Raw genomic sequence first — 144,179 nt, forward strand, 5'->3', positions numbered from 1 at the left:
GATTAGTTGTTGGGCGTTCATAAAAAAATAATGTCTTATTCAATGCAATGCATACCTACTTACCAGGCAGAATGGCCGCCGAACGTACCAGTGTTTCGCAATATTTTGACGTCACAGTAACCACAGTTCAAATTAACCTTTTTAAAGGTTTTCTTGTAAAACAGTGGTTCTCAACTTTTTTTTTTTTTTTCGCGTACCCCTTGGGTACCCGGGTTTAATCTCACGAACCCCCGCCACCATCATAATGTTGTCTGTCCCCATAGAAGGACTTATCCAAACCTGGTCGACCTGTATATCAAATTAAAGGTCTTTTTACCAGGAACACGGTGTCTGTCTGTCAGTTAGTCTGTCCCCATAGAAGGACTTATCCAAACCTGGTCGACCTGTATATCAAATTAAAGGTCTTTTTACCAGGAACACGAGTGGTGACCCTGCTTGTTTATCTGAACTAACGGGATAAGGACTGATTGTCTCTTTTATGCCAAGTGCTTTGGCCACAGAAACCCATGCATGAAGACTTCTCCCTTAACATGAGAGACAGGCTCTTTAATTCTTGGATTTTTTTCATCAAACAAATAGGTAGCAAAATTACGCTCAGAGGCCCCTCTTTCAGATAAACATTGCTTGTGTTAATTGCTTACAGAATTACAGATTTAATATATTTTCGTTAATTGCTTACAGAATTACAGATTTAATACATTTGTGTGAATTGCTGACAGAATTACAGATTTCATATATTTGTGTTAATTGCTTACAGAATTACAGATTTAATACATTGTGTTAATTGCTTACAGAATTACAGATTTAATATACATATTTGATTGAGTGGAGTGTAGATAATTATGCTGATTGTTTTCGCGTGCTGAATGGAGGAGTTTCTGTTATGTATAATTTCACGTGCTGCCTGAGTTAATTATAATTTATTTATTTATTAAACCATTTTACATTCTGAATTGTTGTATTACTTTTCCATGTGCTAATAGATATATATTTACTATTACATAAATATTCTGATTGAATCTTATACATATTCCGTGTCCGCTTTGACCAGTGACCGTGTCAGATACTCCTCTTCCAATATTATGCAACTTGAATCGCCGCATCATTTGCTAGCAGCAGGTCTTGTGGTGCGCTGATTGATATTATTCTCTTTATTTCCATATGCTGATTGATATTATTTTATTTCCATATGCTGACTCAGGTAACTGTGAGATTGACGGCAAGTATGATGGGGAGGACTTCCAGTCTCTCATGTCAGCAATGCAGGTGTTGGCATTCTCCTGCTGACTGATATCATCTCTTTATTTCCATGTCCTGATTGATATTATTTTATTTCCATGTGCTGACTCAGGTAACTGTGAGATTGACGGTAATCGATTAATCGTAATCGTAATAATCGATTAGTCGTAATCAATCATCAAACTGATCTCCCACATCACACAAGATCAATTTTTATGAAACCGTTTAAGCTGGGCAACCTGGCATATAGCTTTGAAGACTTCTTATAGGCTGTAGGAATCAATAATTGTGTTGTCAATTCCTATAGCTTTCTGGTATTGACAATACTTACCTCTCTTTGAAAAGGTCGTCGGAATCCATAACCTTTGTCAATACTTGTGTATACTATTAGGTACTGTCAATGTGTCATTAATACCCCCGCATAGTTTTAAAGTACCTATTGACAACAGTATTGATAGATAATTTGTCTGTGGTATTACACAAAAATACAACAATGGCATCATCTTATTCCTCTATCACTACATTCACTACTCATGTACTGTTCAGAAAACTCATTACTATTGCACTTATTCAATTTCTGAGTCAGCCTAGTTAGCTTGGAAGGTAGCGCTATGTGGCGGATTCCGCCCGAGGCGGATTTTATCCTGAACGGTTCGTTCTTGGAACAGCTGACTTTGTCCTATCCTGTCTTCCTTCTTCGCTTTCGGGACGACAAGACCTTAGCAGTTACAGTTCTCTCTATCAAAACTTTTCAAAGAAAAAAAAAAAATCAATTTCTGATTCTATGGGGAATACCTGACACCCTACGTGCAACTTTTAATCTTAATCACCTTCCTGCGAGAAGGCAATAGAACAATTTGCTGCAGGTTTGGACTTTCTCGATCCTTCATTTGGCCCAAACACACACAGTACCTTAACCCCAGGGGTCGAGAATCACTGTTCTAAATTATTATATCTTCAGCGAAGTGCGAATTGCAAAGTTTTTTCGGGAACAGGGGCCAGTTTCCATCAGCAGGTTTGTACGTTTGGTGACCATCTTCATTCTAGAAATCTAGACCGGACGGAATATTCTGGAATGGTTGTTATCTTGATTTGACTGGCACCGCGCGTGTTGCAGTCTATGCCAAACTGGCCTAGTGAGTTGTTTAATGTTCTTAATGGATATTTTCCTTACTCTTTTTTCGACAAAACAATATTATCTGAGAAGCTATGCAATTTAAATGCGCATAGTGACCAGTGCCAGCATTGTAGGTAAAAAAAATGTACCTAATCACTGCAGCATTGTAGGATTTTTTAATATGCCTGCCTATACAAGCATCACCACCATCTTCTTCATTATCCATGTACCTAATCACTGCAGCATTGTAGGATTTTTTAATATGCCTGCCTATACAAGCATCACCACCATCTTCTTCATTATCCTTTGGCCCTACGTGTATAGGTACCCATTTTAAAAATCCTACAATGTTGCACTGTTGCAGTGATTATTAAAATACGCCCTGCTTTAGGATAAAATTCGCCCTGGGCGGGAATCGAACCCGCGACCTAGCGCTTACAAGGTAGACGCTCTACTCTCCAAGCTTAGCTGGCATCTAACGTTTTTAGTAGTTATACGTAACGCAGATTCTACCCTCCATTTGACAAGTTGCCCGCTTCATTTGGACTATTTCCAACAGTAATAGCACTACACTACTATAGCTCTACACGTTATTAATAGAAGAAGAAGAAGAAAAAGAAGAAGAAGAAAAAGAAGAAGCAGAAGAAGAAGAAGAAGAAGAAGAAGAAGAAGAAGAAGAAGAAGAAGAAGAAGAAGAAGAAGAAGAAGAAGAAGTGTGATTAGAATATTCTTGCGAAGTTTATTTTCCTTCAACCATCACTCTCAGTTTTTTGTATGTCTGGTGAACCTTATTCCTTCAGAATCTCAATTTTATCTTGGCAATGTTTTTCTTGCGCAATAATAATGATAATAATAATAATAATAAAAATCTGGTGTGAACATCACACGACTTTCCTTATCCTATTGAATGATGCTTATTTTGGGTGTTCTTCTTCTTATACCCTAACTTTTACAATATCTCTAACCGTTTAGTCGGTACAGCTGAAAACCGCCAAAAAACCGTCGAAAACCGCCAAAAAGCAGTCAAAATACCGGCAATCGCAGCACCTATCTCAACGAAACGTTTTGAGTTGCATCCTTGTCACATTTGTGAACTACATACTTACCAAATTTCAAGTCTCTAGCTCATATCGTTCCCAAGATATTGTTAAATTACACCGAAAACCGCCAAAAAGCGGTAAAATGCCGCCAAACAGTTTTTTCGTTCCCCTGGAAAAAAAAACCAGTTTTGTCAGTTAGCTCTTTTAGAATTTCCCGCATTCATGTAGTCTAGAAACTTTAACAATTAACCGAAAACCGAAAATTAGAGAGTGGGGGTAACAATCTCGTAGTGGGGATAATCAGCTGATTAAAAAAATCTGTTCGCATTAACCGAGAAAAAAATGGCGACTCTATCGTTAACCGAAGTCCAGAGCTCGGTTTAGTATGGCAAGAGGGGAAGCGTAACGTGGGTAATTGTTTATTTTACGAACTGATTCTCTCGTAGTACCTATGTGACTCAGATATCAAAACAATGTCAATGTTTTGCTGACTGAGTTATACTTCTAACTCGGTTCTTTTAGAAACAAGGCCATTGTCACTCCAAACTAAGATGGTTGAAGAATTTATGATAATGTTTTAACTTTTCGGCCCTGTTTTTCTCGTTTTTAAATAGCATCAACATTCAATAGCAACAACCCTTGCATTGTTAATACAAACATTATTTATTAATCCTTTATTTATTTTGACAGAAAATTCGTCTGAAATGCCCACCCCGGTACTACAGTGCATTTCTTCAGGTTGGACATTTCTTACAAAAATACTTTCTCGTCCTATTATAAACAATCCATTATTAATCCAATTAGTCACTAGGTAGTTCTCATTTTAGGTAATGGAAAGTAAAAGCAAGTCAATACTGCTGCGGGCTCGTCCATTCGACCGAGATCGATGTTTTTTTTTTAATCTTCTGATGATAAATATTTAATTATACCCCTACCTGATAATGATAACTAGATCGTCAAAAATTCCGTCTGAACTACATGGCAGTGATAATAGTGCACACTTTACCAGTTTACTATTTCGATAACGAACTCTCCCCAGGCGGAAATCGAACCTGTGATCTAATGCTTACAAGGTAATCAATCAATTTTATTTTTACAAATGTACAATTGTATGTGGTACAATGTTAAGACTACGTACTAAACTAAACTAAAACTGAATCTATAATAATATAATAATCTATAATAATATAATCTGTAATAAGCCCACCGTGTCTGCCATAATATATGCTACGTACCAAAAGCTAACTGTCTTTTGGTGACCAGTCTTTTTTCCCAAGAAGTTTGATAGGGGAATGTATATCGACGGAGGCGTTATTATCCTGATATCGGCGTATTGTCCTGATATCGAAGAGGGAAGGAGGGCAGAATAGAAGAAAACGAGCTGTTCCGAGAAATAATCTGCTGAGGATAAAGTTCGCCCTGGATAGAAATCGAACCCGAAAACTTGCTTTTACAAGTGTCGTGCATAATTTCTTTTGAAATATATTTTCGATCTTATACGACACCCTATAAATACTCGAGTACCTACTTTACTTTCCGGGTCCGGTAGAACCAATGTCAAAGTCAAAAGTTGCGCCAGTGTGTTGCAGTCCATTATATGTATAAATCCTTTTAGCCTCTTTACTTTTTAGGTCGAAAGTCGAAACACTATATAAATTAAATTGCACAATAGCACACCTACAGTTACAAAAATGCATACATTTCACTACACAAAAAGTACAAAACATTGTCATAATACTCATACCTACCGCCTGCACACTATCAAGATAATATTGACAACACATAAGTAGGTGGTAAGTATCTCTTCTACGAAAAATTGTCAATACGATCCGAAGACTATCAATATTTTTACACTATTGTCCATATATTGCTACAAAAATGCATACATTTCACTACACAAAAAGTACAAAACATTGTCATAATACTCGTACCTACCGCCTGCACACTATCAAGATAATATTGACAACAGATAAGTAGGTGGTAAGTATCTCTTCTACGAAAAATTGTCAATACGATCCGAAGACTATCAATATTTTTACACTATTGTCCATATATTGATGAGAAAATTGACAGTGTGCCCACGGTACAACATAGAGAAAACTTACATACAAAATTTTGATAATATAAAGTCAGAATAACAACAGTAATGGATATGGCAACTTACATACGTTGTACAAACTACATTTTGTTTTGATTATTATTTTTGAACATTATTAAAAATATTATCATAACTAGCTATATTACCTATCTTAATCTATCTTATATATCACAATGATAAACACGGTAACGCGGTGCAATATAAAGCAAGGCAACTGATTCGGAATGTCCAACAGAGCCCAAAAAAAGTTAAGTCAAAACAGCTAGAAGTAACCATTAAGGTGGCGTTCCGATCCTAGCTGCCGGGTCGCGCGACCCGGTCGCGCTGCCGAGCTGTGCGACCGCTGCCTACTGCTTCGTGCTTCCTATGTATTCTTATGAAGTACTTTCCGAACCAAGCTGCCGGGTCGCGCTGCCCAGTCGCTCTGAGAGCAGTGTGGTCGCGCTGCCCGTGAGGTTTTCACGTGATTTAAAATACTATTTTTGTAATAATTTGTTCCACTGGAAGTTTGTAACGGAAGTCGCGCGAACCGGCAGCTAGGATCGGAACGAGACCTTTAGGGCTAAAAACAGAGTGAAGTGGAGAACATAAAGAATCGAGCATGTAGAGGGGAGCGACGATTAAATTCAAACCGCATAAAGCTGAGAATATAAAGCTCTTATAGGTACCACTCTGATTTTAGTTTTAGCCAGGACGACTCACTGGGTAACAGTGCCTTCTTCAACCGTAAATACTTTGTCAACATCCTTGCTTTTCCTATTGGACTTTGGTCTCTTAAATTTTCGAGCATCACCATTTTCCAGGTAGAAAGTGAGAATATCCTGTAAGGTTCTATCTTCTGTTTCCGGAAGGTAGAAATACATATAAACAAATCCTAAACCTATTATAATAGTATAAAGAAACAAAGTGCCATGAAGGCCAAACCAGGCTATTGTATTGACATACGTTTTGGTTATGAGAAAACTGATGATAGAACTAAGAGCTGCACAGATTCCGCAAGCAACACCACGAATTTTCATTGGAAATACTTCCGATAGTAACATCCATGGTAAGGATACCATTCCATAACCGGAAACCCAAAAAGCTATACAGAAAACTGTCAGAGAAAACCAGCCAGCACATTGCGTGTTTATGGCACAGATACCAAGAAGCAAAGTAAAAACACAACAAATAGCCGTGCTCCATAATGACATTGGTCTTTTACCAAGCCTGTTAACGGTAAACGAACTCACCAAAGCACCAGTAATACTTAAAACACCTGTGAATATAAGGACATATTCTGAATCTATAGGAAGTCCAAATGTTAGAAATATTTCGACAAGATATGGTCTCATTGGTATGTATGCACCAATCGATGTTATAACAAATAGTAGCATAAGCATAATAAATGGGCGAAGGACTTCTGGTCTTTTAAAGTATTTTAACTCCTCCATAAACTTGTCGAACTTAGATAATTCAGCATTATTTTCCTTTGCCTCGTTGGCGGATTTTGTCATATCTCTAACTATTTGTTCAAACTCTATGCGAACTTTGTCTTTCTTACTCCAACCTCGAAGCCATCTTAAAGATTGTTCCGCTTCAGCCAATTTGCCTTTAGAAATGAGCCAAGTTGGAGATTCAGGTAAAAATACCAACATGATTATAGCCAGTACGGGGAAGATAGAGCTTATCAAACATGTCGTCCTCCAGTCTGCAAAAGCATTCACAAAGTAAATGACAAGAATTCCCTTATTACCAGCTACCCCGGATATTAAAGTCAATGACCCCCTGATTCGTGGTTCACATACTTCTCCCAAATAGGAAATGATTGGTCCTTGACAAAAACCTATTCCAATACCCATCAAAATTGTTCCCACCATAATTAAAAATACAGACTCGGCATAGTACAACATCAACCAACCTACGAAGAAAGGGATGCACACAATAATCATGACCTTCTTTCGACCTATTAGATCCATCAGATAACCACTGATGACAGCACCAACTGGGTGAAAGAGATAAAGTATACTTCCTACCCATGATGATTCTTCATCACTCATGATCAGGTCTGGGGACTCAAGTCTTGTTTCGGCAGAGGCAACTTTGTGGTCTAAAGCTCCTACAATAACCGTTGGCATACCATATGACATTCCGACCGCGATCAGGAGAAAGTTTTGTACCACTGCCACCATGATCTGTGAGCAGGCAGATCGGTTTCCATACCGCACTTTGGTTTCCTCCGAGCAGAGGCAACTTTGTGGTCCAAAGCTCCTACAATAACCGTTGGCATACCATATGACATTCCAACCGCGATCAGGAGAAAGTTTTGTACCACTGCCACCATGATCTGTGAGCAGGCAGATCGGTTTCCATACCGCACTTTGGTTTCCTCCGTTTCAGTAACATCCTTGGTTGAATCTTTCTTGGGAATGCCATTAGAATCGTAAGTTTCGTTCATTGTAGTAGTAGGTACCTTTGTAAATTATCTCACAAACATACTAAACTCTCAAATTTCCTTAGAATATTAGATAAGTGTTGAACTGTCTTTCACCTGCAACATAAGAAAAACAACAAGATCTTATTAGTTTTTAGATAGAAATCTGATATGTCGACTATCATCACATACAGTTGCCTTTATTAACAAACAAATACAAACAAATACAATTATGGTGACCATTCAAATTCAAAACAAATTTATTTCATCATTTGGTCCTTTGACAAAAAAGGAAGACTTGAAGTAAACCTCCCCTAAATGTAGCTAGTCTTTAGAGTACCCATCACTTGTTCTACCATCGTGCCTGTACTGATTCGATTCCGGTGGTGTCTGAAACGCGATTAGAAATTGCTTCTCAGCAGTCCCTATTACAAGAGATAGTAGACGGTTGCTTCACTAGTTTATTATTATTCTTCAATGTTGTGTTGCAGCCTCCATACACTGATAAAAGGGGAGTATTTGCTGCTGGCGATAAAGTAATCCCAACATTCCAATACTAGCTAAAAATACCAAGGAAGAATTTCTAAAAGACTATATCAATCGAACGGAATTCTTATGGCTGGGAGGAGGACTACAATCTGAATTCAAACTGATGTCTGAATGCCTGAATTTTAATATAAAACCAGATTGTTTAATATCATGAGTTTAACTTAAGGCAAGTTTACCTCAGATTGTCATTCCGGTCATTAAGGACATGAAATTGGGTGGGAAGGAGGGGGTAGGGACCCCTAGTCTGATAACTAATAACTTTGTTGATAATTCGGTACCTGGGTAGGTTCACTGAGAAACAGATTAGTGATAGGGTGCCACAAGTTTATGAAACTTAGGGTAGAAGAACTCTATCATTGAGTTACTTCCTGATATAGAGTTTTAATATTAGAGTTCCGGCACTCAGTCACTAGGTTAGGCACCCCAGTTTTTCTCTCCTATATGGACATATTTTTACTTATTTATTTATTTATTTTTATTATTTTTTTTTTTTTTTACTTTCTATTTTTCCTTTTTTATAGGACTTTTGTTAAAAATACATCTGTAGTTATCTTACCCGGAAAATGTATTTTGTTTTGGACAAGGTGGTTCACACGTGTATAAAATTACTGTTTATAGGTCTATGTACGATTAAGCACGGAAAATTACTTCGTAAAACTACAAAACTACTCGCGATCGTTTCTTCAATAATCAGTAAAATTTCATCTTATTAAAAAATAAATTAATATCTAATAATTTAATCAATGAAAAAAAACTCGTCACGTTAGAGTTTCGAAAATTACGAATTCCGTGCCTACTCGTTAGAAGACTGCTTTACTACTGATGTAATGTAATGATGCCCAAGTGTCCACGCTTAACTACGCATTGGAAACAGGGAAGTACAGAAAACATAAATTTTAAGACTTTGGATTCCAAAAGATGATGATTACATCGAGTTAGAAGAAATCCCTCAAAAACAAAAAAATGTAAAATTGAAGCCAAGTTTTCGACCCGAAGAAGGTCGAAAAATGAAATAATTTTTCCTCTCATTACCTCGGTAGTTATTCAATGAACTGTAGAACAAGGTCAAAAAAAGGGCCCCCAAGAGGCTCCCGAAACCCCTATCGAGCCTAAAGAAATTTTTTTTTGGCTCTTGAAAGTTTTTGCCAAATTTAATCAAAATCGGATAAACCGTTCGGAAGTTATGACGAAATAAAGAATGTTATTAAAAAATACCCCTACTGGCCTCCCGAAAGCCCGAGCAGGCCCAAATCTTTTGATGAACAACTAAAGAACATTTGCTCAATGCATTTCGAGCTGAATTGGACCTTTCGGGGCTTCGTATAGGGATAGTTCATTGAAACACTAGTCTAAAGGTTGTAACGAGGTTTTCTAACTTTATACACGTACGCCGTAACCATAATCTATTGTTAAATGACATTCCGTGATCGAACTTGGCCGGACGTTCTACCGACAGATTTGTTTTGAACCCTTTCGTTCCTAAACTAAAACCGAGAAAGAAAAATTAAATAAATGAATGAATAATTAATGATCGAATGGAATCCCACAGCAATATTCCAAGATTTCATCTCTTTTATGTAAATTTTTGTTAGATGTGGAAAATCTCTTATAAAATTATAGGTAGATACTTGGAAGAAAAAAAAAATTTCCAGCTAGGATTACCTATTTTGTCATTTATTTTATTTTAAAGAGGTTTGATAGAGGGAACTGTAACTGCGAAGGTCTTATCGTCCCTAAAGCGAATAGAGAAAGGAAGACAAATGAATAATTAATGATCGAATGGAATCCCACAGCAATATTCCAAGACTTCATCTCTTTTATGTAAATTTTTGTATCATGTGGAAAATCTCTTATAAAATTATAGGTAGATACTTGGAAGAAAAAAAACTTCCAGCTAGGATTACCTATTTATCATTTATTTTATTTTAAAGAGGTTTGATAGAGGGAACTGTAACTGCGAAGGTCTTATCGTCCCTAAAGCGAATAGAGAAAGGAAGACAGGATAGGAGAAAGCCAGTCGTTCCGAGAACGAACCTTATCTATTTAGGCTAAAATCCGTCCCGGGTGGGAATCAAACCCGCGACCTAGCGCTTACAAGGCAGACACGCTGCCCTCCAAGATAACTAGGCTGACTCTAATTTTGTCAACGTACCTGTTTAGGCTAAAATCCGTCCCGGGCGGGAATCAAACCCGCGACCTAGCGCTTACAAGGCAGACACGCTGCCCTCCAAGATAACTAGGCTGACTCTAATTTTGTCAACGTACCTATCTTCAAATAAAAACTTCCCTGTCTTTACTTGAGTAGGTAGATATGAAAACAAGTTTTAAACAACTTGAAAGTTGATTAAAACTTGTTGATTTTGTTTCCTAATATGTAATTCGAAAAAAAAGACAGTTGGTTGTTTTTATTACTCTTGCTTGTTAAAACAAACACAAAGCAAAATAAACTTAGACTACACCAAGAACTGAAGACGAGCCCTTTTAAGTTCTAGACGAGTATGATAACGACTACTAATAGACCACGGTAACATTTCAAAGGCCTGATAAAAACTAGTTATTACCGTTGTTATTATGATTATAATAAGCAAAATAAACAAAGCAAATAAAGACTACACCAAGAACTGAAGACGAGCCCTTTTAAGTTCTAGGCGAGTATGATAACGACTACTAATAGACCACGGTAACATTTCAAAGGCCTGATAAAAACTAGTTATTACCGTTGTTATTATGATTATAACTATTTATATGTTTTATTCTTTTTTATATGATTACTAGCCGAAATTCGTCGCTTCGCTCCGGATTTCTTTTATATTATTATTATGCACATTTATCACACTAATTATATTATTATGTGCTAATTATATTATTTTTATTATGCACATTTATCACACTTTTCCATAATAATAAACTGAAAGAATTTCTTTAATTTTTTTTTACGCACTTGAGATGATCAGTCAGTCACTGTCGAATTTGTTTTGAAAATCTTCCAAATTTTCACTGCCTTCTGTTTATTTGAGAAGTTAGCCAAAAATAATTGTTTTAAATAGAAACTAGCTGACTTTTTACTACGTACGGAGTGGTTAATGACGCATTAATATTAATATTGTCGGAGTAGTTCACACAATCACACATATAACACATACGTGTTGTCAGTAGCACTTCAATTGTGAGTTTAATTGAAGAAGTTAATTACGCGGACTAAACTGTACAGGGTTGAATGGTAGAGACTGACCTAGTTAGTAGTCTAATAGTTTTTCTCTATGTGAATGAAAAGAGAACTAGGTATGAAAGATCAGAGGGAAAATGACATTTTCCTCTAATTTCGTCTATCTTTTGTGGGTATATATATATTAAAAAAGTGAAACTCCAGGTGAAACCTATTAGCTAACTTGAAAGTTAGGGTGTTAACTTACCTATAGAAAAATGCCAGCACAGTCTTATAGTGCAAGAAGAGCACTGTATTTCATTTACTATACATCACAATTTTTCATTAGTTAAGTAGTTTTTTGTTTAATTTTCCTCTCCAACATACAAGGAACACCTTTTCAATCGACTGATGAAAATGTTTGTTCATTGTTGCAAGTAGTTTCTCTTCTTTCTTTAGTTTCGTTTATCATGTTTTCTCGGAATGATATTGGGCTTAAAAGCTACCTTGTTGGACCAGCCGTGCTTCTCAAATCTCATAAAGTTATAGTTCAGTCTTGTAAAAAATCGAAGCATCATTCATCGTACGGAGTGGTTAATGACGCATTAATATTAATATTGTCGGAGTAGTTCACACAATCACACATATAACACATACGTATTGTCAGTAGCACTTCAATTGTGAGTTTAATTGAAGAAGTTAATTACGCGGACTAAACTGTACAGGGTTGAATGGTAGAGACTGCCCTAGTTAGTAATCCAATAGTTTTTCTCTATGTGAATGAAAAGAGAACTAGGTATGAAATATCAGAGGGAAAATGACATTTTCCTCTAATTTCGTCTATCTTTTGTGGGTACCTATATTAAACAAACAAATTACAAACAGAGATCTCAAGTTAAGTAAAATCATGTAAAAAGGGAAACTCCAGGTGAAACCTATTAGCTAACTTGAAAGTTAGGGTGTTAAAACTTACCTATAGAAAAATGCCAGCACAGTCTTATAGTGCAAGAAGAGCACTGTATTTCATTTACTATACATCACAATTTTTCATTAGTTAAGTAGTTTTTTGTTTAATTTTCCTCTCCAACATACAAGGAACACCTTTTCAATCGACTGATGAAAATGTTTGTTCATTGTTGCAAGTAGTTTCTCTTCTTTCTTTAGGTTCGTTTATCATGTTTTCTCGGAATGATATTGAGCTTAAAAGCTACCTTGTTGGACCAGCCGTGCTTCTCAAATCTCATAAAGTTATAGTTCAGTCTTGTAAAAAATCGAAGCATCATTCAGGAGAATCAACGGAAGAGCTGACAATTAGGAGACAATTTGTGACTGCTTTTGGTAGATCACAAAAGGGTCGCAACACTCGTAACCAGAAATTTCAACTTGGGGAATTCACAAATAAATAATGAAGAACGGATACAACTTAAAAACAAAACAAAATTGAGATTAATTTTTGGCGATATCACAGGCAGTGCGGCAGAGCCTGTATTGAATTGCCTAGAATCGGGCTAAGTATGCTAAAGTATTGACTGGCATTGACATATTGAAAACTGATAAGTACCTATAGCATAATATAGCCTTTAACTGCAAGACAATAATCATTCTCATTAGAATATGGAGGCTAGTCTGGCTGGGGACTTACAGAGAGCAGACGAGCATAGTCTAGTTAAGGAACTTTAAACAGGGAGTGGACCAGCATAGTCTGGCTGGGGACTTTAAACAGGGAGTGGACCAGCATAGTCTGGCTGGGGGACTTTAAACAGGGAGTATACCGGCCTGAAATTTCGCTTGCTAAAGAAATAGCAAAGGTTGAGCGCAAAGGGCATCTGCTCGTCAAATTTTTATAGCCAAAACCAAATGTCAGTCCCAATGTGCCCCAAAGCAATCACTCTAGTAACTCGGGCTGATTGAGGGGCTGACAAAAAACGCCGACCTCGTCTGAACGCACGGGAAAAGGCGAGGAAGAAGAAACAGAAGAAGAAGAAGAAGAAGAAGAAGAAGAAGAAGAAGAAGAAGAAGAAGAAGAAGAAGAAGTATCAGGAAGCTCGACACTTTACCATACATTTCAACAACCTAAATAATGGGAAGTAACTCAATGATAGAGTTTTCATAAACTTAAAACTTGTGGCACCCTATCACTAATCTGTTTCTCAGTGAACCTACCCAGGTACCGAATTATCAACAAGGTTATTAGTTATCAGACTAGGGGTCCCTACCCCCTCCTTCCCACCCAATTTAATGTCCTTAATGACCGGAATGACAATCTGAGGTAAATTTGCCTTAAGTTAAACTCATGATATTAAAAAATCTGGTTTTATATTAAATTTCAGGCATTCAGAAATCAGTTTGAACTCGGATTGTATTCTTCCTCCCAGCCATAAGAATTCCATTCAATTGATAGTCTTTTAGAAATTCTTCCTTGGTATTTTTAGCTAGTATTGGAATGTTGGGATTACTTTATCGCCTGCAGCAAATACTCCCCTTTTATCAGTGTATGGAGGCTGCAACACAACATTGAAGAATAATAATAAACTAGTGAAGCAACCGTCTACTAAATATCAAAATCATATTAAATGGACGACGAATTTCTGGCTGTAGGAAGTAATTCAACTCATCTTTTATCTTGTCAATCCGTGATGCTTTATTTGAAGCACTGTCCACATCATTTGCAGCTTTTGCCAAATCTCTTACTAATTGTTCAAATTCTTCGCGAACTTCATCTTTTGTACACCAACCTCGGACCCATCTTAAAGATTTCTCGGCTTGAGTCAATCTACCTTTAGAAATCAGCCAGGTTGGAGATTCAGGTAGAATAAATAGCATTACCATGGCCAATAAAGGAATGATTGAGCTTAATAAAGTTGTTGTTCTCCAGTCTACAAGAGCATTTATAAAGAATATGACGAGAATACCCAGGGTTCCAGATATTCCAGTAAGTAATGTTAATGACCCTCTCATTCGAGGTTCACAAACTTCTCCCAAATAGGAAATAATTGGTCCTTCACAAAAACCAATGCCAATACCCATTGCGGTTGTTCCCGCTAGAATCATCAAGACGGATTCCGCATAGTACAATAACATGTAAGTAATGTTAATGACCCTCTCATTCGAGGTTCACAAACTTCTCCCAAATAGGAAATGATTGGTCCTTCACAAAAACCAATGCCAATACCCATTGCGGTTGTTCCCGCTAGAATCATCAAGACGGATTCCGCATAGTACAATAACATCCATCCTACAAAGAAAGGTATGCATACTAAAATCATGACTTTCTTTCGACCAGCAGCTTCCACAAGATATCCGCTGATGACAGCACCAAGTGGATGAATTAAAAAGAGAATGCTTCCCAGCCATGATGATTCTTCATCATCCATTATTAAGTTTGGTGTGTCCATTTTAGTTTCATTAGTTGCTACTCTGTGATTCAACGCCCCTAAAATGACTGTTGGCATCCCAAAAGACATTCCCACTGCCACCAGGAGGAAGTTTTGTATCACTGCCACCATGATCTGTGAGCAGGCAGATCGTTTTCCATATCGCAGAATGTGTTCTGGTTCGGTTTCATCCTTGATTAAATCTTTTGTTAGCGTGTAGTCGTTAGCATTGTTGTTTGATTGCTTCATTTTTTCTTCGGAATTTATCTTATATACTCAATTTTTATCTTTTTCCAGGAGATGGATACCAGGATGACACCAATGTTTGTCACCTGCAACATAGGCAAAACAAGTGGAGAACTGCTTTACTTTCCGTGTCCGGTAGAACCAATGTCAAAGTCAAAAGTTGCGCCAGTGTGTTGCAGTCCATTATATGTATACATAGATCCTTTTAGCCTCTTTACTTTTTAGGTCGAAAGTCGAAACACTATATAAATTAAATTGCACAATAGCACACCTATTGAGAAATATGACACTGTCTGTACCTACCTATCATATTGGAAAATTTAGACAGAGAGGGAGAGAAAGAGAGAAGGAGGGGAGAAGGAAAAGGAGAGACAATATTGAATTTCATAGAAAAACAATATAAGTACTTTCTTGCTAGCATTGACGGAGCTTATCTTAGAACTTCGAAGAAAACAAGAGCGGGGAAAACCCCATTACGTAGAACAGAAAAAGGTATAAACTTTGAAAACGGGATACCATGGCAATAAAATTGATGTTTTTTTTTTTTTTTTTTTTTTTAATGTTAATACTGGATTAACGCCGGAGGTATTCTTTTCCATCCAACCCCATTTCTTTTAAGCGCTAGGTCGGGGGGTCAATTTCTGGCCGGGGCGAACTTTACCCTAAACAGATAAGATTCGTTCTCGGAACGGCTCGCTTTTTCCTATCCTGTCTTCCTTCGCTCTTCGCTTTCGGGACGATAAGACTTTAGCAGTCATTGTTCCCTCCATTACAGCATTAGTGATAGGGTGCCACAAGTCATTAGACTAATAGTAAAGTGTCGAGCTCCCTGATATAGAGTTCAATATTTTGCCGGCACCCAGTCACTCGGCTCTCTCCGTACATTCTCTTCCATCCAACTCCTATATCAGTGATTCAGTGTGACTCGATCTGAATGGTCGCCACTGCTATGGCCAATTAGGCCATTTACTCGCAGGTAGACTCATCAATTTTAATAATTATTCTCACGAGTGTGGACTTTATAAATATCATAGGTGTAATCAGACACTTCTCCTCCGAGATGCATAAACACAGGAAGTCTCCTTACGGTTTTCCCCTCTCTAAGAAATGTATTAATGTGAGAAGGGAAAACATTGCCAAGTTGAACATTGTGATTTTTTCTTTCTTTTTAATTGTGGTTTGATAGAGGGAACTGCAACTGCCAAGTTCTTATCGTCCCGAGCCGAGAGCGAAGAGAGGACGAATACAGGATAGGAGAAAGCCAGTCATTTCGTGAACGAACCTGACCTGTTAAAATCCGCCCCGGGCGGGAAACGAACCCGCTTACATGGCAGAATGCGACATTTTCAGAATGTGAGACAATTTCCAAATATAATAAAGTTTCATTTAAAAAGATCAAGACTGTTTCATCAAAATCTCAATCGTTCGAGAATTATAGTGAAACAAATTTTGAGACCTGGGACAAACTCATCCATCCAATTGGGCCATTTACTCGCAGGTAGACTCATCAATTTTAATAATTATTCTCACGAGTGTGGACTTTTTAAATATCATAGGTGTAATCAGACACTTCTCCTCCGAGATGCATAAACACAGGAAGTCTCCTTACGGTTTTCCCCTCTCTAAGAAATGGGAAAACCGTAGAGCCAATCATTCACACCACATTCATTCATACTAGTCACAACAATAGTTTGTACGATATGTACGTCTTATCTGGAGTTGTAGGTAGCATCATCACAAACGAATTAGAATAATTGGCCGGCTTGGGTGCAGCATTTCCTTGATGGGAAACTCAGCTTAGGAGTACAAGATTCAAGTGTTTTTCCCATACGTACATACTAGGTACTTACTTAGTAATATGTTTGATGTGAGTAATCGATTAATCGTAATCGTAATAATCGATTAGTCGTAATCAATCATCAAACTGATCTCCCACATCACACAAGATCAATTTTTATGAAACCGTTTAAGCTGGGCAACCTGGCATATAGCTTTGAAGACTTCTTATAGGCTGTAGGAATCAATAATTGTGTTGTCAATTCCATTTCATCCTTGATTAAATCTTTTGTTAGCGTGTAGTCGTTAGCATTGTTGTTAGATTGCTTCATTTTTTCTTCGGAATTTATCTTATATGCTCAATTTTTATCTTTTTCCAGGAGATGGATACCAGGATGACACCAATGTTTGTCACCTGCAACATAGGCAAAACAAGTGGAGAACTGTCAGGAGTGTCAGGCTAGAAAAGCCTTTGTGGATATTATTGTAGTTATCCCTGTAATCAGGGGGGTTTTCAGTACAACAAAAATCACTATCCATGTACTTATTAGCTATATCATAGATCATAATTTTCACGGGCACCTATTTAACCTGAAAAAGAGTCTTCTCAATAATATTATCATCTTTCGTCTTTATCAGGTTGATTCTTGAGGGAGGTCGACTTTTTTTTCCTGATGTCCTTCAATGCAACGTAAATTACATTGAATTGTTCAGTTTACATTACCTTGAAGGACAATTTAATTGTAAATTGCGTTGATTCTTGAGGGAGGTCGACTTTTTTTCCTGATGTCCTTCAATGCAACGTAAATTACATTGAATTGTTCAGTTTACATTACCTTGAAGGACAATTTAATTGTAAATTGAAGTTGCCCGCCTCTTCATATCCTCACCTTAGGCAGCTGCACGTGTCTACCGAGATGGTCACCCATCCGGATATTAACCACGAGCAAAGTTGCTTAACTTCAGTGGCCTATTGGCCATCGGGAACTGATCCATTCAAAGTTCTTTCTCTGTTATCTTAATTTGCCCTTTACATTTTAGAACTAGGTAAAGTCTTTACATACTTAGGTTGTATATCTGATGCATTTTCTGTAAATATACAACCTAAGTATGTAAAAAATTTACCTAGTTCTAATCTGTAAAGGGCAAATTCGGATAGCTGGGGGATATTATGTAACAGATCTAGAAAGAGTAAATTACAACACAAATAACATTAAAATAATGTGTCAATTTTATTTATTTAATTATTTAAACAACGAATTTATCAATTTCATTAGGTACACAAGTAGATAATAATACACGGAACTAGGGACGGACTATTGTTCCTTTTTTATAGGACTTTTGTTAAAAATACATCTACGTCTATAGGTTTCTTACCCGGAAAATGTATTTTGTTTTGGACAAGGTGGTTCACACGTGTATAAAATTACTGTTTATAGGTCTATGTACGATTAAGCACGGAAAATTGCTTCGTAAAACTACAAAACTACTCGCGATCGTTTCTTCAATAATTAGTAAAATTTTATCTTATTAAAAAATAAATTAATATCTAATAATTTAATCAATGAAAAAAAACTCGTCACGTTAGAGTTTCGAAAATTACGAATTCCGTGCCTACTCGTTAGAGGACTGCTTTACCACTGATGTAATGTAGTGATGCCCAAGTGTCCACGCTTAACTACGCATTGGAAACAGGGAAGTACAGAAAACATAAATTTTAAGACTTTGGATTCCAAAAGATGATGATTACATCGAGTTAGAAGAAATCCCTCAAAAACAAAAAAATGTAAAATTGAAGCCAAGTTTTCGACCCGAAGAAGGTCGAAAAATGAAATAATTTTTCCTCTCATTACCTCGGTAGTTATTCAATGAACTGTAGAACAAGGTCAAAAAAAGGGCCCCCAAGAGGCTCCTTGTAAATTGAAAACGTCACAAATTGAATAAGTTAAGTAACATGAGGTACAAAGCTCACTGCCATCTCAAAAACACGTGTCAGTTCACAAGCTACATGAAAATTCTTTCTACCTAGATCTTCTTCGAATCACGACATGATTCTCATAATAAACATTTCGCTGGAGGCTGTGAGTGGAGGAAAAATCTCGGTATTTATTTCTAAGAGGAAATCAAAAACAAACCTTGATCTGCTGTGCGAGATTAGATCATTAATATATTTACTATCTCACTTATATATTTATGTTTGTGGAAGACTTAGCTGAGGAGCACACATCATGTGTCTAGGTACTACGTCGCATCGCGTCACCAGAGATATATTTATTATGTAAGAAGATTTCACTGTCACTTGCTCACTTGTCACTCTTGTTATCTCTTGAACTTATTACTTTCTATTACTGTTAGTAGAGGGAACCTTGTAAATCACCAGCACACACATGGTATAGTTATTATCTCGATTAAGGCCTGCCGCATATTGGAACCGTAGTCGCTCGAATTTTAGTATCGCGTAGTCGTGCGATGCCTCCTGAAAATCCCCAGCCCAAGCCTATGATAAAATGTAGAGACCTCTCAGAGTGTTCCGACTTAGGTCTCCTAGAGTATGAGAGGTCTGTATCATTTTCATGTGGGTTTGGCGGTTTGGACTTTCAGGTTTCGTATAACTATACGCATTACTAAAAGTCGCGGAACTATGATTCCATCGCATGAGAGTCTACTAGAAAATTGAGACGGATCGAGTGATTCAAGGTGATTTTTTTTTTTCACGTGATGGTTCTGCACGGATGTGCCGAGGTACATGTCTGAAAGTGGAGTTGTTTGCAATTCGAGAAAGTGGATGCTAGAACAAGTATCATTATCACTAGATGGAATGCCATTGCCATTCACAGTAGCTTCAAGTACCTAAGTAAGTCTGCCCTAAACCTATTACCTATATACATAATATTGATAACAATGATAACATGGGCTGAAGGTAAGTCAAGTGAGGTAAGTCTGGGGCTCTCGGAGGCCTTCAAGAAAAGATTGCTTTTCAGAAAGATGATCAATTCGAGAAAGTGGATGCTAGAACAAGTATCAGTATCACTAGATGGAATGCCATTCACAGTAGCTTCAAGTACCTAAGTAAGTCTGCCCTATACCTATTACCTATATACATAACATTGATAACATGGGCTGAAGGTAAGTCAAGTGAGGTAAGTCTGGGGCTCTCGGAGGCCTTCAAGAAAAGATTGCTTTTCAGAAAGATGATCTTTTATTTCTCTCGTAAATCTTTGTTTAAGTTTTAAGTATACGTTAGAGTTAGGTTCTTGAACAGTGTATAGTTAGGTGTGCTCACTTTAGAGATATAGTTCTTCCATAGTTTTACTGCTCTAAGCCCGAGTACTTCTTTAATTCTACAGAAAGGTGCTTTTCCAACTCCGCATTTACCGAGAGTGGAAATGCACCATAAGACTGTAAAGATTAAAAAATTAGAACGTCTACAAGCACTATGAAGTCATATTACGTTAACATTTAAATATCATCTTTGAGTCATATTGAGACAATAGGGAAAAACTTAGAAGTAACATAATAATCGATCTAGTAAGCGTGTAAGCGTTGCATTATGTTGTATAGGTACTAACATTCTTTATAATGGAATACCTAACATTAGTAACATTTTTTCTTGTTCTTAAGGAATCGAATATTGATTGTTAACTTCGGGGAAAATTTTTAAGGAAACCCCCCTATATGTACTCGTATGATTGATTAGTTAATTATTATTCATCTTTTAATTTGTTATCCATGCACACTGCATATTTTGTGAACACAGATGAACGGCTACAGTTGGTCAACCTAGAGGATCTATTAGACTAATTGTTCTTTATAGTTTGAAAGCTTCTCAGGCCAGCCACTTAGTATCAGTTAGACCTGGCAGGCGGACCTGATCAGGGGTACCTGTCAGGTCTACCTGATAGTGAGTGGCTGACCTTAGCAGCAAAAGGTTCATCATTGATCAATAATCGAATCAGATGAATGAAATAATAATTTACCAAAAAGTCGTTTCTTTTTTGGCGAGACCTTGATCTTGCCATGAACCGGTCCTAGAGATGAGATAAATAATTATAAGTTGATAGAGATGAGATAGATACTTTCGAAAATTATAAGATACCTGTCACCATCTTCTGTTGATAAAATATGTTTGTGTAGTTTGTGTATAATAGGTATTCGTATTCATCAGCCATAGTCCTATGGCGTGTAAGTAATAAGTAGGTATAAGTAGTGTTTTATTCAGGTCTGTTCACAGCTTAAACGGGCCCCGGTGCAAAGTCCAACAATGGGCCCCCTCCTCACAACTTTTTTTATTATTATTATTATTTTCAATAATAATACTAGTGGTATTGGTTTTTAGTCCGTCCTTCCTTTATTATTACAATAGTAATAAAAAGGTATAAGGGACGGACTATTGTATTCGCTTCGGTGTCTGGCATGGAAAAACCTATTTTGTCATGTTGAATATAGGATAATTGAGATGCATCCAATGGTTATGATAGACACTATAGATAAAGTATCAAGTTACAACTTATCACATTATCACGTTCTGATCATAACAAATAACAGGCAAGATGAACATGATAACGTCAACGACAAAGCAGGGTGTTTCCAAACAAAGTTCCCAAACCCATAATCTTTCAGGCGCATTACTGATAGCTATAGCTACAGTTTCCGTTTTAGTCCCTTCTTTTCACGTCCACCCAGAATAACGTTTAAAATCTCATTAGGTCGTTTAAATCGTTGAGACCTCTCCAAATGAGGAAAAAAAGTTCAGATGGTTATAGTTCTCGTTTTATCACGATAACATAGAGCAAAGTAGCAAACTAGGGGATGTACTTTTTTTTTTAGCTAGATACCATATCAGGAAAAATATGTATTTAAAACAATCATGACCTATAATAAGTTATTAATAACCCACCTATAACCCATAACTAACTCAGTGCAGTGCAATATAGTAACGTCCTAAAGAGAAATCTTATATGTTATATGTATGCTGTCGAGGCAATGTACATTTTCCAAGGTACTTTCGGGATAGGGCTGAAAAGCCCCTTTACTTCGTTTCAGTCGATCGACAGCGTCAACTACTTAATCCCACCGAATTTTCCTATGACCTTGAAATCAATCGGCGCAATTTGAGTATGTACACCTCTTCTGACTACAACGAGTTGCGTGAAGATTTATTTTTTTTGTATGAACTTTTTCAAGTCACCTTTGATTATCAACTCCATACCCGGTGAATTATGGGCATGATACACCCTAGGAATGTATCACACATAGTTGACTCAAAAACCACCGTGTATATGGACAAACGAAACTGTCAGAAGACATGAAAATGAGTTCGAAATCCGCTCGACCTCGACTCTTCTAGGTTCAATTTTATGATCGACGCAATTTGAATATCGTCTTTTTTTCGTGGAGTTTGTTGGAAGCACGTGAGATGCATGGAAAAAGCGTATTAAATCAAACATCTCAAAAATGTTAAAGACTTACCAACAGCGTTTTTCCCTCCACTTATGGAATTACCGATTGGGACGAGGAAAAAGAGAATAAAATCAGCAATATTGACTCTGAATCTGACATCAAGAGTTGATGGAACATAAAATAGATCGTGATTTGTGAACATAAATTTACACTAACACATACAGGGTGGAAAGACGTTACTATCTTTGTGACCTAAACGAAGTGTATAAGTTATACCTAAGTAATGCTTTATTTAGACTGTCAGCTTAGAACAAGTTGTTCTATTATACCAACAGTAAAAAATAATAATCTTCCTTTCTTCTTCTTTTTTCTTAGCCTTTTCCCGTGTCCAGACGGGGTCGGCGTTTTTCATCAGCCTCTCAATCAACCCTGGGGTTATTGCTTTGGGCTGACATTTGGTTTTGGCTACAAAAAAATTACGAGTGGATGCCCTTCGCTCTCAACCTTTGCCATTTCTTTAAGAAAGGAATAAAATAGTAATAATCTGTTATAATAATTTAATTTTCAACAGAATAGGTACCTACTTAAAGAAGGTAACTGTTTTATGTATGTAACTGCTCAGACATTTGTAGATACAGCTTTTATCACCAAAGTTTTTTTTTTTTCAACTTTGATTTTCTTCAAAAGAAAAAAAAATCATCCCTTATGTGACCAATCCTCACGTTATTTAATAGAACCCATCCTATATGAAGAAGAAGAAGAAGAAGAAGAAGAAGAAGAAGAAGAAGAAGAAGAAGAAGAAGAAAAGAAGAAGACGAGATAGGTATGTAAGGATCAATGGAATAAAATTAACGTCAGTCAAATGTACTTATATCTTCAATGTCTCAAAGGTTGATGTGGTATTAATCTTTGTTAAGGTAGTCCGCCTTCGAGAACCTTATGTGGCGATTATTTTGACTCTTGATGATGTATTAACCAGGACATGAGACTTAAAACTCATCATTTATTCATGGTTCTTGTTTCTAAGCCTGCAAGTGGAATCTCATTGGTCTTCATTCTAATTCAGAAATTAATTAGAACCAGCCATTACTGAGTCAGAAATTCAGAATTATTATTCGACGACATTCGATATTGTTTTGATTTAGCCAAGACCACGCGCCAGTAGTACCTATGCCAATCTGCAAAACAAAAACAAAAAAATATTTACAATTTTTTAAAATATCAGGTACATAATTAATATTGGTTTTACTAATGAGGTGCGTCATACATTCACTAAGAACTAAGAATAATTGAATAATCTACTATATGTCATTGGGCATCCTAAGCCCTGCAATTGACAGCAGAAGTGAACCTGAAAGATAGTATGTATTACCTAGGTTTTAATATGTACATCATTACTACCCTCGAATTGAGCAAAATGTCATCATTCCTCTAAAGCCCGATTTTACCACAGGAAAAAAGCCATCAACACGAGTTTTCCCAGACGGTCACTCGTCCCAGACGGGCACAATATTACATAACTTCAGTGGTCCTTAGGGAACCGGTGCTTTTACAAAACATGAAATCTAGTTTGGCCAGTATATGAAAAATCTGACACGATGAGAATGACAAACCTGGACTTACATTTATTATTACCTAACTATAACGTATAATAAGGTCAATTCGCCTATTTATTTGTATGCACGGGTATGTGTAACTTGTTGCATTGACGCCCACTTTTTGCTGGATTCTCCTAAAGGGGGTCTTCGACCCAACCGTTTTGGACCGGACGGAAGCCCTAAATTTTGGAAGCGACTCTCGATTAGCATCAAGTTCGAAGATAGAACATGATTAAAAGGCTTTGATCACAGTCGACAGTTGACCCATTTCTGGAACGACTTCAGATTTGATGATACAATTCTTTTGTAATTTCTCCGCTAGATGTCATGTTTGTTGAAGTTTCGACAATTTTTTGTGGAAACAGAATGAACGTCGAGTTGACGCCGCGTCCATGAAGCGTAGGAAAGAAAAACAGGCCATTCTTGTTTTCACTCTTCTCCTTCAAACATTTTTCTTGTATGATGTGTAGATTTGTGAGGAACATTGTATGATGTGTAGATTTTTGAGGAACATTGTATGATGTGTAGATTTGTGAGGAACATTGTATGATGTGTAGATTTGTGAGGAACATTGTATGATGTGTAGATTTGTGAGGAACATTGTATGATTTGTAGATTTGTGAGGAACATTCTATGATGTGTAGATTGTGAGGAACATTGTATGATGTGTAGAGTCGTGAGGAACATTGTATGATGTGTAGAGTCGTGAGGAACATTGTATGATGTGTAGATTGTGAGGAACATTTTATGATGTGTAGATTTGTGAGGAACATTGTATGATGTGTAGATTGTGAGGAAAATTGTATGATGTGTAGATTTGTGAGGAACATTGTATGATGTATAGATTTGTGAGGAACATTGTATGATGTGTAGATTTGTGAGGAACATCGTATGATGTGTAGATTTGTGAGGAACATTGTATGATGTGTAGGTTTTTGAGGAACATTGTATGATATGTAGATATGATTTACGTCTAAAGACACGTCACAGCGAATTAAATCAAACATCTCAAAAATGTTAAAGACTTAGCAACAGCGTTTTTCCCTCCACTTATGGAATTACCGATTGGGACGAGGAAAAAGAGAATAAAGTCAGCAATATTGACTCTGAATCTGACATCAAGAGTTGATGGAACATAAAATAGATCGTGATTTGTGAGCATAAATTTACACTAACACATACAGGGTGGAAAGACGTTACTATCTTTGTGACCTAAACAAAGTGTATAAGTAATACCTAAGTAATGCTTTATTTAGACTGTCAGCTTAGAACAAGTTGTTCTATTATACCAACAGTAAAAAATAATAATCTTCCTTTCTTCTTCTTTTTTCTTAGCCTTTTCCCGTGTCCAGACGGGGTCGGCGTTTTTCATCAGCCTCTCAATCAACCCTGGGGTTATTGCTTTGGGCTGACATTTGGTTTTGGCTACAAAAAAATTACGAGTGGATGCCCTTCGCTCTCAACCTTTGCCATTTCTTTAAGAAAGGAATAAAATAGTAATAATCTGTTATAATAATTTAATTTTCAACAGAATAGGTACCTACTTAAAGAAGGTAACTGTTTTATGTATGTAACTGCTCAGACATTTGTAGATACAGCTTTTATCACCAAAGTTTTTTTTTTTTTCAACTTTGATTTTCTTCAAAAGAAAAAAAAATCATCCCTTATGTGACCAATCCTCACGTTATTTAATAGAACCCATCCTATATGAAGAAGAAGAAGAAGAAGAAGAAGAAGAAGAAGAAGAAGAAGAAGAAGAAGAAAAGAAGAAGACGAGATAGGTATGTAAGGATCAATGGAATAAAATTAACGTCAGTCAAATGTACTTATATCTTCAATGTCTCAAAGGTTGATGTGGTATTAATCTTTGTTAAGGTAGTCCGCCTTCGAGAACCTTATGTGGCGATTATTTTGACTCTTGATGATGTATTAACCAGGACATGAGACTTAAAACTCATCATTTATTCATGGTTCTTGTTTCTAAGCCTGCAAGTGGAATCTCATTGGTCTTCATTCTAATTCAGAAATTAATTAGAACCAGCCATTACTGAGTCAGAAATTCAGAATTATTATTCGACGACATTCGATATTGTTTTGATTTAGCCAAGACCACGCGCCAGTAGTACCTATGCCAATCTGCAAAACAAAAACAAAAAAATATTTACAATTTTTTAAAATATCAGGTACATAATTAATATTGGTTTTACTAATGAGGTGCGTCATACATTCACTAAGAACTAAGAATAATTGAATAATCTACTATATGTCATTGGGCAGTTTTGGTTTAGCCAAGACCACGCGCCAGTAGTACCTATGCCAATCTGCAAAACAAAAACAAAAAATATTTACTGTTTGTTAAAATATCAGGTACGTAATTAATATTGGTTTTACTAATGAGGTGCGTCATACATTCACTAAGAACTAAGAATAATTGAATAATCTACTATATGTCATTGGGCATGATCTCATAGTGAGCTGATTACGATTATCTAACTCTTCCAGAAATCTTGAAATATTGGCAATCCATATTCTCCGATGAACATCTCTTAGATTCGTAGAGGTTATCCTAGAGTCTAGGCTCTAGGACAACCTCTACGAATCTAGGATCTAGACAATAATTTCGCCTTTGTGTGCAATTTCTTGTATTTGCGTACACTGAATTATAATCAACAAGGAATCTGAATAAATAAATGCGTTTGGACTGATTTGGCCGGAATCGCAGCATTCTTGGAGTTGTAAACCGCGTGATGTTGCTGACAAAATTAGCAACAACATGTGATCTCATAGTGAGCTGATTACGATTATCTAACTCTTCCAGAAATCTTGAAATATTGGCAATCCATATTCTCCGATGAACATCTCTTGGCGGGACTGAATGAAATATATTAACAAACATAATTTACTAGGTAATTCTGCGTCAGTTGTGCCTACCTCGTTTACCCAAGAGAAGATTCTGGAAGATTCCTTTGTTTTTATTTGATTTTCATGAATAAATAATTAGCTGACCAATGCCGATTGCCGATCTTTGTCAACAATCAATATTGCCTCATAAGAAGCCAGGTAGGTAGCTACTTGTATACATGTACAAATAAATGAATTTGATATGATGAGGTACTGCATCAAAGTAATAAGCGATAATACCTACGTGTACCTAGACTCAAATTACCTATAGTCCTATACAATACCTTTTTTTTTTTTTCAAGTTCAAGTGGCACGATTCTGCCCATTGCCGATCTTTGTCAACAGTCAATATTGCCTCATGAGAAGCCAGGTATATAGGGGAGCTACTTGTATACATGTACAAATAAATGAATTTGATAAGATGAGGTACTGTATCAAAGTAATAAGCGATAATACCTATGTGTACTTAGACTCAAATTACCTATAGTCCTATACAATACCTTTGTTTTTTTTTTTTTTTTTTTTTTTAATTTAAAGGGGTAATTTTCTTTGTCTTCCTTAATCGCCAAATCCGCGAAAAAAATTGCCAAATCCGCGAACATAATGGCGAAATCCGCGAACAAAATCGCGAAATCCGCGAACAAAATCGCGAAATCCGCGAACATAATCGAAATCCGTGAACATAATCGCGAAATCCGCGAACATAATCGCGAAATCCGCGAGCATAATCGCGAAATCCGCGAACATAATCGCGAAATGAAATCCGCGAACAAAATCACCAAATCCGCGAACATAATCGCGAAATCCGCGAGCATAATCGCAAAATCCGCGAACAAAAATCCGCGAACATAATCGCGAAATCCGCGAACATAATCGCGAAATCCGCGAACATAATCGCGAAATCCGCGAACATCATAATCACAAAATCCGCGAACATAATCGCGAAATCCGCGAACAAAATCGCGAAATCCGCGAACATAATCGCGAAATCCGCGAACATAGTCACGAAATCCGCGTACAAAATCGCCAAATCCGCGAACATAATCGCGAAATCCGCGAACATAATCGCGAAATCCGCGAACATAAAATCCGTGAACATAATCGCGAAATCCGCGAACATAATCGCGAAATCCGCGAACATAATCGCGAAATCCGCGAACAAAATCGCGAGCGAACATAAATCGCCAAATCCGCGACCATAATTGCCAAATCCGCGAACAAAATCGCGAAATCCGCGAACATAATTGCAAAATCCGCGAACATATTCGCGAAATCCGCGAACATAATCGCCAAATCCGCGAACATAATCGCGAAATAAAATCCTATACCCGTTATAAAACTATAAATAAACAAAGTGCCATGAAGACCAAACCAAGTAATAGAAGTCACATATGTTTTAGTGACGAGGAAGCAAACGATAGAATTAATAGCTGCACAAATTCCACAAGCAACTCCACGAATTCGAATGGCAAATCCTATACCCGTTATAAAACTATAAATAAACAAAGTGCCATGAAGGCCAAACCAAGTAATGGAAGTCACATATGTTTTAGTGACGAGGAAGCAAACGATAGAATTAATAGCTGCACAAATTCCACAAGCAACTCCACGAATTCGAACGGGGAAAATTTCTGACATCAACATCCATGGTAATGCTAATATCCCGTAACCAGAAATCCAAAAACATATACAGAATATTGTCAGAGGAATCCAGCCAGGCCAGTGCAAGTTCATGGAACAAATAGCAAGAGCTATAGTAAAAACAAAACAAATACCCGTGCTCCACAATGACATAGGTCTTTTACCAAACTTATTGACAGTCAGCGAGCTAACCAAAGATCCAGTAATAGCTAGTACACCTGTTAAAACCAGGACCCATTCTGATTTGAGAGGAACTCCAAATGTTTGAAATATTTCTACAAGGTAGGGTCTCATTGATACAAAGGAACTTATCACGACAAGAACAAACAATATCAAAAAACAGTCAGCGAGCTAACCAAAGATCCAGTAATAGCTAGTACACCTGTTAAAACCAGGACCCATTCTGATTTGAGGGGAACTCCAAATGTTTGAAATATTTCTACAAGGTAGGGTCTCATTGATACAAAGGAACTTATCACGACAAGAACAAACAATATCAAAAAAAGAAGAAGAAGAATCAGAAGAAGAAGAAGAAGCAGAAGGAGAAGAAGGAGAAAATTTTATTTTCCTTTTTTTTAACTGCTGGCTCCGGGGGGCCGGGACCGGATGGACCCTCTCCCCACCCCCTGTGTAGGACCCTGGCTTTATTTTGACTGTCAGCTTAGACCAAGCTGTCCCATTATGTTAACAGTTTATAAGTTATAGTGGTCATTACACTCTCACTGGTGAAAAACCACGGATTCCATTGCCGATGGGGGGTGAAATATTTACACATCTTGTGTCGACCGCGCGGTGGGGGTGCACATATGATTTACCTGCGGGCTCTACTGACGTCCGAAATCGACAGAACCCATATTAAGTACTACTTAATAAGTAGCCAAGATCATAGTGTTATAAATTAAAAACAAGTTTGTAGTGTGTACGTGATTCGATGTCGATTGAAATCGTCTGAATCAACATTATAAGTATGCAAAAATTCGGTAATTTTTGGATTTTTTGCAAGAATATTTCGGGTAGAGAGGATATGCGTTTAAAAAGTTTAAGATGAAGGACGATTCAAATGCGTAAAAAGTTGTGAAAAATCCAAATCTGAACTTGATGTCAAATGAAACATTGTCCACTTATTACAATTACAAAATAAGCGCATAAGGTCTATTACCTACTATTATCTCACAATCCGAGATACCTACACATAGGCTTGCCAAATATCCAAAATGTCGATTCGGGACGCGAATCCGCGAACATAATTGCCAAATCCGCGAACATAATCGCAAAATCCAGAAGGAGAAGAAGGAGAAAATTTTATTTTCCTTTTTTTTAACTGCTGGCTCCGGGGGGCCGGGACCGGAGGAGGAAATCAAAAACAAACCTTGATCTGCCGTGCAAGATTAGATCATTAATATATTTAGGTACTATCTCATTTATATATTTATGTTTGTGGAAGACTTAGCTGAGGAGCACACATCATGTGTCTAGGTACTACGTCGCATCGCGTCACCAGAGATATATCCATGGAAAAACCCATTTTGTCATGTCGAATATAGGATAATTGAGATGCATCCAATGGTTATGATAGACACTACAGATCAAATATCAAGTTACAACTTATCACATTATCACGTTCTGATCATAACAAATAACAGGCAAGATTAACATGATAACGTCAACTACAAAACAGGGTGTTTCAAGACAAAGTTCCAAAACCTATATAATCTTTCAGGCGCATTACTGATAGCTTTAGCTACAGTTTCCGTTTTAGTCCCTTCTTTTCACGTCCACCCAGAATAACGTTTAAAATCTCATTAGGTCGTTTAAATCGTTGAGACTTAATAGGGGTAGAATTTTACATATTAAATAGCCTAACTAGCCTTAACCTTATGTAGATAATTATCTATCATAATTAGCCGTTAGCACGTTAGACAACAAACAAACGCACCAAACTGAATTAATGAATAAAAAAAAACGTCAGGCGTCCGTCAGTATTTCAGCGGTAGCACATGTGTATGATTATTGGAGCATGATTATTATTGGCGATCATCATTTTTTTCCCGACCTTATGTGATTCCCTTAAAAAGGACTTTATTACATGTATCACCTAGGTTTTAATATGTACATTATTACTACCCCCGAATTGAGCAAAATGTCATCATTTATCTAAAGCCCGATTTTACCACGGGAAAAAGCCATTAACACGAGTTTTCCCAGCGGTCACTCGTCCGGATTTTAACCTAGCACAATGTTACATAACTTCAGTGGTCCTTTGGGAACCGGTGCTTTTACAAAACATGAAATCTACTTTGGCCAGTATATGAAAAATCTGACATGATGAGAATGGACAAACCTGGACTAACATTTATTATTACCTAACTATAACGTAATAAGGTCAATACGCCTATTTATTTGTATGCACGCGTATGTGTAACTTGTTGCATTGACGCCCACTTTTTGCTGGATTCTCCTAAAGGGGGTCTTCGACCCAACCGTTTTGGACCGGACGGAAATGGACCTGCACGTTAGACTAACCTTATTGAAAGCCGCTAATTTGTCTAGGTCAGGAGTGTCCTTATCTAACCCGTTAGTGAATAGCGTCCTATTTTTAAGACCCTCAGAAAAATGGCCATAACTTGGTGACATTTTATTATTATTTATTTTTTTCCGGTAAGGCGCTTTAACTATAGCTACGATTGGTAGTATGTCGTTCGCGATGGTCCAAATTAGTAGTACCAAAATTTGAAATGTTTATCTATCACCTAATATGATCGAAACTAAAATCCGTTGTCTTTTTGTTCGAAACTGTTCTCCTCTAAGTGCGTTGATAGCGGATATGTCATATGTTTGTTAAATAATCTACTGATGTTCTAGGTATAGCAATTTTTATGGTCCAAATTAGAAGTACCAAAATTTGAAATGTTTATCTATCACCTAATATGATCGAAACTAAAATCCGTTGTCCTTTTGTTCGAAACTGTTCTCTTCTAAGTGCGTTAATTGATAGCGGATATGTCATATGTTTGTTAAATAATCTACTGATGTTCTAGGTATAGGCACTTCACCATGGCAGACCACCAAGTCTAAGAATATGATCAGATTGGGTCAAACGTTAATAAAAATAGACCTTGAGAAAAATAAAATAACCCTAGGGGAAGAAAGTATAGGTGGGTATATTATTATAGGTACCTACCTAATTTATGTGCTGAAACACGCGCCACAATTCACCAAATCTTCTCTAGTTTTCAGGAAGTCCTAAGTATGTCCATTTTTCAATTGTCCACCCTGTAGTTTTCTTCATATCAAATTTTGTGCTACATGAGGTATTATCTATAGATATGAAGTAGGACAGTAGGTAATCATGAAATAAATACAGTGATGGAATCATCATAATTATGTATTTGAAGTGTCATAATTCCCAATCAAAATCACCCAGGAATAATCATTGTGTTTGGTCTTTATCACTCGTATTAACAGTTATCGTCCAGTCACAAATAGGTACAGGACAGGTAACTCTCATTTCTCAATTTGTTAGGGACAGTTAAATGAAGTAATCATGAAATACATGCAGTGATAGAATCATCATATGTATTTGAAGTGTCATAATTCCAAATCAAAATCACCCAGGAATAATCATTATGTTTAGTCTTTATCATTTATCACTCGTATTAACAGTTATCGTCCAGTCACAAATAGGTACAGGACAGGTAACTCTCATTTCTCAATTTGTTAGGGACAGTTAACGCAAAATCCGCGAACATAATTGCAAAATCCGCGAACATATTCGCGAAATCCGCGAACATAATCGCCAAATCCGCGAACATAATCGCGAAATGGACAGTTAAGTAGTAAAAAAAGGTCAAAATTTTATTACTTTTTGGATATTTTGGATTAAATAATGTTGGATTTTTTGATGTACTAGGTATTTCTTCTGTCATCTAATTTAGATACAAAAGTGTGCCAGGTTTTGATGTTAATACACAGAGCTCCTAACTTATATAAAATCGTTTTTAAAAATAATGAAAAAAAAAAAAATACACATTTAAAATATTAGAAAAAATGAAGAAACTTACCTACTGAAATTTCCAGACAGCAAGAGATTAGATTCACAGTTGATTAATGTCAGGTTTCACAGCACTACACTTAGCAATGTTGATCCAATCAACAATCAAGTCACATTATTTCCCTCTTGGTCAGAAATTAGGTTTATATACTAGGTACTTTATTTGTTCCTAGTTTTTCGCCACTGCCGTAGACTGTCTTCGAAGAAACTTACTTCTGGTATAAATGATAATCTATTTATGCAACGGAAACTGAACTCGGTTAGGTCTTCTTCTTTTGGCACTGAGTCGAATACTGATACCACATTTCCCCGCCAGTCAAGCTCATGGGTTGGCGAAGATTTTCCCCCGCCCTTCGATTCCCACTTTCAAGGTCATGGGTATTCCAAAAGTTGCCCTGCTCTTGGTTCAAGAGCAATGCAGCTTTTAATTCTCTCTGTTTATTTACTTTCCGAATGCACATGACCATCGCGTCTTGTCACGTGTTTAAAGTTGGAATTCCCTCTTTCTCCTCTTATGAACAATGCACATGGACTGAATACCTATATTCCATCAATATTTATTTTATCACAATCTGCGATGGAATTCCCTCTTTCTTCTATTGTGCCTATGGTTTGAGCAAAACCGGTATAGAGTAATAATAAAAGTGATGCTACTATTTATCATATTGTTCTCATGAGACTATATCCGCATCGCATCATCTCTTGGCAAAACTATTGCATTAAAATAGGAGACTTTTCTCACGAAATTCCTGTGTGCGGAGTGCAGTATAGCTGTGTTTTTCATTTCTACGCGGCCGGCCGCGGGTATGATGCGAACCCAACGTGAACTGAAAGCGGGTTTTTCATTTCACTTCCCCTCCTGGCGTATCTCTTCAAGTGAACGCGGCGGCGCCCTAAATTTTGGAAGCGACTCTCGATTAGCATCAAGTTCGAAGATAGAACATGGATGAAAGGCTTTGATCACAGTCGACAGTTGACCCATTTCTGGAACGACTTCAGATTTGATGATAAAATTCTTTTGTAATTTCTCCGCTAGATGTCATGTTTGTTGAAGTTTCGACAATTTTTTGTGTAAACAGAATGAACGTCGAGTTGACGCCGCGTCCATGAGGCGTAGGAAAGGAAAACAGGCCATTCTTGTTTTCACTCTTCTCCTTCAAACATTTTTCTTGTATGATGTGTAGATTTGTGAGGAACATTGTATGATGTGTAGATTTGTGAGGAACATTGTATGATGTGTAGATTTTTGAGGAACATTGTCTGATGTGTAGATTGTGAGGAACATTTTATGATGTGTAGATTTGTGAGGAACATTGTATGATGTATAGATTTGTGAGGAACATTGTATGATGTGTAGATTTGTGAGGAACATTGTAAAATCCGCGAACATAATCGCGAAATCCGCGAACATAATCGCGAAATCCGCGAACATTTATGTTTCGATTTAGTTCAGTCCTCAAAATCATTTTATCAAAGCAACAGAAAGCATTTTATGTAGAAAGTTATTTTTGAAATGAGTCTAATAGTAACAGTGCAGCGTGCGTTTCGTCTTCGTTATGGTGTCCTTCTCGGGGTTTTATGGGGCTACCTGAAGGCTGAAGTTTACAAAGATCGTCCGAGGACCTTTGAAGAATTGAAGCAGAACATCCGACGAGAAATAGGCTGTCTACCGGTAGCATTGTTGGAGAAAGTAGAGAGAAACTTCAGAAATCGCCTCCATCAGTGTATCGAGAATGAGGGTCGTTGAATGGAGTACTTTTCGAAACAACATAAAATCAAATTTCCAACATTTCTTGATGCTAATCCATCAACAGAAGTCAAGAAAGTATCACAAGTATTTAATCGACGTTTCAAAAAAGGAAATTGCCGCGCCTCACCCTGTACATAATAACAAATTCTGTGTCAAGTTTCAAAAGATCAAAGTGACAAAAGTTGCTCACCAATTTGACCCAGCAGCCCAGCACGTAAACACCAAACAAACATAAGCTGTAGGTAGATAGATTCCAAGATATTATCATAATCATGATGAGACCAAAATTTAGTGTAGTGAGATCAAAATTTAGTGTAGTGTAGGTAGTAGTAGTGGATGTTTAAAGCACAAAATAGAATTCAATGGAAGAATCAATTATAAGAAGAGACCTTTGTCCAGCAGGGGTCGAAGGTTGCCCAAGATAGATTCCAAGATATAAACCTTGTAAAATGGGCGTAAGAATGAAAATCGAAACACAGCAATTTCATAAGGGAATAGAGCCAGCAAAAGGTAGGTAACTAGGTACGTGAAACAACTTAGGTAGTAGGTACTTACGGGAAAATACTCTCGTTCAAAATTTAGTAGGTATAGTGAGATCAAAATTTAGTGTAGTGTAGTAGTAGTGGATGTTTAAAGCACAAAATAGAATTCAATGGAAGAATCAATTAAGAAGAGACCTTTGTCCAGCAGGGGTCGAAGGTTGCCCAAGATAGATTCCAAGATGTAAACCTTGTAAAATGGGCGTAAGAATGAAAATCGAAACACAGCAACTTCATAAGGGAATAGAGCCAGCAAAAGGTAGGTAACTAGGTACGTGAAACAACTTAGGTAGTAGGTACTTACGGGAAAATACTCTCGTACGTATTAAGGAAATTATACTTACAAAGGAAAATCCTGCATTGTTGTGACGATGAAAAATCTATTTTACTATCGAGACATGCACCATAATTGATGGCAATTAAAATATTTATGACCCTGGTAACTTCACAAGTCCCATCTCTCCAAATTCATTGGGCATCCTAAGCCCTGCAATTGACAGCAGAAGTGAACCTGAAAGATAGTAAAGTTGTTGACGCCAAAATTTTGGGAAATGAAGTTTTTTCTTACATTTATTTACGGGCAAACGGACCCATCCATTATACAAAACACGAACAAACAATGCACATACAAAACGAGAGAATATTGAAAAAAGGTAAAGTTGTTGACGCCAAAATTTTGGGAAATGAAGTTTTTTTTTTACATTTATTTACGGGCAAACGGACCCATCCATTATACAAAACACGAACAAACAATGCACATACAAAACGAGAGAATATTAAAAAAGTTGCTTTTATTAAGAACGCAGCCCAGGTAATATTGGAAGAAAGGACAGCCGAAAATTTCAAGGATAACATTCAAGGAAGGTGCAAATAATTACCGGTTCTCACAAAACTACCAAATAATTGCTATCTTGCAAAAATAATCTAGTCTTCCTACCCCGGGGTGTACAGTCTCTCATCAAGTTGGTCAACTTTTGGACGTTTTCAAGTATTTTCGCCTGCACATGAAATCAAAAATGAGATATTAACCCGGGGGTGAGTCTTTTCACTTCAAAGTTGATAGTATTTTGCTTCGGTGTCCAACACTCTCCTTTAAAGATTGTAGATACCTAATCACTTTTCAAGTAAAGTTAAGAGAAGACACCTACTTTTCAAAAAGCCAATAATAATAAAATTTACTGAACCAGAGGTGCGGCGCGGAGCGGCGATAGCACATTGAATGCAACCGTTTTCGATTTTCGATTGGTCACTAAAGCTCCAAACTGTATAAAAAAAGGTAGATTTTTTTTTTTTTTTTTTTTAAGGAAGTTGCTTTTATTGAACGCAGCCCAGGTAATATTGGAAAAAAAGGACAGTCAAAAATTTCAAGGATAACATTCAAGGAAGGTGCAAATAATTACCGGTTCTCACAAAACTACCAAATAATTGCTATCTCGCAAAAATAGTCTAGTCTTCCTACCCCGGGGTGTACAATCTCTCATCACGTTGGTCAACTTTTGGACGTTTTCAAGTATTTTCGCCTGCACATGAAATCAACAATGAGATATTAACCAGGGGGTGAGTCTTTTCACTTCAAAGTTGATAGTATATTGCTTCGGTGTCCAACACTCTCCTTTGAAGATTGTAGATACCTAATCACTTTTCAAGTAAAGTTAAGAGAAGATACCTACTCTTCAAAAAGCCAATAATAATAAAATTTACTGAACCAGCGGTGCGGCGCGGAGCGGCGCGGAGCGGCGATAGCACATTGAATGCAACCGTTTTCGATTTTCGATGGATCACTAAAGCTCCACACTGTATAAAAAAAGGTAGGTTTAAAATAAGTTTTGATATTTGTAATACTGGCTTTCTTATTTAGAAATTTCGACATGTTTGGTCCCCAGCTCCAGAATCCTTTAGATTTTCAGGATTTAAAATAAGTTTTGATGTTTGTAATACTGGCTTTCTTATTTAGAAATTTTCAGTGTGGTTGGTTCCCACTCTGGTCCGACGGTCAACAGTAGGATATTGACAATAGTATTTGCCTACCTATACATATACCCACCCCCAAAAAGACCTCCCTAACTCCCTTGTTAAGGTAAGTTATTTCGGTTTTCGACCAACCTTGACCTGGAAAAGAGGTTATCTATATAATTATGTACCTATAATGTATCTTAATTAGACAAGTTTACCTTTATACTCTTGGCCTGAGCCTTATCAGTCAATATTCATCCAAGTACAACCGTATGTTGAAAAACGAATTCTGCAAACTCCTCAGCGGACATGTTTAAATTTAACATACATATAAATGCAAATCACTCGTCACATTTTGGATTCGATCATCGGTCTTTTGTGCGCTATTTCCACTCAGATGAAAAACAGAACATGCCGATTGAGTAGGATCGCACCATTAGCCACCCTTTTTTCGGAGTTCTTCAGTTCACTGGAGGACTGATTATGAAAAGTCTAGATGAACAGAACCCTGGGATTTTTCAATTAAGTGTGCGTCGCCTAAATTTACATATGTAGGTAATATTGATAGTCCAAGCTATAAGCTGTACAAAACAACGTAGATTTGATAATGTAGATTAAGCTAATTAAATATTACCAATTGGGTTTCCCCATAATGCATGCTTGTTGATAAGAATTTTTATCGAAGATAGAGAGATGAGAATTTTTATCAAAGATACCTAGGAAACAAAATATCAAAATGTCGTCGGTACATAATTATTCTGTTAATCGAAACAACATAGGTGGTCTGGGTAATCAAAACCATTCTAAACCAAGATCTAAGTAAACACAGTTAGTGGGACAAGGACAACATCAAAAGAATGAAGAAAATATAAAATTATTATAATATTTCTGTAGATAAGAGTGAGTGCAAAATCGTCTAAAGTTCTAAACTAGCATTTTATTTACATATTTATACCTACCTAATACCTAGATCTAGGTGGGTGTATAGGTACCTACCTAATTTATGTGCTGAAACACGCGCCACAACTCACCAAATCTTCTCTACTTTTCAGGAAGTCCTAAGTATGTCCATTTTTCAATTGTCCACCCTGTAGTTTTCTTCATATCAAATTTTGTGCTACATGAGGTATTATGTATACTCGTAATTACCTACTTTGACATAATATGTATTAAATTGTCAGCAAGCATTAATTTTGTTTGTTTTATTACCATACATAGCCGTAAACATCTAGAGACATCTAATCGTAAAAGAAAATTAAGTATCTTCTCCATCTCTATACATAGGTAGGTATACAGTTTATACAGAGAATATACATACCTACCTACCTACCTACCTACCTACCTAAGATTTAATCTAATATATAAAAATGACTATTAGTTTGTGTGTGTTTGTTCGAATTTTATGCCTGGCCAAACCGCTCATCCGATTACTATGAAACTTTGTCAACTTATTGCTTGCACTCCCGTGAAGGTTAGAAGGTTATAGGCTATTTTCCGGTTCGTTTTTTTTTTAAGCTACGCCAAGCAAGACCACTAAATGGATGAGTGACATGAACGGCCATCCTTAAGGATTTACTAGCAGAAATCCGGTGCGACGGATTTCGGCTAGTTATTTATACAAAAAATAGTATTATACCTACCACAAAGTGGTACGTGCTTGGACAAAATATTAGCCATCCAGCTTTTTCTGGCTCTCAACATTAATCAGATGTGCTGATTTTGGATTATTAATGAATTCATAGTATAATCTCGGATTTTAGATCATCACTATCGTTATGGAATTATCCATCTCTTCTTTCTCTCACGGTGACATTAATGCGGTGATGAAACAAACACGTTATTCTTTGCCAAGTTGCCAACTTCCAGTTCTAAAGCTCTGTTCGGGGGAAACCCGCCAAATTTGGGGACACGCCAATGAGACGTTTTAGCATTGCCTTGACGCTCGTTTAAAGATCTAATTTGTGGAAATTATAATAATTATTGATCTAATTTGTGAAAATTATAATAATTCCTGATCTAGGTAATTTGGGTAGGTATGTAGGATATAGGTAGGTACCTAATTAAAATATTATCAAGAGTAAGTAGGTAGATTTCTAGTTTCCAAGTAGGTATAAAAGTGATGGACACTTTGTTATGATTGATTAGAAAATCGTTCTAATCCTTCTAGGCCTAGACTTCTGTAAATCTCACCACAAAACCTACTGCCAATTACGCATTTATACGATACCTACTGCCAATTACCTAATTAGGTAGGTTTTTATTATTTTTGTTGTTTACCTACATACCTTACCTACTTATTCTTCATTGTAGACACACGTAGAAATTCATTATGGTTTCAGCATACAGCATCGAGTCTTAATTTTGATCTTGTTTGATAAAAGGGATTAACTTAGCCCTACCCGAAATCAGGCGAGGTTCCTCCAACTTTATTTATTAGTGCTGTTAAGTGCATTTCTTCAAATAACATGCAAGGCGAATTGAAAATGCCGTTAATTTGTCAACGTTTATCGTAGGTATTTGTGAATTTAATATTATGTTTCCCCAAAGAAGTTTATGGCGCAAGGGCTTATCTTATCTCCATGAAAGTGGGTAGGTTAATTTATACATATATAAATGTTGAATAATGTATTCTGCATTATAAAAAAAACACGTGTGTCTGATTATCTAATTTTTTTAAAAATATAAATATCTATAGACATAATAATATTTTATTGATAAACTGCAGCGGTTCTGTCACACCCTATTTGAGAGCATTCAGCTTAATGTGTAGCCTGACCTGTTGGAGTTTCACCAACAGTTTTTTTCTTCTTTCCGGGGCAACGGGCAAAATGTAGGTACCTATCAGGCAATAGAACAGTTGCATTTGTGTAAAATTTATGAATAAAAGGTTGATTCCTATGAAAAAGGTTGTGAAAAATCCAAATTTGAACCGAGGCAAGGTTACGAAAACCTACTTCAAGAGGGTTATTAGATGTTGATGAAATTCTACCGTACCAAGGTATTTTAGGTAGGTAAATTACCTATATAATCCGCAGTCTAGGATCAATCTAGGTCTCTGATCAGTCAAAAGGCCGTTTTCAGGTAGCTGTACCTTTATTTTTGTTTACTGGGCTGCCCGTGGGCTGACATATTAATCAGTCCTAGCCAGGCCTGCATTTGATTGGCAGTCCATAATTGAAAAATTGTTATTGATGCTGAAGATGATGTTAGTTTTATGAGCTCTAAGTCGGTAGCTGTGAAGATCAATTCCATGATTTCCTTCTTCTCAGAACGTAGGTAATGTTGTACCTACTTAGTCATTCACTTTTTGCGCTTATTTATCTCATTACTTGATCACCTTCATCCCTACTTCTCGATCGTCATTGTAGCAAAAGGTAACCCATAGTAATCTCGGATTTTAGATCATCACTATCGTTATGGAATTATCCATCTCTTCTTTCTCTTACCTACCGGTGACATTAATGCGGTGATGAAACAAACACGTTCTTCTTTGCCAAGTTGCCAACTTCCAGTTCTAAAGCTCTGTTCGGGGGAAACCCGCCAAATTTGGGGTTCTCTAAATGAGGAAAAAAGTTCAGATGGTTATAGTTCTCGTTTTATCACGATAACTATAGAGCAAAGTAGCAAACTAGGGGATGTACTTTTTTTTAAGCTAGATACCATATCAGGAAAAATATGTATTTAAAACAATCATGACCTATAATAAGTTATTAATAACCCACCTATAACCCATAACTAGAGGTATTATTGACCGAACGAAGTGAAGGTCTACGCTTTAACTCTACAGTTTTGCATTTGGTTTACAAAGTCGTCAAAAAGTCAAAAACACGAAGAGGCGTATAGTGCGAAAATTACATTTTTCAGGAGGGCCGAAATAAGTTTCTTTTTTTTTAAGTTTTTAAAATCTATTTTTTGAGCCCTTTCTACTGCACAATCTTGACAAAGTCCAGTCTGTCCAGTACTGGATATTGTAGGAGGATTATTGTTTTGCCCTCTTGGCGCTTTGCTTCTGGCGCTAATGAAATGGCGCTTGTTTCACAATTCACAAATGACATCACACGTCAAACGTGTGAAAAACGCAAAAATTTTGCGCAAAACATGTTATTAAAATACCTACCGGGAAAATAAGGAAGCACGTAGATTGATAGGCAGTCTTGTAATAGTAATTAATAAAATTAGATTCTTCGTCATAATTATAATTGAGCTATTTGTGAATGACCTTTGGCTCGTATCACTGAGGTAGGTAGTAGGTATCTATCCTGGTATCTAGAGATAAGTCTTTATTAATATATCCTGCAGGTTACTGCTATCTTCATAATACCTAGTAAAATTCTAATAAATAATGAAGTAATGTTGCTGTGTAATTATTATTGATTGTTCGTTGAAAATCACGAGACCAGTAGGCTCGTTTCCTGATCAGAACACGTGACAAGAATGTAGAATCTTCTTCTTTTTCTTCGTCTCCTCCTCCTCCTCCTTCTTCTTCTTCTCCTTCTTCTTTTTCTCCTCCTTCTCCTTCCTTTTTTCTTCTTCTTCTACTTATTTTATGTACATAAATTTATAACAAATAAATGGAATAATTTTCAATTCTATTCAATTCAATTCTTTTTCTCCTCCTTCTTCTCCTCCTCCTCCTCCTTCTTCTTTTTCTTCTTCTTCTCCTTCTTCTTCTTATTCTTTTTCTCCTTCTTCTTCGTCTTCTTTTTCTCCGTCTTCTTCTTCTCCTTCTTCTTTTTCTCCGTCTTCTTCTTCTTCTTCTTCTTCTTCTTCTTCTTCTTCGCCTTTTCCGTTGTTGTCAGCTTCTCAATCAGCCCTAGGGTAATTGCTTTGGGCTGACATTTGGCCTTAGCTATAAAAAATTTCTAGAGTAGATGCCCTTCGCACTCAACCTTTGCTATTTCTTTAGTATAGGGGAAATTTGAGGCTGGTATCCTCCCTGTTTAAAGTCCCCCAGCCTCACTACTAATGTATACGTAATACAGTCGAATTTAAATAAAAAAGATCTTATCTAATATTTACGGCTTATCACGACCTTTTGACTCTTCTCCTTTTCTCACGACCTTTTAACCTTTTTCTAGAAGAGCCTTCCTCATATAGTTTTTAGCTTTTTAGACTCATTGGTTACTACAGATGAAGGTCCTCTCTCCCCTCAGTTGACGAAAAATACCATGTGTTAGTTCTGTGAACTACAGTTCACTCAGACTCTTTCGAATGTTCGGAATTCGAATCTGAATCCCTTTGGACTGATTGAAAATGGTAGATTCGTAGAGGTTGTCCTAGACAATAATTTCGCCCTTGTGTGCAATTTCTTGTATATTTGCGTGCATTGAATTATAATCAACAAGGAATCTGGAATAAATAAATGCGTTTGGACTGATTTGGCCGGAATCGCAGCATTCTTGGAGTTGTAAACCGCGTGATGTTGCTGACAAAATTAGCAGCGCTTATTTATCTCATTACTTGATCACCTTCATCCCTACTTCTCGATCGTCATTGTAGCAAAAGGTAACCACAGGTAGAACCCTGTACCAGACGGTACCTACATACATGTATACTCGTAATTACCTACTTTGACATAATATGTATTAAATTGTCAGCAAGCATTAATTTTGTTTGTTTTATTACCATACATAGCCGTAAACATCTAGAGACATCTAATCGTAAAAGAAAATTAAGTATCTTCTCCATCTCTATACCTACATAGGTAGGTATACAGTTTATACATAGGTTTATACAGAGAATATACATACCTACCTACCTAAGATTTAATCTAATATATAAAAATGAATATTAGTTTGTGTGTGTTTGTTCGAATTTTATGCCTGGCCAAACCGCTCATCCGATTGCTATGAAACTTTGTCAACTTATTGCTTGCACTCCCGTGATAAGATGACGGTACTGTATCAAAGTATAAGCGATAATACCTATGTGTACTTAGAACTCAAATTACCTATAGTTACTTGGACTAACAAAACCTTTTTTTTTTTTTTTTTTTCAAGTTCAAGTGGCATGATTCTCAAGAATGAGCCAACATCTTGAAAAAGCCTACGAGTGAGGCGAAACTCGAGTCGGTGTAAATAATAAGCCCCAACTAAGAACCCTAGTCAAATAGAAAATAAGGTAAGCCATTATCTAATTTGGGTGTCTAATATGAATCTAATTAATAATAATTCCCCAACCGAGGCAAGGTTACGAAAACCTACTTCAAGAGGGTTATTAGATGTTGATGAAATTCTACCGTACCAAGGTATTTTAGGTAGGTAAATTACCTATATAATCCGCAGTCTAGGATCAATCTAGGTCTCTGATCAGTCAAAAGGCCGTTTTCAGGTAGCTGTACCTTTCGTTTTCAGGTAGCTTTACTTTTTGTTTACTGGGCCACCCGTGGGCTGACATATTAATCAGTCCTAGCCAGGCCTGCATTTGATTGGCAGTCCATAATTGAAAAATTGTTATTCATGCTGAAGATGATGTTAGTTTTATGAGCCCTAAGTCGGTAGCTGTGAAGATCAATTCCATGATTTCCTTCTTCTCAGAACGTAGGTAATGTTGTACCTACTTAGTCATTCACTTTTTGGCGCCTTGTTTTGCTTAGGTCTATAACTACATTGCTATGTTTAGCCTATGGCTCATGAGGATTCTCAAGACATAATAATTTGCTACAGGTAGGTTATTTTAAACTTTATACTTTAGTTTAAAGTTGGGAGGTAGTTGTTTTTTTTTTTTTTTTTTTTTTTTTTTAAAAAATTATTTTTTTTTTTTTTTTTTTCATAGATTTGTATACATCTATTTTTTTTTTTTTTTTTTTTACAATTTTTTTAAATAGGTAGTTTCCAACCAACCTATGTAATGAAAGAACTACCTATATAATTATCTTCTTTGCCTTCTTCCTTGTCTTTTCCCGTGTTCAGACGGGGTCGTCTTTATTCGTCTGCCTCTTAATCAGCCCTAAGCTAGGGTGATTGATTTGGGAAAGGAAAAAGGCTGGTAGGTACATCTAAAGGAAAATTTCAGGCTGGTACCTATCATTCCTGTTTATTTTAAAGTCCCTCCAGCCAGACTTCCTACAAACACTTAAACAGAGGAATGTTCATTTTTACTTTCCTTATCCTATAATAATTAAAGTGGTGCATTCAAATAAATGGTCCGTTGTTTTTCTATAGCTCGAAGGAGAAAACAGGCATTAAATGACGCGTTTTTCCCCATGAAGGACGGGTCAGGCGAAATAGTTTTTTTCATAAAAATAAAGCAAGGAGTACTCATAATTAATAAATGCCCCTCAATGGGAAGTTTGTGGAAGAAAATATTAAACCCCACGCGTCTGGTTTTCCCGTATTGATCCGGTTTTCTATTAGAAATCCGACTTGGCTTGGATTCAGAGATCAACACAACGTGTCATGAGAACCATATCTTCTTCTGACCCTAGGCACTGGCGCTAGTTATTTCTCCAGGTGCCCTTAGAGGCCCTACCTTGGGATAAAGGGCAGTAGGTATCACGAACTCCTTCGAATTTTCTTTTCCGTAAACAAATTCCTCTTTTTTTTTTTTTTTTTTGTAGAGGTTTGATAGAGGGAACTGCAACTGCTAAGGTCGTATAGTACCGAAATCGAAGATAAAAGGAAGACAGGATATGAGAAAGCGAGCCGTTCCCAGAACGAACTTTATCGGTTTAGGATAAAATTCGCCCCGGGTGGGAATTGAACCCGCGGCCCAGTACTTACAAGGTAGACGCGCTACCAACCAAGCTAACTAGGCTGGCAGTCTGAGCTTTTGGTCGTTAGTGTTGTTACAAGTTTTCATGAGTGTTCGAAAGCGAGTGTTCAATGTAATCGAACCCTCGGCTTAGGCAAATATTACCTGCCTCGGTGGTGTAGTGGTCAAGGCGCTCGCCTGGTAAACAGGAGGACGTGGGTTCAATCCCAGCCGAGGTATGGAATTTCCAAATTTGAGGTCAAAACTCCGATAAAATAACTGTAAAAGGTCGAATTTTCATTTTCCGTTCTAATGAAAGAATTCAAAGATGTGTGACGTCAGACTTCAGGCAGTTGTCTCGCTAGGTAGCGCCAGTATGCAAGCACGCTGGCGGAAGAGCAGAAAGAAATGCGCAGAAACGTATGCGCACAAACACATTAATGTGTTGCCTGCAAGGGAGCCTTGCTCGGAATATTTGATATGACGTCATCGTGTACGCGAGCGTATGCCGTGACGTCAGAGTTCACGATTTACCGGTATTTTTTTAATCGATTTATCTCGGTATCTAGAAGTCGTTGAAGAAAAAGAAAAATTCCGTTGGTCCTCATTTTTCCTGCTTTTTGACTTTGAAACATCACCCGAGTAAGCGCAACTGTTCTATGAAGTTAAAAGTTAAGGAACGTTTTCCGTGGTTGATATTTGAACAGGTGACAAACAACTGCCTTCTGGAGTTCCCTCAGCAGTTACCATGCCCTCTATCAAACCTCTGAAAAAAACATCCCTTTAGAAAATATACTGATCGCCTCTGGTTTGAACTGTTGACCCCTACTCCTGTTGCTCTCAGTGTCGTAAAGAAAAAGAGAGAACAAAATTAAAAACACTTACTATGTAAGGAAAACAATAAAACAGAACGAAATGTAAAATAAGAGCAGTAAAAAAATAAATACCTCTGTCGAAATTAAAAAAAAAATCATAGGTACTTAGTTAAAGCACCTAAAAGAAAAAAAATCATTTATGTATCCACCCACCTATGTAGTAGATAGAGGACTTGAGGTAATTAGATCGGCCATCAATTGAAGTGAAGTAACTCTTCAAACTTCGAAGATTGACTGCCTGCTTAAAAAGGCGTGAAATTGCGTGATTAGATGATGGTTAATTAAAAGTTCATTATTGGCTTTTATGTTAAAGCTCCATTTTGTTGGCCTTAAGCCAATGCTTGTGGCCAACATTACTAATTAGATCGGCCATCAATTGAAGTGAAGTAACTCTTCAAACTTCGAAGATTGACTGCTTAAAAAGGCGTGAAATTGCGTGATTGGATGATGGTTAATTAAAAGTTCATTATTGGCTTTTATGTTAAAGCTCCATTTTGTTGGCCTTAAGCCAATGCTTGTGGCCAACATTACGTCACATCTACCCACGTGGTCCATTATAAATATATTAGGTAGGTACCTAGGTAATTACGTGCCTACCTAGGTACAACTGACGTTGATTTTTTTTTTCTTTTTGCAAAAAAAAATCCTCCAAGAAATGGAATAGACCTAACCGGAACTAGCTAAGTTTTACCAGAATCTTGTTTTTGGCAATTTTCGTGATTTGGCACATCCACTAAAATTTGAAAAAGGTGTGTCCATTATACAGCACAGCACATTGCATACATAATCAAGAGAAAGACGGCGTTACAACACGAAAATACGGATTTATCTCCGAAATACGGATCATGTGAATGGACCTTTGAAAAATGCGCTCACGAATTTTTGAAATGCGCTTTGTTTACATTTTTGTTATCTTTGCTTGGCGGTAGTTTTTAAAAAAATATAGAACATTTGCTAGAAACTGAAGAAGTGAAGAAATTTTACTAGAAAAGTTCACTAAATAATTTCTTTCCTAGGTACTAGTCCAATGAAAGTGATGAGTATTTGATTTTCCAATAGTCTAGTGCGGCGTTTGTAGCTCACATCCATCAAGAACGACTGGTAATATTTGATAGGTCCTACATCTCTTGCTATCTCCCGTGATGGAGCTCAGATTTCAGATAGGTAGAGACTTAGAGAGATCAACTTTATCAATGTTGGGTGAAATGGAGCCCTCACTTGTATCTTTGTCTAGATTGCAGTAAGGTGAATTCTGAATTCCATGCAATAGTCATGGCCTCACAGTGTTGGAGGGATTGGAGGGGTTTAAAAACCAAACCCCATTGACAGAAACAATATCTGGACTACTTCAATGTCTAGATTTTGGATGTTATTTGGGTGGTTGTATGTTTGGCTGAACGATTTCTCCAGTTCTTAAAACAACTAGGTAATTAGGTAGTCCCATCTACTCTCAAAGGCATGCAACCCTCCCCTCAAAAAAACACATTTTTTTTTTTTTATAAGGTGTATACCTGGTTGTTCATGGAATACCAGGTCGTTCATGCTGGTTCTCATTTTTTATATCAAATAATAGATCTTGATCACTTGTAGATATGACAAGAGGAATTTAACACCCTTGTCAGTATCAACCAGGGAGCGGGGATGGGATGGGGTAGAGAAGTTCTTATTTGGTCATGTCAGTTGCATGTTATTTTGTGCCACACGGAAAGGTGATCCTTGCATTGACAGGTAGGAGGGCCCGTTTTGGTGAATAGAAAGCTGTGTGTGATGCGGGTGTGGCCAATGGCAAATCTGTCCCAGGGGGACATTTTATTTTTCCCAAAAATATGGGATGTCCCTGGAAATATGGTACTGTTGGCAATCTCAGTACCTACTGATATAAAACTTTGGGGTGATAAAACTTGTTGCTGATAAGACTTATCGAATTACTTGATAACCTTGGTGTTCACGTGCTTTAAAATTACAATATTCGTAAACTTTTCTTATCACCTCTGGCTTTTTGATCCTTTTTACAAATAGTTATCATTTGCGTAGGAGCTTGTGACCTTAAAATGAATTAAAATTTAATCTTGTTTTTTTTTTTTTTTATTTATTTATTTGATTGCCACAAGTGGTCAGTGTTTATTAGCTTAGTGAATGTGTTAATTTTGTAGAAAATATATGGAGCTACTTACTAAGTAGTCTTCTTTAACACTGTCTCATTCTTAGAGTGCTCCTTTCATGTTTAAAATAGAGTTCAAGTGAGCTTCCTTTTATTTTTGTCTGGTGTTTTGAATCTTATTTGTAGTTTTCTAGAAGATGTTCGTATAAGAAAAATTGAAAATACTCAGTTGCTTTGTTTTTAAAACAATTGATTTTTTACCATTCAGTGAGTAGGTACCTGTTATTCAATTAAAAACCCCCATAGCCTCGAGTATGAAAAATCACCTCCTCTCAGTGCTCTCAAGAAGTCTGTTCTACAAACATCGCATCATTCCATGTGTCTATGAGTCAATCAGTGTGAGACATTTCTCCCACAAAAAGGACGGGTCTAATCCGGGTGATCAAGAGAGTTCAAATGACAAAGACAGGATAAGCACCTCAGGACAACCAACACAAGAAAGCAAAGTTTCTGACCCTCACAAGGCTTTAAAGGAGACGACAAATCGTTATTCGTTCAACGATGCCGAAGCTCCCTCAGGCTATGTTGATCCAGCAAAGACCGACGAACACTATCATATCAAACGAGCGATGCGAATTCTCAAATTGGATTTCCAAAAGCTGTGGAGGAATGTCCAGGACCCTGAATCCCGTTATCAGGGCAACACCCTGTTTCCTACCCACGTTGACATATTAATCATAGGGGGAGGGGCGATAGGGTCTTCTATTGCATATTTTATCAAAGAGAAAGTTCTTGATGGATGTCGGGTTGCTGTCGTGGATCGAGATTTTACGGTAAATTACGATTTGGATGAGGTAAAGTATTTTTCCAAGTTTAGTTCGTAAAGTTTTTGAGTTCTTGGTATCACACAATACTAAATAACTCCTGACCCTACAGTCTAACTTCATGTTGATTAAATCAAACTTTGGACTTTTTTCAAATGTCTGAATTTGCGTAGTAGGATGTTCTTTAGCTTTTTTTTTAGAATCAACGTTTCTCGTCTCTCATTTTTATTATTTTTTTACTTTTAGGGGCAAGACTCTAAATTTCAATTTGCAGATTAGGGCCTTTCAAATTTCAAGGGTTTGAGGCAAAAACTACTTAACCCTTATACATACTCGTACATCTTGTAGCACATATGTCTTTTTGGCGTGAAACCCCTGAATGGTTCATCTCCCATTTCCAGTATGCTCGTGCTTCGACAACGCTCTCTGTGGGCGGGCTACGGTCTATGAGTCAATCAGTGTGAGACATTTCTCCCACAAAAAGGACGGGTCTAATCCGGGTGATCAAGAGAGTTCAAATGACAAAGACAGGATAAGCACCTCAGGACAACCAACACAAGAAAGCAAAGTTTCTGACCCTCACAAGGCTTTAAAGGAGACGACAAATCGTTATTCGTTCAACGATGCCGAAGCTCCCTCAGGCTATGTTGATCCAGCAAAGACCGACGAACACTATCATATCAAACGAGCGATGCGAATTCTCAAATTGGATTTCCAAAAGCTGTGGAGGAATGTCCAGGACCCTGAATCCCGTTATCAGGGCAACACCCTGTTTCCTACCCACGTTGACATATTAATCATAGGGGGAGGGGCGATAGGGTCTTCTATTGCATATTTTATCAAAGAGAAAGTTCTTGATGGATGTCGGGTTGCTGTCGTGGATCGAGATTTTACGGTAAATTACGATTTGGATGAGGTAAAGTATTTTTTGGCGATTATTGGTTAGGTTTATATTAGACATCCTATCTATTGACATTATTGCTATTAACGGTAAGCAATGATGTAAAGTATTTTTCTCTCCACGTTTAGTTTGTAATGGAGTTCTTGATATCACACAATATCAATAACCCCTGACTCTACAGACGTGTTAACTTCATGTTGAGCAAATCAAACTTTGGACTTTTTTCAAATGTCTAAATTTGCCTAATAGGATGCTCTTTAGCTTTTTTAGAACTAACGTTTCTCGTCTTTTATTTTTATTATTTATTTTGGGGGCACGATTCTAAATTTCAATTAGCCAATTAGGGACTTTCAAAATTTAGGGGTTTGACGCAAAAACAGGCTGTAACTTATGTACCTAAGTCTTATAGCCCATAATTCGTTATTGCTCCTATCCTGTCCTTCTCTCTTCGATTTCGGGACGATAAAACCTTAGCAGTTACAGTTCCCTCTGTCAAACCTTTTAAAAAAAAAAAAAAAAAAAAAAACTCAATGGTTTATCTCCTACATATTTCCAGTATGCTCGTGCTTCGACAACGCTCTCTGTGGGCGGGCTACGGCAACAGTTCTCCCTCCGCGAGAACATCGAGATGTCCCTGTTTGGTGCCGAGTTCCTGCGGAATATCAAACATCACTGTCACGTGATAGGGGAAGACGAACCTGATGTGAACTTCACGCCGAATGGATATCTGTTTTGTGCGAGCCAGGACGGGGCAGCAACATTGGAGAAAAATCATCAGCTTCAAAAGTAAGATCAATGGATGTCTACGTCCGAAAATGTGATTTTTTTTTTTACTTTTTACTCCAATTAGTACCTACCTATAGCGAAGCTCTACACTACTCTACAGTACTATGTAATGGCTAATGAAGAAGTAGGTGTCAATTTTTACCTTCTATTATTTTTAATTATAACCTTCAAAGCAGACGACTGGAAGAAACGTGCTTCGTTATGAAAGACATATTGCACATTATACAGAAACATCTGTGGCCATCACCCTAGGGTTGATTAAGCAATCACCCTAGGGCTGATTGAGGTACTGAAAACGCCGACCCCGTCTGAACTCGGGAAAAGACGAAGAAAGAAGAATACCTACTATAATGATATTGGTAACATCACCTACGATATTTGTTCATTTTCAGGGAGCTAGGAGCAAAGAATGTCCTGCTAGGTCCGGAACAGTTGAAGGCTAAGTTCCCTTGGTTGAATACAGATGACATCGCTTTGGCCTGTTTGGGACTGGAGAAAGAAGGCTGGTAAGTCGAAATATACATGGCAAGCAACCTTATTTTTCCAACCAGACGCTTTCACCTTTAAAAAACAACAACAGCAACTTAACAGGTCGTTCCGCCGTAATTTTCATTGAAGGTTGGTGGTTCCAGTCCAGATTAAATCATAAAATCGCGGTGTACCAAGTGGGTAACAGTTACAATCCGTCCTTCATGTTTGACCAATGGCTTTATTTGAATTAAAAATAAATATTAAAAAAATTTGAATTGAAAATATTAAAATTCTTTATCTTACAATCGTTACAGGTTTGATCTTTTCATTGAAGGTTGGTGGTAATGGTGGTTCCAGTCCAGATCAAATCATAAAATCGCGGTGTACCAAGTGGGTAACAGTTAAAATGCGTCCTTCATGTTTGACCAATGGCTTTATTTGAATTAAAAATAAATATTAAAATTTGAATTGAAAATATTAAAATTCTTTATCTTACAATCGTTACAGGTTTGATCCATGGCTCTATTTGAACGCAGTGAAGAAGAAGGCAATCAGTTTGGGTGCCGAGTATGTTCGTGGGGAGGTGGTCGACTTTCTCCGACGTAGGAATAATCAGGTCCATTATGAAGGATATGACGATGGAGAGTATCATTCGGTTAACGAGTGTGTGGTGAGTGTAATAATCAGGTCCGAAGGTCCTGAATTGAACCCACGCCCTCCTGTTTACCAGGCGATCGTCTTGACCACTACACCACCGAGGCAGGCATAACTTTTAGATTTTCGGGGGGGTTTTTGGTTTTTTTTTTTTTTTTTTTTTGCTTTTTTTTTTTTTTTTTTTTTTTTTTTTTTGTTAATCTACCATACCGAGGTGATGTTCTCTAGCCATATTTAATTGACTCGTCCTGAACCTCAGTCAACCATCGTGAGGACTTGCGCTTATTCTTTAAAAGCGGAGATAACCCTTTGAAAGGCTGCCAGGTAGGATCGCTAGGGTTAGCTGTTGTTCTCCCTGTTTATAGCCCCACAGCTAGACAATAGATAGCCGACTCTCTGTTTAACGTTCCCTAGGGTTAGCTGTTCTCCTCCCTGTTTATAGTCCCACAGCTAGACACTAGTCCACTCTCTAACGTCCCCTAGCCAGACAATCCAGGTCCACACCACGCCTATTATTGCTTAACTCTGCCTCGGTGGTGTAGTGTCAAGGCGCTCGCCTGGTAAACAGGAGGACGTGGGTTCAATCCCAGCCGAGGTATGGAATTTTATCCTCAATATAATTTGCGAATTTGACCACAATAATAGTAGTAGCCTACTGCTGGAGTAAAGGGACTTTTCAGTCCTATTCGAGCAGTATAAATGAGCACTATTATAACATTCGTGTTATTGATTCCAGGTGAGAGACGAAAAGGGAGAGCTGAAAACAATCACATTCGCCATTTGTGTGATAGCAGCAGGCGCCTACTCCGGGCAGGTTGCTAGGATGCTCAAAATCGGGGACAAAAATCAGGAACAGGGATTCCTGTTTGTACCTCTCCCTGTTGAACCAAGGTAAAAGGATGTGTGTGTGTGTGTGTGTGTGTGTGTTTTAAGAGGTTTGACAGAGGGAACTGTAACTGCTATGGTCTTATCGTCCCGAAATCGAAGAGATAAGGAAGACAGGATAGGAGAAAGCCAGCCGTTCCGAGAACGAACATTATCCCAGCAGGATAAAATTCGCCCCGGGCGGGATTCGAACCCGCGGCCTAGCGCTCACAAGGCAGACGGACTACCAACTAAGCTAACTAGGCTGGCAAGGATGTGTTTAGCGTACATACTTATGGCCGTGAGTTGAACCAAGGTAATAGGAAGTTTGGGATCAATTTAATTTGAAGATAACATTTTTACTGATGAAAATTTGTAATGAAACAATAAGTTGAGAACTGTGTTCAGCGTACTTATGGCCAGGTCCACAAAGAGAGTTTGAACTCAGTTTAAGTTTAACTTTTGGATTAAGCAATCTGATTGGTTGATTTTTTTTTTTTTTTTTTTTTTTACAAACTGATTGCCTTCTTCTTCACTGCGTTCAAATAGAGCCATGGATCAAACCTGTAACGATTGTAAGATAAAGAATTTTAATATTTTCAATTCAAATTTTAATATTTATTTTTAATTCAAATAAAGCCATTGGTCAAACATGAAGGACGGATTGTAACTGTTACCCACTTGGTACACCGCGATTTTATGATTTAATCTGGACTGGAACCACCAACCTTCAATGAAAATTACGGCGGAACGACCTGTTAAGTTGCTGTTGTTGTTTTTTAAAGGTGAAAGCGTCTGGTTGGAAAAATAAGGTTGCTTGCCATGTATATTTCGACTTACCAGCCTTCTTTCTCCAGTCCCAAACAGGCCAAAGCGATGTCATCTGTATTCAACCAAGGGAACTTAGCCTTCAACTGTTCCGGACCTAGCAGGACATTCTTTGCTCCTAGCTCCCTGAAAATGAACAAATATCGTAGGTGATGTTACCAATATCATTATAGGTAGTAGGTATTCTTCTTTCTTCGTCTTTTCCCGAGTTCAGACGGGGTCGGCGTTTTCAGTAGGCTGATTGCTTAATCAACCCTAGGGTGATGGCCACAGATATTTCTGTATAATGTGCAATATGTCTTTCATAACGAAGCACGTTTCTTCCAGTCGTCTGCTTTGAAGGTTATAATTAAAAATAATAGAAGGTAAAAATTGACACCTACTTCCTCATTAGCCATTACATAGTAGAGCTTCGCTATAGGTAGGTACTAATTGGAGTAAAAAGTAAAAAAAAAAATCACATTTTCGGACGTAGACATCCATTGATCTTACTTTTGAAGCTGATGATTTTTCTCCAATGTTGCTGCCCCGTCCTGGCTCGCACAAAACAGATATCCATTCGGCGTGAAGTTCACATCAGGTTCGTCTTCCCCTATCACGTGACAGTGATGTTTGATATTCCGCAGGAACTCGGCACCAAACAGGGACATCTCGATGTTCTCGCGGAGGGAGAACTGTTGCCGTAGCCCGCCCACAGAGAGCGTTGTCGAAGCACGAGCATACTGGAAATATGTAGGAGATAAACCATTGAGTTTTTTTTTTTTTTTTTTTTTTTTTAAGGTTTGACTTCGAACCCGCGGCCTAGCGCTCACAAGGCAGACGGACTACCAACTAAGCTAACTAGGCTGGCAAGGATGTGTTTAGCGTACATACTTATGGCCGTGAGTTGAACCAAGGTAATAGGAAGTTTGGGATCAATTTAATTTGAAGATAACATTTTTACTGATGAAAATTTGTAATGAAACAATAAGTTGAGAACTGTGTTCAGCGTACTTATGGCCAGGTCCACAAAGAGAGTTTGAACTCAGTTTAAGTTTAACTTTTGGATTAAGCAATCTGATTGGTTGATTTTTTTTTTTTTTTTTTTTTTAAGCAGCTAATCAGATTGCTTAATTGGCGATTATTGGTTAGGTTTATATTAGACATCCTATCTATTGACATTATTGCTATTAACGGTAAGCAATGATGTAAAGTATTTTTCTCTCCACGTTTAGTTTGTAATGGAGTTCTTGATATCACACAATATCAATAACCCCTGACTCTACAGACGTGTTAACTTCATGTTGAGCAAATCAAACTTTGGACTTTTTTCAAATGTCTAAATTTGCCTAATAGGATGCTCTTTAGCTTTTTTAGAACTAACGTTTCTCGTCTTTTATTTTTATTATTTATTTTGGGGGCACGATTCTAAATTTCAATTAGCCAATTAGGGACTTTCAAAATTTAGGGGTTTGACGCAAAAACAGGCTGTAACTTATGTACCTAAGTCTTATAGCCCATAATTCGTTATTGCTCCTATCCTGTCCTTCTCTCTTCGATTTCGGGACGATAAAACCTTAGCAGTTACAGTTCCCTCTGTCAAACCTCTTAAAAAAAAAAAAAAAAAAAAAACTCACTTTGAGGACCCGGCCATTATACATATTTTTGTCATCAGTGGCGTTTCCCACTTACTTACTCTAAATACACCTTGATGAATATTATTAATATACACCTTGATGAATACACCTTGATGAATATTTATTAATATGTCCTGGCCTTTCAAACAACGACAACTTGGTAGCAAAGTATTGGGATGCACGAGGGAAAATGACCTAATAGTCAACTCCGAGCATTTGAAAACAACAACATATTATGACTCTCGACTGGTTTGTCAGATTTTTGGGGCAAATGAAAAACCCCAGGATGCCTGGGATTTATCTAATAAAAAATAACCCCCCCTCTCTTGCCTTTATGTTCCCAGGAAAAGATACGTGTACTGTTTCGAATCTCCCAGAGGTCCTGGTGTAAACACACCCATGGTAATAGACACTACTGGAACCTACTTCAGGTAAGCTTGGACTTCTCAACGCTCTGGGTTCGAATCCAGGCGGTGACAGAAAATTAGAGGAAAATTTTCCGTTTTTTAATCAACAAGGAAATCGTTTGCCAGCCAAGCTAGCTTGGTTGGTAGCGCGTCTGCCTTGTAAGCGCTAGGCCGCGGGTTCGATTCCCGCCGGGGCGGAATTTATCCTGAACGGATAATGTTCGTTCTCGGAACGGCTGGCTTGTTATCCTTCTCTCTTCGTTTTCGGGACGATAAGCAGATACAGTTCCCTCTATGAAACCTCTTGAAAAAAAAAAAAGATAATTAATATCTTGTTTTCCTTCTCTCTTCGTTTTCGGGACGATAAGCAGATACAGTTCCCTCTATGAAACCTCTTTTTTTTTAAAAAAAAAAGATAATTAATAAAATGTAAATTGTAATAAGTACTGTAAAAAAAGTCGTATTTTCAAAGTCAATATGCTATTCTATTGTTGATTTCAGGAGGGAAGGTCTAGGCAACTACTACATCTGTGGAAAGTCGCCGACGCCGGAGCAAGAACCCCCGGTCGATAACTTGGACGTCGACTACGAATACTTCAATGAAAACGTTTGGCCTCATCTGGCACACCGAGTGAAAGCCTTTGAGGAGCTCAAAGTAAGTTGACCCAGTGTTACATTAAGCTGTATTTTATTATGTGACTTTTTTTTAGTCATACGAAATTTCTCGCCACCACGCCCGCTGCCAGTCCAAAGGGAAATTTCATATGATGACTAAGAAAAAGTCACATAATTAAAGACGGCTTTACGTGACATTGAAATAAAATAGAATATACCTTGTTTATCCTGCTCGAATGGGACTACTTTTTTTTCCATTAGGCGCTTTAACAATGTTTTGTGCATGTCGTTCGCGCCGCGGGACTACCTTTACTTTAGTAGTCTACTATTAATGAATTTATTTAATTTAGATATCCTTTGTAAATACGAATTTACTTATGTTATGTTTAACAATTTGTGAAGGTCCATTTTATCTGCCCTTACAGCCCAATAATTACATGAAAAAGTTGAAATTATTAAATATTAATTACAGGTGAGCAATGCATGGGCCGGATATTACGATTTCAACTACTTCGATGAGAATGCTATCATTGGTCTTCATCCTTCCTACCACAAACTGCCCTTACAGCCCAATGAAAAATGAAACTCTTACATGAAAAAGTTGAAATTTTATTAATAAATCTTAACTACAGGTGAGCAATGCATGGGCCGGATATTACGATTTCAACTACTTCGATGAGAATGCTATCATTGGTCTTCATCCTTCCTACCACAATATTCACTTTGCCACGGGATTCAGTGGACATGGTAAGTAAAATAACTAATTCGTTACCTAATCCTGGTGTCTACACTAGTCTACAGTCTCATGGTGAACTGTTGTGAACCTCTGATTTTGATCTGCGGACGTACCTTAATCTTATATTATAAAATCAAGATCCATTCACTCATTCACATTTCACACACTGATCGCGCTATCTCCTGAACCACAACACCTAGAAAGCTGAAAGTGGGTAGGAATATTCCTTTTATGGTATAGGTGTGCAATAAGAAAGGATTTGCCAAAATCTAAACCGATCCTGAGATATGATCAATTTTTGACCGCTAAAATCTCCATAAGAAATACACAGAGTGCAGAGACTGCGGGAGAGAAATGTTCCGCTCTCGACCAACTAGCGGGATGAACCAGCTAGTATTTCAATAAGATCTCTTTTTTATGGTTTTAATTTCACTGTATAACTACTGAGGTCTTTCATGACAGGGGTTTTACCCACCATTCGACGACCAGCTACCCATTAGCCTCACCCAGTCTGAGTGGGACCGGGAAAAGCCAGCAGGATGTGATTGCTCAGATGCTACCCATTCAGATATTAACCACGTGCAATGTTGCTTAACTTCAATGCTAGGTATGGCCTTTGGCTAAAAAATGAGGTTTTCTTCCATTTGTTATAAGTAGTGAATAGAAAATCTTGTCGAAATTTCCGTCAAAGCCGGGCTTCGAACCCTATTCTTTTTCGTTTCAGGTATTCAACAAGCGCCCGCCATAGGTCGTGCTGTGTCTGAACTCATTTTGGACGCGGAGTTCAAAACTATCGACCTGTCTCGGTTTCTTTTGGAACGAGTGGCCAGGCGACAAGAAGCGAGAGAAGTGAATATCGTGTAAACGCGGCCTTCGATGGGAAATGGGCCGTGGAGAAAGGTGTACTAAGGCCGGGGGCCATGAAGTAAGTTTAAACTCCGTTTAAGCAATCTTAATTGCTGAAATTTTTAAAAATCAACCAATCTTCTTCTTCTTCTTCTTTCACTAAACCTTATCCCATTTCTATATGGGGTCGGCATTTCCGTCTTTAATTCAGATTGCTTAATCCGTGTGTTAAACTTACACGTTTAAACTCACTTTCTGGCCCCAGGCGGCCTAGCAGATGAAAGTCTTTTTTTTTCAAGAGGTTTGATAGAGGGAACTGTGCTGATGAGGTCTTATCATCCCAAAAGAGATTAGAGAAGGAAGACCGGATAGGAGAAAGTTAGCCGTTCAAAAACGAACCTTGAAATCCGCCCCGGTCGGGAATCTAACCCGCGACCTAGCTCTTCAACACTTCTTTAAGAGTTAGGTGGTACAGATTGCCTCAGGCGTTAAACTGCCTAGTGTAAACTTCCAGTTAAGAGTATTATTTTATAAAATAAGAAATTTGTTAAATAAAACGAAAAATGTTGATTCTTAGAATAATACCTGAAGATTTTTATTTATTAACAACGAAATTTATTTCTAAAATCTAAATTGAACGAGAACACAATACAGAGGTATGATACAGAAAACGTACTAAGACTTTTTACATGAAAGAAGGAGAAAAATGGTTTTTGTTCATGGGACATGCCAGCCATACAAAACTGACATTACTTATATTCCGAACGACACAAAATGTCCTTGTAGGCAATGTAATTCAAATGAGAGTGTTCGCACTTACGCACGACACTTTTTTTTTTTTTTTCCAAATGACAGGTGGGAACGCGCCTTGACTTAACTAATGCAAACAACATGCTATTACCACTGTATGTTCGTGTGAGGTACTGGAGGGGCAATTTTTTGCATCCATGCCAGATAGGTTCCATCAGTCCATTACCAATCTAAGGCTTAGGTTGAGTGCCAAACATACCACCTCCTTGTTTGGCTGCTGTCCTTGATGGGGCAAATCCCAGCATTTTCTGAATGTTCTGCAAATAAATAAACAAAGGGAATTGTCTCATTACATTCCAAGTACAATTGGTCCTACTTGAAACACTTGTAAAGAAATAAGTAAAAACTTCACAAAAACAATGAGAGTCACTACTCTTCACAACTCTGTGTAGAGCTGGACTTCAAAGAACTTACCTTCTCATTATATTCCAAGTACAATTGGTCCTACTTGAAACACTAGTAAAGAAATAAGTAAAAACTTCACAAAAACAATGAGAGTCACTACTCTTCACAACTCTGTGTAGAGCTGGACTTCAAAGACCTTACCTGTCGGATAGACATTGTACACAGGATGTATAGGAAGATGAACGAGCAGTCTGTATAATCTTCTCCCGAGAGGTTTCTATGTGAAAGTCCCTGCACCCAGGAGATGGGGGTGAAAGGTAATTTGGCAACTATTTTTCCATCAAAACTGAAATTAAAAATAAACTGAAGTAATTAACTCGTAAAGAACACAAAATAATAATAATAACAAATAAATAAATAAATAATAAAATAGGTTATGGGAATATTGGGGTTTTCCTAAAGAACATTTTATACATTAGATTTTGGTTCCAATGAGGTCTTCCTTTTTCTGAACAAGTTTTACAGTTTACTTACTGAACCCCTAGTTCAAAATGTTCTCATGCCAATGCTTTACTCCTGACAAAATAACAGACAACATGTAAGTAACTGTTTTAGGGAACATGAAGTTTGGTGTTTATAGATGGTCCTCTGGAAAATGGAAGGAATGACCATTCAAACAACTTACATGGTATTAAACATACTGAGCAGAGCAGTAAATGCAAACCCAATGGCAAACATAGATTTCATCTTGACCATTGTCAAATCTTTGTTGTTGTTTTTCAGTCTCTCTTCCTCTCGTTCAATTTTCTTCTTCACATTTTTGTCCAGCAGTGTACTTTCAATAGCTTCTTTCTTTTTCTCCACTGAAAAGGGGAAAGAATGTGTATGCAAATAAAAATAATCCTAATATCTATATGGTATGCTGGAAATTTTCAAATATTCCTAAAGTACTTATAATCTGTGCACCAACACTATAAATAAGCAGTTTATCTGTAACATGAAAATCATATTATTAACATACCAAGGGATCCTAATATCTATACAGTATCCTGGAAATTTTCAAACATTCCTAAAGTACTTATAATCTGTGCACCAACACTATAAATAAGCAGTTTATCTGTAACATGAAAATCATATTATTAACATACCAAGGAGGGGGGAAAAGGTAGATATTTTAGAGGGAATTTATTCTTACACTTTTTACTCTGCTTCTCAATTTCCGTTTTCAATTTCTGATATTTTTCAGTTCTGTATACTAAGAGCCATGTTAATCCTGAAACAGAAAAATAAAAATACTTAGGTAAAAAAAAGAACACCAATGCCAGAGAATATGCAACAGAAATCACTTCTATGACTACTTATTCAGTTATTGAGCCTAGATCCCTAGTGATCCAGTGGTGTTATAGCTAATTTTAATGGGTTTTACTAAACTTTTGCTCACCTTCACTGAGTAAAGCTGTACAAACGGATATGAATACTATTAACAATGTATCGGCCCACATGGTTCTGATGTACGTAAGACAAATGCTTTTCGGCGTTCTAATCAGTGAACAATTAATCCATAGGTAAGTTAATTATAATCTTATCTTATCACTGATTCACAGAACAGAAAAATCAAAATTTGATAAATGATAAGGAAGAACGGATCTGGCACAGGGGAGCGTGTTGAGGACGAGATTTTTGTGGGAATTTTGCTATAAATCCCACCATTAAAAAAAATACCCTGAGGACGATTGAAATTACATGGGATTTTTATTGTCGTCCTCTAACAAACATAAAATAAATAGGAAAATAGGTACCTACTACCAAACTTTAACCGAAGATGTAAATATGTAATCGTTTCGATTTTTTTTTTTTTTTTTACATGGGAAAAAGTGTGGTAATGGACGATTTCGACCGTAAAATCTCCAATTAAAGTTTAGTAAATTAAGTACCTACGAAAAACGAAATTTTACTTCAAATTCTTCAAAAGTTGTGAGGTCTTGACAAACAGAAAATAAAATATTACAAGTCAAAAATAAACAAAGAATTTATGGTGGGAAAGGGACGTTTTATGAAAAATAAAATCCCATCCCCCTACTGTTGTCATGGGATTTTTCTCGAAAAATCTCGTCCTCAACACGCTCCCCTGTGCTAGATCCAAGGAAGAACCGAAGAACGGTGTTTTTCTAAAAAGTGAGTTGTACAAGTGAGAAGCTGTCAACAAATTAAGAGCAACTTTTTATGCAGCTAGGCAAAACAGGGGTTCCCAGAATAGAGATAAGGAGAATGTTTAAAAAAATCGATGTATTTTCCAAAATTTTCGACAGAAAAGCTGAATTTTCACCTAATCAATCATAAAAACACCTCCTTTTATGAATAATATTGTGAAAAAATTCTAAAATTCAAAAAACTCAACACTGAGGTTACCACTTTTTCGTACAGCTTTATCCTGAAGTGTAAACGAACCCTAAAAGTTGCTGAGCCTCAGTAAAAACAGTAGCCGTCTTCACACAAATAAATCTCGGTAAAAAACAACAAATTTCAAATTTGCTCAAGTGATTTTTCCATTCTTTTTGGTTTTCGAACGTCGAACGGGAAATTACAAATTAAAAATATCTCTGATGATTTTCCCAGTTTAAAATGGTGTTTGCTTTAACATTAATATAGCCATGCGATGAGTTTCTCTTCCAGTTTTCAATTCTAAATTGTCCAGAAACCAGAAACTGATCACAGGTGAGAACAATCACAAACCTAGTACCCAGAATAGGAGGAAGGTATCTTAGACCTTTCTAGCTATCTTGCCAGAAGGTTTTTCCTCACATCTTAACACACTGTTGGAGCTGGCTAAAGCATCTTCCCAAAAGCCCACATACTTTGTAATAAATTTATTGAAGAGCAAGCAGGTAGTTATGCCATCAACAAGATCCTATAATAAGACTTTCCCTCCTATTTCAGAACCATGGATCCTCTGAAACATCCTAGTCTGGAGCCCGACAGAAAAGCTGAATTTTCACCTAATCAATCATAAAAACACCTCTTTTTATGAATAATTGTGAAAAATTTCTGAAATTCAAAAAACTCAACACACCACTTTTTCGTACAGCTCTATCCTGAAATGTAAACGAGCCCTAAAAGTTGCTGAGCCTCAGTGAAAACAGTAGCCGTCTTCACACGCAAATAAATCTCGAATCTCGATTCTCGATAAAAAAAAACTTGATTTCAAATCTAGTGATTTTTTCATTTTTCCATTCTTTTCGGTTTTCGAACGTCGAACGGGAAATTAAAAATATCTCTGATGATTTTCCCAGTTTAAAATGGTGTTTGCTTTAACATTAATATAGCCATACGATGAGTTTCTCTTCCAGTTTTCAATTCTAAATTGTCCAGAAACCAGAAACTGATCACAGGTGAGAACGATCACAATCCTAGTACCCAGAATAGGAGGAAGGTATCTTAGACCTTTCCAGCTATCTTGCCAGAAGGTTTTTCCTCACATCTTAACACACTCTTGGAGCTGGCTAAAGCATCTTCCCAAAAGCCCACATACTTTGTAATAAATTTATTGAAGAGCAAGTGTAGTTATGCCATCAACAAGATCCTATAATAAGACTTTCCCTCCTATTTCAGAACCATGGATCCTCTGAAACATCCTAGTCTGGAGCCAAATCCAGATACTTCAACTGTAGATTACATCAGGAACTTGAAAATGAGCAAACTCATCAAAAGAAGTGTCTCGCCTAGCTTTGTCACATCAACAACCTCCACAATGGACGAGTGTCTTGTGTTCCAACAGCTGGATCTGTTTTCACAAGGATTTCCTGTTATGGAAGAAATACGGAGACAAGGGAAACTCTGTGATGTCACCATTAAGGTAATGATTAGCCCAGTGGTAATACACTTTCTGCAGTGCTGCTTGCTGGCAATGCAGAAGGTCCAGGGTTAGATTCCTGGTGTAATCAAAAAATCAGTAGTAAATATGTCATTAGGTTACTTTCAATTGTTCTTGTGTATTGAGTTTTATTGTGTCTCTTATCATTATCACTCTTATCAGCCTATCATCTGTCTGAAGAGAGATGTGCTCTTGGATGGGCATGCTATGACACAGACCACTTAGTTAAAGGCAGAAGATTCATTACAAAATAAAAAGAGGGTTAAACACTCATATCATGACTACTTACAAATTTGATCCTAATATGAGATTTGCATAAGCTTAACCCATGTGATGTCACCATTAAGGTAATGATTAGCCCAGTGGTAATACACTTGCTGCAGTGCTGCTTGCTGGCAATGCAGAAGGTCCAGGGTTAGATTCCTAGTGTAATCAAAAAATTAGTAGTAAATATTTCATTAGGTTACTTTCAATTGTTCTTGTGTATTGAGTTTTATTGTGTCTCTATCATTATCACTCTTATCAGCCTATCATCTGTCTGAAGAGAGATGTGGATGGACATGCTATGACACAGACCACTTAGTTAAAGGCAGAAGATTAATTACAAAATAAAAAGAGGGTTAAACACTCATATCATGACTACTTACAAATTTGATCCTAATATGAGATTTGCATAAGCTTAACCCATCCTGTAGGCCTGTTACATCTAAGCCTGGGATTTGGCTTTTTGTGTATGACCTTAATATTATAATATTGTACTTTTGATTCTCAGGTTGACGACCAGTCATTCACGTGCCACAGAATTGTGCTAGCTGCTACTATACCATATTTCCAAGCCATGTTCACATCTGACATGGCAGAGAGTAAGCAAAGAGAAATCACAATGCAGGGGATTGATGCTGTGTAAGTTTTTCAGCCAGTGATTTGTGCAATCTTTTAAATGACCCTAATATTATAATATTGTACTTTTTTTTTTTTTTTTTAAGAGGTTTGACAGAGGGAACTGTAACTGCTATGGTCTTATCGTCCCGAAATCGAAGAGAGAATGTGAAGACAGGACAGGAGAAAGCCAGCCGTTTCCGAGAACAAACATTATCCCATCAGGATAAAATTCGCCCCGGGCGGGAATCGAACCCGCGGCCCAGCGCTTACAAGGCAGACGCACTACCAACTAAGCTAACTAGGCTGGCTATTGTACTTTTGATTCTCAGGTTGACGACCAGTCATTCACGTGCCATAGAATTGTGCTAGCTGCTACTATACCATATTTCCAAGCCATGTTTACATCTGATATGGCAGAGAGTAAGCAAAGAGAAATCACAATGCAGGGGATTGATGCTGTGTAAGTTTTTCAGCCAGTGATTTGTGCAATCTTTTAAAGTAATGAAAACTGTAAGGTTAGACCTGAGCAACCCTTTGACCCTTCAGTGGAAGGTTAATGTCTGATTTAGTATGTGGGATGGATGCCTTTCCTAAAAAAAAAGAAAAATACTGAAGTCCACAATTTACAACTTAGGCACCTATTATTGCACCCCAAATTATTTTCAGAGTAGGTACCACATATGTGATTAGAGTTCCTAAGATTAATATGGACTCTTCTCTTGCAGGGCTATGGAGGCACTCATCAATTTTGTATATAGTGGTCGTGTTACAATTCATTCTCAGAATGTGCAATCCCTCATGGTTGTAGCCTCGTTTCTACAAATGCAAAAAGTGGCTGATGCCTGTGCAGACTTTCTCAAGAAACGATTTCATCCAAATAATGTTTTAGGTAAGATCAAGTTGAAAACTGTGTGTGTGTGTGTGTTTTTTACAAAGTTCCAAGTAGGTACTTGTGTGCTTAACTTTTTCTTAACTCATTACACAAAAAGCCCACTCAGAGGGTTAGGTGTAGGGGCAAACATCCCTAAAAGAAGGGATAAGCTTTTACAAATCTACAAGGTACTTACATAAATATGTGTGCCATAAGTTCTATTCAAAGAGGATCTAACCAGAGTATATTATTTTCAGAGTACCACATATGTGACTGGAGTTCCTAAGATTACTATGTACTCTTCTCTTGCAGGGCTATGGAGGCACTCATCAATTTTGCATATAGTGGTCGTGTTACAATTCATTCTCAGAATGTGCAATCCCTCATGGTTGTAGCCTCGTTTCTACAAATGCAAAAAGTGGCTGATGCCTGTGCAGACTTTCTCAAGAAACGATTTCACCCAAATAATGTTTTAGGTAAGATCAAGTTGGAAACTGTGTGTGTGTGTGTTTTTTTTTTTTTTACAAAGTTCCAAGTAGGTAGGTACCTACTTGTGTGCTTAACTTTTTCTTAACTCCATACACAAAAAGCTCACTCAGAGGGTTAGGTGTAGGGGCAAACATTCCTAAAGGAAGGGATAAGCTTTTACAAATCTACAAGGTACTTACATAAATATGTGTGCCATAAGTTCTATTCAAAGAGGATCTAACCAGGATATATTCCTTTTCATCCTGTGTACTCTCATTTTTTTTTTCTTCAAGTTTTTAAAAGATGAGCGTTTCACTGTCATTTTTAATGAAACAACTTACATTTGTTCCCAGGAATTCGCCAATTTGCAGACACGCTCAATTGTTTGCAACTCTCAGAAGCCGCCGACAAATATGTGCAACAATATTTCCACGAAGAGTATATTCCTTTTCATCCTGCCTACTCTCATTTTTTTTTTCTTCAAGTTTTTAAAAGATGAGCGTTTCACTGTCATTTTAAATGAAACAATTTACATTTGTTTCCAGGAATTCGCCAATTTGCAGACACGCTCAATTGTTTGCAACTCTCAGAAGCCGCCGACAAATATGTGCAACAATATTTCCACGAAGTCTCAATGTCCGACGAGTTCATTGGATTGGGGGTGAATGAAGTCAATGACATTGTCAAGCGAAGTGAACTTCATCTCATGTCAGAAGAACAGGTAACTTTATTTTGATAGCAAATGGTAATGATAAAAGAACAACAATGCTTGAGACTAAAAAAAAGCAACAATACTTGAGACTGCATGTTTCGTTGTTTGTGGGAAGCTCAAAGGAAGAGTGCTTATTTACACAATTGTCCTCACGAGGCTAAGGCCGAAATACAAGCACAGAACAGAAAAAACTTCGACCCCGCCGGGAATCACACCCGGGAGTGCCGCAACCTTTGGCGTGCAACCCTAGTGTGATACCCACTCGGTCACGGAGAGTCGTTACTTGCCAGAGTAAATTATTTCAAAGTGGTGGGAATCGAACTAGGGACCATGAGTGTACAACCTCTCGCCCACAAAGATATAATGACGAAAAATTCTTCTCCTCGCCCACAAAGGTATACTCGTACTTCAAAAATATTCTCCTTCTATCTTCTGTTGTAAACATTAGGTATTGTGCTGTTAAACCCATAAAATACCCAAGACCTTGTTTAGACTGCTGGGGTAAAGGGACTTTTTAGTCTCATTCGAGCAGGATACACAAGGTATATTCTATTCTGAGTGTTCACAGTCGATCCATTTCTGGAATGACTTGAGACTCTTACACCCATATTATTTTATGAACAAAATGCTGGCTCTTAAGTTCGTGCTAAGCATAGTCTCAAGGCATTTGATAGGTCAATTTTGACTTGAGACTGATCTAAGAACGATCATTCTTGTTCATAAATACGAGTGTTAATATTTGATGATGATTCTATTCTTCTAGGTATTCGAAGCAGTCATGCGTTGGGTAAAGCACAACGCATCGGAGCGTGCTCCCTCTCTCCCCCGCCTTCTGGCAGCTGTGCGTCTGCCCCTCCTCTCCCCCCACTACCTGGCTGACCGAGTAGCCACCGAGGCTCTGATACGATCCTCGCACGAGTGCCGCGATCTGGTGGACGAGGCGAGAGACTTTCATTTGATGCCGGAGCGGAGGTTTCTCCTGGCCGGGGAGAAGACGACGCCCCGCCGATGTAACTATGTGATGGGACATATCTTCGCTGTAGGAGGTGAGTCCTTTGTCTAATCTAAAGGTCCTTGAGAAGGGTTCCCTCTTGTCGTTCGGAAAAAAAATCGTGTCTTGTGTAATAGAAACACTCTCATTTAAAGTACCTACTTACATTGCCTAAAGGACATTTGGAAAAAAATAATAATAATAAAAAAAAAAATCGTGTTAAACTCACAAGTTTCCACGGGCCCAGGGAAGGGGATAATTAATCATAGTAAAATTTTTGTGTGTACCTGCTGTACCTAGGTACCATTTTTTTTTTTTTTTTTTTAATGCCTTAAAATTTCAAATGGTTGAATACTTTGGTCAAAGGGGAAAAACGTTATTAAATAGGAGCAACCTCCGTGGCCGAGTGGGTATCACACTAGGCTTGCACGCTGAAGGTACCGGGCTCGATTTCCGGTGGGGTCGAAGTTTTTTCGGCTCTGTGCTTGGAGTTCAGGGTGCACACAGGCTCATGAGGACAATTAAGTAACCACTTTAATCGAGTAGCGATCAGTGGCGGCATTACCAGTGTAAAAAGATTATTGAAAGATGGAAATTGATTGTAAAGGAAACACTTAGTAATGCTGTGATACCCACAAAAAGTTGTAAAAAGGCTCTGCTTTAACACAAATAAATTCACGATTTGATTATCGAGAGTAGACTATACAATATTCAACTCATACTCACCCCCTCCAGGTCTGACCAAGGCGGGTGATTCGTTGAGTACGGTGGAAGTGTTTGATCCGCTGGTAGGCCGCTGGCAGATGGCCGAAGAGGAAACACTTAGTAATGCTGTGATATCCACAAAAAGTTGTAAAAAGGCTCTGACAAATAAATTCACGATTTGATTGATTTGATTATCGAAGGTTTGAACTATCGAGAGTAGACTATAACATAATTCAACTCATACTCACCCCCCTCTAGGTCGGGTATAAGTTATAAGTAGGGTCATCGGCTCTAATAAACGCCCTATGTCACTGCGACCTGATGAGATCTTTTGTGACTTTCCCCCTCCAGGTCTGACCAAGGCGGGTGATTCGTTGAGTACGGTGGAAGTGTTTGATCCGCTGGTAGGCCGCTGGCAGATGGCCGAAGCCATGTCCATGTTGCGATCCCGCGTTGGAGTGGCCGTCATGAAGAACCGGTTGTACGCGTTCGGTGGCTACAACGGTTCCGAGCGACTCAGTACGGTGGAGGAGTTTGATCCGGTGAGACGCGTGTGGAACAAGGTGTCCCCGATGTGCTTCAAACGAAGGTAAGGTGTGACGATTTTTTTTTTATATATATATATTATTTTTTTAAGAGGTTTGGTAGAGGGAACTGTAACTGCTAGGGTCTTATCGTCCCGAAATCTAAGAGAGACTTACAAGGCAGACGCGCTACCAACCAAGCTAACTAGGCTGGCTTTTTTAGGTTTGATAGAAGGAATTTGAAGAACGAAGGTCTTATTGCTTCGAAGAGCCAAGGAAGACAGAGTGAAAGAAAGCCACTTGGGACTTTAGGATACAGTTCGCCCGGGCGGAAGTCGAACCTGTGACCGAACGCTTACCAGGCGGACGTGCTACCTTCAAAGCTAACCAGGCCGGCGAGAAACAATTCTCTTTTCTGGTCTAAATCTCCAATATTTTCCATAAGCAATCACATAAACTTGTTAAAAAGTAGCTCCATTTCCAGTTATTTTCAAATAATCAAAATGCATTTCATCTACTCGCTCCTATGCTATCCTCCAACATAACCAGGCAGGGAGACGTTTTTTTTTTCTGGATAAAAAGACCAATAAAACCAAAAATGATTTTCCCCTCGATTTCCAGTGCTGTAGGTGCAGCTGCACTCAATGACAAACTGTACGTGTGTGGAGGATATGATGGAGTGTCCTCTCTGAACACAGTGGAGTGCTATGAGCCTGATAAAGATCAGTGGCGGATAGTCAAATCGATGCAGAAGCATAGGAGTGCAGGAGGAGTGATCGCGTTTGATTCGTATGTGTACGCGCTGGGTGGGCACGATGGTCTGTCGATATTTGATTCGGTGAGTGTGACACTGGTCTTGTAAAGGGAAGAATCGGGTTTAGAACTCTGAGGGGTGAAAAAATAGAATATAACGTACATTACATACCTTGTTTATCCTGCTCGAATTAGACTAAAAGGTCCCTTTACCCCAGCACTCTAAACAAAGTCTTGTGTATATTATGGGTTTAATGACATGATCATTCTGTTTACAATAAGTGTTTCATCTCCCTTTTTTATTGCGACGGAACAACTGCTACGATAGACTCGTGTGGTCTGTGTCATACCCATGCCTATCCCGTAGTATGTGCCTCATCAAATGCACGAAAAGAGATACAATACTTCCTATTTATGTGCAGGTTCAACACGCTACGATAATACCAGAAAGTAAGCCATTGAAATTTGCAATCGACTTGTGTACATTTTTACTTTTTTTTTTTCGAGGATCAAACCCAAGACAAGTAAGGTGTCTGAGTCAATTTGTGCTTTTTTTCTTTGGGAAATTACTCTGTGTCATTACTCTGCGTAAATTTGAACTCTCGTACTTCTCACCCATTGACAGGTAGAACGATACGACCCGAAAACAGACGAGTGGACCTCGGTAAAGCCGATGTTAACCAAGCGATGTAGACTGGGGGTGGCAGACAATCGACTTGTGTACATTTTTACTTTTTTTTTTTTTTTTTTTCGGGGATCAAACCCAAGACAAGTAAGGTCTCTGAGTCAATGAGTGCATTTTTTTTCTTTGGGAAATTACTCTGTGTCATTACTCTGCGTAAATTTGAACTCTCGTACTTCTCACCCATTCACAGGTAGAACGATACGACCCGAAAACAGACGAGTGGACGTCGGTAAAGCCGATGTTAACCAAGCGATGTAGACTGGGGGTGGCAGCTCTCAATAACAAGATCTATGTGTGTGGTGGGTACGATGGTGCTATATTCCTGCAGAGTGTCGAGATGTATGATCCTATAACTGACGAGTAAGTTTTTTTTTTACTTTCTTTTTTACAAGAGCTGATAAAGTTCTCTTGCTAAAGAAATAGCAAAGGTTGAGTGCGAAGGGCATCCACTCGTAAAAATTTTAGCTAAAACCAAGTGTCACCCCAAAGCAATCACCCTAGTTGGGGCTGATTGAGAGGCTGACGAAAAACGCCGATCCCGTCTGTACACGGGAAAGGGCGAAGAAAGAAGAAGAGCTTTTGGTTGATTGGTTTTGGGTTGGGTAGGGGGAGTGGGAGGGGTCGTCACGTGAGCTCATGAGGAGTCAGAAAGATGTAGTTCAAAGTTTTCCAACAATATTGTAGGTAATTTCGTTCAGGCACAGCCAAACTACTATCACGTCACTTGAGCTCACGTGACTGGTAGTGTCTTTCTGCTTTTTTTTTTTTCATGTCGTTTGTGCCGTTTTAGTTTCCTTATCCCATAGGAATGAAATGAAAGTACCTAATGTAATCGGTCTAATATTTTTATTGTTGTTTCCCTTGTCGTTTCAGATGGAAGATGATTGCCTCAATGAACGTCATGCGATCTCGTGTAGCCCTCGTAGCAAACATGGGCAAACTGTGGGCAATAGGGGGCTACGATGGAGTGTCCAATCTGCCCACAGTAGAAGTCTATGATCCAAGTACTGACTCGTGGGCGTTTGTAGCTCCCATGTGTGCCCATGAAGGTGGCGTGGGAGTGGGAGTGATACCCATTTGTAACCCGGACTGAATGAGGCGGTACCCACATGTAACACTGACTGAAAGAGGTGATTCCCACATGTAACACTGACTGAAAAAAGTGCAGTGTTGGACTGGAGTTGTTTTGAAACGGGAATAACAGGAATAACTTATGAGGCTAAAATAAATGCACTCAAAAGACTCGCCTTGGTATTGTGTGGTCAACTTACCTAATACCCATGGTCTGCTGGATCGAGCTGTGTGAACTTTTCAGGCGAAATTCTCACTATCACTTATTTATAAGTAGGTACCTATAGCATTGATGTAAAGATACATTTTGAAGTATTGTCTAGTCGATTTACTTAACATCACAACCAAGACCTTGTTTAAACTGCGGGAGTAAAGGGACTTTTCAGTCTCATTCTTGCAGTGTAAACAGGAAACAGGGTATGTTTTATTTTCTAAGGTGGCGATATAAAACATGGGGTAGAGAAATAATCACCTCAGTCACCTCCTGCGTTTTGTAAACGTATTTGTATGACCTTGTTTTTTATGAAGGGGTTTTGCAACCTACTACGTGTTTTTAGAGAAGGTAAAACTGATGCAAATAGTACTGTAGACCGTACAGAAAAAGCCCACTCTGAGGGTTAGGTGTAAGGGCAATTGGCTCTAAAAGTTGGGTTAAGCTTATACAAATCTACAACTCCAATAGTATGCCAAAGAAAATGGTAAAGGTATTTTCATTTTATCAGATTGGTAGGTTGTAGGTATGAATGAACTCCAAAAAAATATATAGTACCTAAACATATTAGGAATCTACCACATAGTTATTTATTTATTTGTAAAGTTGAGGAAACTCTTTTGGTGGTTTTGAAATTAATTTTGCTCAGAATATAATTTTATTTCGAATAAATGACATTATTTGTTAATAAATTGGTGTACAATAATTTATTTCCTAAAGTAGAACAGTCTTATTTAGCAATCAGCAGTTGACTAATCTTCCCAGAGGGTGTGAATCGAAGTTTTGACAATTTTTGATGTCCGTAAAAATATAAGGTACCGTAAACTGAGGTGACTTTGCACCACTTTTACTCAAATTTTTGGATACCTTGTTATAACTTTGCAACCAAATAGTTTCATGAAATGGATTCCACTTCAAAATAATATCATTGTTTTCGGGTTTATAATAAAGGCACTGTTTGAGAACCACTTTAGTGTCTTCATGAAATGGATTCCACTTCAAAATAATATCATTGTTTTCGGGTTTATAATAAAGGCACTGTTTGAGAACCACTTTAGTGCATAAAAATGATCTGTACATTATGCACGGGAGATTTGGCAACACAGCATTTTTGTTTACGATTTTCCAAAATGAAATCTGACAACACTGTTTTTGTGTTTGTGCAAAATTCAAAAATAATATATTCAAAATTCAAATTTTCAAATTCTTCTCTTCTACTTCTAGTTCTAGTGTAAAGATTGTTGCCATTAGCAATCTCTTTGAATAGCGGTGATGTAAATCTCCTTCTCTTGACACAGATTTTGTAGAATCACCTCCAAAAGTTCCCGATGGCTTGAACTCTCCCTGTCGAAATTGTTGGAGTTGACATCCGTCCCCGAGTACAATGGCAGACAAGGACGTAAGTCAGGTCCATCCCTAGTTTCTGTTGTGTACTGTCCAGTTGCATCCTCTACAGACTTATGTAGCTCTACTTACCTCTCAAAGGCAGCAATACCTATTCACTCCTCAAAAATGTAAATAATAATAATAATAGACTCTTGAGTGGAAGATAACCACTAGGTGAGGTTAACACCGGAGTCGTTCTCTACCACCTAACCCTTAGAGCTCTATTATTATGTGGTCCAATTCTCAAATAAATGAAGATAAAATTTCATGCCTCAGCTGGGATTAAGACACCCTCTTGTTTACCAGGTGAGTGTCTTGACCACCATGTCACTGAGGTAGGCCACTAATTGGAATTTTGAGGAAGCAGTCACTGTTTGGTTTTATCAGAGCTCAAACTTTGACAGTTTTCCTGTTCAAATTCACCAAAGTGTATTTTAATGTTAAATAAAGCCTCAAATTTAATTATCTCAATAATATGACTGTGAATGTCTGTTACTTTTCAGAAGAAAATGACCGAGGGAGGACCTAGTAGTTCTCAGGAAGAAACCAATGAGAGAAGATTGTGGATAGGAAATCTAGACATCAGAGTTACGGAGTGAGTATTTAGATAAAAGTACTTGAAAATTGGTACATACCTATGACTTATGGTTATACTAATTTATAAACAAGGTGGTTAACTCAAAGATTGTGAGGGCATTTGGAAATTATCTTAATAGATGATCTATTGTAATGGCTAAATGCCAGTATAAATTACAGGTCTGTTAGGTTCTATAAAGTAAAGTGATGTTTTGCAATGTATTCTATTTAACACAATTGAACTTTCTCTCTGTTTCATGATAAATTGATTCCGACTCATGAAACGTAAAGTGATGTTTTGCAATGTATTCTATTTAACACAATTGAACTTTCTCTCTGTTTCATGATAAATTGATTCCGACTCATGAAACTCCTTCAATCGTTTGGAAAACTGGAAAAATTTGACATGCTCTTTCACCGAACTGGACCTCTGGCAGGCCAACCTAGGGGATATGCATTTGTCACATACAAGGATAAAGCAAATGCTGCCAAGTGTATGAGCAAACTGAATGCTTCCAAATTGGGAACACGGGTGATTGTTGTGAAGTATGCTCACAACATGAGCAAGGTAGCTGTGATTAGTTTACATTCCCCCCCCCATATTTTTAGTTGGTAGCTTAATCTTATTTGGTTATTTAGCTAGGGTCAGGAAGGGGGTGTTAAAGAGAATTTTTACTTCTTTTCTTCACCTTCTGCATGGCAAGGAAGTTTGTTCCTCTATTCTTTAGACTCTCAAGTTTAGAATCTAAAGAATAGTTTTCACTATAATTACTAGTAGTGAAATAATACTTGCCCTCCGTCTTCCACTGTTAGCTTCTCTCACTAATTTTCTGATGAGATTATTTTTGTTAATTTAACCTTTGTCTCAACATTTCAGGAGGAAATGGAGAAATCTAAAGTGAATTTGAATTTACCTGTCCTGATAGGAGTCAAAAAGGATGAACAAGATAAAAGAGAACTCAAGAAGTAAGTAATAATAAAATACATCTAGCTATCAGATTTCTTACCTCACAGCTCTTTCTCACTCTCACTGACTATAATTAAAACCGTCAGGTTAATAGCAAACTTTTAATGGAATAGCCTTCTTGTTTCCTCAGGAAAAGGAAAAAGTAGTACTAACTGTATTTTTTCTGCTTACAGCCGAATGTCAAAAATTCAAGAAATAGAAGCCAAATTGAAGATGATGGAAAAATCCAAAGAAGATCTTGCTGATACCCTATTGAAGAAAACTTGCAGCTCCTATAAATCTTGATTGGATATGAGCAATACTTTTGAACCCCATGATGTATCATCTTTGGTGTATAAATTGTACAAAAATCCTATTTTATGGAATGTTTACAAAATCATGAATTGTAAAAAGACTCAAAGGTATCAGTAGTAGTACAGTTTGTATAAAACCTAGTTGATCAAACTCTGTGTATTTTTAGGGTATAACAAGAACAAATAACATCTTAATAAATTAAATTGATCTAGTCCTGGTTAAACATTTGCGCAAACTGTTGAACAGATAACGAAATCTTCAAGCTGAAAACTATCTAGGTAGGAGGACAACTAGGTACCTATACCTAGTTGATATGGAATTGGCAGAAGGATTTTGTTATGTGAATGATATTGTACTGGCCATCCTACAACTGTCTAAAAAGTTTGATAGAATTCTGTACATAGACTTAGATGTACACCATGGTAGGTAACATTGTGTTATTCGGGCATTACCCAGGGCCATAGATAATTTCAAATAAGGTGCAAATTTCAAAATGCAGATGTAATTTGTAGAAGAGTTCAACAGGAGAACCCAGTCTTTTCAGTTTCACTGATTTAAACTAATTTGTTCTGATGAAAATCTTGTATCTACTAAAAATTTAAATTTTTTATTTGGGTTAGTAAGTATATCAAGTTGTCATTATTTTAAAATAGAGTCAGTTTTTTAGCCATGTTTTTTGGAATCACAGTAGGTTGGGAAAATCTTGGTTAGTCTCAACAGAATAAAATTAACATTGTTCATGACTTCTTACTTGCAGGCAATGGTGTAGAAAATGCATTTTCATCCACCCAGAAAGTGTTCACATTTTCCTTGCACAGGAATGGAGTTGGGTTCTATCCAAACACAGGGGATTTGAATGATGTTGGTAAGTTTTATAAAAATAAGCCTTTGTTTTGGCTGATGGGCCATTTTATGACATAGGTATTGACATTTTTTTTTTCTCAAATTGTTATCAGTTCTATCAACATTTTAGTTTTATTTCACTTCTTTTTCAAATAGAGTCTCTAATTCTATTCTATTTTCTATTGTGAGAACATAACTATACATATCAATAGATATCGATCTATAACTAACTGTTAAACTCTCTGATAATATTCTAGTCAACGTACTGTACATAAATTACATATCTATCTTTTATTTCTTATATATTTGTTTTGTTTACCTGTGATATTTCTGTGATACATATTTCTTACCCATTGACATACTTATTGATTACCTTTTATCGATACAATGACAAACGCTAATGTTAGCATTGATGAAACCTTCTCTGATTCTAACCGTTTGACTAGCAATGACAAGGAGAGGTGCTCTATTGATGTTGAGAGGTATGTGGCTCAACTGGAGAAACGGCTTCTGGAGCAGGAGCAGCTGATATCTCTGCTGAATCAGAAGATCGCTGGTCTGGAGTCTGCTGCTGGAGGTGGAGGCTCATATGCCAATGTTCTCAAGGCGGGGACTTCTGGGAGCAGTGGTGGAGGTGAGAGGAGTTCAGGGGGCAGTGGCGTTCGATTTTTGTTTCACATTTTTATATTCTTTTTGTCTCCGTATTTTGTGTCTCGTTTTAATTTATTTTTTAATGCTATTAAACTTTTTTTTTACCTCAAAAATTATTTCTTTCTTCTTCTTTAATAGTGAAATTATGTACCTATTCAAGAATACTAACACCAGCTTCAGGCTGGTTACAACCAGTGGCTCTATAGAAATGCCCAATGGCTTTTTTTTTCTACCAGAGGATTTTCACAAGCATGCCATAACCTTGGAATAACTAACAATGCTCATGATGAGCACAGTCAGGCAGAGAATAACCCACATTGCCTTCATAGGTGTGTTCTACAATTAATTAACATCTGATAAAAACATTCAACATGGATGACTAAGGAGAGTGATGAAGATGTATGAAACAACTCTGAATGAAAGCTCTGAAAATAAACACAGTGTCCTCCAAGTTGGTTCATTTTGTTTCATTGTTCCACAACCCAAAAAAGCTGATGTATGTTAACTTTTTTTAAACAACTTTCATCCAATTTGTGGAGAGATGTAAACTGACAGTAGACCACATCTAATCTTGACATTGGGAATTTAATAGCCTTGAGGGTTCACTTTCTTTCCCCTCATAGAGTCAGGTAGTCTTACAAGACCAGGACATGTGATTTGTCCAGGAATCTGACAAATGCAGTGTTTTTCACATTTGAACCCAAAGTTGGCAGGGTTGTCTTTCTTCTCTCTTGCAATGGCTTCTGCTTTCAAAACCTGTTCTGACTTTCCAAGGACTTTGAGTACATGATCATGTATTTCATCTTTGCTTTTATTGTCTACATCTATCAACATTTCTGATCCATTTTCTGAAAATAAAAAGAAGTTGGAAGTGAGATGACAGAATGCATTTGATGGGGAGGTAACATGGTAGATGGAGAGGTAACAAGGTCTGTATGAGAATCCACTTCTTTTGTTTCTCATTATTAGGGAAGGTACTTACCTAGGTAAGTTGTGATGAAAGGGGTTGGTGTCATATTTTTAAACACTTGAAGTTGCACATTTGGATTTTTAAATTGAATTTGTGTAAAATGCCAGAACACAAATTCCCTGAAACAAAGAAAATAATGAAATTATTGCTATGTGAAATCATTTTTATTCTATTAAATTGGTTGCTTGTCTTGATAGTTTTGATACTTACGAGTTAGTAGGCAGGTATGCTTAAAAAGTCTTAGAGGTCAATGTCAACAAGTATTTAACCATGAACCTTTATTCCCCGGCTTGAGTGTTCTTTGTCAAAGAGGTTTACCGTTTACTGTAGATACCAATAGGATGGAACCAAAATTGTTATCAGTAGGTATAAGAAGCAGGTTACTTACTTAGCTCCCCGGTGATTTTCAGCGTTAAAATTGTAATTGATGGCGAATATCTTGATTTTATCCTTAAACACAATTCGTCCTGCGTTTAAATACTTTAGTGTCCGTCTAATAGGAGCTTCTCCAATGAGAAAACCCATTTTTTATGGCAATTTAAGAAGATCTTTAGATAAAAAAGATCCCTATCTTCTAGAATTTTAGAGTTCAGACAGGGTATGATTTATTTATTTTTATTTTTTTGCTCGTTGAAAAATTAATGAAAATTTATGCACAGATTTTTATGTACCTAGGTACCTAAAAATTATGCACAACAATCGATGCTGAATCTTGGATTTTAATGGGGCTCAACCACTTTTTTTTTCTTCGCTGATAAAGGAAGTTCGAAACACGCTGATCTCAATAGAAATGCTTAAAATTTCATTTGAGGCTTCCTAAGATGAGAAATCTTCGTTTGAAATTTTCGAATTTTGAAACGCAAAAATTTTCGCGGGCAGCCATTTTTTCGTGATGACGTCAGTTCATGCGAGGTCGTAAACCATGGCTGCTTCAACGTTATTTTTTTTTTGCGACCTTTGAGCGACATTTTAGGGGATTTAGGGACCGTTTTGGATGTTTTTGAGTGCGCCAATGCACTTTTTGGGTACTTTTACATCGGAATAGGACTCTACCTCGAAAAAAATTGTCATTTGGTTGTGCCCCATTTCAAAATCATTGATAGGTATCCTCTAAATTAAAATAATTAATTTAATTTCGATTATTTTTCTCATTTTTAATAGGTATCCATAAAAACCATAAAATAAATTACGGGGTCAAAATAATCCAAGTTTCTGGTGGCGATAAAAAAAAGTTGTAAACGAATCTTTTTTATGTACTCAAATGTTTTGGCGCCATTTTGAATATTTGAAAAAGTTCAAAATTCAAATTCAAAAAAGTTCAAAATTCAAGCTTAAAAAGTGGACGGTGGACGGTGGACGGATTGACGATTGACGGTTTTGCGATTTGCGGTTTTCGTTTTCGGTTTTGGACTTTTCTTTTTCTTTTTTCTCAAGTAAAATATCCACCTTTTTAATCTTTTATTACATTAACATAGCGTGTAGAAGAGGACATTACTCTAGGACACAACCTAAACATCCATCTGTGATAACTTCCGCCTTTTCAACCCTTTCATTAAGCCCTCCAAAGCCCTGCACTATTCAGACCCAGAGGAAAAGTTTCCCAAAACCATGAAAACCAAAGAAAAGAACCAAGTCCTGTTTATTTATGACAAGAATGTTATTCTGGAGCTCAGTAAGATAGAGCACATCAAGAATCGAGCTCAACTGGTGTTTGAGCTGATCAAATCCTATGACCTGTTCAATGAAATGACTGTGACAAGATCTACACCCGCTATGTATGAAGAGCTAGTCGAGTTTCACTCCACACTGTATATTGACTCAATCAGGGATATAAAAACACAGTAAGTTTGTCCTATTTGTAGCTCAGTCTGGTTGGGGAGGACATAAGTCTGAAATCTCCTTGGCTGAAGAAATAATAAAAGTTGAGTGAAAAGGACAACCACTTGTTCAATTTTTGTAGCCCAAAGCAATCACCCCAAGGCTTATTAAAAAGCCAACTAAAAATGCAGAGTCCGTCTGAACATTCAAGGCAAAGAAAAAAACTGATTTTATTGTTTTATTTCATTTCAGAAAAGAAGAAGACTTGGAAGAAATAGGGTTGACTGGAGACTGTCCGATCCTAGATGACATGTATTCATTCATATCTCATGTAGCAGGAAGTTCTTTGACAGCTGCCAAAGGTTTAATATCGGGCAAATATCAGTTTGCCATCAACTGGTGTGGAGGATGGCATCATTCACAGAAATTTACCTAACATCACAACCTAGACCGGGAGTAAAGGGACTTTTCAGTCTCATTCTTGCAGTGTAAACAGGGTATGTTTTATTTTCTAAGGTGGCGATATACCTAAAACATGGGGTAGAGAAATAATCACCTTAGTCACCTTCTGCATTTTGTAAACGTATTTGTATGACCTTGTTTTTTATGAAGGGGTTTTGCAACCTACTACGTGTTTTTAGAGAAGTTAAAACTGATGCAAATAGTACTGTAGACCGTACAGAAAAAGCCCACTCTGAGGGTTAGGTGTTGGGGCAATGGAGCAGTTGCAGTTGGGTAAAAATTATGAATAAAAGGTCGATTCCTACGTAAAAAGTTGTGAAAAATCCAAATCTGAAGTAAATTTTATTTTTAGAATATTAAAGTATTTGACACCAGCTTAGTTAGCTTGGAAGGTAGCAGCTTTGTAACCACTAGGTCGTGAGTTCGATTCCCGCACCCGGTACAATCTTTATACTTAAAAGGCAAGGTTCTTTCGCGGAACGGCTGGCTTTCTTCTATCTTGTCCTCTGCTCTTCGATTGTTACAATGGAGGAGTTGCAATTGGAAAAATATTGTTAATAAAAGGTTGATTCCTACGTAAAATGTTGTGAAAAATCCAAATTCCAAGGTCAAAACTCCGAAAAAGTAACTTTAAAAGGTTGAAAATTCAATTTTTAATTGCCGTTCTAATGAAAAAGTTCAAAGAGTTGTGACATCATAAACTTATATTTTCAGGCACAGGAAAAGGCAAATACTACACAGCCAATGTACCATTCCAGTCTGGAACAAGTGATAAATCATACCTGCGTGTATTCTATAGTGTCATCAAAGTCATACAGGAAACTTACCAACCAGACTGTCTTGTGGTACAATGTGGAGCTGACAGTTTAGCGAGTAAGTTTTGATTTTTTTTCTTTCATATAAAGCAAAAAAAAAAGAGGATTATTCTGACATTATTATCGTTTGAATGTTAGAAGGGAATGTTAGACACGTAGCTAACCACATAAATTTTACCAATTCTCTTTTCTCTCATGTATCACAGGAGATGAGCTAGGTGATTTCAATGTGTCCAGTGAAGCATTTGGCACCGTCATATCGCATCTTGTATCCTGGTCTTTGCCTAGCTTATTTCTAGGAGGTGGAGGCTACAATGTCTACAACACTGCAAGGTAAGGTCAATGTTAGTTGTCAGGGTAGGACTGGCGTATTTTATTGACCAAGTAAGTATTTTGTGTTTTTATGTCTGCATGTGTTTCTGTGTTTTGTGTTTCCATCTACAATATGCACATAATATTAACTACCTTGTTATCAAAGTGGTGCAATATTCAAATGTTGAGGTAAAGGGACTACACATCCTACTGCGACAGTCGAAATAAAACAATACACTCTTACTATTTTCATTCCACTTCCTAGCTTTAGTAGCCTACTGCTGGAGTAAAGGGGTTTTTATGTCCTATGCGAGCAGTATAAACAAGTGATTATTGGTTAAGTAAGTTTTTTATTTAACATCCTATGTATTTCAACTCTTACTATACTAACTGGATATTTACTTATAGTTATGTCTTAAAAAAATCCCCTTGTGTCGTCTCGGTCTCGCAGATATTGGACCTATCTCACCTCCATCATCACATCCACGCCCATCTCCACCGATATCCCAGACGAGTGTGAAGATTTCAGCTGCTACGGACCGGACTTTACCTTGCCCATCTCCTCCTCCTACGGTAGGAGAGATGAGAACCGTGAGGAAGAATTGAGCAAGATCATTGCCACGCTGGTGCACAACGTGGCCAATTACGTGACTCCCCCGCCCGGGAAAGTGGAGTGTTTGGGGGAGCACATTGCCGAGAAGGGAAAAGTTTACGGACAGCTAGAAAGTAGTAGTCAAATTATCGTGCCGAGTGAGAAGGGTAAAGTTTGCGGACAAGGTGAAAGTGGTCGTCAGATTGTACGCAAAATGCAGGAAAATTTGCCCGTAGGAGAAGTTGGTAAAACAAATTGTAAGCAATTAGAAGGTGGCCACCTAATTTTAGACAGAACACCAAAATCACCAAATCATTTACTTAAAGAAGAGGTTGGTAAAGTAGAAAGTCAGCAGTTAGAAAACAGTCATCACATTGTAGATAAAATGACAGAAAAATCACCAACTCTTTCGCCCATAAGAGAAATCGGCTGTGTGAAGGAAAACTCTATACATACTAATGAAACTCATATACCTCAGTCCAGACCAGTAGATGCGGCAGATGTAGAAGAAGCTTGTAAGGAAAATGGTGCAGAGATTCTAAACATCATGGAAACCAACGTAGGTGAAGGTAATTTTACGAGAATAGGCAGCAAAGAAAACAGTGACAGTCAAAGCAAGAAAGAAAACAATAGTGATAGCCAGAAAGAAACTGATAGCAATACTGCATGTGATAGTTACAGCAAACAAGAAAATGATAGAGAATCTACAGTGGAAACAAATGCCACAGGATTACCAAAACAATCAGAGTCGCAAATAGATCTCACCTCTATAGCCAACTCAGAATTGAATACTTCAATTGAGAAATCAGATCATAAACATCACAATCCTCCCAGTCTCTTAGAAAAAGCCAATAGTCCCTCAGTAAAAGCAAGTATTGCACCTACTGTATCAAATGAAGTATTTGATTTGGTAGATGAAAACAGTCCTGTGATAGATAAGTGTGTTAGGAAGTCATATGGAAAGCTAGATTTTAGACGAAAAGATACCGCTATGGTAGAGATAGGCACATCCAATGATAATGGACAGGTTGACGAGTTTGATACACAATAAACTGAAGTCTAGATCAGTCACAATTGTTTCGCCTTCACTATCTTATGATCACCTTTTTGTTTGTGTTCATGTAGGTGATGCAATACTGCATGTGATAGTTACAGCAAACAAGAAAATGATAGAGAATCTACAGTGGAAACAAATGCCACAGGATTACCAAAACAATCAGAGTCGCAAATAGATCTCACCTCTATAGCCAACTCAGAATTGAATACTTCAATTGAGAAATCAGATCATAAACATCACAATCCTCCCAGTCTCTTAGAAAAAGCCAATAGTCCCTCAGTAAAAGCAAGTATTGCACCTACTGTATCAAATGAAGTATTTGATTTGGTAGATGAAAACAGTCCTGTGATAGATAAGTGTGTTAGGAAGTCATATGGAAAGCTAGATTTTAGACGAAAAGATACCGCTATGGTAGAGATAGGCACATCCAATGATAATGGACAGGTTGACGAGTTTGATTTTGTAGATTAATCTCGTCCAGTGGTATTTGTGCTGGATTCAAAGGGTTCGATTCCCGCCCGGGTCGACTTTATCCTAAACAGGTAAGGTTCGTTCTCGGAACGGCTGGCTTTCTTCTATCCTGTTTTCTCTTCGATTTTGGGACGGTAAGATCTTGGTTGTGAAAAAAATAAACTTTTTTTTCCATCATGACTGTATAAAAAAATCTGTAATGTGTATTTACATTTTTTGAATATGCGTTAATGTCGTTCTATGTTTAAGTGTCGGGAAAATGCATGTATGTTTGTGATTTCCAGGTTCATATTAGGTCACTTTTACCTTTTAAAATAATGCATGAGCTCTTTTTTTTGCCTGAAAGTTATTTTTTTAGCTCTATGATAAACTGAATGATAAATCCCATATATACACCTACACAATAGGTACCTACCTATCTACCTATAGGTACTTAATGTTTTTTTTTTTTATTTTATTTTTTCGAATTCCGAACAGTATATGAAAATGCTAAACATTTTTCTTATCAAAATGTCAAATCTCCAATAAACTTTTCCAAATAAATGTGGCAGTGTAATTTTGCACGCATTTTTCTTACCTTTCCAACTGATTTCGTATTCGAAAACGTTTTTTCACCCTTTCATTTTTTTTTTCCATTGATCCCGAATTGATTTTTCACGCGCTAGCTATTCTTTAGAATGGTTATTTTTTCTTCAAAGAACAATTAAAATTAATATATATAAACGAGAGTAGAATTTCATTTGAATGTGATCATTTTTCATTCCTCAGATGAACGAAAAAAAAAAACTAGGTTTCAAATGTTTCAATAAACAATATAAGGTAGGTATACCCCGACACGTATTGGTCTTAAAGTTCAAATCTATTTGCCCAGGAGGCTTCGGGGTAGCCATAAGACAATGAAACTTTACAGTCAAGTTTAAGTTCAGGCAAATTAAGAAATCTTTTTATCTTTGAATGGTATAAAAAATGAAGCAATGTCCGCGGCTGAGTGGTTATCACACCAGCATACCGGAGGTCTCCGGTTCGATTTCCGGCTGAGTCGTTTTTCTTTTAAAACTCCTCAGTATAGGTTGGTAACAGTTTAATATAGGTTGGTAACATAGGAAAAAGATGTACTTATATTTCTACATATTCTGTCATATGGCACTTACACCTACAAGGGGATACGTGTCAGTGTGACCAATTGATTTTAATTACTACCTAACCCTCTAAATTACCCAAGTGGTTCAATACGTTTATCATGTAGTAATTAGCTATGGCACCGTGTGTGTTAATTAGCCATAACCCCTCCCTCAACTGGGAATATATCTCAACACGTTGACTCCTGTGAAAAAATCTGACCGAAAATAATCTTATTTTAATTTGTGTCGGAGCAGCTATCAACAGATCAACACTTTGAACTTCATGTTGATCCAAAAAGGATTTTTTTTTGCAAATCAATTCGTTTATGGGTATTAAATTGTCAACCCATTATTGTAATAGGAAATCTCCCATTATTGTATACCCGGGAGTCAGCCTGAGACAGCTGAAAGCATCTTCACATTTTTTATGGATATCTCACCATTGAAGCCTCCTTTATTATTTCCTCGTCCATTTTTTTTTCTTTTTACTCTATAAATGCCGCCATTGGTCGAACTAAAAAGTAGCTGCTTTCGATCGAACGCAAAAAGCTCCACTCTGCAAATCTAAGGTAATACCGACTCAGCTACGGAGGTTGCTGTCCAGCCAGTGTGTTAAGGTTCGATGAGCTACCATATTGCTACTAGGAAGTCTTGGGCCGAGGGTGGAAAAAGAGGTGGTCATCATCATCGTCGTCATCTTTATGATGAAAATGTTTCCTGAAACATCTGGTGGCTGCTTTACGCTTGTTACAGGTAATGTGGAACCTAGGCAGATACGGTGTCAAGGTTCTCTGTCTCCTATAGGCTCTCTACTATGAGGTACGTACTCTAGCCCATTACCCACCATCATAAACTGAAAAAAAACTAGGGTGCTGGAAGCCTAATTGACTGACTGGGTTCCGTAACTCTAATATGGAATTCTATATCGGGAAACTTGACATTAATAGCATTCCAACAACCTTAATAATGAGGGGAAATAACACAATAATAGAGTTCTTCCACCTTAACTTGTGGCACCCAATTTTTCTCTCAGTGCAGACAGGACAAACATTAGACACTTACCTAGTAGGTATGTATATACCTACACTCTGTTTTACATATCTATGAAAATTGCACAACTTTCAAGAGATAGTCGAGGCAAAAAGGCAAAAGTTTTCAGAACAATAAAATCTAAAACACCCTCCAGACAGACTTTTCAATAGGTTTCTCTCGCGAGCAATTGTTCGAACAGAGAGAGGTTTCAGTGAACAGGATAGATTGAAAAATTCGCCCTAGCTCTACAATCTACCATACATAGATTGGTTATACTGGTGGTAAATCCTAGCTATTTTCAGTCTAATAATCACGCATAATGTGAATTATTAATTATTGCCACTCTCCCTACGCCCAAATGAAAAACGTAGGGCCTCGAGGCAGTATATTGTTGAGAAAAAAAAGAGTCTGCGTAAAGCTCAGAAAACAAATGAGGTTTCTATTGAATGAATAGACCAGACTAAGGTCAGTCCAGTCCTAGAGTCCGTAAGATAAATAGAAAACACACCTACTACAGATATGGAATTTTTAATTGTGTTAACCAGTGTAAATTGATGATACGTATAGAATTGTGGATGAAAATTAATAGTAAATTAGGCACTTGGTAATGCTGTGATACATGCTTGTCACAAATATCGTTCCCCAATGATTATGAGTTGACTTGGACTCGAACCCCCAACCTCCAGATCCAAAGTCCAACGCTTTAACCAGAGCACCACTGAGGTTGGGTCGCCTATAAGTACAGATGTTTCAAACGATAGTCATGTAAGTAATGTGATGTTCGGAAAAAAATCGACCCTTAAATCGTCCCTAGAGGAAGACGAGATAAACTGTCGGAAATTTACTCTGATGGGTCCGGGGCATCGACTCTGGTGGCCCACCAGTGTTCCAAATCGCAAACTTGACAGTTTGGAGGCACCAGGGAAACATTGCTAAATAGTTCTTTGTCTTTTTAGTAGTACCTTAATATGTCCCACTATCCGTGTCCCACTATCCCCTTAACCGTGCAGTGTGAATGTGTGAGTGAATGTTCTCATCATCATTCCCATCATGTCTTCCCCCTTTTCTTCTATTCTTTTCATTTGTCTCCTTCTTCTTTAACATTTCTCCTCTTTCAGAACTTTAATTTGAGGCATAGGGAAAATTTGCTAAATAGTTCTTTGTCTTTTTAGTAGTACCTTAATATGTCCCACTATCGATGATATAGGTTCAAATTGATCCAAAATGGTCAAGTATCCTAGACCTAGCAATAAATACCACTAAAGAGGCTGTGTGTACTGTGTACACACGTTATTCCTAGATAGAATATAGATAGGCTAATGTTCCTCACGATATGCTGACCATTACAATGAAGTCAATATTATGCATACAATGATGTAATCCTCAATCCACCTGGCCGATCACTGAAACCAACCTCCGTTACCGAAATAATGGCCTAGTAAAGCACATAATCAAGAGCCTTTAGAATTCTTTTGAACCTAAGACAAGAGATCTAAAAGCTACCTAGGTAAAAGACCTTATAGTGAAATCTGTACCCTATTACCGAAATAGTGGCCTAAGTGGTGTCCTAGTAAAGCACATAATCAAGAGGGTCGCCCTTTGAAACATTCTTTTGAATCTACACATGATATAAAAGCTACAATACAATAGTAACTACTTAGGTATTACTTTTTTTTTTCTTTGGAGGAAAATCTATGCCCGATTTCCGAAAAAAAAAAAAAAAAAAAAAAAAAAAAAAAAAATACCCCCGTGGGAACGCAAATGTCAAACAAACAAAAAATGTCCTATGCGAGCAGTATAAACAAGTGATTATTGGTTAAGTAAGTTTTTTATTTAACATCCTATGTATTTCAACTCTTACTATACTAACTGGATATTTACTTATAGTTATGTCTTAAAAAAATCCCCTTGTGTCGTCTCGGTCTCGCAGATATTGGACCTATCTCACCTCCATCATCACATCCACGCCCATCTCCACCTAGAATATACCAGAATCCTGCCAGAACGGCTATAGTATAAGGAAGGGGTGTACTACTTGTAAAGTTCATAATTTTTAAATGGATTCAAAAGATTTGGGCATTTTAGGAGCTCAGGCAAGAGGTGTAATACTTGTAGTAGGGGTCATTACACTCTTTACCCAGAGCTGGACGTTTCTCCCATCAAATCCTCACATCTCGCATGGTTTGAAAACTGTGATAAATGGGTAGCTCGGTCGATTTCACCGGCCATTTCACATAATAGAGTTATTGCCATTATCGTATTATCTGTTGATGTGCTGTGATTTATGCGAGGCCTAGATCCTCTCACACTTACCTCGTGTACTCGGGCCGTGTCAATACTTACCATTCATCATGTGTTACGGTCCGGGTGAAAAATGAGTTCCTTTGTGTACCAAGATTTGTTTTACTTTCTGTTACCGATGTAGGTCTGGATTTCCTATGACCATGTTTGCTTGGTTTAACTTCACTGTGTACTCCCCCGTGATTTCACACAACAATAAGTTCCACCGATGCGTCCACGAATTCAAGTCGCGTAGGTGGAGAGAAAAAGTACGAGTTGCTCTGTGTGGTGTATAAAAGTTCTCACATTTGTTTGAAATGAGAAAAGAAATCCTCGCCGTGAACAGCACACGACTTTGTGTTACCTATGCACTTGAAAAAATGAGCTTTTTTAAAGAGGTTTGATAAAGGGAACTATGTATAAATGTTAAAGTCTTATCATCCCGAAATCGAAGAAAGAAGGAAGACAGAAACCAGCCGTTCCGAGAATGGACCTAGTCCCTTCAGGATAAAATCCGCCCCCGGGCGGGAATCGAACCTGCGGTCTAGCGCTTACAAGGCAGACGCGCTACCAACCAAGCAAACTAGGCTGGATAAAAAATTGGACTTTGAATCTTTGTGTAGATTTCTGCCAAAATGGGGGAGTATACAGTGAAGTTAAACCAAGCAAACATGGTCATAGGAAATCCAGACCTACATCGGTAACAGAAAGTAAAACAAATCTTGGTACACAAAGTAAACTAGGCTGGATAAAAAATTGGACTTTAAATCTTTGTGTAGATTTCTGCCAAAATGGGGGAGTACACAGTGAAGTTAAACCAAGCAAACATGGTCATAGGAAATCCAGACCTACATCGGTAACAGAAAGTAAAACAAATCTTGGTACACAAAGCCGTAGGGCCTCAAGGCAGTATATTGTTGAGAAAAAAAAAGAGTCTGCGTAAAGCGTAAAGCTCAGAAAACAAATGAGGTTTCTATTGAATGAATAGACCAGACTAAGGTCAGTCCAGTCCTAGAGTCCGCGAGATAAATAGAAAACACACCTACTACAGATATGGAATTTTTAACTGTGTTAACCAGTGTAAATTGATGGTACGTGTAGAATTGTAGATGAAAATTAATAGTAAATTAGGCACTTAGTAATGCTGTGATACATGCTTGTCACAAATATCGTTCCCCAATGATTGCAACTATACTATTATGAGTTGACTTGAACTCGAACCCCCAACCTCCAGATCCAAAGTCGAACGATTTAACCAGAGCACCACTGAGGTTGGGTCGCCTATAAGTACAGATGTTTCAAACGATGGTCATGTAAGTAATGTGATGGTCGGAAAAAAAAATCGACCCTTAGATGGTCCCTAGAGGAAGACAGGATAAACTGTCAGAAATTTACAGATGGGTCCGGGGCATCGACTCTGGTGGCTCACCAGTGTTCCAAATCGCGAACTTGACAGTTTGGAGGCATAGGGAAAATTTGCTAAATAGTTCTTTGTCTTTTTAGTAGTACCTTAATATGTCCCACTATCGATGATATAGGTTCAAATTGATCCAAAATGGTCAAGTATCCTAGACCTAGCAATAAATACCACTAAAGAGGCTGTGTGTACTGTGTACACACGTTATTCCTAGATAGAATATAGATAGGCTAATGTTCCTCACGATATGCTGACCATTACAATGAAGTCAATATTATGCATACAATGATGTAATCCTCAATCCACCTGGCCGATCACTGAAACCAACCTCCGTTACCGAAATAATGGCCTAGTAAAGCACATAATCAAGAGCCTTTAGAATTCTTTTGAACCTAAGACAAGAGATCTAAAAGCTACCTAGGTAAAAGACCTTATAGTGAAATCTGTACCCTATTACCGAAATAGTGGCCTAAGTGGTGTCCTAGTAAAGCACATAATATACTTGCTTTTACTGAGGGACTATTGGCTTTTTCTAAGAGACTGGGAGGATTGTGATGTTTATGATCTAATTTCTCAATTGAAGTATTCAATTCTGAGTTGGCTATAGAGGTGAGATCTATTTGTGACTCTGATTGTTCTGGTAATCCTGTGGCATTTGTTTCCACTGTAGATTCTCCATCATTTTCTTGTTTGCTGTAACTATCACATGCAGTATTTCTATCAGTTTCTTTCTGGCTATCACTATTGTTTTCTTTCTTGCTTTGACTGTCACTGTTTTCTTTGCTGCCTATTCTCGTAAAATTACCTTCACCTACGTTGGTTTCCATGATGTTTAGAATCTCTGCACCATTTTCCTTACAAGCTTCTTCTACATCTGCCACATCTACTGGTCTGGACTGAGGTATATGAGTTTCATTAGTATGTATAGAGTTTTCCTTCACACAGCCGATTTCTCTTATGGGCGAAAGAGTTGGTGATTTTTCTGTCATTTTATCTACAATGTGATGACTGTTTTCTAACTGCTGACTTTCTACTTTACCAACCTCTTCTTTAAGTAAATGATTTGGTGATTTTGGTGTTCTGTCTAAAATTAGGTGGCCACCTTCTAATTGCTTACAATTTGTTTTACCAACTTCTCCTACGGGCAAATTTTCCTGCATTTTGCGTACAATCTGACGACCACTTTCACCTTGTCCGCAAACTTTACCCTTCTCACTCGGCACGATAATTTGACTACTACTTTCTAGCTGTCCGTAAACTTTTCCCTTCTCGGCAATGTGCTCCCCCAAACACTCCACTTTCCCGGGCGGGGGAGTCACGTAATTGGCCACGTTGTGCACCAGCGTGGCAATGATCTTGCTCAATTCTTCCTCACGGTTCTCATCTCTCCTACCGTAGGAGGAGGAGATGGGCAAGGTAAAGTCCGGTCCGTAGCAGCTGAAATCTTCACACTCGTCTGGGATATCGGTGGAGATGGGCGTGGATGTGATGATGGAGGTGAGATAGGTCCAATATCTGCGAGACCGAGACGACACAAGGGGATTTTTTTAAGACATACTTAACTATAATTAATATCCAGTTAGTATAGTAAGTGTTGAAATACATAGGATGTTAAATAAAAAACTTACTTAACCAATAATCACTTGTTTATACTGCTCGCATAGGACATAAAAAACCCCTTTACTCCAGCAGTAGGCTACTAAAGCTAGGAAGTGGAATGAAAATAGTAAGAGTGTATTGTTTTATTTAGACTGTCGCAGTAGGATGTGTAGTCCCTTTACCTCAACATTTGAATATTGCACCACTTTGATAACAAGGTAGTTAATACTCGTATTATGTGCATATTGTAGATGGAAACACAAAACACAGAAACACATGCAGACATAAAAACACAAAATACTTACTTGGTCAATAAAATAGCATTGTTGGCAATAGTGGACATATTTTCATTACTATCTATTTATTATTATTATTTTGTCGTTCACCGTTGTGTTTTTTCAGTTTTGTGAAATTTCACACTTTCCTCAGATATCAAACATAAATAAGCAATCTATTTAGACCTATTCCTGGTAAGCTTATAACCTAGCTCAGTAACTCAGTTCTATTTTTTATGCTAGGTACGATAGATAGCCGAGAATTGCTGTGGACTAGATTGGGGTTTAATCGGGATTTGATGGGAAAAAGTCTGTTCGATTTGTCAAGTAATTGTGACATCTCCACTAGCCTACTGTGCCATATTAGTTGTATGTTGTACGTACAGTAATTGTGACATCTCCACTAATTCTAGCTGTGCCATATTATTTGTACAGTAATAGTGACATCTCCACTATTCTTTTAGCTGTGACAATCTGTGGACATATTATATTGTCCAGTAATTGTGACATCTCCACTAATTCTAGCTGTGCCATATTTTAATATTGTTTCAGTCATTTTGGCATCTCCACTATCAAGACTCAAGTAAATTGTTTTTGCTTGTTTAAACTTTAGTCTGTTCTAATCTATTTAATTTTTTCCATAACTATTTCATACTTTTTACAGTTGCATACGATATAATTCTGTCCCCGTATTTTATCCATTGCATACTATGTTGTCTTTGTTTTTTTTTACATTCGTACTTTGACAGTTCCATGATTATGAGTACTGACTCACTAGCTGAAAGTATTATGTAGTATGATATCTAAGTGCCCGCCCATGCGATTAATAACGATAATTATAACCCAGGCAATTGAGACTGATCATTTCACCTGTACATTGCTTGGGATTTGTTGGAAACAAGGTGGCTTATACGTAGATATCAGAGGCGGTGCGTCATTTTGGAGATCCGATTCATCAAGCTTAGTAGATTATTAGTGGACTTGCAAACAAGAAAGCAATTCATGTGGCAAATCACTGGAGATTCCGAATCTAAAATTGGTGACATTTGCGGACAGGGAAAGTAAGTAAGTACGAGTAAGTAGATAAATTAGAAGAAATTTGAGCTCACGGTAGTGGAACTTGGCCTAGTGCTCCTAGGCCAAGTCCCATGAACACCTAAAATTTATTTAACGAAGGAACTCAGGTCCCTTCAACGTCAAGCCAAGTCGAATTGGATTATTTATATATTTGTCCTTCAAATTTTGATACATATCGATTGCTTTCCCTGGTACTTGTCGATTACTTTCCCTAGCGTTGACCAAAAATCGCTCCACCTAGAATGTCCTAGCCTAGAGTGATATAGTTGGGTGACAATCTGACAATATAGAAGGCCATCTACATCTACCTACCAAAGATGCGATCATATTGTGTCTTGTTAAACTCTCAAAATCAGAATTTATTTCACTGCTTCAAATGCTATTTATTTTTAACTCTCGACTTATCCATGAAAGCAGACATAGTGCCTTAGCTATCTATTCCCATAACAAGGCAATACCCTACACCACTGCATACATAAGGTGGGCAGTACCTGTCTATGTGTGTGTCGAGGCAATTCTCTGTCAACTTGAGTTTACTTTTTTTTTTTCATTTGTTAACGTAGTGTCTGGTATTTTGTAACAGTGCTTTGCTCAAATAATAAAATTGTTACAGATAATCTAGACTAGGATTAGTGGAGATGCATTTTTTCCGATTAAATGTGGATTATTGATAAATAGTGCTGGTTTTCGCAATGGGACAGCGGTCAAACGTTCGTCTGGTAATGAAGAGACCGTGGGTTCGTTTTGAACGAAATAAGTACGGTTCTAAATTTCTATAGCAGGGATTTCCAACTTCGAGTGTATTGGGGCCACATAAGAGTCGGCCATTACTTCAAGGGCCGAAGAGAGGGGTTGATTGGGCCGTTAGTTGGTTAAATATTGCTGTCAACGTGGGTGAAATTTTCAAGAAATGCTCGTATGATAAACCTCTCAACAGGAAAACGCTGGAATATTGCATAAATAATATGTATAAATGAAATGTGGGGGCACCTACCCAATATTATGTTAGATGGGACAAGAAAAATACTTGGTTCACAATAAAACAGTAACACAGAAGCATAGATTTTCACTTTTCTTCGATTTAATTAAAAGAGATAAATAGGGCAACCCCCGAAAGAGAGCAAAAGAGAGCAAATCAAAAACGCAGATAGGGGGCATTGTGTCGAGCAAAGGGGGATGCTGGTCTGTGTATTATTTTCATTAGTTTCCAAAACAATATGGAAAACTCTCATCCCTATGGGAAAATCACGGAGAATATGTTTCCTATCAATAGATTTTGGCAATATTAGGGGTGACAAGTCCTCCTTTTATTAGGGATAAAATAAATAGTTTGGATAGATTTTCACACGCATATGAGGAACACAAGATACATAATTATTATCGAACTGATTATTATCTGCACAGTTTGAGCAGATTTTTTCTCGAATTGGATTTCCTTCAAATCCTTCCTATTTGTTTTGATTTTTTTGATGATTTTTTGATCTGTCAGAACGATTGTTGCTTTTTTCTCTCTTTATTATCTCAATATTATGTAATAATGCATTATGTATATTTCTTTGGATCCGAGTATCTCACAGGCTAGCTGTATTCGGTTGCAGTTCTGCTTTACTTCTGTAATAAGCTGATGCCCGAGGGAAAACTGCTAGTAAGGTCATGATTCACGACTTTCGTTTTTCCTCGAATATTGATGGAAAAAAGAATGAAGAAAATGTTTCATATCATTTTCATGCTGAATTCATAAGCTTTTGAGACGGATGACCTTGACCTAAAGAAATCGATGCAGATTGCAGGCATTCTTTGGTCCAAAAAAGTTTAGGTTAAATTATGTCTCTTCTGATGAGAGGCATACTACGGGATGGGCATATTTCAATACAGACCACACCAGTGTAATTAGGAATTGTTTGATTGCTACGTAATAAAAAAGGCGGAGAAACAATAAAGAAATAAAAATTTACACTTTCTCCTCATCGGATAAAGTTCGTTCTCGGAACGGCTGTCTCTCTCTTATCCTGTCTTCCTTCTCTGTTCGCTTTCGGGACGATAAGACCTTAGCAGTTACAATTACCTGTATCAATCCTCTTAAAAAAAAGCTCATACTGTCCAAAAGATGAGTCAATATCCCGGAGTAGGTCACAGAAAAACCCTTTTCTGTCTTGTTTTCAAGCCATCTTCCACGCACACCTTTGTTTCATCCTTAACCGTGTGTGAGAACCAGATAAATCCATTACGAAAAGCAAACACAGGCGTTAATAGACTCAAAGTCAACACTGTGTCAAATAATGAACTATCTATCAATTATAAAGTTGACTAAGGGGGTGTCATATTATGTCCTGGGGGTACGTGTAGCATCACTAGGTCACTTGTTCTCATAGCTGATATAGGGGCGAAGTATTTCCAGGGGTTTTTATACTTTTTTTATTTGATTAGACGACAAATAGTGGGATATGGCGGCTGAGGAACGGGTGGATGATGAGAGCTGAATTACTTTATAATAAGCCGGGGATTTTATCATAGTACCTAGTTTTTTTTTTTTTTTTTTGAAAAAAAAAAAAAAAAAAAATAGACTTTACCTCCACACATGGCCTTGCTGCTTTGCGTATAAATAAATAAATAAAATAAGGATTTTACCTCGGTGCCGCTTTCGCATTACTTGAAGGCACATTCTTTTACATCCATGCCTATCCAAGAACAGAAAAGTCTGGTTAGAAAATTTCCGCCCTGGCCGGAATTCAAACCCAGCACCTCCGGGTTGAGAGTCAGTGCTCTTGACCACTCGGCCACAGAGGTAGGCATCATAGTAGATTAAGGAGCTCGGCAGTGCTCCTTAATCTCCGCCCTGTCAAGTGAAGAAAGTTTGATCTCGTATGTAGTTACCCCAGTTCGCCACAAAACTCTTTAGTTATAAAATAGTGCTTATTTATACTGCTCGCATGGGACTGAAAAGTCCCTTTACTCCAGCAGCATGCTACTATTATTACTGTGGTCGAATTCTCAAATTATATTGAGGATAAAATTCCATACTGCCTCGACAACATAGATTTATCTCGTCTTGTCTTGTCTTGTCAACTATGTTTGGACACACCTTAACAAAGCAACTTTGTGGACCCAATACAAATGATGATGATTACCAACCTCAGTGGTACAGTGCTTAGCTCGGTGGACTTTAAATCTAAAGGTTGGTGGTTCGAGTCCAAGTCAGGTTACAAAATTTAGCGTAGTATATTAAACGGGGAACGACATTTGTGGCAAGAATTCATGCTTAGCACAATTAAAATACCTTTTTACTAATGATGATGATAAATAATAATGAATTTCCCGTTCATGCTTCCCCCAAGCCGCCTCTTATAAAACAATAAACAGCTCCTTAAGTACACACTACTCCCAACCTTCATTCTCGATGTCATGAAACATATTTCCCACGCAACGGTTAGAACGCGTGCCTCCCTCTACACTCTGTACACGTGATTTCATCTATCGGATGTAAGCCAACGGTGACCTTTCCAACTTGCTGTCAAAAGCAAATCCTTCCGTTTAGGCAGATAATTTTTATCCGGCAATTGCAGTGGCGTGGCGTGAGATATGAAGATAGGAAGCTATAAGCTATTTATAATCAAATTTATGCTGGGGTTTTCCAACTCGGGATTGAGAGGATTTTTTAAAGAGGTTTGACAGAGGGAACTGTAACTGCTAAGGTCCTATCGGCCCGAAATCGAAGAGAGAAGGAAGACAGGATAGGAGAAAGCCAGCCGTTCCGAGCACGAACCTTATCCGATCAGGATAAAATCCGCCCCGGGCGGGAATCGAACCCGCGGCCTAGCGCTTACAAGGCAGACGCACTAACAACCAAGCTAACTAGGCTCAGTTTTGTGCAGCCATCAGACCTGTGGGGTTAAAAGGACTTTTCAGTCCTCTGCTGGTATAGGAAACAAGATATAAACAAGGACAGACATTAGGACCAAGTTCAGAGAGCAGAATTAATCCATCTGCCAGCTGCATGCTGTTAGTTCCTTGAAGAAAAATCCTCGAGAACAAACTTTGTTCTGGGAAAATATTTTTATCCGTCTCGGGCGGGAATCGAACCCGCGGCCTAGCGCTTACAAGGCAGACGCACTACCAATTAAGCTAACTAGGCTGGCCGTAGAATAATTTAGAATAGAATCTGACGCGTGATGAGATAGAGAAGTCTGCGGAAACAGATTAGAGATTAGAGGAGATGTGTGCTACTGCTATCAATAAAGAGTGATATACTGATTATACTGATGTCGGCGCTTAAGGAATTACACTGCCTAGATAGTTATACTACATCGGGTTGTCGGCGTTTAAGAAATAACACTGCCTAGCAACTCTTTGACGAACTTTTTTAAGGAGTTTGAGAAGCACTCAGCCTCGTGAGGACAAGTAGCTACTTTGTTAATTATGAAGTTTCCATTTATTAGTTATTCGGTACAAATCTCTCAATTGAATAAATATTCAACAAATGGTATACACATCCGTAAAAGATGGGACCATCTAAGACAAGTAAGTAGCTACTTTAATTTACCGGTGGCGGCATAAAAAGATTATATGGAAATTGATTGCAAAGGAAGCACTTGGTAATGCTGTGATATCTACAAAAGTTGTGAAAAGGGTGTGCTGTTACATATATCACAAATAAATTGATTATTTGATTGATTTAATAAATGTTCTTTTTTTTGTGGGAATCAAACTTGTGGTCCCCGAGGCCAAGTCGTTCAGCTGACGACAAATATCGCTGTTCATTGAACAATAACATTATTAATAAATCAAGTTTTTTTTTTTTTTTTTAATAATAGTTTCGCCCGCAAGGGAAGGCTGACTGCTACTGACTTTTAATCGAAAGCTATTGGTGAATGTGATTATGCCAATCGGAATCGGTGGATGTGCCAGAAATCTCTTTTTTCCGAATCGTAGGTTTACTATTAGGTTATTACACTTATTACTGTTAGTTGTATCTTACCTTTAGGTTGTGTGTCAGCGGATGTGCCTAGAAATCTTTTTCGAATCGTAAGGTTTGCCATTAGGTAGGTTCTGCGTCTGCCTATTAATGGATTTTTTCAATTCTTACTATTATATTATTATTTTTCTTTTTTTAATTCGCGGGTGTGTGGAATTCTTCTTCATCTGCCTCAATATTAGATAGGTACTATTATCAATATTGTTTTTATGTTATCCAAGATTTCGTTTTTAATGGGGCGACGTTTTTCTCGTAGGTCGTGACAGGTATTTTGTTGGAATGCCAGATGTTATCCAAATCCAAAAATCTTCCAAGTAGCGTCAGAAGCACCGAACCCGGGCAGTTGACCTTAAGATACACCGGCAGTTTCGACCGTCTTTGTCATTAGCATATTGGAATTGGGCTTTGAAAATGAAATAATTAGTAGTGTATCAATAAAATCCACGAATTGGTGAAACAAATGTGTTCCCATGGAATGGAGCTTATCTTGCTAGTCGGTCCATTGAGTTTAGAAAATTATTAACTAACGCAAAAACTTCTTTTTTTCTCTTTCTAAATTCTTTGAATGTTTGGTGGTTTTGGCGATTCATATTTGGGTGATTCACTCATTATACAACAGCGATTCTCTTCGAAACCTTTAGTTTCACCTGATCTTGAGAGATAAATTAATGTTTAAACAAGTATCATACTTCTGGCCAGAAAAACGACCGATCTAGACATTAATTACCGACTTTCATTAAATTAAATTACCTGGTCTATAGCATTGTGAACCTAGCATTCTAGCAACACTGATGGGGAACTCAGAACTTTTTGCGTGCCCGGTACTCGACAAAAACAAACAGTGGGAACGGGGCGTAAGGAAAAACACTTCTCTGTTCCTAACATGAAAGCGCGGGAACTCTTTGTTATTTTCCCACGCCAATAGTTTTGTGGGGCAAACCAGCATCCCTGCTCTCCCATTTGAGAGGGAGGCACGGTCCAACCTGCATGGATCATACTCAGGAGTCTCCCCCGTCTATGAAATGATTTAAAGTGTAGATCCTTTTACCCCCCCCCCCCCCCCACCCCCCCCGCACATAGCCTCTCCAGAATTATTTTGCACAAGGTTTTTTGCTCCCACTGACCCTCTCATTTGTTTGTAGGTAATAAATTTTAATTAGGTACATGGTACATATTAATATGTACCTAAATAAATAACAGGTAAATAGGTCACATATCACATACAAATATGTGGATTGGATTTGTTTGATAGCTCTGATAATAATGAATTGTGTATTAATTCACAATATTGCTAATCAGTTTTGTCAGTTTTGCTGATTAAGATGAAATGAGGATTTCAATTTACTTAATAGCCAGGGACGATCCACGGTGGTACAACTCAACCTTACAGTATGCCGAATAGGTATGCTATTTTTGGTACCTAACTGTTACAAAGGTGGGAGAGAGAGAGAGAGAGAGAGAGAGAGAGAGAGCCGTTCAGTGTGGGGTTAAAAGGACTTTTCAGTCCTCTGCTGGTATAGGAAACAAGATATAAACAAGGACAGACATTAGGACCAAGTTCAGAGAGCAGAATGAATCCATCTGCCAGCTGCATGTTGTTAGTTCCTTGAAGAAAAATCCTCGAGAACAAACTTTGTTCTGGGAAAATATTTTTATCCGTCTGAAAGTTTCTTAATGCCTGGAGAATATTCAGTCAAAGTTCAATGGAGCTTGGAAAGTTTGCCTCCGAGGTCCGAGGCGACTGGTAGGTTCAGTTGGGGTCGATTTTTCGATAAAAACAATACCTTCCTACCTATATGTATTGAAATTGAAGTAGCTAGAGGTATAATATTATATGGATTCTATTACGGACCTAAGTTGTCACTGTTTTGTTCCAATAGCGTCCTGGGTTTTAGCACAGCTGTGTAATAAAGTAATAATACAGAACGGTAGAGGGGGGATGAAAACGAAAGCTGAGGTTAATATTCGAATAGCATCAGCACTATTTAGTAAATAAGATTTACGTACAAGGGGAGAAAAATAGAAAGATCAAGTCTAGACAGAAGACTCAATACTAGTAAAGATAAAAGATACGCCTACGCTATGCGCCACTGGGGCATCAAAAAGTTTCACATGGACAGCGGCCTTGTGCATCATTATTGTTCAATTTTGATTGTTCGGGACAATATGCTCAATGCGCCTGACATGTTGCATGATGCAAGTGTACATATTGTCTCCTGTCGATACTAATTGTATGCCAACAAAGTGCTTTCCACAACCTGCATGGCTGCTTGACGACTTTTTCACGCAATCTCTGTCCGCATCTTTCAATATCTACCATGCGTTCTCCAAAGATTGTCATCAGAGATGATTAAATCATTTAACCGCTGTGGATTCAATTTTCATGTTCTTTTATTGTTATCAGCAATCTTGACAAAGATTGGGTTTGCGAATTCACTCACAATGTGGCAGATCGTTTACCTATTTTGAAAACCCCTTTCTCGCATCGTGATTGAAGTTTCAATGAATCTGTACTTTTCGAAGCGAAAGTTTGAAGTATCACTAATTAGATATTGGATTTTCAATCCTTTGTTTCCAACGCAACAACAGGTTGGAAGTTCACCATTTAACCCAGTGAAAGAATAGACTTGGCCATCATATTGAACCATTCCTTTTTTTATAGTCCCCACATTATGGCTCTCAATAAACCATGGATTTCCAAAAGTTCAAAGAGTTCACGAAGAAACGGTGACGAGGTAGCTGCAAGTACATATATTAATGAGGTAAATGAAGTACCTACCTGAGAAGATTATTATATAGAAAGATGAGCTCCACAACTTTATATTGTAGAAGAAAAAGGAAGACATCCATTATTACCCGTTATAATAAAAAAGAAGAATATGAAATGTGAAATCTGGTAGAAAACATCTTTAATTAAACTATTTAACAACAGAGTAACCCATTGAGTTCACTTGTCCCTAGATTCCTCAGCAGTTGTGACCTGCATTTGTAGGTGAAACCGAGAAACAACTATTCTAGGAGTCAAGATGTAAAGTGTAACAACCAACTAATCAGGACCTTTTAATTTAACATCCAGCTACACCAATAAAATAATCACCTCACGAAATGTGCACACCCAATTCTGATGGTGCAAATAATATCTTACTAATGTAATGCGTCAGTTTATGAAACCCATGACAAACACCAAGGGGTAAACTTACAATATGTGTTGATAAAAATAAGAGTATAAGGAAAAGATAAGTCCTATATTTTTTATGTTTTGCGCCGAGATCTATAGCGGTTGTAATCTCTCTTAACCTGACATCCTCAGATTAAAAACAGTCATCAGGTCGTCACCATAGCACTTGATGAAGATAATACCAAGTATAGTTCTACATCCTAAGAGCACCCAACGTCTCACCTAATCCTTGGAACGGGGGACTTCGCTAGTTTTTTTTTTTTTTTTTTTTTTTTTGGTTTTTTTTTTTATGGGAAAGAGTTGTTCACACGATGCAACAAACGAGAGAAAGTGTCTTCAGTCTGGATTTGGAACATGGGAAAAGTAATCTTTTACAATAGGAGCTAGAGAGAGGCTTGTGAATCGTTGGTATGATTGAACTGGTTTTTGCTGAAAGATAAGTTACCATGGATAGCTTTGTCATCTCTATCTTTCTTTTGCATTGGGTTTCTTTTGTAATAAAGCCATCTTTTTTGGAAATTCCATTTCAGCTCATCAGGCTTCATGAAAATTTACGCTGGCTTAAACGTTCTTTGAATGTGATCCTTCGATAGTCTGATGATTAATGATCAAGAGGAAACTCTTCGACCCAGTTTCTGATGGCACACTCGATTCTCGTGCGCACCGGGCTTGGAAATAATTCATCTCATATTAAACTTGTTCACTTTAATGATCACAATCTTCGAGAAAGAGAGCTTGAACTTTTGATCCGTAGCAAATATTAAACGTAATAGTATAGCACTTACATAAATACGATGGGCTCCGGTCTCCGGTTCTACAGAACCACTTCAGACTATTGAATATTGAGCGCGAGTAAGAACTTTGATTCCTTCAGGCATCCTTTGACCTAATCCTCGGCCTTAGTTTCTTCGAGAAGTGTTGAGGTTCTGAGGCCTTTATTAAATGAGCTAATTAATCGGGCTCATTATATGGATTATCGATAGGTGGCCATTCTAATTCTGAACCGTGCTTGGTGCTCTTTCCAGCTTTCACCGTTTTAGTCTAATATTGTAAACGGCTTTTCGCCGTCGCGTCGATTTCCTTCTCTTGAGAGATTCTTCTTCCAATGACAGGGCGTTTATAACTAATCTCTTGGTGTCTCAGGGCTCTGAAGATAAGTATAGTTAGGTTCTCTATAATCCAGGCTTTGTCCTGTTTCAGTTCAGAAAGTTCTTTTAACTTTAACTGTTACTTCTTTGGACAATCTTTTGCATTTTACAGCCCCAGTCATTTACACTTTCTTCATTGTTCGTTTGACTTTCAGTCACCCTGTTCAAAGAAAGACCAACGCAAACGCCACGGTTCGGCCAATCTCTCCCATCTCATCATTAAACTATTTTCGGTCTTATCAGTGAGGTACCACATTTTATAATCCGTCATGGAACCACAAGAACTTTATTAAGTTTGCTTCAAATTTAAATGGTGAACTCGTTTCAAAATGTTTGAAGCGTTTATCAAACGCTGAAATCTTCAATCAAGATTTCGTGAGCAGGTTAAAATATCTTCAGCAGCGGTGGCAGCAATGAGGACTGAACTTTTGATCCGTGGTTTTTTGGTCTTGTGGTGTAATGAAATGATGAGCAAACTTATTTCTACCTGTGCCCAAATCCAGTGTAAAGCTAAATTGAAGTTTGAAAGTGTCATGCATTCCTGAAATGTTTCGTTTATCCAAAATTGCGACGCTCCAGGCTGATTGAACAGCATTAGGTGAAAAATTAATCTGAAATTACGTAGTGGATGTGCCAAAATCTCTAAACTGAATGCCATGCTAGTAAGCGGACATGGACTTCAGTTCATTCTTCATTTGTATTATTTTTGCTGATAAGGTGAGTTAGGACAAAACTCTTTCTTGGGAAACATTTTTCTATCGCCTATTCGCTCCGGTGACTAAAAGAAAAGTGTTCACTACATGCTTACTTGGGTCTTGGTCAACCGAGTTGATAATATTTAAACTTGCGAAGCATGACTTGAGCGAAGACTTGGGCAGAAATGGGAGTGGAATGAACGCCCTCGCCTGACTGGTCCGATGAAGGCACCCTAAGGTAAGCCGAGGTCTACTGTGTGAGTACGGGTTTTTTTCTGCAGAGAATAAACATTCATTTTTATAGAGAGAGGAAAGAACAATATTAAATCATAAGTAGTTTAATAAATGAAAAAATAAAAACCTAATGAATAAAAAAATAATGTAATAAAATGTAGGTGCAATACAGTCCACCAAGTCGCATGTGTATTATTTATCTTAAACTTCTATAATGGCCAGCTACTTTTTTATTTCACCTACTAATCTTAATTGCTCAAAGGCATAACCTTTTGCACTTTGCACACTGTTCGCCAACATCAAGAGCACCATCAAGTTCTGTGTTTTTTTACCTGCCTGACACTTTAACGTTTTGATTTTTGTGTCCCGAAGGCTCTTGCAGTGTTTTGCATGGGCGGCGCTGAACTCCTTAGTAATTATTTTTACTTCTAATCATACATTATGCGATTATTGTGTGTTGGAACGTTGCAAACATTTCCAACACTTTGAATGAGTTCTTTCTAACACGTTCAAGTAAAGTTTTCAACACTTTTTTTGAAAGATTGCTTACAACACGTTGCTTATCCATCATCCCAATCAAATTGACAAGGACATTGGGTACTGTGTCCTGTTCACCAGGAGATCAATTGTTTTTGTTTTGTTGATCCAAGACTTTTGAGCATTTTTCAACAGTATCCTCCTCATCCAAAGGTTTGCAGAGCTACAGTCGGAGCCTTTCTAGTTGTGTTTCAAGAGCTTATTTCATCAGCCCCAATTCTAAGACGGTTTTCTTTGTACCAAAATTTCTTCCATAGGATGTACCTACATACTCGTACCTATATTCTATACCCGTGCTAGCGTTCAGCATGGTAATTAGCAGTCTGTCTTGATGTCATCGATAGGGTAGAGCTGTGGAGATGTTTTGTTCTACCAAGTACCAAGACCTCTGGTTTTTCAACCACAATATCCTTTATCTTGATTGTTCTTATCTGGCTTTCAATCTAACATGCAGCAAGTGTGTTAAAACGAGCTACTTTGATTCACACATTCGCAATCATAAAGAGCAAGTTATTTCCCTTTGGAAGTCGACAATATTTTTTATTGTTATTGTTTTATCAATAAAAATCAATTAGTGGCCAGCATCTATTTTTATTGTTTGCTCTAGTATGTGTGTTATTTGCACTTTTTACCTACGTGGTTGTTTGAACCGGCTGATAGATTGTGGGCCCCTTCTTACGCTGGCGCTGAACCATTTCTTCTGATTCTCCCACTACATTTCTCTTTGGACCTGAGGGCTTTGGGTTTGGAACAGGCTGTAGAGTTTTATTGTTATGTGTACCTGTTGGTGTTGGAACAAGTTGTAGATACTTGTACAGGTTGATAATGCTCAAGGAATCTATGCATATTGTATGGACCTGAGTGAGAGAGAGAGAGAGAGAGAGAGAGAGAGAGAGAGAGAGAGAGAGAGAGAGAGAGAGAGAGAGAGAGAGAGAGTGACAAGTACAATTTATTGAAAGCAATCAAGCAATCTCCGTCAGATAATGGTTTAATAACCATGTAGATGAAGACATTGGAAAACATCTTTCAGAAAATATCGACAAACAGAATGGCAATCTAGTTAAACTGCCCCATCAACTGGATTCTGAAAGACCACAACACTGAACAGGGTAAAACTAAAACGTTATTTTCCTGAGATCTAATAATACACAAGGGTGTAGAGAGCATTTTGGAAAGCTGCATAGAAACGTTTAGAAAGCCCATATGGAATTTTGATTCGAAGGGATGTGGCTATCAAGAGAGGATAGCAAATTAATAGATTCTTGTACACAGGGAAATAAATATACAGGGTGGAAGTTATGTATTGGAAGGGTATTCCGATAACGAAACAGTCTTTGTGCGTCTTTCAAAATAAAAAAAAGGTAAGTCTTTTTGAAATTCAAAACCTGACAATTGGAATTTGGAATATGTTCCACTTTTTTTAGTAGAATTTTGGAATTCTAAACATCTAATGGAATTTTGTTCGTAGAAACTGATTGAAGAAAGTGAGGATATCAGTATAGGCAGGAAAAGATACCCTTAGTCTTGAAAACATGTAATTGTTCGATGCCCATGATGATTTCAATAGAATATTTTAGTTCCAGTAAATTCAAAAATAAAAAAGCACACGATTTTGACTAATATTTCTCAAATTCTGTCGATTTCAGGATTCTATGACTTTCTGAGACTCACATCCTACGACATGGGACCGGTGAAAATTCTGCTGACACCCCAGACACCCTGAACATTGATCGTCATCAGAACAGATGGTTTTCTTCATCTCAGATTTTGAAATTTTTCTGGAAGTCCCCCCCCTCCTCCCCCCACGTGTGTTGGCGCGCGACACAGCCTCCCTCTCTATGTACCTTCTACTATTTCCTCTCTTCCTATTTAATGTTTTATTTAAGGGTATTTTTAATTTTTCAAAGCTTGAATTTTTTTATGTTTCAAATCCCATCACCTGCCTATTTTTCTTTCTTGCAGAGATTGTCGGTTAGAAAAATATCATACAAAAGAGGGGAGAAAGGCTGGGGGTTTTTCTTGAACGCACCTGCATTGCTGAGTATGGCACGCGTTTCATATTGCACATTGCAAGCATGGTGGTGCTATTTTTATACCTGAAATCCCTCTCTAGACCTAAAACCAGCTTTATTCCCGAACATCCCCCCTTTGCTCGAGAAGAGTCATGTCAAAATACGCAGTTACTTTTTACATTGAAAATTTGATGTTCTTGTATTTTGTGTTATTTTTGATGCGTTTCGTTTTGGTTGCACTTGGCTCTTTCATTAATTTTTGCACCGGGCTTGTACTGTCTGGATTTGATGGTTTGCATTTCTGATCCTTGTCTGGAAATGTGGCGAATATTGCACGCTCATTATTTCGAGTTTTCTATGTCCGATGTTTAAATATTGTTGGAATAATCCCTTATAGTTGTCTAGCCTGATAGGTAGCTACAGTTACTAACATACTATTGTATTTTAAAGATAATTACTTGGTAATGAAAAAATCAAATGGGTGTGAGCAAACAAAGTCCATCTGACTTATTATCATCAAGTTAATTAACAAGCACATACCAAACGTGTACAATACAAGATACGGAGAAAGAAGGGAAAAAAATTAGATCTTTCCTTCCAAAGACTCTGGAAAATGAAACGATTTCTCAATTTCCTTGGACCGTAGTTGCAGACTCGCGGAGTTCATAAAAAAATACACTAAATCGAGTGAACCATTTCTCAATTTCGGTGATACCAAACAAAAAAAAAAAAATTACCTTTAACTGAACCGAATCGAAGCGAAGTGTTAAATGAATTACATTCGTCTGAAGTCAATTCCTGCGATTGGGATCAGAAGGTGGCCCAGTTTCATTTGACTTCGGGTCCGATTCCAATAACCATCGGAGATCGCATTCTCAAGGCTTTTGGTTTTCAACCGATCTTCAGTCCAACACAATAATTCAAATTCATTTTTTCAATTTATTTGAAGAAAAAACGAATTGAGAAAACAAAACATTACTCAATTTGTACACTGGAAAGGTGGATGGCACAAAGTTTCCTCTAAGGTTTTCATAACACGCCGTACTTTTGAACAGTCACCTGTGCCTTATACTCGCACTAAGCTGATGGGTATCTGATAGATCTTATTACGGCTTCTGAAATGCTTGGTAGATCAATGTTAAAAAAAACATGTAAAAACCAAATTTTCCGCACTTTCATGATTTTGAAAAGTTTGGCAAAGTAAATAATGCGTGTACTTAATGAAATCGCTTTTTGTTCAATGGAAGAGCTTTCCCTCGCAATAACTTGCTGCCTTCAAAACTTCAGTTTTGATTCGTTCTTCTCTAGTCATCTTCTAGTCAAAGTTCAACCAAGTCAAACTCTGGCAACCTGTAATCAGAGCCAAGAGAAAACACCAAAAAGAGCATATCGATCATAATATTTCTTTTACATCATACCTCAGCCATCAGCTTTTAAATTGATTTACTTAATATTGGTTCTCACTTTTACTTCAACAAAATCATATTCTTTTTTTACCTGTTGTGCCGAGTCCATTATCAGGCAGCAGGCAGCTTCGAACTTTACAAGTCCATTTCACACAAAAGTAGGAAGAAAACAGAGACCATCTCATTGTCCTGATGTGAAACGGTCCTGACTTCTTGCCATTATCTTTTTGTAAACTTTTTTTCCACTGACTACAACATGTTAATACTTTGCTTGAAGCAGCGGCAGGTCACGATTTAAATAATATTGTTCTTGTGGGTACAACCAACTTGGTTATGCAATCAGACCGATCTGAACTGCGAGCTTCTTGTGGACAAGTTCGCATTATGGTTCGGTTTGGTGGTTTACCATCTTGAAATCGTTCCCATTCCGAGGTTTTCTGGTTCAGATTTAGATGTAGCGCGTCCTGAGGTGTTGTGTAATGCGGTGCGATGGAATCCAAGTTTGTTGCATACGTGCCCCGACTCCGAAATTCAAAAAAGTTTGCCTACCGAAATTCAAAAAAGTTTACCTACCTACCTACCTACTTATGAGTTCTTTAAAAAAACAAGTCAAAGTTTTGGAACGAAAGGTCCAATAAAGTTTTACCCCTCTCTGCAAAGTTTAATCTTTGTTATGATTTTTGTATGTATCATTTTGACTCTTCCTTGTGCCTCCTAAAACAAATAGGTAGAAGTAGGTGAACTGATCCTGCTGCGAATCCTTGACACAGAGAACGTTCAGTAGAATGGTTTTCTGATGAATGTGCTGATATGTGGACGTTCTATAGACCAGAGTAGATCAAGACTATTGTGATGTACTTGACGGTCAAAACCAAAACCCGAGAAAATATCAGCACAGTTTTATGAACAATGAATACCTTTCGGCCTTTCTATTTCTCGCTACTTATACAAACAGAACTATTGCAGAATACAATAACTGAGAAATACAGAGAAACTAATTGGAGATGCTCAGAAGTCGTTGATCCTGTCTACAACTTGTATCATTCAAAAATGTTTCAATATTGAATGAATGGCTTCCTATATGCATCATCATCATTGTCAACCATTATCAATCCACTGCTGGATGAAGGTCTCTTCCAAGTTTTTCCAAACAAATCTATCTTCTGCTGTTTTCTTCCAATCATTACCGGCATATGCATATTTTCTTTCCTATATGCATATTAATGCTTAAACCTATGTATATTTGTATTTACCTCAATAAAGGGTGGTATTCTAGTAACATCAAAATTGAAATGTTATCTCTTGAACACATTTTGTAACGAATCAATGTTAAACAGCACAAACAAAAACATCAACGGCCGTCTGAAATTAAACCTAATCTTCTAATCAAATGAACTTGTAGGCGTTCATGAAAAAAAAAAAAGAGAACAGATGAAAGTTGTTCATTCAAACAGAAGTCTGTCTGTTCAGAAAATAGTTGGGCATGAAAAACCTGCTCCAAGCTTATGAAAATCATAATAGCAATTATAATGAATGCCGCTCAGTGTGTCACAAGTGTTCCAGCATCAGGCTCCCTTACAGCAACAATGAGACTAATGCCAATCCAGACTTCATTGAACACTCCAACAACTATTGTTAGAAACAACAACTTTCTAACGGTCGTTTTCAAAATGGAGGTCTTCAGTCCCAATGTGTTTGGGAAACTATAACTTAAATTTCCTGTCCTATTTGCAAGGATTGATAAAGTGAGGATACATATTAAATAAAATCTTGCGTTTTATTGTTCAAAGTTTTTCTTTGAGGTGACAGTATAATCATGTTCATCTGACGAACCGACGAATTGGGACTGGATTTTTTCTATTTTTTTTTCAAAACTAGACTTCAAAATAACAAATTGAAAATAATGTATGGAACAACAGTTATTACAAGTATGCTTGACAAGTACAATTTATTGAGGCCGCGTTAAGAAAAACAGAAATGGTTCACGTGGAATAGGTAGAAAAGCTCCTTCGAGAGAAAATGAAAGAAGAAGAAGAAGAAGAAGAAGAAGAAGAAGAAGAAGAAGAAGAAGAAAAAAGGTTTGTCCACAAGAAAATCTACCTATTTGGAAACATGAAATTATGCATTTTGTATAACATTATTATTTTAATTAGTAATTACTGATGTGGAATTTTACGTCTTTTTAGCTCCGTACTACAATTCTCCCATAGATGTTTTTGGAGGAAAATATCAATATCATATCCATCCCAATATCCTGTGCCATCCTGTATAAATTATACAAGTACACAAGACCGATCCAAAGATTTCATAAATGCATCAGCTGGTATTTCATTTAATAGTTGTATTCTTCTTGGTATAATATTTACTATTTACGGTATAATGACTGATTTTTCAAGATGTTTTCAAATGGGGGGATTTTTCTGAAGATTTCGTAATAATTTTGGAAGAAAGAAAGAATCTTTTTATTTTGCATCATAAGTTGAAACTGTGTTTACTTCCTATTCAATTTCCATTTTATTTTTGACACCCTAACCCTGAGCCTAAGATCGGTGAAGAATTACAAGAGTAGAGAATAGTGAATATTGTTCAAGATGCACCTTGAGCTGTAGCAACCTTTTCACAACTCTTATGGATATGAAGGCATAGTCTCCACAAAGGAAATATCAAGGAACTCAGGATTGAAATCTGAAATACCACAAAAAGAACTTGACCAAAACTTCTGGATGTTAATGGCAACAGTAATTTTCATAAACGTTGTACATATTGAATGTCTGATCGAGATGGTTGGTTTATTTTTTGTTTGATTATAGGAGAGTGTTCTCAGGTACTATACATTTTGAATTTGAACGTTCAATTTTTTGTGTCTTTTTCTCGCAAATGTTGCTGAGGGATTTTAGATATTCTAGGAAAATTTCCAAGTTTCGAAAACGCTATTCAAATTAATCATTCATTCGCTATTCAAATCAAAGGAGTCCTAGTAACATTATTGAAGAAATCTTAGCACGATGAGAACGGATCCTAGAACGATAATATCTCAGAATACTCTCCTAAGACTAATTTGACCCATGTAAAATGATTCTCCTCGCAAGCACTTCATGTATATTATGCACAGTTCGTTGGGTATGCAGTAAGCACAGTTATTACCGAAGATAACCTATCAGGTGGTCTTTTTCTTGTTTACAAAGAGAAATAGCATTTACAAAGAAGTACCATAATTAATAAAAACTGATGTAGCAAGTAGCGAATAACACAGGCCATATCTCTTGTCCTTCAGATAAGCTTTATCATACTTCTTTGATTTCCTTCGGTACAAGGTTCAGCCTGCTATTTCTTTTGAAAGGTGCCAAGTGTCGGGTTTTGTTAAATTTGAGCAAGCGACTTTGTTTAGTTGTCTTCTTATTTCTTTATGGCCATTATTTTTTTTCTGTACAAACTGTTCGTCCATGTACATAAATATGTGTCCAATTGTACATACTACGTACTGACTTAACTCTGTACCTCAGACATTTTTTTATGGCCATTATTTTTTTCTGTACAAACTGTTCGTCCATGTACATAAATATGTGTCCAATTGTACATACTACGTACTGACTTAACTCTGTACCTCAGACCTAGTCAATAGAAATCTTTTCGATGAATTCTGATTTTGATGTGGTCCATATTAGCCTCTTACGTAGGGATTTTTCACCAACCAAAAAATTACCAACAAACTGATGTTATGTCAAAATACTTTTTAACCTTAGAGATAACCAAAGTCCTTTGATTCTGTCTCTGACAATGATTCCTTCCGGCTCATTTTTTGTTGACCAGTAGGGAAAGAAATAAAAACAATGCTCATTTTTTGTTGACCAGTAGGGAAAGAAATAAAAACAATGCCCTTTATTCTGAAAAAAATCTGGTCCTTCGGGCCGCATCGGACCGAACTGAAGAAGTCAGTAGTGCATAGATAAACACGGTGATAAGGACAAGAACGCTTGTACGGCTTGTAACCCAGGTACCTAGAGTATTCTAGTGATACTGTGGTCATAGTCTTGGATTGACAGGCTAAAGTTCAAACAACTGTATTATTTTATGTGCAAATAGTGTGGTTAGGTAGGGTACATGCACCCAAGAACGGTCCCCCTGTCTGAAGAATTTCAAGAGGTACACACTCCACAAGCAATAATTTTTTGCTTCTTTTAATCCTTGTCAATTTTTCATTTTGGTTAAAAAGATGTTAAAAAAGTTACTAAAAAGGTTGAATTCCGGAAGAAAGATCTTTTCCTACAAAATGGAGTACCTACCCATCACTGACAATTTTGGAAATAGGATAAAAAAGAAAACTTGAACTGATTGGGAAACATGTAATCGACGCAAAAAATGTTTAAAACAACTGGTTTTTAATTTTCATTAAACCCCCTCATCATAAATTTAGACAACATAGGAGCAGCATTTCACCTGGCTAGAATAAAAAAATTCCCAGGTGTAACCATGGCGTTATCATGAAGATAGAACAATGGTGTTTAAATTTCACTTTATTGTTTTATCTAAAAGAAAAGCACCACATTAAATCACATTTCAGTCAATCATGTATAGTCGCAGCGCACACTGCTTACTGAAATATTTTCAGAGCTCTTTTAATCTTGAGTGTAATCGCTGTGAATGTTGTGATGATCACTGACTAGTCCGGCAAGTAAGATCTATCCTATCTAGCTCATGAATCTAGTAATTGTACTCGTATCTAGCAGTGACGAGATTTTTGAGAGAGGTTCAAACCTGCACTCATGAACACCTGATTGAAGATATCCATGAAAAGGAAGAAAAACGCCAAGTATGTTACTAAATTTTGGACAAAATTTGAACAAGGTCAAATGGTCTCAACACGGAAATTGATATTAAAAGCAAGGAAAAGTAATTTTGGTAGGTGGAGCTCTTCCCAATTCATAAGTTAGTTATTCTGAGACTTATTGGGAAAAATCTCTTTTATGCCACGCTGATCCCGTACAAAGGACAGGTCAACCACTAGTTATAAATGAACATACATACAACTGAGGCAAATACTCGTACATTCTACTCTGGCTCCTCATTGGAACAATGATCTCCTCAGTGACACTATTAGTTCACGACACACGCAACAGTGTGTTAGCAGGTTGGAAAACATTATGGGGTAACTCAGGCAAATTAATGATTTCAATTCTCTCTCTGTGACACCGGCGAGGATTATTGTTCGTAATTTATTCCAAGAAAGTATCTAACGGGAATGGTAAAGAGGATAAGAAGTTAAAAGACTTAAATCACATGCTATCGTTAGATTTATGGATTAGACAACACTAATCTTCCTGTAATCTGTTTGGACTTACCAGAGATCCTACTGGTAGGTATTTGTCCGGGGAGTAATTAATCGATTTGTTTGTAATAATTAATCACGATGGCTTAGAGAGTTGCAGGCATGGTACCAATCATCCTTAAATCCTACCTTGTGGGAGACCACTTTCACTTGATCACTTACCACCTGTTAAAGGTAAAGGCGCTAGAGGACAAAGACTGAAAAAGTTCTGATACTCATCTTCTTCGATACTTCGGTTGTATTTATGTATTACTGATTAATATAAATAATGAAATTTAGCTTTCAAATTGGTAAAATTATTGACCTTCGAAAGTCTACCAGAAGCTAGAATATTCGCATTTTAAAAACCTTCAGGAAGCTGCTGAGGTTTTTGATAGCTCGTCCACCGAAAAAAATGTACTCGTATTAATGTAAGTTTTACCAATACAGTCCAAATTCATGAAGGAAACTTATATCTTGAACTACGGCACTGGAATCGTCAATGTGATGAACTTACCTAGTTAATATCAGATCATGATTTTTTCTTGATAGAGGTTTGATTGTTTTTTCCATTTTAAATGATCGTTCAAAATACTCGAGAACCCACGCTGAGTGCACCATCTCGACTCGCTGGGTATTCTGATGGGCACATGTCAATACTTCGGAATACATGTCGACATGGTTTGGGTTCAATATGAAACCGATTGGGTAACCAGGTGCCTTCTAAACTTTCCCCGCTGATGAAATCCACTGCCTCCATCAATAATAAACGCGCAGGGGAGAATGACGAGTGCCTTTCGGGGTCGAGAAACAATATTTATTTAACTTGAAACAATATTTAAGTAACTTGATTAATCCATTCTATAACACTGTTTGTATTGAAAAATAGTGCAACTTGTTTTCCGCAAAAGGTCGATCAATTAGCTTTAATTTTATTGGTTTTATAATGTTGCATTTGGGCTGCATTTCCTTTTCTGGAACCGTTCATTCATTATGATTCCTTTTCTTGACTATTCCTCGTATAATAAAGACCTAAAGTCTCTATAGGTCTCTCATGGTTTACGAGTTTGTTTGGTTCATTGGTAAACATAATCAGTGCACTAAGGCTACATAATACCATAGTATCTGCTGCTCAAGATGGATGTGATGCCTATCAAGATTCTGTAGAATACTCCAAGACCAAAGCGATAGGTATATGGATAACGTGAACAATTTATTATCTTCACGTCCAATAAATCTAAAAAAAGCCTACAAGCTATTTAACTCCACACTCCACACATCACACATTTTTTTATGGCTTATTAAAGTAAAAAATATTAAATATTGAAAAATTATAATGATTCAATAAAATGTTTTGGCGTCTCCCTCAACATTAGGCAGGTGTGTGATTTACTTAGAGATGAATCTGTGCATCCATACAAGGTAGTTCCATCGATTCACTTCACCAACCTCAGTGGTGCAGTTGTTAACGCGTTGGACTTTGGACCTGGAGGTTGGTGGTTCGAGTCCAAGTCAAGTCATAAAATTTATCCAGGTGTAATAATCGGGGAACGATATTTGTGACAAGCATTTAAATATGCTTAACACAATTAAAAATTCCTTCCTTTAGTTCCATCGAATCGTTTGAACAACCCGAGTGTATGGCTAATGGAAATGAGGCTTAATAGTACCTATCCCAATCAATCGACTAAAGCTAAAGGTGGATTTCCACCAACGCGACCTCTGTCGTGCGACAAAATCGCGCGACATTGTCGCGCGACGTCACCTGTTTTCACTTGCAAGATCCCTATGACTTAAAAGGCAAAAAGAGGGAGGTCTACCTGTAATTGCAGGGTAGTTATTGTTCCCACAACGTTATAAAAGCAGTGCATGCCTAATAAAGGGTAATAATGATATTTAAATCTGTTGTAGATGCAAGCTTTAACTATTTACTAAAATAATACCATTGTGTTTTTATGTCCTGGTTTCATTTTCGTTTAGTTTTTCCGAACCCCTCGAAAATCAAGTAGGTATGAAAAATGTATTGAACTATCAAATTCTCAGTAATTGGACTTCCAACTCCCTCGTCCACTGGTTCAAACAAATATTCATCTCCAGGGCTGTAATGTTATTTATTCTGTGTTCAAACTCCCCTTCAGAGGCTTCAAAAATATCCCTTACAAGTTTCAGGTGGTACAACACAGTCCCCCGCATGCACCTCGGTCTGTACCCTCTTGAAATGGTATTGTACAAATGGGTACCCCAAAATCAGTTGAACATTTATTGAACAGATGGAGATGTTAACCTTTTTAGTCCCAAGTCTATAATATACGTACAATTAATATAAGTACATGTGTCTATTACACATTGATACACTCTCAAATAGAACTCTCTCTGCATATGACCCAGGTATATCTGCTCCTCATATCAAATCATTTCTGTCCTCTCTCCCAATTTTCGAAGAAAGTTTCCCAAGTTAGTACTCTTGGGTTGATTCAACAGCATATTGAGGAATATTATTGCCTATCTAATGAGGGGTGCCTTCTGGAGTGGGCATCTAGTATGCAGCGTTACAGACTCGTTATTCTAATCGAGCCAATGTTTCTTTTTTAAAAAATTGTTATGTTTAATAGGCACTCATCCATTTCTCGGGCAAAAGACAGTAAAGACCCGCTGACAGTGAACGCAAGTTACTTATCAAATCTCCCATTCGGATCAAACTCAAGAGCAAGAGCACTGGTAGTTCTCCCTAGCAAATTGAATGCCCGAGATAACGAACAAAGGAGTAGATGTAAAGTCCAGATAGGGAGTAAGATCATGTACAACCATTTGCACCTGTGGGCATCCGCACTAGTGTGGTATATGTGAAATGGAGAGTTGTGCTACAGCAACTAGAAACCCATATTGTACAGATAATACATTATGTTATACCACAGATAAGTTGACTATCTTTTAGCCCGAGTACTTAATCAAGGAGTATTGTGTGAGGAATTCGATACTAAAAGCATGAAACCATTGCAGAGAGTAGCTATTAGTGGAAGATTGAACTTTGACATCGGTAGCATTTGAGAATACAAAATCTGTCTGCATCATTTACTTCGAATGTTCCAAATCACTAAATATTGCATAATATCTTGGTTAGTTTGTTCAATTTGACAAGTGGTCTATTATATCTATCTATCAAATAACGCTCGTTCCAAACTTTGTTAGGACCCCTTGAAGGCTCTATTTTTATTGACGACCGCCTTGTTTGTTTTTCAGGTGTTCCTCCATCTTGTCCCAAAGGTACCAGTATTCTGCTGGCTGACTAGCAACAAAATGATCTCCAAAGAAAGATTAACCATGAAAGGTGTTGTTCCATTGGACAAAGAAAACCATTCTGATTTCTGTTTTGACAAGGCAGATAAATCAGCAGATACTTACTTATTATTCAAAGTTGGCTCTTTTATTTTCTCGGTCCGAAAGTTTCGCACAAAAAAAAAAAAAAAAAAAAAACCCATGCCCGAGGTATAATCATATTGCTCAATCCTTATCATGCGCCTTGTTCTTGTAGCGTTGCCAATATTTCGCCCCAAACCGTCCGAACCTTTGGCGCCCTCTAGGTTATGACATAATAAGTTCACATCCACTAGCTCGTGGCCAATGGGCTCGTTCTGTGTTTTATTGTACACGTTCAATATTGTTACCAGGGCTGACTTACGACTGTGTGTTTTTTATACCTGTGTCCGAGTATCTCACTAAACTTGTACATTCAAACAGCATTAACATAAATAAATAGTCCACACGCCTAAATAAAATAATAGTCTAATACTTTAATGTATCTATTTAACCTATTACTGGCAATAAGCTATAAATTGAGTTGATATTGATATAAATAAACTCAAATCACCTATTAGTATCCATAGTAAATAGTAATGTAGATCAAACTAATAATTCAATCAACTCCGGCAAAGTTTACCTCTTCAAACCTTCAGTGGAACTTATCATGGGAACTTTAGTTCCAATGTGAAGAGTGAACTATACTGGACAGACAAAAATGTCAACTTATTGACTAATTGCTCAAAGTAATAATGAGCTCATGAGTATATCTGTACCAACTTGGTTCCCTAGCATAATAATAATAATATTCCCTAGTCCCGACTTAAAGCATTTGTACAACTTGCACAATAACTGTAAAAATCTAGAAAAGAAGAAGAAGAAGAGGCTTTTAATCATTCGCAACCCCATCCCCTACACTCACCGCAAGCCCTAGTCTATCCCCGGTGCTCCCAGTCAATCCACTCCAAAATCGCTGTGGGGAAATGTGCAAATCAAAAGCTGGACTGAAACTCCATCTGCGTGCGCAAAACTGTGGATTTGGATGAGGAATCTGATTTGGACGACCCCGACGGACTCCTGAATCATGTATGTCTGACACGAGAAAACGGCTCCACCGAATTACATAGATGAATTTTTTTGTAGTTGTTGAGAAGAGTGCTGAGGGTGACATAAGCTACTTGAAATTGTCACAGAAAGCCTACAAGCTATTTAACTCCACACATCACACATTTTTTTATGGCTTATTAAAGTAAAAAATATTAAATATTGAAAAATTATAATGATTCAATAAAATGTTTTGTTATTGAAACAAAAAATATTAATGATCGTTTCAGACGTCAGGACATATAAGAGTTACAAGACCCAAGTTTCTCGGATTTCTCCGATATAGAACCATTACAAAATATTTCTTATGTCTGTACAGGAGGGACTCATGAAACGGTTTCAGAGGTTTCAAGGATGAATCACTGAACGATTCAACGGATCTTGTCGTGTGCGGTTTTAACTGTTAACAAACTCCTCAGATCTTTTGAATACAATCTTGATCTGTCTTACCGTCATCATCAACATCATAGGGGTTGAGTTTCTAAATCGACTTTCCTTGTTTTTCAATATTCCTTAATTCATTAGGGATTGAATTTAGCAATTTTTGTACTTGAAACTTAATTGTTGTTCGTCCATAATTGTTTCGGTTTTCTGGTGTTGTGCAATATGTATGTCTGGTATTATATGGTGTTTCTTGAACTCCTATGATCTGAATAATTTTCTTCCAATGAAGTTTCGTTAGCATTACTACTTGTACTTCTAAATGCTTTGTTTAGTTTTGCCGAAAGAGGACTTGGAGTCTCATAGCACATCAGTTTAACATTGGACTCGGTAGCGAAACTTTAGCTAAGTAACTCACATGTCATATTATTTAAAGTTTCAAAAGGCATCTCTACAATTACTTTCACCCCGTGAGTTTCAAGGTAGACCTTTGGAGTTGTAGGTTGTAGTTCAACAAGAAAACAAGTTACAAAACCGTCACATGGACATGCTAAAGAAACATCAAACAATCACAGCCAACAAAAGATCAAATGATTAAGCACACAAAAAAGATTTCGGATTGTTCCCTTTTGGATCTTGACTATCAGCTGTTCTTGGTGACACATTTTCCTTTTCGTAAGATAACATCAGCTGTTTCCTTGAGGAGCGTGCTGCCCCCATTATGAAATTGAACCGTTACACATCACAACCACTGTCAACCACACAAATAAAACAATCGTAAAAAGATGAAAGCAATTCCACGTGCCCAAAACGTGTCCAGAAATATTATCTGAGGGGGCGTGGTGCAGGCTTCAACTCCTTTGAAAAGAAAGAAACTACCAACTTCCGAATTAGAATTCGTACAGTACACAAGGCAGCATAACACTATTACTACTACACATCCGGTACTTTGTGTGTGTGCCCCCTTTTCTTACAAATCCAAGAAGCTCCACTGTTTTCTTTGATTTCTGAAAGAAGTGATGTTTCCGTAGAAAAAAACCTTTCTTTGAAGCTGATTTTTTAACATCCCTTTTCCGAGCACATTTTCTTTTCACTTTTCATTTCATTCAGATCCCTATGACCTTTCTTTGAAGCTGATTTTTTAACATCCCTTTTCCGAGCACATTTTCTTTTCACTTTTCATTTCATTCAGATCCCTATGACAAAAGGTCGATCAATTAGCTTTAATTTTATTGGTTTTATAATGTTGCATTTGGGCTGCATTTCCTTTTCTGGAACCGTTCATTCATTTGTGTTTGTTGTCTTTTTAATCATTGACGTCCCTGTTCAATTTTATTCATTAGATTTGCAGCTTTGCTTAATCTTGGCACAGCCTTTTAGCCTTCTTTATGATTTTTTCAATGCCGTCATCATTTTAGTGTTGTTTCCGATTTCCTTCTTTTCAATTTTACTTAATTTATTCTAAGTTTGTTAGTTGCGAAGATCCTCTTATGGTCTCTTTTAAAATAGCCCTGGTGCTCATCAAGGGTTCACCCAGATAATCTTCTCTGATGAAATTAAATGCAGCAGTAATATATCGTTTGTTACTGAATAGGTTCTCAATTACGTATAGAAAAATACTTTTTTCTACTTATCCACTTATGTACTTGCAGTACGAACGAACAATAAATTCTGAGGACAGAAGGACTCTGGGTATTCGTAGCCTTCATTTATCTTTCGATGTCTTTCTATGTAGATTGTGAGCTGCTTTGATGACAGATGATACTGCATCTTTTCCAATAATAGATTGAAGAACTAGGTCACTATTCATAGAACTGTGATGAGAAAAGCTCAAAACTCATTGATGAGGTACATAGTATTTCATGTTAACACAATATTCACTGTATCTACACAACGTAATTAAGAACACATCTAATACGTTTGTAAATAATATGTTTTGAAAGTATGTTTGATTCTAATAAAGGTATTTACTATTAACCAATTTACGTGGGTATTTTCTCCCTCAACAAGATAACAGGTTGATTGCAAACCTGGTTGTGCCTTCGCGGGTAGTACCAGTGGTCATTCAACCCCATCAACGTTTAACACAAGGGTCAGGAGCTGAAGACCCCCTAAAAACCAACCACTGAATCATTGATTAAAAACTAATAAGAAATAGCAACAGGTTGTCTATGGAGGACCAGAACAGACTAAACTCGGTGACTCATTAAACCACTCAACCTTAGATAAATGAAGATAAAAACACAAGTAAAGGAAATGAAAGAGGCACACACGAAGGAAGCTATTAATATTGAACGTGTAGTGTACGCCAAAGAAAAAGGAACTTGAACCCGAAATGTATTAGAAAATCAACCAAACCTGACGAATAGGTTGGGCCCAATAATACCGCATCAATTGCTTCTGATTATAAACAGCACTCGGTGAATTGTCTTGACAGGGTCTGGACGATTCTTTTCCAGGAAGTTACAAAGCTATACTTGTAGGCATATTTGAGGAAAGCTTTGTTGTAGCCACTCTGCCTGAAAATGCTATCCTTAGGTAATACCTATTGGGTATATTTCAGAATATCCCTTTTAGAAGATACAACAGTCTTATAGTTTTATTGGTCTACTTCTTGCCAGCTAATGGAGAGCTCTTTTTTGGACTAGCATTTCAAGTTTAACTGTTATTCGTTTATTTTTGTTCAAAGTGTACCAATTTGATGCCGCAATGCAGTTGTGCCAACATCTCTGGATGATTTGATTGGATGCTTGATGCTTCGAGGGAGAACTTAACAAACACCTATGAGAGCATGAGTAATAAGTAATAACAAAGCGACCAATTTCAGCCAAAACAGATGCCAAGCTGAACCCTGTATACAAGGTTGACGTTGTTCAAGTACAAATAATGAAATCATAAGAAGAGGCGATTACATTAACTAACAGTGCATGTCACAAAAATAAAAAATTCATAGAAGAAGGAAATTAAAACGCACCCAAAAACCTATTCGAAGACATTAATGTGTGTTTGACTCAAAACATTGTTTTCAAATTTGAATAAAAAATTCATAGAAGAAGGAAATTAAAACGCACCCAAAAACCTATTCGAAGACATTAATGTGTGTTTGACTCAAAACATTGTTTGTTTAAGGTAGTGTGACTTGCTTGAACGTAGTTTATAACCCAAGAATTGTTCCTACCTATTATGTTGGAGAATTTAATTGGAAAGATAATATTTCACGCTAAATTACCGTGAAACAGACGACAGTCTTCAGGTTTTTCTTCTGTGTCTTGTCAGTGTGACTTGCTTGAACGTAGTTTATAACCCAAGTATTGTTCCTACCTATTAAGTTGGAGAATTTAATTGGAAAGATAATATTTCACGCTAAATTACCGTGAAACAGACGACAGTCTTCAGGTTTTTCTTCTGTGTCTTGTACTTCTGATTGTATAATGTATGTATATCTGCAATTTAAACTTGGGTTTTCATTCCAGAATAATCCAGAGTGCTTACTTCTTTTAATCAATTGATTTCATAGTTTGGGGAACATTTTGTATCATGACAATAAAGCTTAGGTGTAGTTGAATTGTCTTGAGTTTGTCCATACTTGATGTAAAATTTGACCTATCTTTTGTTTGATATTTTCGTAAGGCTAACCAAAATACAGAAGACAGTTTTTCATTCATCATTCTAGGAGGTAGCATTCGAGCAGCTAGCTTAATAAGTCTTCTGCACGTGCTTTGGCTAAACATATTGGCCTGGGTGTTGTGTTAAAAGAAAATTCAACATTCGACCCGAGGTATAATCATATTGTGACTGGTTTCCTTAGATTTTTTTTTCTCTTGTTTCAAAATTTTCATCTACCTCTTTTCTTTGTTTCGACAGAGTTCCCTTGATGAATTGGTCAGTTGGTAATTTTTTTCAAGCGTCATGTCAGTTTTTTTTGGCGTGTTTCACATTGAAACAAAAGGTAAGCCGAAACCCGGAACTAGTTCCGAAAGACCAGTTTTCTTTATTTGTTCGGAACCAGTTAAATTTACCTTCTAATGAAAAAAAGAGTTTGTCCAGAAAATTGGGGATCTACGGGAACTTGAGTTATTTTGAAATCACACAGTGCCTAGCTTTAATTATATAAAAAAAACAATGCTTTATTATCAAAGCTACGGCAACAAACAAAAAGGACACTGAAATAACACGTCTTGAAGAAAAATACTTCAACCAGCAGCTTTCTCATTAAATCAAATGTCCAATTTTATACCGGCCACTAATGCTCCAATTGTCTGACAGACTCACGTTCGCTAGAACGTGTGTGGTTTCCAACCTATGTCTCTCAGATGCTAGACGATATGAAGTCAGAAGCTTTTTCCACCACTCACGCTACGACTCGACTGTCTGTCAGACCTAGGGCTATCAGACAGTCAGACCTAGGGCTATCAGGCAGTCAGAGCGTGAGTGACCGACCTTAAGAGGAATTAACAAATTAATGTCCAGCAATTGGAATATAAATTATTTGAATTAGATAACCGGAAATTATGTGAAATTTTGAAAACAGGTACTATTACCTACTTTCGCCAAGGAAAACAGTGCAGGAGAAAAATTGAACCGAGGTCTCCTTGTGTTCACACCCTGGATGTGTATAACCGTACAAAGTGTTATTAATGTAATTACAGTGTTTACACTTTTCTACATCATGCACAACACCTCACATTTATGAGGTTCTTCTAATTTTATTACCAATTTCCTTTTCAGACCAACGGGTCACAAATTGTGCTGACGTATGGTGCAGTGGTGCTCTTTCACAGATAAATCAACTATTGATGGCAACGAGAAGGTGGAAAGACACCCAGTAAAACCACTTTGGAATGTCACCAATTAAATTATATGTACGTAGGTACTTGTGCCACGGACGATCAACACACGTAGAAACTATGTGGGTCGAAAATGGCTGTAACAAATCATCCATAATCCCTATGCATCACTCGAAAGACCTTGCAAAGCATGGTGAGAACACCAAACTACGACTGTGACATCAAGTAAAAATAAAATCGGGAAAGTGGAAAATCACTTAAAAGAGCCACCAAAAGAAAAGAAAAACGACCAAGTGGAATGTTTTGCTCAGTATGGAAAAAACCTTGGTGAAACTAATTATTTCCAACCGTTCAAAAGTCAGATAAATCAACTATTGATGGCAACGAGAAGGTGGAAAGACACCCAGTAAAACCACTTTGGAATGTCACCAATAAAATTATACGTAGGTACTTGTGCCACGGACGATCAACGTAGAAAGTATGTGGGTCGAAAATGGCTGTAACAAATCATCCATAATCCCTATACATCACTCGAAAGACCTTGCAAAGCATGGTGAGAACACCAAACTACGACTGTGACATCAAGTAAAAATAAAATCGGGAAATGTGTAAAATCGGTAGATTAAAAGAGCCAACAAAAGAAAAGAAAAACGACCAAGTGGAATGTTTTGCTCAGTATGGAAAAAACCTTGGTGAAACTAATTATTTCCAACCGTTCAAAAGGCACGTCCCACCAAAGACGTGCGTTAAACCCAACTGAAATCAGAAACTCAAAGTCATCCGAACTCCAGAAGTGAACGGACTTCGAAGACAGATGTACAAGGAGAACCTTTAGAACAAATTAATAGGGGGATAAAGTTTAAAGCTCGAAGCTATTACGGAGCTGAGGAGTTTAAGGTTTTACTAATTTGTTGATGATAGCCCCCAACACACTGGGCTCATAAATAGGATGACTTATGGCTGTCCATCACCATTATGATAATGTATTTATAGGTCTTATTGAATTATGACGTGTGAGATGCGGCTCGGTGCAATGCATACCGCAGCGGCTCAAACATTCAAGTCCACTTTGTAAAATGCAGTTTGAAAAAGTGATTGAGGAGGTCTGTTAAAGGAGAGACTTTTTTTCAATAGAAAAGAGTATGGAAAATGGACCTTCTTTGATGGACCGATCATATTGCTCAATCCTTATCATGCGCCTTGTTCTTGTAGCGTTGCCAATATTTCGCCCCAAACCGTCCGAACCTTCGGCGCCCTCTGTTATCATTGAGATTGGATTTTTTACCACTTCCCTGAGTTGTTTTGGCGTACCTTGGATCAAATGATATTTAATATTTATGCATGGACTTTGAAAAAGTGATTGAGGAGGTCTGTTAAAGGAGAGACTTTTTTTCAATAGAAAAGAGTATGGAAAATGGACCTTCTTTGATGGACCTCCCTAATTTTATTGTTATCATTGAGATTGGATTTTTTACCACTTCCCTGAGTTGTTTTGGCGTACCTTGGATCAAATGATATTTAATATTTATGCATGAAGCTTAAATTGAAGCTATTACCAAGATATCTGCTTCCGTCTGACATATCAAATAGGACAAAATCATACTTTGTGGGACCTGAAGGTACTCCAAAAGGTGATCTCAAATAATCTCCTATACCAATCCATGTGTTGTACCAATATACCTACAATCTGAAGGTGCAAGAACAGTTTGCATTTGCAACTTTGTATCGAGAATGAAAGTACAGGCATGTTTCTCATCAGCCACAAGTTACTCAGCAGTTATTTTTTAATGATTGATGCTAAACATGGTCATTTCACAAAGCTTATAGTGCCTGGTTTCTTGGTTATGACCTTTTTATGTGCTCAAGTACCTGTGATGGCAAAAGACGGAGTAGACACAGGATTTAACTATACGAGTAAACCAAACAAGCAGAAAAAACCTTTGAAAAAGGATCTTCAAATTTCTTTCCAATAGTCCAATTTTTCCAAATAATAAAATTATCCTCTTATTCAAGTACCTGTGATGGCAAAATACGGAGTAGACACAGGATTTAACTATACGAGTAAACCAAACAAGCAGAAAAAACCTTTGAAAAAGGATCCTCAAATTTCTTTCCAATAGTCCAATTTTTCCAAATAATAAAATTATCCTCTTATCAGATGTCTTTTTTTTTTCAAGTACCGGAAGAATCAATATTTCAGTTTCCATTGTCTCATTCTAGTTTATTTTTGAACTTCTTATAATTAGGTGCGTTTGTTTGTACCTATCCATTTGCTTTTAATCATTCGCAACCCCATCCCCCTACACTCACCGCGAGTCCTAGTCCATCCCCGGTGCTCCCAGTCAATCCACTCCAATATCGCTGTGGGGGAAATGTGCAAATCAAAAGCTGGACTGAAACTCCATCTGCGTGTGCAAAACTGTGGATTTGGATGAGGAATCTGATTTGGACGACCCCGACGGACTCCTGAATCATTTATGTCTGTCTGTCTCGCTGATAGACCTGTTTTGTCCTCTTTTCACGAGAAAACGGCTCCACCGATTTAGATGAATTTTTTTGTAGTTGTTGAGAAGAGTGCTGAGGGTGACATAAGCTACTTGAAATTGTCACATTCCACCCTGATTCAAAATGGCGGCGCTTCAAAGTCATGCCTTTTATGCCACGCTGATTCCGTACAAAGGACAGGTCAACCACTAGTTATAAATGAACATAGATACAACTGAGGCAAGTACACGCACATTCTACTCTGGCTCCTCATTGGAACAATGATCTCCTCAGTGACACTATTAGTTCACGACACACGCAACAGTGTGTTAGCAGGTTGCAATTTCTCTTGAGAAATCCCATATTCAAAATTCGACTGATCAAAATAAAGGCATTGGAAATGTTAACCCTGTGACCTTTTACATCGAAGCCCTCATGATCTTCATTCCACTTTTCAGTACCAAGTAGATTTTCTCCAAGTTTTCCAAATGAACATAACCTGGATTTTTTTAGGGCTTTAACTTAAATTTCTTCTTTACTAGACAGTCTGTGTGATTCTAGGAATGTTTAGCTAATTATTACTTATAGAAGAAATATCAAGAGTAGGTAGGTATCTCTTGATAAGATAATCGTGACTCTTGTAAACCACAAGCTAAACCCGAGCGTACTGTACTACCTATGAACTGGGCAGCGGTGGCTCTTAAAAAAACTTACATTGATATTGATATATCAACTTTTCCAGTGTTACTTTTCTCGCAAGGTGTATTCCCAAAGTGAAGATGGATAACCCAATATGAATAAAGACGCAAGCTCAAAATAAAAATGAGTGTAGATTGTAGAAGAAAGATCAACATTAATTAGTACCTAAATAATGTACGAACAAAGGTAATACCAGTTTGGCCTCAAAGCGATCACTCTAAAGCTGATTGAGAGGCCGACGACAAACGTCGACCCCATCTGAATATGGGAAAAGGCGGAGAAGAAGAAGAAGAAAAGGTAATAGCAAAGATTACCTCTTCCCCTAAGCTTACTAGAACTTCTAGGGAAAAGAGAAAAAACCATCACTGCTTCTAAAAACTACATACATATGTAAATGATAAGTTTTGTACTGACTTACCACCTGTTGAAGGTAAAGGCGCTAGAGCTAGAGGACAAAGACTGAAAAAGTTCTGATACTCATCTTCTTCGATACTTCGGTTGTATTTATGTATTACTGATTAATATAAATAATGATTTTTACTTTCCTTATCCTATATATAAGGTACATTGAAAACGGTGAATGAATTTATAAAAATTGGCCAGATTTACCCCAACATTAACACAGACGAAAGTCCATTATGTTGGGGTAAATTGGGGTATATCCATCATATACAACTTATTTATTCATTTTCTTGTATTTCTTTTGAGGACACAAAATGTCCCTGGTTCCCTGGTTGGTATATAATTATGCGAAAGACGTTTAATGACACAGGCACATAAGAAGGTCATCGTCATTGAACGATTTCATTACTTGCGGCTTGTATTTCTTAGTAAGTTAAAAAGCAGATTATGTATGTGTTTTTTTAATTCACTTACTTTTTAGCATTTCTGGCTAAGTTGAGTGATCAATTGAGCCGTTCCTGGAGTGAAGCTGATGCTGTTTTGCTGGCATTCATCATCCTCGTGTTTATCATGCAATAGTTTTCTGCGTCGGACCTCACGTACCTGCCGAAGACCATGTTGAACATGTGCCATCATGTTATTTGTTGAGTCTCCCAATGACAGGTTCCCTGGCTTCACCATCAATCTGCCAAGGTCTGCATGCTTTTATCGATTGGAAAATTATGTGTCCTTACGTTACGATGGTTTCATTTTCAGAATTTCAGAGGACTTTCCTACTTCCACGTTGTGGGTAAAGGAATCTCTGATAGACGCGCCGCGATGGCTTATCCTATTGATAAACTATCGCGGCGTGGGATAATAACGGAGTTATGATAGGGGTAAAAATGCGTCGCAATGTTTCGTGTAATATACACACTGGCGTGCTGAGACTGGACCTAGGGCTGGCGCCTAGATTAAACTCCGGCCCTGGTTGTTGGATCGAGCTCAAACTTGTATCAAAGGCTTGCACTCCGGAGGTCCCGGGTTCAATTTCCGGCGGGGTCGAAGTTTTTTCTGCTCTTTGCTTGGAGTTCTGGGTGCACTCAGCCTCGCGAGGACAAGTGAGTAGCTACTTTAATCGAGCAGCAACCAGTGGCGACATTACCAGTGTAAATTGATGATACGAGTAGATGAAAATTGAGAGTTAAGGAGGCACTTAATAATGCTGTGATACCCACTAAAGTTGTGAAAAAGCTCTCTGCTTTACCACAAAGATTCATGATTTGATTTGATAGTATGTACTCGTAGGTATAGAACGTAAATACAATTTTATTACATCAGGTCGATTCAGATACTAGGTAACTCCTATTTGCTACCGTGACACGCAACACTGAGTTTAAACAATAAAAAAATTCAAACTTTTAGTTACTGTATTATGACCAGATAATATTTAGTGCCATGCACTTCTCTCAGCTCTGTGTGGGTACCAAGTGAATAACTCCTAGTACCTACGTGGGTATCAATAGATAGGATATCTAAGAGGCCAAACTTTCAAGCTCTATGTGCTTAGATGATGTGCTATATTTGGGGCTTAATGAGAACAACTTTCGGGTGTAAACTATCTTTCATGCTTGTATTACTAAACAGTTGGAACATTTGATCAAGTTTCGAAAATGATTATTTATCCAAGCCACAATATGAGGAGATGGTTTAAAACCGCAAAAGTATAAAATAAATAAAAAATAAAAGAAGAATTTAGAATTTAGAGAGTCAAAAAGAGATCATTGGTAAATGAGTGAGTGGTATTGATATAAAATATTGTACCAAAGGGCCGTATTTAAGGGGGGGGGGGCATCTTTCTGCCAGCGATCTTTTTGCAAATTTGCCAATAGTTGAAGAGTCTAAAGACAACTTTTGAGAGCTCAATTGGGAGTTTTTTTTTTTGGGGGGCTTTGTGTGAGTGGGTGTATTTAATTATTTTTGCAAGTTGTCTGATATCGGATTACCTGTTGATTTATTTTCGAAATTCCATTTGTGCAATTCTGGCAGGTGCAGTACCTCTTCTTATTTGGAAGAGATACCTACGGATAGATAAGTAATAGGTGCCTACGCCTTAATGAAGAAGAAGAAGAAGAAGAAGAAGAAGAAGAAGAAGAAAAAAAAATCAGCGTACCCAGATACATAGTTTCAGGTTTATTTTAAAGATCGATGATACAAAAAGAATTAGAATAAAGAAAGTACACTTTGCTTTTGCACTTTTGCAGCACTCTTCTAGCATCTTGAAAATTCGAGCCAAATCTCCTCTCTTGTAAATGTGCTTGAAGAATACATCTACTTTCATATTTAAATCCTATGGAGTACAATAATACAAGGAGAGCAAAGTTACACAACTCAAGAGTTGAGAATCTTCGCAGATATTTACCAAGACAGGTTGAAACCTGCTGATGGAACAATGGAAGAAAACAGGTATTTAAATCCTATGAAGTACAATAATACAAGGAGAGGAAAGTTACACAACTCAAGAGTTGAGAATCTTCGCAGATATTTACCAAGACAGGTTGAAACCTGCTGATGGAACAATGGAAGAAAACAGGAGGTTATAAAATACTGTAGTAGCTAGCTATGTAGCTATTACTATTCGATCTATCATTTTTCCAACTTTGCAATTTCAATGTCAATATCCCTTAAAATCTTGAAGGTCTTCATTAAATAGCACGAAGACATAAAGTAGGTACTTGAGCTGCCAGGCTAGTCAGCTTGGATCGATTTTCGCCCGGGGTGAACTTTGTCTTAAACTGATAAGGTTCGTTCTCGGAAAGGCTGGCTTTCTCCTATCTATCCTGTCTTCCTGGACGTTCAAAGAATACAATCGGGAAAGGATTCCATTATCCTTCAGGATATCAGGACACTGTGTAGGACAAATTAATATACCTATGAGTGGAGAAGGTTAGTCGGAGGAATGAAGGCCCCTTTGTCTATGATCGCTATTATGCCATAAGAATATAGGTAGTAGGTACCTATTGTGGAAAATTTGGTAAAACCATATTTCAAACTCCCTGGTAAATAAATAACTGTCTAAAAAAACTCCCTGGACCCTGGCCACTATGATGCTCTTATAACAGACTGTCGTCATAGTAAATCACTTCAAAATGTAGCCAACTAAAAATAGATCACATTTGTAGACATATAAATTACGAATTACGTCCAATAAATCAACTAGCTTGAAAACGAAGAAAAAAGAGTCGATTTTTGGACTACACAATTTCGAGCCAGAAAAGCTCAAACGTCCTGGTGATCTTCTAACTCAAATCATAAATTCAATAAATTCAATTTGTAAACAAAATACATAAAAAGTAAAGCAGCAACGTTGCATGCAAAAAAGCTTCACATGTTTTTATACAACTACGTATACAGGGTGATTGTATAGACCGTGGATTTGTTTGACGAAATTAATATAAAAAAAATCCCTTTTCGGAGTTGGACTTTTAAGGCTGCGATTTTCAAAAAGCTCACTCTATTTCGAAAGAAAGAATTAGTACAAGTTCTCACGATGTGTATGCATGACTGTAATTCAGGGCGATCCAATTGAAGATATTTAAAACATAAAAAAACTGTATGACCGAAGAAGATCTAGTTTTGCCCTCGCCCTGCTTTTTGTTCCATTTTGCCATCAATTGGTCAAAACACTCAAGACTGAAACCCTACAACAACAAGCTGATCGAAAACAAGCAACAACAAGCCACTCGAAAGCTTTGAAGAAACCCTATGTTGGAAGAAGACAATATTATGATTTACAATCGGACTTCTTGAGATCTAGGTGGTTTGGATTTTTCATTTCTACGAGTTCCCCGCCGAGATGATTGTATTAATTATACAATACTTTGTCACCTACGCGGCTACACGAGACATCTCATTGTTGATATTATTTGCTATTAGCCTCATCATCCAGACTTGGACTTGAAGGCACCGCACCGTTTATGCAGATTTTCGTGCAGCTTTATCACCCGACCCAATGCGATGGCGCGGCAATGGAAAATATATTTTTCTAGCAAAACTGAAGACGGGAAAAGCGAAGAAGAAGAATAAATACCTAAGATAAAGTAGAACTTTCTTTGTGAGTTTTTAGTTACCTACCTCGAACAGAACTAGCGATCACTGGCAACCAGTTTACTGTTTTGACAAAAAAGGAAATGGAGGGAGATTCGATTCGAAGTCATAGTTCTGCACAAGTTACTAACTTGTATAATTATTTCGTACATATTCGCAGAATATTAAGCAGGTACTAGAATTGTATCTGGTACTAAATGAACGCAGATCCTTGTTCCTTTCTAGCTTGCCCAGGCTGTGTAGGAAGCTTGCAAAGTTCCGAAATGAGTAGCGCAGCTTCAGTTTAGGAAAGTCTAGAAGTAAAAATGCTCTCTAAAGAACCCAAATTTTGTTGAATATTATAATGCTATCGAATCATGGAAAAAGTGGCTGTTCATCCGACTGACATCACAAAGTCTACATGTAATCACAAAGGTACTTGATTTTCGTTAACACAATTTGCTTCAGGTTAACCTGGAAATTTAAGTTCTTAAAAATTGAGAAAAAAAAAGCTATTCGGCAAAACATTTCCAATATTGAATTTGTCAGAGAGGGATGTATGATGGAAAGTGATTTGTTGGAATTAATTAAATAATTGTTTTATTACCAGAAACCTTTAAAAGCCTATGAAAGTTTCCGAAGTTTGCAAACAGAGCTCATTAGTATTTAATAAAATACCTTCTTCTGAAAAAAAGTTCCCCTTTTTAAATTAACAGACAATAAACTCGAATGACATCTTCTTTGTTATTAATACTTATGTTTATTAATATATATTGCAGATAGTCCCTAGATCCTTACAGTGGCGATTCTCACCACTAAGTGAAATTGAAGAAAATAGTGAAACAAATCGCATGCGTATGCCAAGAGACTAAAATCCGTTTGCGAAGTAAACAAAAACAGGAATAGGCTGAAAATGAAGGTCCAAAGACTGCAAAGATAAGGCGTGTAGTATTTAATGACTTACTTTTAATAAAAGAAAAAAGTTCCTTATTATTTGGAAAAGGTTTTTACTAACTTACAAAAATGTCTTCGGGTCTTAAAAGTGCTCTTTTAAGGAGACCAGTTCAATTTTCAATAGCACCAATCAACATCAGTTGTAGATGCATACCTAATATTTATGTCTGGTATTAGTCATTCATCATTATCATTAATTTGATAACTAAAAAATCTCAATTACTACTAATTTTGATCTTTATTTATTGACTTTACTTTTTAATCCTTTTTTTTACAGTACATTTGAATTAAAAAAAAAAAAAATCATCACAAATTGCAAAAGGTTGATAAGTAAGACTACTTCAAACTTTTGATTTAGAATCTTCCTAAGCTTACCGACTTCACAATGAAGCCGTTTATGACATTATTTGACAATCACTACTGTTTGTTACAATGGCCAATTTATACGTTAGTATTCAACCACACCACTGTTGCCGATATTCTAGATATGACTTTTTATGCCTCCTGTTCATACGCTTGTTGCACTTTGCATTGTATTTGCTTGTGTGTGTGGTTTTCATTATTACATGTTTGTTTTACATTAATAAAAATATAAATAATATTTAACTAGCTTTCAGTACGAGCCTGGCTATCTCATTATGTTTTAATATAGAAACGCACCGTTCTTGAGGAGAGCTCCAGGATATATCATTGTCTTATTTGTTTCCTTGCTTCCTCTCGTGATCCGACCAAATGACTTTTGTGTTGGCAAATCTGTGGTCATCTGTGCGATACCCGTGTTGGGTAAAATGGATGTTGAAGCCGCTAGCTAACTTGTGACTTGAAAAATCCCATTCTCAAATATCAACCAACCTATCTGATATTTTCTATTCTTCTGTACATGGTTTGAAATTTGCTTATTTGTTCACGCCGCTTGTACCATATCTCAACTAGGTGGATTGAATTGCTATAGATTTAGTTGCTTTGTTTGACAGCAGCTAAATAGCGAGATTTTGCAATTTTTGCAGTTGAACATCGCATGATCACTGATTGACCCGAAAGATTTTGAACAAACCAATTCACAGATTCCTCGTGTGCAGAGATACAACTACGTATACAGGGTGATTGTATAGACCGTGGAGTTGTTTGACGAAATTAATTTTAAAAAAAATCCCTTTTCGGAGTTGGACTTTTAAGGCTGCGATTTTTAAAAAGCTCACTCTACTTTGAAAGAAAGAATAGGTACAAGTCCTTAAGGCTTAAGATGTGTATGTATGACTGTAATTCAGGGCGATCCAATTGAAGACATTTAAAACATAAATAAAACGAAAAAAAAACTGATCACCCTGCTGTATGACCGAAGAAGATTTGGTGTTTCCGTCGCCCTGCTTTTTTCCATTTCGGCATCAATTGGTCAAAACACTCAAGACTGGAACCCTACAACAACGAGCTGTTCGAAAACAAGCAACAACAAGCCACTCGAAAGCTTTGAAGAAACCCTATATTGGAAGAAGACAATATTATGATTTACAATCGGAGTTCTTGAGATCTAGGTGGTTTGGATTTTTCATGTCTACGAGTTCCCCGCCGAGATGATTGTATTAATTATACAATACTTTGTCACCTACGCGGCTACACGAGACATCTCATTGTTGATATTATTTGCTATTAGCCTCATCATCCAGACTTGGACTTGAAGGCACCGCACCGTTTATGCAGATTTTCGTGCAGCTTTATCACCCGACCCAATGCGATGGCGCGGCAATGGAAAATATATTTTTCTAGCAAAACTGAAGACGGGAAAAGCGAAGAAGAAGAATAAATACCTAAGATAAAGTAGAACTTTCTTTGTGAGTTTTTAGTTACCTACCTCGAACAGAACTAGCGATCACTGGCAACCAGTTTACTGTTTTGACAAAAAAGGAAATGGAGGGAGATTCGATTCGAAGTCATAGTTCTGCACAAGTTACTAACTTGTATAATTATTTCGTACATATTCGCAGAATATTAAGCAGGTACTAGAATTGTATCTGGTACTAAATGAACGCAGATCCTTGTTCCTTTCTAGCTTGCCCAGGCTGTGTAGGAAGCTTGCAAAGTTCCGAAATGAGTAGCGCAGCTTCAGTTTAGGAAAGTCTAGAAGTAAAAATGCTCTCTAAAGAACCCAAATTTTGTTGAATATTATAATGCTATCGAATCATGGAAAAAGTGGCTGTTCATCCGACTGACATCACAAAGTCTACATGTAATCACAAAGGTACTTGATTTTCGTTAACACAATTTGCTTCAGGTTAACCTGGAAATTTAAGTTCTTAAAAATTGAGAAAAAAAAAGCTATTCGGCAAAACATTTCCAATATTGAATTTGTCAGAGAGGGATGTATGATGGAAAGTGATTTGTTGGAATTAATTAAATAATTGTTTTATTACCAGAAACCTTTAAAAGCCTATGAAAGTTTCCGAAGTTTGCAAACAGAGCTCATTAGTATTTAATAAAATACCTTCTTCTGAAAAAAAGTTCCCCTTTTTAAATTAACAGACAATAAACTCGAATGACATCTTCTTTGTTATTAATACTTATGTTTATTAATATATATTGCAGATAGTCCCTAGACTAGATCCTTACAGTGGCGATTTTCACCACTAAGTGAAATTGAAGAAAATAGTGAAACAAATCGCATGCGTATGCCAAGAGACTAAAATCCGTTTGCGAAGTAAACAAAAACAGGAATAGGCTGAAAATGAAGGTCCAAAGACTGCAAAGATAAGGCGTGTAGTATTTAATGACTTACTTTTAATAAAAGAAAAAAGTTCCTTATTATTTGGAAAAGGTTTTTACTAACTTACAAAAATGTCTTCGGGTCTTAAAAGTGCTCTTTTAAGGAGACCAGTTCAATTTTCAATAGCACCAATCAACATCAGTTGTAGATGCATACCTAATATTTATGTCTGGTATTAGTCATTCATCATTATCATTAATTTGATAACTAAAAAATCTCAATTACTACTAATTTTGATCTTTATTTATTGACTTTACTTTTTAATCCTTTTTTTTACAGTACATTTGAATTAAAAAAAAAAAAAATCATCACAAATTGCAAAAGGTTGATAAGTAAGACTACTTCAAACTTTTGATTTAGAATCTTCCTAAGCTTACCGACTTCACAATGAAGCCGTTTATGACATTATTTGACAATCACTACTGTTTGTTACAATGGCCAATTTATACGTTAGTATTCAACCACACCACTGTTGCCGATATTCTAGATATGACTTTTTATGCCTCCTGTTCATACGCTTGTTGCACTTTGCATTGTATTTGCTTGTGTGTGTGGTTTTCATTATTACATGTTTGTTTTACATTAATAAAAATATAAATAATATTTAACTAGCTTTCAGTACGAGCCTGGCTATCTCATTATGTTTTAATATAATATACGAAACGCACCGTTCTTGAGGAGAGCTCCAGGATATATCATTGTCTTATTTGTTTCCTTGCTTCCTCTCGTTATTCGACCAAATGACTTTTGTGTTGGCAAATCTGTGGTCATCTGTGCGATACCCGTGTTGGGTAAAATGGATGTTGAAGCCGCTAGCTAACTTGTGACTTGAAAAATCCCATTCTCAAATACCAACCAACCTATCTGGTATTTTCTACTCTTCTGTACATGATTTGAAATTTGCTTATCTGTTCACGCCGCTTGTACCATATCTCAAGTAGGTGGATTGAATTGCTATAGATTTAGTTGCTTTGTTTGACAGCAGCTAAATAACAAGATAGTGCAATTTTTGCAGTTGAACATCGCATGATCACTGATTGACCCGAAAGATTTTGAACAAACCAATTCACAGATTCCTCGTGTGCAGAGATATTTATGAAGGTGTTCATATTTCCAGTTTCAAATGATCGCCCTCAGGGTGGTTTGTCGTGGTGAAAATAAATACATCATAATCTAACACCTTCATTTTGTTGCTGTTGCAATGAACACACTTTTTTCTTGATAGTTTCTTAATACGTGAAGAAAATGATTTTGCAAATGCAGCCGTCAGGCCCAGACGAAAGGGGACGAGAGGGAGGAAAGAAAAGATAAGTAAAATAGCATTATTTAGGTTCCTAAATAATATGTCAAATACACTGGAAGAACGCCTCGCCGCGCTGATGCTGTGGCACCTGTAGTCAAAAGTCCCTTCGACTTATAAAATTTCGCATTAGTCTAAACACCCCCCTCAATTTGTTCACAGCACTTGGTAGATTCCCTCTTCACTATTTTATCCAAGACGAGGTGCTACCTGCAACGAACAAGACCTGCTGCTAGCAAATGATGCGGCGATCCAAGTTGCAGAGTATTGGAAGAGGAGTATCTGACACGGTCATTGGTCAAAGCGGACACGGAAAGTAAAGTAAAAAGTAAGTAGATTCCCTTCAGAAAATCGACCCTGTTATTTACACTTGAGGGTCCCGAATAGTCCCCATTTTACACAATCATTGAGAAATACCATTCATTCCTCATTGGCTATGAGGCATTCCTCTAAACATTGAAGTCTACAGCGACTGTAGATGATTGTGGGTCGACGCATCATGTGCACAAATTCACGAATTCAGTATGTGATTTTTTTTTTTTTTTAATAGGTTTGACAGAGGGAACTGTAACTGCTATGGTCTTATCGTCCCGAAATCGAAGAGAGAAGGAAGACAGGACTATAAGCACGGTACTGAATGTAGTAATATATGAGTGTGTAATGCGATGTATTCACTGCTTCCCCTGGGTACTTATGGATCAATAATATGAGGAAGCGATGTATGGACGTAGTAGCAGAATGTAGGATACGTGTACTTAGTACATTCTGGAGTAAGAAGACGCTGTTTGGTAGATCCTGGTTCATATAAGCCAACTAACTACTTGCGTTCAAAACAAGGATCGTATGTTAAGACCCTGGTTCATATAAGATAAGCCAATCACACGTTTTTAAAACAAGGATCATATTGGAAGACGTCATATTCAGAAGATCCCGATTGGCTATTGGTATTATTAATTAAAAAAAAAAAAAAAAAAAATAGTTTTGAATAAACTCCATAAAAAAGTAGTTTGCAGCTTAGCTGGTTATTTTCAAATGTATACTGAAAATAAATTGGCAAATTATTAATTAGTTCATTAATTCCTAACTGGACTTGGACCTCAGACACCTCAGTGAAATTCTGGCGACTTTCGACACCGTCCGAGCCAAGCAGTGAGCTGTACCCAAAGGAAATGAATGAAATCTTTCCGTTGGCTGAGCTGGTGAAAGACTGCTCGTAGATTTTGAGCAGATAAGTTTTGCAGCTTAGCTGGTTATTTTCAGATGTATACTGAAAATAAATTGGCAAATTATCAGTTCATTAATTCCTAACTGGACTTGGACCTCAGTGAAATTCGGGCGACTTTCGACACCGTCCGAACCAAGCAATGAGCTGTACCCAAAGGAAATGAATGAAATCTTTCCGTTGGCTGAGCTGGTGAAAGACTGCTCGTAGATTTTGAGCAGATAAGTTTTGATTCATATCTGGATCTCAAGATCTGATGGCATACTGCTGGAAGGAACACGAGTCACTGATGTCGTAGCGAGTTCAAAACACGATAATATCGGGCTAAGAACATGGATAATTCTTGGGTTTTACAAGATAAAAAACCATCTTGCTATTTAATCTGACCATCAGTGAGGTTGCCTTTCCTACTCTAGGAAATAATGAATTAATTGCCTATGACTCAGTTCTAACTCTTAACATACAAGTGGAAATGGATTTGTTTTTCTCACAGCAGCCTAAAAAGATTAGCTGTCTTTCGTTGTATCACTGGAAAAGGAACCTTAGAGAAGGACATAACCGAAATTAGTTTTTGGTTAAAAAAGCTCAACAGTTGGATGGAAGGCCTCACGTTGAAACCCTGCCACTTAAAATAAAGCCCCGAAAAAAGAAAAATAGAAGAGATAGCTCACCTTTCTCCAATATCTCATATTTAGAATTTCCGAAGAAAAAGAAAAGATGCTAATGTTGTCCTTCATTTAAATAATAGATGCTACAAAATAAAGATACAACATACTTAGATCTAATTAAAATATTCTCTAAATTCTACCTGTACTAGCCGTTGTTACAGTGTTGCAATTTGCATTTTTATTTGATCGTTAATTATATTTTTATTAGCATAATAATTGGGAATTCATTTTGCATAATCAAAAAATTCATAATGTTCTTCGAAGATGTATGCAGGCCCTCTTCTGTGCCTTACGCCTTAGAGATATCACACCAACTAAAAGATAAACTAATTTACACTGTGGGGCCATCCCAACAGTAAACATTGCTAATGCAATTCTATTGCAATAATATTGTGAGGTCCAAAATATTAGTCTAATATTTGTAGCCCTTTCTTATAAGTTTCATTTTTAGGTCCTCTAATAATATTAGAACAGTGCTGCATTCAGGGCCTGTTTTCTTCATCAAAAATTCTCAAAGTTTCATCAATTTTCCAATAGGTATGTACTAAGTAGATACATATACGCGCTATTGGGCACCACATCCAACTCTATTATTTGAACCTAAAAAAGATTCATACCAATATGAAATGGAACCTTTAGGTACTGTCTGTCAACTTAATCTGATGAAAAGGGTTCTAATAGAAGAAAACAAAGATAATATCCAAAGCCCAAAATTCTTTGACCAAAACCATCCCCGTAAATCCACTGCCTCTGACTCAATACCTGACAGCTCTTGCGATAATCTTTCAACTTGTTCTGGCTTTAATTATGATTGTTCCTAGTGCGACATGTTCCATGTTCTTGTTCATCTTGTTCTGACCTCCTGCCAAGATGTTAACTATTGGGAAATCTTTCTGAACATCTAATAAGGTACGTTCCTATTGTGTGAAGTCACTAGTAAAGTTGTTTTTTTACCCAAAGGCTCTCATGTAATGAGACCTTTTTCTCTCTATACAATTAGTAAAAAAATATATATTGGATTGTGTCTGGATTTCTTTGAAGAAATGGTCTTGGACCCCATGCCATGACTTTGAGCAAGTGCAGCATTTTTATTGTTCGTGCACCGATTTACATTAATGAGTTTTGAATTTTTACATCTCAAGACGTGAGAGATCTTACAACGATACTTACATATCTAGCTGTAGTTACTTCCCCGAGTCAAACTAGTCAATCCAGCAGAATAATTTAGATTGTAGATATTTGATGATCTTTGATTTTAAAAGGCAATACCTACCTAGTTTTCGATATTGAGACAAAATACCTTGTTGAATATATTTTATAAAATATAATCACTTTTTATTTACAGCATCAAACTCAACTGTCCACTGTCAATTTTTCTGTAGGCTTATTGTCTGTAAGCATAGGATGTCCACTGTCAATTTTTCTGTAGGCTTATTGTCTGTAAGCCAATTCTATTCAACTCAGAAAGAGAGCTTCATGGCTTCATAAAAACCGAAAAAGGAAAGAATGATGAAAGAGAACAAAAAGAAATAAAATGTAAGGATAATGAAAATGAAAACAGAGTACCTACACCAGAAAAGAAAAGTAAGAAGACTTAAGGCTTGAAGATGCTAACTGCTTTCCAACATGAGGTTGTAATATTTTATTTCTTCATAAAAATCGTATCCTTTTAGTGCTATCCAAGTAGGTACTTAATGCATTTTTTCTTCTTCTTCTTCTTCTTCTTCTTCTTCTTCTTCTTCTTCTTCTTCTTCTTCATATTATTTTTACCCTACTGAACTTTTCTTGAAATTTTCTTACACTGTCTCCCCTCCCATTAACTTCTTTGCTTATAGTGTCTGTATGAACAGGTACATGGAGTTTACTTGTACCTGCTCCTGTGTCCGTTAACTGTTCTATCAATTTCTTCTTCATTCAACTTGTCTTTTTTTTTCCAGTTTTGTTACAAAGGTCTTGGGAAAATGTTACCTCAGTGATCTTGCTCAGCATTTTTATTTTTGTATATTTTAAGATATTTCATAATTATGTATATTCAACCCCCCATCCTCCCCTTTCTAAAAAATTGTCTTTTTTCTGTTTCTTTTTTTTTTTCTTTCGTAATTTTTTGCATACTTTCCCTGAGAAAACGTTAGCAAAGTATCCTTTGTGTGATTTGAAAAATGCATATTTATTACTTTTTTGTGCAGGTCAAAATTATTATTTTCTTCTTATTCTTAGAGGGGGTTTCCGTTAAATATCAAGCAAAACTATTCACAAAAAATATTCCAAATTTACTGTTCAGCAGTCTAGCCAAGATTATCGTTTTCTACTTGTAAACTCTTCCCGAATTTTCTCTGTTGTTTTGTTCATAATATCCTTGGGGTTTTCCTTCTTTTTTTTTAAGGAAATCTGATTAGTGCATCAGTTATAGATTTTGGGTTTGTAAAATGTGAACCAAGGAAAAAAAAACCTTGATTGACACTTTGTAGTCACTGAAATTTTCAAAGTTTTCAAGTGAGAAAATTCAAAATTTCTGAGCTGCAAAGATACAGAAAACCCTTATGAACCCTTCTTCTACAGCTACCCCAGCCAGATCTCTATCACAGATTTTTGTTGTTTCTTTTGTTTTTCCTGATTATATTCATTTGAATTTGATTGTTGTTCAACAGTTTTCTCACGCCATTCTCAAATCCGTTGTTTCTATCTTCATAATATTCTGTCTTTTTTCTCATTACACAGGTTTCTAATTCCAGACTTCATCAACAGGAACTACCTGTTTTTCCTATCCTTTGTTTCTCGAAATCTCGACCAAGTTTTTCAGTCATTCGATTAAAACCGTAGCGGGGTTTCTTTTATTTTAAACAACCGAAATACCTGTTATCAAGGTTTGCAGGATTTTCATTAAAAATGTCTTTCTTCAACCCTTGTTGTGAAGGATTTTTCTCATAACCTCTTGATGAGCAATGCATTAGAAAACTGTCATATGTAGCTTGTAATCTACGATATTGTATCGTTAATTCTTTTCTGTGGAAAGGTTTTATTGGTTAATTTTATATTTCTACCTCTAAAGATGTGACAATAATTGTCATAATTTGCGATTTCTCTATATTGTTACTCGTATGTATTTTAATTTTAATCCGTTATCATTACAAATGTCAATCATATTCAAAGAATTCTTTGATTTAATTTACAATAATGAAGACTTTAGTTACCTATTTTCATTAATTTCAGATTTTATCAAATGAATATTATGAGTACCTATGATGAATGTGAATTGTGTTATCCTGAGTTTTGAAACTTAATTCACACGAGTATTACTATGGAAATGGCTTTCATAGAAAATAGACTACTCCAAATAAATGGCTTCTCCGATTCAATGTGATTTCTCAATTTTTTAGCCTTAAGATACCATGTTTTACTTACAGTATGATCATTTCAAAATAAATAATTTGATTTTCTGACATATTCTGTGGAGACTTCAGCATACCTACGTAGTACCCAGGTATTTCTTCATCACCTACCGTCGAAATCACCTCGGTTCGATTGAAGATTGCAGCATTTCACATCTTCTTTTCGAGCACAAAGACTCGGAGAAATCTTTCAGATGTGAGGCCTCCCCCTATATTCTCTGATTTTTCTTGCTCACACCTGCTTCTAATGAAATATCCCCTAGAATGAAGGGGGGCCAATGTCGCACCCTCAAGGAATCCTCTACAGCTTGTCCTACCGGATGAACATGCTTGTAGTTCCGGTTTTTTAAAAAGGAACAAAATATGAATCAGAACTGAAATATAAATGTACATACCCTTAACATGAAGAAAAAAATGTCCCAACCCATGCTTTCTGTGGATCTGGATCGCTGTCGCTTTGTTATATGTAAATGAAGCTTGACAATTTTATGTTTATGTATTCAGATTATTCAATTTGTTTTAACTATTGGAGTTGGATCATAAATACTTATATTTATGAACAAACATTCTCGCTATCAAGTCAGACGGAAGTCAAATTTGGCAAATGAGATGTTCGGAATTGATGCTCAAGTAATACTTGGGAGGCAGTATTTTGTTTATAACTATGGATATAAGTCGGTTTTGGAAGGTCTGAAAATTTACACCACAAATAACATTGCCTTGAAAATGCCTCTAAAAGTCATAAGCTAAAGCATCAAAACGCACTCACTCACACACTGTATATTAACTTTGTAATAAATTTATGCAACAGGTCATTTAAATTCACCTTTTTTTCGTATTCTAATTCACAAAAAAAGGAGTCCCTAAAAAAACCAATCCAGATCCTTTCCCTGTCCCCCGGATTCCTGTAATGTAAGTAGTCCTTGAATAAATCAAGGACTAGTATCAGGAGAGGGTGAATATTTAAACCCGTTTTCTGCCAGGGATGTTGAAATAATTTTCTCTGATGACAACAACATCGAGTTTAAATAATTGTGCTTTACATGGAGTTACGCACCTACCTACTTGATTCAAAACCATTGAATAATCCTGAATGTTCAATGAAATTTGTTGAACAACAATATTAAGTACAATAACATTGTGAGGTCCAAAATATTAGTCTAATATTTGTAGCTCTTTCTTATAAGTTTCATTTTTAGGTCCTCTAATGTAATGATATTAGAACAGTGCTGCATTCAGGGTCTGTTTTCTTCACCAAAAATTCTCAAAGTTTCATCAATTTTCCAATATGTACTAAGTAGATATGCGCGCTATTGGGCACCACATTCAACTCTATTATTTGAACCTAAAAAAGATTCATTAATACCAATATGAAATGGAACCTTTAGGTACTCTCTGTCTACTTAATCTGATGAAAAGGGTTCTAATAGAAGAAAACAAAGATACCTAATATCCAAAGCCCAAAATTCTTTGACCAAAACCATCCCCAGTGGAGATGCGAATTTCACCAAAGTTATTTCCCGTTGATCCTAAACACTTTGGTGGAAATTATGTCAATAACCCTTTCCTAATGGAGGAAGAAAGATGATAAATAAAATTGGTGGAGATGCCAATTTCACCAAAGTTATTTTCCGTTGATCCTAAACACTTTGACGGAAATAATGTTAAATCAAAAGAAGTCAAATGGTGGAGATGTCAAATGCACTTTAATGATCGCAAATCTCATTTATACCTAATTTCACTTGTCAGTTTTTCAACACTAGGAAGATTGTTTAAATAGTTCGAAGATTGTAGAAATCTTCAAAGGTTCTATTGAATCCATCTTGAGAGGAAAGTGGATTCTTCTGGAATAAGTTTCCAGAGTTTTCCAAAAAGTTAAATACGTTTCCCAGTTTGACTCTTCTCTCTTTCAAGTTGATTTTCCTAGGCGTGATCATTTATCAGTATCTATTCTATTTATAAATACCTGCCTTCTCTATCGGTTGAGAAAATCACCAGTGAGTATGTTCTATGTTGCGTATCATACCCAAGTTACTACTGTTGACGCCGTAAAGGCTCGAACACTGGAACACGACTCATGTAGATTCAGAGCGATATGAAATTGCACGGGGTTAAGAATACTTTATTGGTCTAGTTAAAGTATTAACTACTGCTAACAAATATCTTTTTTCTCGTTCGAGATAACTAGTTGACTCCAAATAATAGTAACAGTTTAATAATTATGTAGTTCAAGATCAACGTGGTAGATTAGTAGATACCTACTAGTTACAAATACCATATGACTGTTTTGACAAGTTGCCCTGCATCCAGTCATAACAGTAATAATTATGTTCATTATACATAATTATGTTGTGTAAATTACAATTATCAGTTTGTTCCAGAAGGCATTAATAATGGCTCTTCAGAACTGAGCATGGTTTTCCACTGATCTGTTCACTCTTCAAGGAACTGACAATAAATTGTAAACTTTTCAAAACAAAGGTTACAAAGTTCAATTCAAGTGGTCTATTATTGGCGCCCGACCGAGACCTAGATTCCTGATTTCCAAGACAAATACTTGGGTATTATTCCTAATTTATAAAAAAAAGTTTGTATAGTTGATATGCTTCTTTCAATTGTTTATCTGCTATAAATAGCATAAATAGCATCATAATTGTCATAATCAAATCATAATTGCCTACATACATGTATTTTCTATCCGCAGGCATCCCTATACCTACCTCCTTATTATTAATCACTAAACAGGAACACAACGTAATTGCACACTGAATAAATATAAAAAGGCACCTGTCTATTCTGTATCAGATATTTGATTGGTTGAATCATTCTCGAATCTGATTGGTTACTGAGCACGTGTCCACCTGATGAGTTGTTCTTGCACAATATGAGTTTTGTTCAAAGACAATGGAATCCCTGGTAAATCCGTCATTTTCTAAGGAAATAGATAATAATAGGTATCTATAAATAATTATTGTGAAATAAACGTTTCATTATAAATCAACTCAATGTTATCTATTACTAATATCTACTGCTTTTCTGCTTGGACACCTTCGAGTAGTGTCTGAACTCAAGACCTGCTATTTTGCTCCCATCATAGTGTTTTGTATCTGTACTTATAGGAACTCTTATTTAATGAAAATGAGCATATTTAGCTCATTCTCTAAGTACCCATTTACTATATTTATCAGTTATGAAATCGAAAGTTTTTACCGCTCGAATTAATTTAAAATCCATCATCCCGACTAATGCGTACAATATTATAATGCGATTTCAATTTTCTTGCTACATAATGGTCTGATTATTGCTAGGTATTATTTTGTAATCACTGTCCTGTGAATTGTCATGTAGGTAAGCTATTGAGTTCGTAGCTAGCCAAGTGTGCTATTGTGGATAATGATTTTGTCAGTTTCAGGACTGTTTGGCCGGGGAAACTTACCAAAGTTACCACGTTAGTCGTTGTGAAATTTGTTAAGTTTGGTAATGGTCTGACAATGTAACGATGATTATTATTAGCTATCTTATACCTATTGATTTTTCTGTTTATCTAATAGGTAATCCAACTTCAGTTTTGACAATTTGAGAAACGATTTTATTTTCTGGTCTAATTCTCCAATCTTGTCCAGACAGAAACAATAATAATACTTGTTAAGTTTGGTAATGGTCTGACAATGTAACGATGATTATTATTAGCTATCTTATACCTATTGATTTTTCTCTTTATCTAATAGGCAATCCAACTTCAGTTTTGACAATTTGAGAAACGATTTTATTTTCTGGTCTAATTCTCCAATCTTGTCCAGACAGAAACAATAATAATAAAAACTTTTGCAACATTAGCTCCATTTCTTCGAACTTATTTCCAGGTAATCAATGCATTTCTTCTACTCATGTGCACTTAGGTTAGCACACGTTCTAATTGTATGTAACGCAGGCTTGTATTGTGTTTGGGCTCCTCTCTTGTTCTCCTCATTATTGTGGTATATCACCCACTAGCATTACGAGCATTATGTCTATAGCACCAGGCAGGCGCACATGCTCCCAACATACCAGCTGTCCCTCAATCCTCGGATCCCTGAATAGGGCTCGTGCCATGTGTCACAAATCTTTTCAAACAATACCTACACAAAACGGCATCCCACCATTCGGTGACAAAAATAGAAAAGATGTATGGAAATGTAAAGGTGCAAGCTTTAAGAATATGATGTGTATTTTTATTATTTTCTTTTGCTTGGAGATTTTTTTTTTTTTTTTTTTTTTTTTAATTTTTAAGATTTTAATACTTCCTTGACTTTTTTCTTCAGGTACACAACAGCATTTTAGAGCTCATATTGTATTCTGGTGTAATTTATGATGCAAGACCAAAATCAAAATCATAATTTATTATCTTTTGATGTTTCCTTTTTAAGATCCAGGTTTTTGTAGCCGAGTGAACACTGTTCTCATTTCCCTGTGTGTCATGTTTCTGTTTTACTGCCTTGGTACTTTTATTGTTCAATGTTCATAGTTTCATTGTTCTGAGGTGTTAAACTGTTAGAACTTTGACTATGACAAACTGAAAAAGCTTTAAGTACAGCTCAACTTTTCAACCTATTTGTTGAAGAATGGATTGCTCTTTATTTTACCTGTCAGTGATTGCTATAATATCGAACCATTGATACTAAATGTCAACTGGCTAAGAATCGTTTTCTTTACAAATAGAAAAACTTCGTCGAATGAGATTTAGTTGTAACCTTAGTTTGTAGTGGCATTATTTATCTAAAAAGTTTTCTCGAATGCGTAAGGACATAGCTTTAAGAAAACACAAAATTCACTACAAGGGCAAAGAGGCATTGTTTTTTTTTAACCTTTGTCATCCTTAATAACACGATGGTCCTTACTAAGAAGCCCTGCACGACCTCTAGCAACCACCCTATGAAGCTGAAACACTGAACAGACATGTCGGAAACAAAAGATTCTGATCATCTTTGCGCAATGTGCATCTTATCTTTTGTCTGAAATCATACAGTACCAGACAAAATCAACTGTAAAATGTAAAAAAATCTCAACAATACCACATAATCAGATGATCTTTTCGAATCTTTCCTGATTCTTGATCCCCTTACCATCCGATGAAGATTTTGAGCAGACAGCTGATCCTTCTTCTTTTATGAACATTAATTTCAAAAGATCTATATTTTCTTAGACACAAAAATAACAATCCGTACTCTCTCGTAATAATAAAAGCTCACTCCTATGTCCGGGATACGAAAATGCAAGTCGTTACTTACATGTACCTACCTTTTTGGTCTTACTCCCCAAAATGAGTAACTTATCTTACTAGAAAACCAAGTGCAAAATTCCAGACATCTTATCTTTGCAAACAGGTATTTTGCTACTGCAAGTCTATTATTGTTTTCTCAATTTCAATGACAAAACTTGAAAATTGACCTACATTTAGAATCTAGATTAAATAAAACCTGACACCTATGAGTACTTTGTTTGAGAACACTGACGAATAACCTAAATTTTGCCTAAAAAATATAAATACCAAATGAGACACTTAGAAAACCACCTCACATGACACTGTAATGTCATGCTTACTAGATATTCTACCTACATTTATGGCTAATTGATTTTATTAACCCTTCCCTAATGGAGGAAGAAGATGATAAATGAAATTGGTGGAGATGCAAATTTCACCAAAGTTATTTTCTGTTGATCATAAACACTTTGGTGGAAATTATGTCAATAACCCTTCCCTAATGGAGGAAGAAGATGTTAAATGAAATTGGTGGAGATGCGAATTTCACCAAAGTTATTTTCCGTTGATCCTAAACACTTTGGTGGAAATTATGTCAATAACCCTTCCCTAATGGAGGAAGATGATAAATGAAATTGGTGGAGATGCCAATTTCACCAAAGTTATTTTCCGTTGATCCTAAACACTTTGACGGAAATTATGTCAAATCAAATGGTGGAGATGTCAAATGCACTTTAATGATCGCAAATCTCATTTATACCTAATTTCACTTGTCAGTTTTTCAACACTAGGAAGATTGTTTAAATAGTTCCATCTTGAGAGGAAAGTGATTCTTCTGGAATAAGTTTCCAGAGTTTTCCAAAAAGTTAAATACATTTCCCAGTTTGACTCTTCTCTCTTTCAAGTTGATTTTCCTAGACGTGGTCATTTATCAGTATCTATTCTATTTATAAATACCTGCCTTCTCTATTGGTTGAGAAAATCACCAGTGAGTATGTTCTATGTTGCGTATCATACCCAAGTTACTACTGTTGACGCCGTAAAGGCTCGAACACTGGAACACGACTCATGTAGATTCAGAGCGATATGAAATTGCACGGGGTTAAGAATACTTTATTGGTCTAGTTAAAGTATTAACTACTGCTAACAAATATCTTTTTTCTCGTTCGAGATAACTAGTTGACTCCAAATAATAGTAACAGTTTAATAATTATGTAGTTCAAGATCAACGTGGTAGATTAGTAGATACCTACTAGTTACAAATACCATATGACTGTTTTGACAAGTTGCCCTGCATCCAGTCATAACAGTAATAATTATGTTCATTATACATAATTATGTTGTGTAAATTACAATTATCAGTTTGTTCCAGAAGGCATTAATAATGGCTCTTCAGAACTGAGCATGGTTTTCCACTGATCTGTTCACTCTTCAAGGAACTGACAATAAATTGTAAACTTTTCAAAACAAAGGTTACAAAGTTCAATTCAAGTGGTCTATTATTGGCGCCCGACCGAGACCTAGATTCCTGATTTCCAAGACAAATACTTGGGTATTATTCCTAATTTATAAAAAAAAGTTTGTATAGTTGATATGCTTCTTTCAATTGTTTATCTGCTATAAATAGCATAAATAGCATCATAATTGTCATAATCAAATCATAATTGCCTACATACATGTATTTTCTATCCGCAGGCATCCCTATACCTACCTCCTTATTATTAATCACTAAACAGGAACACAACGTAATTGCACACTGAATAAATATAAAAAGGCACCTGTCTATTCTGTATCAGATATTTGATTGGTTGAATCATTCTCGAATCTGATTGGTTACTGAGCACGTGTCCACCTGATCTAAGAGCGAATATAGGTATGCGTTTATAACAAAACAGAATCATTTGAGTTCTGGTAGTTGATGTATTGAGGTCGTCTTCTCAATTTCAAAGATTATTTTTATATTTTCTCAAATTTAATATTTTT

At 37.0% G+C, this 144,179-nt stretch overlaps 8 protein-coding genes and 1 long non-coding RNA gene across 15 annotated transcripts; 5 read left to right on the top strand and 4 right to left on the bottom strand.

Moving 5' to 3' along the window:
- Positions 1-5,437: 5,437 nt before the first annotated feature.
- On the bottom strand, positions 5,438-9,250 carry LOC103507639 (facilitated trehalose transporter Tret1-like). Its single transcript, XM_026822471.1, has 4 exons — positions 9,013-9,250; positions 8,633-8,893; positions 7,815-8,024; positions 5,438-7,662 (listed from the first exon to the last, which is right to left on the bottom strand). The coding sequence occupies exons 3-4, from the start codon at positions 7,929-7,931 to the stop codon at positions 6,193-6,195; spliced, it is 1,587 nt and encodes a 528-aa protein (XP_026678272.1). The 5' UTR covers positions 7,932-8,024; positions 8,633-8,893; positions 9,013-9,250; the 3' UTR covers positions 5,438-6,192.
- A 4,883-nt stretch (positions 9,251-14,133) lies between these two features.
- LOC103507647 (facilitated trehalose transporter Tret1-like) lies at positions 14,134-32,895 on the bottom strand. The gene is made up of 4 exons (XM_026822468.1): positions 32,599-32,895; positions 17,282-17,412; positions 14,832-15,176; positions 14,134-14,682 (listed from the first exon to the last, which is right to left on the bottom strand). Exons 2-4 carry the CDS (start codon positions 17,327-17,329, stop codon positions 14,134-14,136), a joined length of 942 nt encoding a protein of 313 aa, XP_026678269.1. The 5' UTR covers positions 17,330-17,412; positions 32,599-32,895.
- A 13,449-nt stretch (positions 32,896-46,344) lies between these two features.
- On the top strand, positions 46,345-57,530 carry LOC103507641 (FAD-dependent oxidoreductase domain-containing protein 1-like). 7 transcript variants are annotated; one of them, XM_026822472.1, is made up of 11 exons: positions 46,345-46,498; positions 47,685-47,925; positions 48,812-49,238; positions 49,780-50,009; positions 50,402-50,515; positions 50,988-51,150; positions 51,871-52,025; positions 54,787-54,873; positions 55,351-55,504; positions 56,097-56,211; positions 56,925-57,530. In XM_026822472.1, exons 2-11 carry the CDS (start codon positions 47,813-47,815, stop codon positions 57,062-57,064), a joined length of 1,698 nt encoding a protein of 565 aa, XP_026678273.1. In that variant the 5' UTR covers positions 46,345-46,498; positions 47,685-47,812; the 3' UTR covers positions 57,065-57,530. The 7 variants fall into 7 exon arrangements, with proteins under 7 accessions (XP_026678273.1, XP_026678277.1, XP_026678274.1 ...); XM_026822476.1 differs by having other exon boundaries at positions 48,812-49,217; XM_026822473.1 differs by having other exon boundaries at positions 47,685-47,903; positions 48,790-49,238.
- Positions 57,531-57,616: 86 nt separating this feature from the next.
- On the bottom strand, positions 57,617-59,855 carry LOC103507642 (calcium load-activated calcium channel). The gene is made up of 5 exons (XM_008472141.3): positions 59,643-59,855; positions 59,397-59,474; positions 58,887-59,064; positions 58,403-58,547; positions 57,617-58,113 (listed from the first exon to the last, which is right to left on the bottom strand). Exons 1-5 carry the CDS (start codon positions 59,701-59,703, stop codon positions 58,027-58,029), a joined length of 549 nt encoding a protein of 182 aa, XP_008470363.1. The 5' UTR covers positions 59,704-59,855; the 3' UTR covers positions 57,617-58,026.
- Positions 59,856-61,396: 1,541 nt separating this feature from the next.
- Positions 61,397-70,637, top strand: LOC103507643 (kelch-like protein 18). The gene is made up of 10 exons (XM_008472142.3): positions 61,397-61,590; positions 61,811-62,054; positions 62,845-62,975; positions 63,680-63,843; positions 64,839-65,014; positions 65,769-66,051; positions 67,053-67,290; positions 67,847-68,063; positions 68,854-69,023; positions 69,537-70,637. Exons 2-10 carry the CDS (start codon positions 61,815-61,817, stop codon positions 69,754-69,756), a joined length of 1,839 nt encoding a protein of 612 aa, XP_008470364.1. The 5' UTR covers positions 61,397-61,590; positions 61,811-61,814; the 3' UTR covers positions 69,757-70,637.
- A 474-nt stretch (positions 70,638-71,111) lies between these two features.
- Positions 71,112-73,487, top strand: LOC103507644 (probable RNA-binding protein 18). The gene is made up of 5 exons (XM_008472144.3): positions 71,112-71,344; positions 71,835-71,926; positions 72,262-72,475; positions 72,785-72,873; positions 73,048-73,487. The coding sequence occupies exons 1-5, from the start codon at positions 71,330-71,332 to the stop codon at positions 73,157-73,159; spliced, it is 522 nt and encodes a 173-aa protein (XP_008470366.1). The 5' UTR covers positions 71,112-71,329; the 3' UTR covers positions 73,160-73,487.
- Positions 73,488-74,804: 1,317 nt separating this feature from the next.
- On the bottom strand, positions 74,805-76,248 carry LOC103507645 (probable 28S ribosomal protein S25, mitochondrial). The gene is made up of 3 exons (XM_008472145.3): positions 76,021-76,248; positions 75,645-75,751; positions 74,805-75,510 (listed from the first exon to the last, which is right to left on the bottom strand). The coding sequence occupies exons 1-3, from the start codon at positions 76,155-76,157 to the stop codon at positions 75,248-75,250; spliced, it is 507 nt and encodes a 168-aa protein (XP_008470367.1). The 5' UTR covers positions 76,158-76,248; the 3' UTR covers positions 74,805-75,247.
- Positions 76,249-76,957: 709 nt separating this feature from the next.
- On the top strand, positions 76,958-81,563 carry LOC103507650. The gene is made up of 6 exons (XM_026822469.1): positions 76,958-77,473; positions 77,703-77,878; positions 78,627-78,785; positions 78,934-79,060; positions 79,491-80,658; positions 81,133-81,563. The coding sequence occupies exons 1-6, from the start codon at positions 77,241-77,243 to the stop codon at positions 81,157-81,159; spliced, it is 1,890 nt and encodes a 629-aa protein (XP_026678270.1). The 5' UTR covers positions 76,958-77,240; the 3' UTR covers positions 81,160-81,563.
- Positions 81,564-108,525: 26,962 nt separating this feature from the next.
- Positions 108,526-119,233, top strand: LOC113466784. The gene is made up of 3 exons (XR_003391076.1): positions 108,526-109,041; positions 118,094-118,178; positions 118,958-119,233. It is a non-coding gene; the product is annotated as an uncharacterized LOC113466784 (long non-coding RNA).
- Positions 119,234-144,179: the final 24,946 nt, after the last annotated feature.

Source organism: Diaphorina citri, unplaced genomic scaffold, assembly GCF_000475195.1.
Source record: "Diaphorina citri unplaced genomic scaffold, Diaci psyllid genome assembly version 1.1 scaffold331, whole genome shotgun sequence".
NCBI classification, from domain to species: Eukaryota; Metazoa; Arthropoda; class Insecta; order Hemiptera; family Psyllidae; genus Diaphorina; species Diaphorina citri.

Coding starts and splice junctions, on each gene's coding strand:
- LOC103507639 (XM_026822471.1), bottom strand. CDS start 7,931: ATGAACGAAACTTACGATTCTAATGGCATTCCCAAGAAAGATTCAACC. Junction 7,663..7,814: donor CTGCCTGCTCACAGATCATG/GTGGCAGTGGTA, acceptor TCACAGATCATG/GTGGCAGTGGTACAAAACTT.
- LOC103507645 (XM_008472145.3), bottom strand. CDS start 76,157: ATGGGTTTTCTCATTGGAGAAGCTCCTATTAGACGGACACTAAAGTAT. Junction 75,752..76,020: donor GAAAATCACCGGGGAGCTAA/GTAAGTAACCTG, acceptor TCTTTGTTTCAG/GGAATTTGTGTTCTGGCATT. Junction 75,511..75,644: donor TTTCATCACAACTTACCTAG/GTAAGTACCTTC, acceptor TTTTATTTTCAG/AAAATGGATCAGAAATGTTG.
- LOC103507641 (XM_026822475.1), top strand. CDS start 47,813: ATGAAAAATCACCTCCTCTCAGTGCTCTCAAGAAGTCTGTTCTACAAA. Junction 50,516..50,987: donor GGACTGGAGAAAGAAGGCTG/GTAAGTCGAAAT, acceptor CAATCGTTACAG/GTTTGATCCATGGCTCTATT. Junction 55,505..56,096: donor AAGCCTTTGAGGAGCTCAAA/GTAAGTTGACCC, acceptor TCTTAACTACAG/GTGAGCAATGCATGGGCCGG.
- LOC103507647 (XM_026822468.1), bottom strand. CDS start 17,329: ATGAAGCAATCTAACAACAATGCTAACGACTACACGCTAACAAAAGAT. Junction 15,177..17,281: donor ACTACACGCTAACAAAAGAT/TTAATCAAGGAT, acceptor CTAACAAAAGAT/TTAATCAAGGATGAAACCGA. Junction 14,683..14,831: donor TACCTTTCTTTGTAGGATGG/ATGTTATTGTAC, acceptor AACATTACTTAC/ATGTTATTGTACTATGCGGA.
- LOC103507642 (XM_008472141.3), bottom strand. CDS start 59,703: ATGTGGGCCGATACATTGTTAATAGTATTCATATCCGTTTGTACAGCT. Junction 59,065..59,396: donor TGAGAAGCAGAGTAAAAAGT/GTAAGAATAAAT, acceptor TCCCCTTTTCAG/TGGAGAAAAAGAAAGAAGCT. Junction 58,114..58,402: donor GTACAATGTCTATCCGACAG/GTAAGGTCTTTG, acceptor ATTTATTTGCAG/AACATTCAGAAAATGCTGGG.
- LOC103507644 (XM_008472144.3), top strand. Junction 71,927..72,261: donor CTAGACATCAGAGTTACGGA/GTGAGTATTTAG, acceptor CATGATAAATTG/ATTCCGACTCATGAAACTCC. Junction 72,874..73,047: donor GATAAAAGAGAACTCAAGAA/GTAAGTAATAAT, acceptor TTCTGCTTACAG/CCGAATGTCAAAAATTCAAG.
- LOC103507643 (XM_008472142.3), top strand. CDS start 61,815: ATGGATCCTCTGAAACATCCTAGTCTGGAGCCAAATCCAGATACTTCA. Junction 62,055..62,844: donor TCTGTGATGTCACCATTAAG/GTAATGATTAGC, acceptor TTTGATTCTCAG/GTTGACGACCAGTCATTCAC. Junction 69,024..69,536: donor TATGATCCTATAACTGACGA/GTAAGTTTTTTT, acceptor TTGTCGTTTCAG/ATGGAAGATGATTGCCTCAA.
- LOC103507650 (XM_026822469.1), top strand. CDS start 77,241: ATGAAAACCAAAGAAAAGAACCAAGTCCTGTTTATTTATGACAAGAAT. Junction 77,474..77,702: donor ATCAGGGATATAAAAACACA/GTAAGTTTGTCC, acceptor ATTTCATTTCAG/AAAAGAAGAAGACTTGGAAG. Junction 79,061..79,490: donor AATGTCTACAACACTGCAAG/GTAAGGTCAATG, acceptor TCGGTCTCGCAG/ATATTGGACCTATCTCACCT.